A 144,179-nucleotide genomic window follows, 5' to 3' on the forward strand; every position below is an offset into this window, starting at 1 on the left:
AAACAACAGCAACAACAACAAATCGTTGGACAAAATTGCATAAAACCGCACAGAATTTACAGAGATTGGTTGAATTTTCGTTAATTTTTAGCAACATTGCAACTTCCAGGAGGGGCTACTGTATGGTCCATATAACTCATACATTACTCATTCATTACCGTATGTATGGATAGCTTAAGCAAAAGAAACTTTTAATTTGATGCCTGATGAAGGGTCTATTTTTCCATGCACCTGTCTACCAGGTGTGCATTAGACAATGCTTGGTTTGATAGCACACTACAGTGCTTTCATGAGTTGGATAGTCGCAGTAAAATTTGATATCTTCAGAACAGCTGAGATGTTTTCAAGTCGGAAAAAAAGAGGTGCATTCATCCAATCCGTTGTAGGAAGAAGAGAGCATCTGTTAACGTTCTGTCTATAGGTTAACGACTAATACACCTGTCTGCAATTTGGTCCACATTACGCCTGTTTCGAACCTGATTTTTTGCAGGATGATTTTGCGAGGATAGTAAAACATGTATGCAGATGAAAGGCTGTTTCATTTCACTCCTGTCTCTCCTAAATTTAGCATGAGACAGGATACGTTAGAAGTGTTTTAGTAGCCCAAACCTTACAACATATGGGATGCAGGATGCAAACCAACATCTCAGGTGTCAAAGTTCTGTGCTTTGTCCACCCTTTTGACTTTTCTCCTGCAGTATAAGGATATCATATTTCCTAGCATGAATACCTTGGGAGGAAAGATTGTCAAGAGCGTTGGCCATCCGAATGATTACTATGGCTGGCCGATCAGAACATGCTATAAATACTTTAAGCCCTCAGATGTGGTCAAATGAAGTTTGTTTGAAGTATTTTAACACCCTTAATGGTGCACACATTCAGGCAGCCTCTCCTCAAAGGCATCCATTGTGCACACATCAGTACTAATGGAAGTAGTTGTGAAATTTAAAAAAGAGAGAGCTTGAGAGAGATGTTCAAACCTGCAAGATCGGTTTCAGAAAGTTTATTTAATTTACAGCATCCTTGTGTTCCCTGCAAGACAAATGTGGCATTTAAGTGATGTAAAAACATATTGTTGAGGGAGATAACCTGTAATATTAAATCAGCAACACTAATAATGCTGAAACATTTGATTAAAAAAAACGTTGTCTGTTTTTCCTGTGTTCGTTTTTGCCACGGCTCACTCTCTGTCTCCATGGATTCTAAAGATTAATGAAACCAGCTTCTCTTCTCTGCACCAAAGAAAACAGGAGTGCACTTCTCTAGCTCCTCAAACAGCGTCTCCTTCCTCCTCCTCCTCCTCCTCCTCTTCCCCCTCTCCCCTTGCAGGTGGCCCCGTTCGCTACTTTGAGCGAGGCTGCAGGGCTACGGGAGGAATTCACATGTAAATAGGCCACTCGCTCTCAATAGACTGGGGGAAGAAAAATGAATCCCGTCATGATAACCTTGCATAATAAGCAGGCTAGGAGCATGCATATATTGCAATGTCCCCCTTTAAAGCACACAATGGGATAAATCTCAGAACTCAGCAGAATAAGTGAACCCTCTGGAGATGGATTTATGGGAAAGAGAAGTTGTGCAGTTTGACACAAACATTACTGTGTCATGGCCATGCAGAAAAAGGGGCTTTGTTGTACGCATTTTTAAAAGTACCTCCTTCTACTAACGGCACTAAACCAAAACATGCTTATATATTTATTTGCAGTTTCAAAAGAAGACTTCATATAATTTTCTGTTTGTGTCTGGGAGAGTGTTCACAGTGTACACCAGGCATTTATGCTTTGTCTCACACATATAAATCCATGTTCAGTTTCTCTTTTATCTCTCTTATTTTGACCTTATTCCCCATCAAGGATCATTTAAATTTCCCTTTAATGCATCTCAAGAGACACAACATTTCTTCCAGATTAGCTTCTAGTCAGAAAACCAGTGTAAAGACATTATTTTTAGCATTCAACAAGTCAGCTCTAGCTTTCACACCTCTGTGGCAGAGACTCATAGCATATGTTGTTGTTCAGTGCTAACAAATTAATCACCATTTTACTTATTAAAAGTTCAAATTGTACTATCCATCCAAATATATATACTAATTCTTTAAATGGACGGAACATGTTATTGAACATGTTGGGCTGAACTTCCTCTTCTTCACAATTAACGGCGGTTCCCAACATCATAGGCTTTCTCGAGCCCAAACAAATGGCTGCAGGTGTTCTTGCTTTGTTTTTGCCTTTAAAAAACTTAAATGAAAGTGAAACTACTTTTTATGAGTGACTGGTGATAGACCATAATATTATTTTACTCAACATTGATATTAATTTAGATCAGCGTTACTTGTTTTAGTTGTTAGTTTCATATTAGTCATGAAACATATACCCATGGTGTTATTTTAGCTGAAAAAGGTGCCAGCATGCAAGAAGGGCTTTGGTTTGAAAGAGTTTGAAGTATAGTTACAGTAATTGGGGCATCCAGGGTTCATTGGTTCAATGATCCCATTCAGTTTCTGTTTTGTTTGCTTTTGCACCGACAATATCTGAAGTATTTCCAAGGCTTGAAACTCTCCCACTCGAAAACATGTTACAAAATATCAGAAGTTAAAGGTTTTGTATCCTTTGCCCATTAAGAACAGGACAGAAGTGAACTACGACTCCAAAGAAGAATTTCAGGAAGAAAAATCCAATAAAACAACAGATTTGGAGCCAGCGTTTAACTACATTCAGCAACATTGTTGTGTTGTTTTGTCCTCAAATGAACAAAGCGTTCTGAATTTGCTACAGCTTGTAACTGGCTTCCACGGCAACAGTGGCTGAGGCTCATGGGTATTGTAGTTTTTTACATCAAAATAATGTATTTTCTCAAAATTTGAGTTGAAATAATTAAGGCCGATGAACACAACATAAATCCATAGTGTTGTTAGAAACTTGCGTTCCCATGTTGAGGGCCTCACGGGCGTGTCAACACCGAGGGACACTGAGGATATCATTAAAAGGAAACTCATGACATGGGAATTTACAGTGCGGAGAAATCCTTCTGAAACCCAGCTGCTCCTCCCAATTTGCAGCTCTATCATACGTTGTAGAAAAATCTCACACATGTTCTCACCAAACATAGAACATTTTGTACAGTGTTCAGCTGTGTGCCGCCCCGACCTGAAAATAACTGCCAAGCTCAATCATGCCTCAGGCGTCTCTCAGCGAGAGCAGCTGAGATGGTTCAATACAGTGTAAAAAGCAATAATGGGTGGGAATTCTTGTATGGATGAGCTGCTCCAAACAAGACATGCTCTTGGAAGCAGTGGGCTTTTATTTCACGTCGGGTTGGAGCGTTTTTCCGTGCCAAGCACACCATCTGAGGTTAATGGGTTAATGCATGGCCCCTGGACAAGAGATTTACTCACCCTGATCCAACTTTCACTGAAGACTTTTACAAGGACCAGAACGGATGAAGGCTGAGATACAGGATGGGGCAGAGGGAACCCCTTCTACATGCAAGATAATTATGTTATATACTGTATATGATCAAGTAAAGAGATTATGGCTGTTTCTCTTTTAGACATGATAAACAAAGTCAGCAAAAAATAAAGCCCTAAAACAGGTTTTCATTTGACCAGTAACCCTCTGGTGAGTGCTTCAGCAGATCAAAAGAACTGGCCTGAAGTACACACAAGGAGGGAAAACAGGACATATGAATTGACTCACACACACACACACACACGGCTGGCAGAGAGAAGGAAGTACAATCAGGAAAAGTGTGAATTATACTTTTGCCCTTTGAGTTTCCTTCCTGGGCAAACAGAGTAGGGAAGAGGCACCTGGGCTTCCCAACACAAAAACATCAACATTTGACACAAATGGGGCATTCTGGGAAACCTATACTCGGGTGTTCAAATCCAGCCAATTACACTCGTGTGTCCTTCCTCCTCACTCTCCTTCAATTACTCCCCTGTTTTTCATCTGATGAAGCCACAAAAAAAGATCAGAAAGTATTCCACTGGTTTCACATTCAGCTGAAGCCCTTAAGTCGTACAAATGTGTGAAAACTAGTGCTAAGCTTCTTCTTTTTTTCCCCTTCTCTATTTTTAAAATGCAACAGACCTCCTGAGATTCAGCGCCGAAGCCACACATCAAGGTCACAATTATCACGTTTTACTGGAGCAGATATTTATATGGTGAGGATGTTTGGTGATTCAGCCTGTGAGCGCGGTGCAAACTGCCAATCTGCATCACACAGTTATTTTAGAAAAAAAAAGCCAGCTGCTGCACCGGCCTGTTGGGCTTACAGTCATTAATTGTTTCAAAGGAATGAGAGGGCAAATGGCGTTAATACACAGGGCTACATATCCGCCCAGCTCAGTCCAAAAATACTCGGTAAGGCCCCTGGCTTCACATTCTCCTGCCCCAGCCTGTTGTTCTGGGTCTGGCCTCCAGACTGCCCTGACTACATTTTGAGTCCTGAGGACGGGCTTGTCTGTGCTGCAACGCATCAGTGCATCTCTTTACCCTTTACACTGCAGCAGCCTGACAGTGGGGAGTGTTGTTTTTTTTTTTTGGATGTTCAAATGAGGCGTCATTGATGTGCACCAGCTTTGCTTCTTTATGTGTATGACATTGCACCCTTATACTGACAGCAACTTTACCTTGCCCGTATGTAGTCCGCTCTTTACATGGAAATACTGCAAGTCATAGTTGGTGAGAACTCATGATAAAGGCATGTCAGAGTTTCCAGTACGGACAATACAGCGCTCTACACCTGCACACGCCCCAAACTTTAATCTCAGTTTAAATGGTTGTGTTCCTGTGTCAGTACAGTCATTGTCCAAGACTTTATAGCTCCAAATGAAACCGAGGAATTTTTTTTTTTAAAGGGATAATTAGAGGTTAGCTTGATTGAGCAGAATATTTGTGTTTTTGAAAACCCCTTCAATCACATTCACATGTGACAGATCAGTTCTTTAACGTCAGCAATCCAGCAGCTCCACTAAAGGGAACTGGTGGTTTAGTGCCTTGCTAAAATAATACTCAATAATCATCCCTCTCAAAGCAAGCTGCCTAAAACTCAAGCCTGCTATCACCCAAATGAATTGAAGGTTACAATCCTGAACATCTGTGAGTACCTGCTTTTTAAACACAAGCTTAAATAACACAGTGGACATAATAACAGCCTCCATACCACCGTAAACATTGCTCTAAATATGTTTTTATTAAGCAAAACATAATGCATAAGCTGTCTAATGACAATGTGGCCGATGTGGACCAACTACAGTAGCATCTGTTGTATTCTGCCCAAACATTTCTGTTAACTCCAACACAATATGCTCTATTTTAAAACTGTAAACTTCATACAAAGTGATCATCTAAAGTGCTTTTTTTAAAAAAGAAATGAGCGATATAAGCCAGCAAAACACATCATAATAATGCATGATAACACTTTTCTTTGACAAAGGAAGTCCAGTGTAAAAAAAAAGAAAGAAGAAAGAACAAGTTATAATAACATATAAAACAGTAAAATAAAACAGATGTACATTTCATTGCCCCTCCGGTGTGACAATGTTCAATCGTTTACCAAGAAACCCTTCAACTAGTCAAAGCCTTTTCTTAAATTATTTTTGGTAGTTGTTTGGAACAGCCATTAGCCATTCATGAAACATACAGCATCCTTAACTTCTACCACCCTTCCACACCACAAACCCTCAGTGCTTTCTAAAACTCTTTTATAGCATATCCACACATGTCTGAAACCTTTCTCAATCTCCATACTGTACTCCTTTATGTATCACTTCCTGATCAACGGCATTGTCACAAGACCGGGAATCCTAAATCTCAGTTCTGGACTGATAAAACTCAGTACGTTGAATGTGTGACCTGCAGTGGGAGGCCTGTATCCACCCGGGAGAATATTCCTTCACATAAAACAGCAGACAAGTCTTTCTCGCGACGGGTTTATCTCTTCTTCCTCTGCTGCCGGAGCACCTTTCTCCTTTTAAGGATCATGTCGTGGAGTCTCTCCAGGCCCTCCCTGAGCCCATCTCCTATGATGGCGCAGGCTGGCTGCAGGTGCCAGGGAGTAGCGGGGCCTAGTTCTTTCAGCGCCAGCAGTTTCTCAATTTCATCAAGTCCCAGAGAATGCCTCAAGTCCTGCTTGTTGGCCACCACCAGCAGGGGCACGCCTTGGTTTTCAGAGGTCTTTGCGATTTTATGGAGCTCCGTCTTGGCCTCCTCCATGCGCTCTGCATCCACAGAGTCCACCACGAATATGATGCCGTCCGTGCATCGCGTGTACGACTTCCACAGCGGGCGAAGCTTCTCCTGGCCACCGACGTCCCAGAAGTGGAACGTCCCAGTCCTGTGGCCGCCCAGAGACAGCTTGACCTTCTCCGCGTTGAAACCTTTGGTGGGCACCGTGTTCACGAACTCATTGAACTGCAGTCTGTAGAGAACGGTGGTCTTCCCCGCGGAGTCCAGCCCAAGGATGGCGATGTGGAACGACTGGAAGAACGGGATGCTTGAGAGGAAGCTAGGTTGCTCTGACAATCCGTTCCCCATCTTTCCTCATGAGGAAGGATTGGTGATTTGGGAGATTTGATCCAGTTGTCCAACAATAATCCTCAGAGCTGCTGATATTCCAAAACGACTGCAGCAGTTACCTGAAAGCATAATTGCACATGTTACTGCGGCCACAAGTAGCGGTTACATAACGGTGCTTTAACTTTCCCTTTAAAACGAGTTAAAACGTAGTAAAACAGCAGCACAAACACAGAAGAGGTCTAACAAAGTGAGTTACAGTTAAGTGAAGCTTGCTAACATAAGCTACTGTAGTGAGGCTGTGGCTGCAAACACCTGAGCGCACTGATTTTGAGCAAGTGGTGAATTTCCAACGTTTCAGGCGTAAAAGGAAGATTGTGTTGTATATTCGCTTCACAATAACAACGGATCAAATTCACTGCGTGTAAGTGATCTCTGCTCATTTGACGCGGCGGATTCTGTGATAGTGTAACAACAGTGATCATTACACCAGTGTGCAAAAACATGAATATATTGTAGTGTTTTTATATGTTGACACTGAAGAGGGTTGTTTTCTGGTGCTATCAAAAGATCTACACATGCAACAGTTTCTCTGAGCAATGTGCAGTAATGTGGAGTCCACAATTGTGCAACACTTACTAATAAAACACCCTTTACGACCAGGAAAAAGATTTTAAAGCAACATACTACATCTGATATCACAATGTCAATCACTGATATATTAATCCAAAGTAAAGTGACAGAAAATCCCTTTCATTTCACACGTAAAGTCACATAATAAGGAGTTTACAGCCACCTTATTGTGCTAAATGTAGTTAAATCACCTCATATCCTATCACTGTGACATTCCTATAGGGGCCTAATGGCTAGTTCTTCCTGCTATTTTAATATATTACCACCTAAATTGTATTAAACACAAGGGTTTAGCTTCCAGTGACAACGTATTTATCCACACACGAGATTGCAATCACATTTTAAGACTGACAAGTATTTTACACGGCAGGTGAACACATGCATTTGTAGGTATGCCCAGTCCAACACTGGTTACCTACCAGTCTGAGCCATCTGTGGAGAAAACATTCAGTCTAAAATCCTCTCTGAACAAGAAACGCGGTCCTCTCGAGCCTCTACAGCCTTAAAAAATTCAACTCACGGTGTTATTTCCACCGTTAATGTCGACAAACACGACCGGGGGGAAGAAAAAAAGACACACCTTCCTCGGATACAGAGACAAACCCTCCCTGTCTGTCCTCGGTGTCCCAGCAGTGTGGAGCTACCGCTGATGACACTGCTGTCAGCCTGGATCAACGCCCACAACCAACACTGCGGGCGCACGCTATTGGTGCGTGGGCTCCGTTCTCTGCCAGCTGATTGGCCGACACGGCTGTCAATCACGCGTCTGCCCGGGAACCAGGATCACCTGTTGCTCCGTCTGTCTGTTACACTTTTTATAACAGCAATGTTTTTAACGTTAATGTAGCCTAGTGTGTTTTTTTTTTTTTTAGACCGGAGAGGCGACAAAGGTACATTTAATTTAAAGGTTTTATATTTGTTTAATATTTGTTTCAATAGTTCAGAAAATATACACTGTAAAACCATAGTTAATTTAACTTTAAAAAAAAATCTAAGTTTTTAACTAAATGTTGTTGATCAAGTAGCTTTAGTAGTTTTAAGTGACTAAATTCTGTAAAAAAAAAAAAATATTTGTACTGTGAAAACAAAATAACCTATTTTTTTAAGTTACAGAAACATTCCTGATGAATAACTTTTTACTAAATTAGTGCCACTTGAAATTAGTAGTAAAATCTGCTTGATCAATAATCTTTATTAACCTACTGATAAAAATGTGATGCAATCAGTTTCAACTATGTTTTTAGGAGTTAAAATAACTTGTCTGGTTTTACAGTGTATTTTTTTTATTTTTTTTTTTACGTTCATTAGAAATTAATGTACCACCAAATTTAAAATAACGGACATAACATGAGGTTTAACAGATAAAAAAATAAATAAAAAATGTAATGCTTTAAAAAAAAAAAAACATAATTCACTCGTAAATGCGGTTAGTTAATGTTATATTTTTATATTTTACAGCCAATATTAATCCATTAACGGACGTTCAGAAAGCTCGCGGATGAGTTATCAGCCGTTAGAAAACGTTAATAACCGTTAAAAGTTATTTAAAAAATTCAAATTTACCGTTGATTCAGCTCCTCGTGTCAGAGTGTTTTCCCTTTTTCTGTCGGTGTTGTGTGTGTGTGTGTGTGTGTGTGTGTGTGTGTGTGTGCAGCGCCGCCCCGTTCAGTGTGTTTGTGTTTGAAATGATTGGTCCGGAGGCCGGAAAGAGCCCCACGCTGACCGCAGCACACCCCGAGCATTGGAGGACAACAAACACCGCCGCCTTATGTAACGTGTGTCTGTTGTCCAGCTGACATTGTAGGTCGCAGCAGTTTGTTTTTATTGTGTTTATTTTATGAGAGACAGGAAATGTAACGCAGGGCATAAACCAGTGGTGGAAGGAGTGTTCACATCCGTTAAAGACTGAATACTTATATAATAGTTACTAAATATTACCTCAAATCCCCATTTTTACTAAATGTAATTGTAATCTGATTACATCTTTCCTCCCCTGTAACTAATGGATTACAGTTACCCTTTTTTTTTTGTATCCCGATTACATAATTCAGTTACATGTAATCTATTACTACCCAAGTCTGTCCTTTCTTTAAGTAAAAGTGCCAATACAACCATTTTTTTTCTTCTTACATTCATAATTTCAACTCACGTCTAAAATGCTGATCGCAAAGCACAAACAACTAAAGTCAATTATAATCACCAGATTTTTAATTTGAGTTTAAATGTTATATCCGATTCATGATCCATTTTTTCCATCTAATTCCTCAATTTGGTACCTGGAATATTTTCCATTTAAACTGAAATAAAACAAGTTACCTTTTGGTCCATTTTAAGTCATATTGACCACTCTTAAAATCTCTTAAATCTGCTTAAAAACCACAGAAACGTATGAAATTCAATGAAAAACACCATTTAAAACCAATACCGTATAGTAGACTTATGACTCATATGTTTTATTTACATATTTGTTGTTTGTTTGTTTAGATAGTCCTCTGCCAAATATATATGTCTACCTTTTAGATGTCTATTTGTAGTAAATATAATATTAGCCATTATCAATAAGCTGGAAGGAGAGACTACCTCCCTCTTAAACTTATTTTAATTTATTTCAATTACAATGTTCAGTATTAGAAACGATAACAGGGGATTAAGATCAGAAAAACACATGGCAGCCTGTGGGTCATGTGGTTTAATTATATATATATATGTATATAAATATATATAAATATATATATATCCTGCCAGTTATGCACAGAGCCTCAGATGACTCATTGAACACATATGTTAAGTTATGCGTCGAACATGTGCCGTCTTAACGTGTTTATAATTGTTGGCGTACCGAGCGAGCAGCTGTCAGTGGACCAGCGGGCGTCATAATGTGGTGCGATGACCTTCGTGACACCACAGTCGCTCCACGTCTTCTGCCGTAAGCTATAAAAATCTCCAAATATGGCCGATCTATTCAGTCCTTTCCTGTTCGTTCTGTGCTCAGTGGAAGTATTCAGAGCCGTTACTTTAGTTAAAGTACTAATAATACAACGCAGCTTTTGATATACAACCATATTCCCGACCAAGCAACACCGCAGTAACTACAATTTTGGTCAAAATGTAGTTATGACTGAAAATGAACTTTTATATGTCTGTTTTATCTTGTGAGACATTCTCTAAATTCAGTCTTGCTCCATCTTAGAGAAAACGTGATGTAAAAAATTGTAGTAACTACAAAATCCAACCTAAAACCAGAACTTTAAAGCCATTTTTCTCAGTTTCACTGTTAGCGTAGTTACTGCGGTTATGTTTTGTAGTAGTCCAGTGGTTCCCAGCATGTGGGCCCGGGCCCCTCCGAAGGGCCACAGGGTGAATCGGAGGGGTTATGATGTGATTAATGGGGGTTGGAAAGAAATAAAATATCAGTTCTGTTACAAAACTTTGGGACGAGTATCCCCCCCAACTTGTACTTTCCACCGTCGGCTGTGTTACAAGTCAACGGTAACAACAGTAACTGTAACTGTAACTGTAGACAGGATGTTCATGTGTGCTTCATTCAAACTTTATTGAGACTAAAACAAACCCTGTAACCATCTGGAAGATAGTAAAACCACATTAATATTTATAAATAATACATAATATTCTTTGGAAAATGGCTCTAAGTCATATGCTTTAATGTTAAGTAGATCTGAATTACAGTAAATAGACTAAAACATGCATCATCGCTATAGATAGACTGAATAATCGGTTGGATAATCTGCCGTTTTGATTATCTCGTCAAGGTTATTTTGTTTTACGTCTGTTAGTATAGTTTGTTAGATTAAATTTGTGCACATTTAACTCTTTAAAGAAAGCAAAACAAGCACATAATAAGAGAAAAAATGAATTTTAAAAAAGGAGAAAGTCAGGATCTATTTTTCCACGATCTCGAGAGTTTCTCCTCCACTCGTTCCAAGAAGGCGCTGTACGCTCCTCTTCTTCGTCGGTGTCTCTGTGAAACAGATATTCAGTGTCAGTATTAAAATAAGTGTAACTCCAGGCAAATATTTCTCTTTTGTGGTAGTAGAAACTAACTTTACTTTCACTTTAATTCAGTGCCACAAACCACATTATTTCCTGGTTGGAGTCATTATTTAGCTGCATGTAGATCTTTGTTTTGATGAACTTTTTTTCTGTACGGTTTAAAAGCACAATACTTTGGACATTATACTGTGGTACCATGTAATCAGGGGTGGAAGAAGTATTCAGATCATTTATTACGAGTAGAAACAGCACTATAAAAGTATTCTATTACAATCCTCCATTCAAACTGTGACTACAGCTCTAAATTACTTTATTTTTGTAAAGAAAAAAAAAAAAAGAAGCACAAAATGAAAAATCCTCCAGTACAGTAACGCAGACGTGGTTCTTTATATGACACCAAAGAGCCACTGACGGTATATGAGGCAGATTTCGGAGGCCATGGCGGCTGAGGAAGTAAGAGCCTCGCATCCCATCGGGGCTCTGCAGGTTTATGGGTGTCCACTCTTGTGTTCGTGTCCCTTGAACTAAAGTCCGACTCAGATTTAGTGGTCCGAACTGGAAAAGAAAATATTAATTAATTCGGTTATTTGTGCCGTCAATAGTATTTATAAATGTAGAGAAACTGGATTTTGAATGAACAAGAAGACCTTTATTCTTTCTAATGGTGGTGACACAGTTTAGATATAAAATGGAAACATTCAGAACAAGTTTCAGCCAAGATTACCCCTAAAGATAAAGTAAATTCACTTACTAACGTCCATGTGCTTTAATTTTAAATTCAGGTTGCCAGGATCTCTCTCGTATGTAGTAACTATGTCTGGAAGGTCTTCATCAAGCTGAAATCAGTGATAAAAACAATTTTTTTGTGTTTCTCGCCATCTTGTGGTTCGATGAAGATATTACAAACTACCAGTGTTGGAAGAAGTATTCAGTTCCTTTGCTTCAGTAAAAGTACCACAGTGTGAAAATACTCTTTCCTGCATTCAAAACCTTTCTTTACCTTAAAAATATGTACTTATGATCAGCCAAAGTAGCAGTAAAATTGTCCCTCTCAGTGTTTTGCTATTATATATGTTTTTGGATCAGTATTACTGCTGCATTCATGTGTTGCATTTAACTGCTGTAGATGTTTAAGGTTGAGCTCATTTTAAACTTCTTTATATCCTGTTGAATGTACAGAAATGCATCATATTCTATAAGATCATCATATATCTGACAGGAGCTCAGAAATGTATGGTTTTATCTTCCTGCTCATCCAATGACAGTATTTAAGAGACATTTCTCAACCCATAAAGAAACATTTAACATGAAAAAATCAAATATCTGAATAGAAACTAAAGCTATCCGATGTACAGGACACTTACCGGTCTGAAGTCATGTGGTTTGGGGTTCCTATAAGGCCCAGAAGGGTACTTCCCTGTCTTGACAAACATCAGCTCAGATCCCAGAGCATCAGGAGGCCTGTATGACGTGATGAACTGCGGAGGGTCTTCTCTTAGGTAACTCTCGTGTAAAACCTTTGGTAGAAATATTCCAGCTCTCCTCTTTAAGTCACCGGGTTGAGCCACGGCTGGATCTGGATGTGTCTTTCTCGCTTTCTTTTGAGGAACTGACAGAGATTTGTACAGTTTCAGAGAGAAATCTGGCGGCTTGACGCTCCACGCGTCACTTCGGCTGTCCGTCACGGGGAGTGTGAACCATTTGCTTCTTGCCAAAGAGAGACGCTGGCTTGCAGAGAATTGGATTTTTTCTTCAAAGGAGACTGAAGGCAGGGGATGCAAGGAAGTATATGGAGCCATTTTGTTCAAGTAAGGTATCTCCTTACCTTAAACTGATATCTCCTGACCTGAGTTTGAGGTAGAACCTGTTGTAGTGTTTGTTCTTATGTCAGGAGCACAGTGAGAGAGTAGCAGACAGTGGCACGAGGGTTGATTACAGACACAACACATAAAAAGGTGCTGCTTGGTAACGAGCGCCTTTAGTCTTCTTAACAAAAAGAATTAAGTTAAGTGGGCTGAGCTCAGTAGGACATTCAACAAAAACAGGATCTTAGCAACAGTGCAAACAAAGTGCTGAATCTTTACTGTACCAGATTGTGTTCATCCCTTATGAGGCTGCAGTGGTGGAGTTAGATCCTTCGTATTCAGTTGTGGATGAAGTTTACTTGAGTAAAAGTAGCAATCACACAATTAAAAATACTCCCTGCATTCAAAATATTACTAATTAAAATAAAAGTACGTAAGTATAATCAAGAAAAAATAAAGTAGTAGTGCACAAGTAAAATGATTCACTTTGTACTGCTGCGTGGTTTATTTCACTATATAACAATGCATTATATTTAATATGCTCCTTATAGGTTTTTAAAATCTTCACCTGCAAAGTAACTGGTAACTAAAAAAGTACAATATTGCTGTTATGTAGTGGAGTGTAGAGTATTATACTATGCTAGTGCAGTATTGGCATTAAAGTACATATTTGTAGTGATTTTCCAGCAGTGTAAGTCTATATATTGTCCTCACAAGTAACGTGTATACATCTGTAATGTCAGGATGTTTCCACCAGATGGCAGCGTATCCTTCAGGTGATGGAAGTCAGAGAACAGTCACACAGTTCACTCCACAGTTCAGACAGTCGGAGAAAGCAGGGTTCAGTCCACAGCGAGAGGTGAACAGGCTGTGATGTAGACTTGGAGGAGTAAAGGTTGGAGGTTGGACACATGACATTAAATCTAAAAGGTAACTGTCCCCTGTACTTAAACAGCACCGTGGATGCTCAGAGCGTCCAGCGGCGGGCCAGGACTTGGCGTGCAGAGACGATGCTTCTTCCAGATTCATGCTGCAATCGCTCTGGAAGAGAAAGCTGTTTAATGTTTATTTTTACTGAGTCAACCTCCCAGAAAAGTCAGGGAAATTGTCTGGAAAGGAAAAAGGGAAGGCTGTTGCCAAGAGCTTTTTTGATTTACATAGAACTTCTATCTAAGTAAGTAGTATCATAACCACATAAAGTATAAAATAAGTGCATTACAGTGCATTACAATGCACTTGTATATACATATGGATTTTTTTCCTTCTAAAGTCTCTGGATGCTGTATAACTGATGATCCTGTCTGTGTACATCTGTCTTTTCTACTTTTCTGATTTAAATCTCGTTCTTGTTTCGAGGTTGATTCTTACCTGTGCACGTGTCTGCATAGCAAACTGTTTGCTTTACTACCTTTGCAAGGTCGGTGTTTACAGAATATTCTGCTGCCCTCAAGTGGCCAAAAACAATCAATACTGCTTTAAATAAAGTTTATACATAAATAATAAACTTAATAAGCTGACAGTACAGTAGAGTCGATGAACAGACATGTTAAGTACAGTAAATAGATATATAGCAGCATCAGCGTTAGTTAGCAACATGTCTGGATAAGTTTGGGATGAAAAAACATTAAAATAAAGTACCAATCTTTTCTAATCTCGACTAAAAGCCAAAACCTTAGTGTCACATACGTTTTCATGACTTATTACAGTAAAGGAATCATTGATGAAACTGGGTCTCTCTCAGTCACCATGTTGGATCAAATGTCTTTAAAACAAACAGCAACATCAGAGGTCATAGCTGTGATTTACAGGAGCCAGACAGTAAGCAGAGGAGCTCCCCTTATGTAAACACTGATCCATATGCAGTAGAGCTTTTCCAGACAGTTGTTGCAGCAATCACTTTGTTCGTACCGACTCGGACAGCTGACACAAGGGGGCAAAGGCAACAGGAAACCCGAGCTGAGACCAAACAGCGCCTGTGAAGGAGCTGACCTCGCTGGCCCTGTTAAACCAGGAGCTGCCACCTTCAGAGGCTCCTCTCGACCTCTGGCCCCCCTCAGCTCTGTGTCTGAAAAACCCCTGCGATTGTATCCAGTGACATTTACAACCACCGTGCAACCAGTGGCTTGGCCGAAACAATTACATGAGCCTTTTGTCAAACGTGACAGCCCAAGATGCTGAGGTCGACCCTGCCTTTTAGTGGCCTCAGAGATGTCTCTGCACCACTCCGACAACATGATGAAGCCTAATTGCATCGTTGTTTGAACACTAACAGAAAAAGTACCACAGATAAATCACCCTGTAACGCACAGACGCTTGTAAGTTACGGCCCGAGAGCCAGCTGAGTATCAAAGAGTGGGTGGAGAAAACTACTGGTCTCTTTTTCTTTCCGAGGTCTGAATGTGTGTCAGGACCTCCATCTGTTTTTACTGTTTGAGCACCGTCACTGAGGAAAAGAGCGGCCGTCAGTGCCCATCCCGTCAGATCGGAAGCTCTTCCTTCCCTTTCATCTCGTCTCAGACAGATGAGGGAGATAAATCAATGAAATATGATAAATCATGAGATGTTGTGAATGTGGATGAATCAAAAACTCTTTCATCATCCTGCTTTTTACTTACACAGTGGACCTTTTCCCTTAACTCCCAAGTCAATAAAATGAAAATATCATAAAACAATTGAATTTTAAAGTGGAAAAGTAGCTAAAACTGGTTGAAAACACAACTTTTGACACAATTTAAAGGCACTAAAAACCTAATTTCTCAGTCAGTTTCTTATAGTGAGTGATCGCAAAATTTTCTGTCAAAGTTAGAACAGATTTCTGATGCAGATTTCTCTATTTTGTGTTTTTATCTTCACTTTTCTCACTGGTTTGAAGTGGCTGAGGATAGGTTGATGCCACATGCAGTATTTCCATGCATGGATCAAAAGTTTAATAGTGTGGTCGGTTGCTTATATTGCCAGGACTGTCAATCAAAACTGACCAAACCGCAACCACACAGTCCCAATAAAGCAGTTTGTGACTGTTAATAAACTCTTAATAAACAATTCCAAAGATTTTTATTTATGAGCTTGAACTTTGCTTGTTACTTATCTGCATTATAGAGAAATACTTCAGATTTCAGGGTCTTTAAACACAAAAGAGTTGCTTCTGCAAAGTAAACTTGGAGTTGTGTAACTAACTACTGGACTAAAATGGTCAAAACCCGTCTCATGTTTCCTTTGGACGAAGACAGACTGACGAAACATAGTCTGATTTTTTACTCCTATTTTAAGCAACCTGACAGACAAACTAGATTTAGCAAGAAAATCTATATCTGTTGACACTGGATGGATTGGTGGGACACAGTTTGAGAGTTTAATGTGTATCACAGATATTTGTGTAAATGTGCTAAAAAGAGGAGAACCAAACAACAAAAATCAAAAACCTTGTGTTAGCCATCAGTATTTTACCTTTGTAGCTTTTAAGACTTTCATGCTACTCTCACCTTTAGCTTCTTTCACGAGCATTGTTACAGTCCTTAGGTGTGTCTGACTCTGCCAGGATTTGGGGATTTAGTCTGTTACTGTATCAGAGACTGTAAAGGCATTGTTTGCATTGTTGGTACAGAGTGTTGAGTGGTCAGTCTGGGTTGGGGTATGTGATTGGAGGCTGGGTGTCGGGGGGGGTGGAAGCAGGAATAGCTCGTGTCATGACCCAGCTGCTCTGAGGTCACATTTGTCCTCTACAGTAAGTAAACACAAAGCAGTTCCTTCTGCAGCACGGTGCTATTGTAATAAAAAACCCACACTCAGCAGGTCTGGTGTGCTTTTTGCTCTCTAGGTGTGGACAATATCAGATTTTACATTCAAAAATATTCAGATAAGTTCTTAAAAAATGTCTGTAAATCTGTTTTGGGGGCTTTGCCTTCCTTTGATAGGATAGACCTCCAGAAAAGGCAGGGAGAGAGATGGGATGACGCACAGGAACTCCCTGTGGCCGGTCATTCCCTGACTTTTTCTTTACCATCGCCATGAGGTGACATTTGTGGTTTTATGTTTTAAGAATTTAGCTCCAAGCACCACTGCGGCTATAAGTTTTGGCCTCAGAGAGACTCTCTGTCTTTCTTATTTTCCTTCCTTCTTATCTTATCCTTCTTCCACTGATCTGGAAGCAGAGCATCCCGGTGGTCTGAGGGTTTAACAGTCTGACCAGAGACCTTTCTTGCGTGTAATTTCCCGAACAGTTATTCTCTCTGATAAAGAAAGAAACAAATGTAAATCCAAGCAGCAAAACTAATGCTACAATGAGTAGTAGTTCATTTAAATGACATTTTGATTTCAGATTCATCCACCGTACCACCTGAATGATAAAAATGAATCTTCACTGCCATTCTGAGCACTTCTTCCACCACTCCTCTTGCCAAAACATCTTACATGTGTTCGCCAAGACACAAGCTGACGAATCACTGCGCAGTGTTGTCCAAATCCTCTCCCCAGGGGCCCAACAAAGGCAGCAGGGAAGCACCATCATCCCCATGTGCTTCAGTACTAAATAAGTACTTTCACCCTTTACTGAACAGGAGCAGCCACAGGTGCTGCAAATCACAGCACTAATCTGGTCTTCTACAGGTGCTGAATTATTCATTTCAACTGATGTTTGTGATTCTCACGCAGGTGATGGCGTGAGAAACAACAGCGACAAGACAAGGAGGTAAAACAGGGTGAAGTGTATTCATGTTTAGACCTTTGGAACATGGTTTTGGACCAGGATTTTCTGCTCTGCTTGTGTTCTCCTTCTGTATACACTTGAAGTCTTTTAAGTTGTACAATCAGTTTCCCTGTCAGTGGTGGGGGTTAAAGTAATTATATACAGTTTACATTCCCTGCATCATTTAGCTGATATCACATTTCCCAGGGGACACTGCAGCGCTGCCATTTCTCCCACGTCTGCAGAGCTGATTATAATGAGAGAAAATTGCACAAAATGAGCTCATGTGTAGATTTAAGCATTAAACAAGGCAATTACCCCCATTTGTTTACCACTTTTTACTTTGCTCCCTGGATGTAACCTGAAAGATACAAACTATAATACATGTCACATACACCGTGTATATTCACTGGACGTGGATTCATGTTTTCCATCCAGGAGGCCGATTGAGATTTAATTGCTGGTTGTGTAAGAGGAGGAATGAGCAGACGGGAAGAAAGTGGGTTTTTACCTGATGGCTATTCCAGACTCTTAGCAGGTTGATGGTCCAGGAGATTTATGAGGGAGGGGTTATATCCCTCCCTCCTCCGCCTGGGAGTCAAACAGACGAGCGTCTCAACAAGACAGTCAGGCACCTCCGTGTTGCACTGGGAGAAGACAGGAGGAGTCTACGACCTGCACAGCTGTCGGCTTCCCATTGGTTCTCTCTAGAGCTGCAGAAAGAATCGTCCAAAGGTTTATTCCTCATTAATCACAGAATACAGTCTTACTGACTTTATTGAAACTTCACAATTTACTTAAACCGTCCACTTTATGTCAAAAATAGTCCTCCTGCTGATACTTGGCAAAATCATCAGCATGAACCCTACAGCAGAGTTTCTATTTGTCCTATGTAGGAAAATATTTGTAGAGCTGAAACAATTAGTCGATTAGTTAACCAACAGAACATTTATTGGCAAATATCTTGATTAATGATTAATCACATAAGTCTCTTTCAAGCTAAAATGCCAAATATTTGTCAGTATCAGCATTTAAATTGTAAATATTTCCTGCTTTTTTCTGTTTTATATCATTTTAAACTATATTTGAGTTTAAGACTTTTGGTCGGACAAAATGAGACATTAATTAATCGATAAAAGAATCTCAATAAGAAATATAATTGTTATTTGTAGCTATAAATTGTTTTAGCATGCAGCACATATGAAATAAATTCTGTATTCCTGTTTATGATTGAATGTATATGTGTAATAATGTGAAGACTGCAGCTTATAGCTTTTACCATATTAGAATAAAACCGACCAAAATAACACAGATTATATCCCCTGCTTCTTCTTCTCTTCATCCCTGACTGAACCAGCCACTGCAAAATGAGGCTTAGTGTTTTTTTTTTATTTCTCCAGAATCCGTTTTTTTACTATTAGAATTGCGCCATCATTTCCTCCGTTTCTGATTTCCTTAAAGAGATCGGTTTCAGGTCTTTTGACAGAACAATCAGCTCCAGCTCCGCAGCTCCTGCCAGTGAAACTCTAGATCTGAGTAGCACGGCTGCACTGAAAGCGTGAGAATGGAAACGAGCTGTTTGGAAACGACCTGAATGCAATATCTGGCTTATCCAAAATCCCACTCTTTGGCTGAGGCCGTTTCCCTGAAAAATGCAGCATGTGGGCCATCTGTTTTAGTGGTTTGGAGTGGTGACTAATGAAATATCACTGTCTGGCCAGTAGTGAACTTCCATGATTAGACCATCAGCCTGCTTTCCCCCCCCTTTAGAAACAGAGAATAAACAAGATTTTGGTGCCGACAGTTTTACAGGCTTAAGTCAGTTCAGATAATTGATGTTTATTTGCTCTGAATAACACAGTGTAATTAGACTGATGAGGTTTATGGATATCCGTGATGTTTGAAAAGTAATGGTGATGCAGAAAACAGAAGTAATTTAGGTTTATGGTCTTTCACCATCAGTAATCTCTCAGGACCTTTTCCTGTGGAGATCCTGATGACTTCTTCATACTCAAGATTCAGTTTTGTCTTTATATTTCAAAACATGCTTTTTGACAGTGAATCAGAATTAACACAGAATGATTTAAAAAGCCAGAATTTATGTATTTAGTTGTTTGTCTGATTGACTTTTTACATTTCTTTGTAGCATTATGGTATTCAGTTTGAATTTTAAGCTCTGAAATGTGTTTTTTGTTGTTGTTGTTTAGAGCTGAAATAATAGCTGATTATTCCATTAATGAAATAAAGGGAAATTATTTAGCAACTATTTTGATAATGGAGAAATCATTTGAGTAAATTTTCAAGCAAAAATTCAACATTCCTGTGTTCTTTGTGATATTAAACTTTTTTGACTTTTGGCAGGTCAAAACAAACCAATGTTACATTTTCACTGAATTAATACTTAAGTAAAAGTAGAAATACCATACAATAAACACACTCTCAACATTTAAAAGCACTTTAGTTTGTCAAAGTGGAACTACTTTGAGATACTTTGTATACTACCAGGTAGATTATAGTTCTGTATCAAACATATCAAATGTTTTATGTAACTATAAGTGTCAAATAAATGTTTTAAAAAGTGCCACATTTCCTCAAAGTTGTACATAAATGCAGTACTTGAGTAAAATAAAATAATACAGTGCTATTTTCTATGTGTAAGAGATCAGAACACTAATCAACCATCAATCTGCAGATGTATCAATAATATAAACAGCCTAAATGTTCACTGCAGCCCTGTTCAGCTCACACACATTGACCGGATATCTTACAGAAAACCTGAATGTTAAGCCTTTAGTAGTGGCACCAGCTCAGTGGCAGATGTGTGCAGAGGTGTGGAGGTCCGGGTCACAAGAAGGTGTACCGCTGATGCCCCTCCTATGATGCTGCAGCCTGCAGCAGTCTGTGGTCAGCCGCTGCAGAGTCCGGCGTCTCGGATCAGCCGACAGCCTCTGCAGTCCTCCAACCACCAGTGAGTTTACCAAACCTGCAGCGCCTCCTGCAAGCATCCCCCCCCCCCCTCCCTCCCCACCTCGGTGCCTCTTGTTCTGGGTTGGATAACGGAAACCGTGGCTGCGCTCCTGTCGCTCCGGGCGGACCAGAGGACTTTCGGTAAAAAACCCAGTGCCGGTTTAGTTGCAGAGTCGAGCGCTGGCCGCTGCAGGACAATGAGACTTGAAACAGTTTTGAAACTTCTTCCGTGCGTTGTGTTCTTGCTTCCCAACGCAATGCACGCTCAAACAGGTAAGCTCGCCCCTCTGAGTGTTAAAACAGCTCTTTGACTTTGACTGAGGTACAGGAGTTGCATGCGCAGTTTCCACCAATGTAACGCAACAACATCTTGTTAAACTATTATCTGGTGGTGGTGGTGATGGTGATGACTGCCGTTTTCTTCAGTAAGAAAATAACAATTTACAAACCAAAGATGGGATTAGATTTTTTTTTTTTTAGATTATTTAATCACTCTTAAGAGGGTCCAAGTTCTCAGATTCTTCTGGTAGTTTTTTGTCCCTCTGCCAAAAACAAGCTCACACCTTGTCGTCCATCATGTAACTGTCATCCGAGGCCACATACCTCCAAGTCTCATGGTCAGAGTGTAATATATTGTGCTGTCACAGACAGACAGAGGCCAGGTATAGTCTCTTCACCTATATGAGCATTAATTGGCTCTTGAGGCTCCCGCTCTGACAGGCGGCTCTCAGAGTCCCCGTCCAGCTGATGAGGACTGAAGCGACCAGGTGTTGAGAGTGAAGCTTTGACAGCTCTTGTAGTCTCCTTCAGCAGCTCATCAGCCTCGGTCCGGCTATCACCTTTCACTTGACCTCTGCACAGAAGCAAAGGTCACTGCCTCTTGGTTACAGCTTGGATGTTTTTCTTGGTGGCCATATGCCACATTTTATGGTCATATTTGAACTTCCACGGTCACACGCTGTAAACCTCTCTGTCTTTTGAACTCTTTAGTCACCTGTCTTCACCTTCTGATCTTGAGATTTAAACAACATCCTTTCCTAATAGCCATTAGGTGTGCCACTTGAATTAGGGAAGAATCTAAGAGGTGAGCAGTGATTCAGAGGTTTAGTGTGTCGCTACTTTTATAAAAGATAAATGAAAAACATCTTCTTTAAAACATTTCTGAATGGAAGGAAGTCCTAAATCTGCGATAGAGAGAGGAACCGTCAGCAGGTTAAAGGTTAAACGAGGGCTCTTAAAAACACAGTTTGAGTGCTTTGGCATCATCGGAACAGCCACTAAAATAAAACAAGGACATCTTACATCTGATGAAAAGATGTCAAGGCGACCTCTGAACACGACTCTAAACTGCATCACATGAGCCATTTCCACATGATTCAAGTCTTAGGTTGTATCTTTGTGAGGTATTTCCAGAAAAAAATTCAATTCAACTATTTTTTTATTAAATGAATCACTTCTACGGAGGCATGTTGAACCGTAATGTTTCTACAGTAGCCGAGAACGGACAAACCAAACACCAGAATTCTTTGCGAATTTCATTGCCATCGTAGTTTCTCCAACAGGCTTGGAAGGCTGAGCTGTATTCAAATGGTTGCAATCTGTAACTTCACCACTAGAAGCCACTAAATCCTACACACACTGGTCCTTTAATCTGCATTTAGGATTACACATCAGGTAAACTGACATTTATATAAAGATTTTACAATTTATAAGTTTACATAAATGCCAGAATCAAACCTCTTAATGACTTTAATTTAATCTGCCTTCGCACCCTGAAAAACTCTGTGTGGGAATGTACAGCATGATCAGAACCTTAAGGTGGACTCTGGCGTACCAGATCTTGAGTCCTTGTGTCAAAATCTAGTTTCAAGACCTCCTGTGATTCAAGTTTTGTGCTGTCTTGTTGCATATTCCCAACGTTAAATTGTCCTCCTTGGTTAAGGTTTTAGTCACAGATGTACGATGTCCTTGTTTTATGTTATTGGCTGTTCTTATGTTGCCAAAGCACTCAAATTTTGTGTGTTTAAGAGTCCTCCTTTAACCTTTAACCTACTAACCATACCTCCCTCTGGAGCAGGTTTAGGACTTCCTTCCACTCAGCACCGTTTCAAAGAGGATGTCTTTCATTTAACTTTGTGAAATACACTCAGGACTTACTTTGGAAACAGTTGCACTCCTGCTTTAAATTCACATTTGACCTTTAAAGTACGAGTTTCTTTGAAGTTTCTGTAACATGCTTATCTAGCATAAAGAATAATGTACAACAGCCCTTTACCACCAGCTGATGAATACCAAGTAGTTCCTGTCGTTACACCACAACTGATGTGAAACCATATCTTAAGATGGACCATATGGACATCAGCAGTCACATCCTGTTAGGAAAGTCCATTAATAATAATGCTGTTGGGTTTGGCTTCAGCTCAGGTCTTCATCATTATCAGAGAGGTTGATTTCCTCATGCTGGTGTTTAAAGGTCTTAGCAGGAGTCTGGTCATCGTGATAGTTTATTTATTAAGGAGAGGAGGGGGTAAACCGCAGATTGCGTACCTGCTTGTGACTTAACGGGAAAGTAGAACCAGTATCGTAAGTTGTTTCTTATTAACAAGTTAAGTCATCATGAAAGACCAGTTGTCCCTCTAAAAGAAGCCTACCTGTTGTCCTCCCCTGTTCCTGAACCTGCTGGATCCTGGTTGAGTCAAGGTGGCAGTTGTTGTTTTTGTGAAGGAACATCACAACTTTCTTAAACTGAGATTGGTGAGACGTCGAAGTTGATCTTGATACTACAACTGCAGAGGAGTAAAGGTCTCTTCAGACCTTTACCCTTCTCCATGCACCTTGGAAGTAGGGCCAGTTGTGTCAGAAATCACTTCTGTTCACTTCACTGTCACCAGCGTGGATGGAAAATCTTAGCTTGGCTCAGGATATCCATACATCCATTTGTCTAATTCATGTAAATGAGGTCACCTGAACTCGCTGTTGTTTCCTGATTCTTCTACTTGAATCTGATGTTGGTTTTAAAGTTGAACCGAAAGCTTCAAACAGAAACAGCCGTTCTGTTTTTGGTGTAACTCCACTTTTATATCTTCATCAGTGTGTCAGTATCTTATGAATAATATATTGTTTATTATTTCTATATATACTGCATCCATAGTCCATATCCTTCATTGTTGTTATTTATACACTTGTTTTTATTATCACAGTGCCATTTTTGCTCTTCTTGTGTTATGTTTGGCTATACTAGATTCGTCTATGCATAATAATGTCTCATATTTCTGTGTGTATATTTATTCATGACCTAAATCTAATTTGTCTGTATGCAAACGTCAGTACTAAGCAGCCCCATACCTTTTCACAATCTTTGAAATTCAATTTGAAATGTTTGGGTCCCGACCAGCTGGACTGTGGATGTCCACAATTCACTATTTGGCCCGCAGAAAGCCTTCCATATATCTGATCATTGGTATTGACAGTCTTGGTGTACCTCCAGTGCTTATGTTGTCTCTCTGGCTGCACTTGCAGTGCTCCCTCCAGAGTGTGCTCCAGGCGGCCACTCCATCCTCCAGAACCCCTACCGCAGCACCACCTTCAGCTCCAGCTGGCTGCAGCAGTCGGCCCTGCAGGACTTCATCTGCGACCACTCCCTCGCTCCAGGCTGGTACCAGTTTCAGATTTTTGACAAGCCAGCCAGCATGCCCACCCAGTGTGTGGAGGTAAATGATCTCTTTTTGTAAAAATATCTTGCAAAGACACAGAGTGTCTGTCACACAGTTAATGAGCTATCAGGAATATTTAGAAACATCAATGCCGTAGGCGACTGTAGTTTCTCATATTCACTTCACGGCCTGTTCTCAATGCGAGATGCCACTAAATGCTACACACTGTAACTTAAAAGCACTATTCCAGTGTATATGTTTGTTGTTTTAGCCCATTTCCAGCAAATTATGTCTTCTTAATGTCACAGCAAATGCATAAATCTGTGTTTTCAAAATTCTGATGTATTTTTTCTGTCTCTCTAACCTTTGCTTTCCATTTATTTGAGTATAAGTATGACTCCTAACAAGTTTGAGTTGTTTAAATCACCATAGTGAGCGTTTTTATTGCTGTCATGTAATGTTTGTCAAAGTTACATTAGGGTTACATTTACACTTAAATCCTGCTAATTGGTTTTCATATTGAACAGAAATGAATTGACATTGAAATATAAAATATAAATGATTGATTTAGTTTACAAAAATTTAGCAATTAGTTTCCAAAAGTTCCACGTCAATCAAGTCAGATTTCAGGTATCCCAGTGTTCCTCAACCATGTGACCTTAGTTGAAGGTTGTAAAATTCTCATGACCCCTGCATTTAAGGTGTTTTCATTTTATCACATCAATCACGTTTGTGTTGTCTTTTTCCAGAAACATGTGGTGAGGTCCAGTATCATTATATAGAAGAGTTGATATATTTCAAATGTTTGACTTAGTTTTTTAAAATTACTAATATCTAAACATCAGTCTTTGAAATCTCTCGTGACCCTATTTGTGACCTTGTGGGGAAACTCTGAGGTGGCCTCTCTGGGACAAGGTCTGAGTAGTGTAGCAGGAGTTTTTGGAGTCTGGTTAAGTTTAAAAACAAGTTCTAGTTCTAGTAAAACAAGAGCAAGAAGAAAACAAATGAATTTTCTCCTACAAAAGACAAGAGAGTATATCTGGATTTTTGCATTCATAGCATTGGGCTAATAATAACTATAGGCTTCCATATATTTGATCATTGCTTTTGACTTTGATTTTATCACGTCTGTCACTTTTGCATTAGTGTTGTACAAGTGTTGATATATTTCAAAACTTTTTAATTACAAATCTCAATACATCAGTCTTTGAAATGTCTCGTGACCCCATCTGTGACCTCATGTGGAGAAACCCAGAGGTGGCCTCTCTGTCATCAGTGTTTGTCTTTGTCAAAAAACAAGATGCACATGTGTGCAAACATGAAGACATATGCACTTTTGGACACACACAGTTATCAGTGTGTGTTTGTGTACATATTTATGAAGGAGAGTGCAAGGAGAGCTGGAATGTGTCTCATTTCCTGCGGGTGGCCTGCTGTGCGGAGCCTGCAGGATCCATCTGAAGTGTCAGCCTCCCTCCGCCTTCCCAGGGCATCGCTGCTCTCCCTGGGTGATGGATATCCACAGGAGTGGGCGGAGGAAGGAAGAGAGCATCGCTGTGAACATGTGTTACATAATAAGGCAATGTCTTTATGATGATGGTGGATAAATGGCTAGATTTGTCAGGCCAAGGATTTTTTTCAAAGGGGAATTAACTGTGACAAACTGTAGCTTTTGTCAGATTCTTTTCTGGGTTTTCCACATTTTCAAATGTGTGCCATATTAGCAAATAGTGATTGTGTATTTTAGTGACATCTTGCAAAGTGGGAATTGTTCCTATGTGTTTTCTACTATTAGTTTGCTCTTTTTTTTAATTAAATAATGAGTTAATTTTTTGTGGTGTGGCTTTATATAATCAGCTTTATTGGATGAGTATGAGACAAGGAACTTAGACTCTGGTTTGCAGTGGCTTTCAATGTACTTAGATACTATTCTTTGTTCAGTAATCATGACAGTGTGTTACCTGCACTGCCAATTTCTATAACATATCACTTCCTGTACTCCTGTGGATTTATTATGGGGGAAGAATTATCATAAAACATTTTATTAAGGACTGAAATGCAAAAGCTTTCAAGAATCTTTTCAAAATATGTGCCCTGCATAAATGTTCTCTCCTCTTACTCTTTCCATCCAGGTGAACCACTGTGGGACCCAGGCTCCCGTGTGGCTGTCCCTGGGTGAGGGTGAGTCCCTGCCGGGGCCTCTGGAGGTCAGGCAGCTGACGGCCTGCGCTGCCTGGCAGTTCTTCCCGAGCAGCAGCAAAGACTGCTGCATGTTCCGCATCCCGGTCACCGTCCGCAACTGTGGAGACTTCTACGTTTACCTGCTCCAGCCTACGCAGGGATGCATGGGATACTGCGCACAGGGTACGAACAGTCAATATTTATAATAATCCACATGTAATTATATCATTCACATGGAAAAACAAGACAAGCAGCTCAAGTTCAAATGTGTATTTGGAAGTGTTTTTATTCAACATGTTAACCACTTTCTACTTTGTAGCTTTGACCAGCTATCATAGTGTATGTACGAGCTATAACATTTCTACGAGCCTGAATTTAAGTCAGGAGAAGCTGTGTGTCTGGTCCTTCTCAGACAGCCAAACTGCTTGTAACTCAACATGAATACAGTGTTTATCTGTATCTCTGAAAAATGCTCAGTGCTCAAGTTCAACTCTCAACTTTACTAGTGACTTTCTATGAAGTCTATAAAGCGTTATAATGCATAATTAATGCATCACAAAGATTTCTATAAACAATCATAATGTATAACAATGACAGAAGTCATGAGGCAACTTAAGTTAAATTGTAATTAATTAATTAAGTAGTTAACATTTTTGCTCAAATCATTTAGCATTAAAGGTTAGAGGTTCTTACAGTTCTTACAGGGCAGTGTTGTAAACGTTAATTCGGGTTTTTTTTTTTTTTTTAAAGGGGAGTTTTTGGTTTAAAAAAAAAAGTAAATTTATTAACTTAATTAGATTTGATGCACATTGGTCCGCGTCTATGATGTTTGATCAGAAATGTTAAACTTGATTGGAACTAAGTTTGAGGTGTCATGTTATACGACTCTAACAGAATCAGAAATGTTCCTTAGCCATGGTTTATTAACTATAACCAACGTGTGATTGTTTGCCAACTTCATGTGAATATGAGGATGTATTACTATCATGCAAACATACATAACACAACATAATGTCGATCTTAAGAACACTACTGCCACTTCCTTCATAGGATGCACATCAAACACTTTCACACACTTAATATATATAAACATAAACCAAACTGCTTCCCAGATAAGATCTTAGAAACAAAGTGTGTGTTGTCTCTTCTCCGCCATGTAGAATAATCTGTTACGTTAATTCATTTTGATTTAGAAAATTGAGTGCTGTTATTGCTCTCCTGTCCATCTAACAGAGATGTCAGACACTTTACCCACGATGTCGCTGACCTGCGGCCCCGACGAGGTGAACGTCGATGGAACATGTAAAAGTGAGAATCCCGCTGCTGTGTTTATGGCTTACGCTTGTCTCCTCGTGTTAGGTCAAACACCAAAACAATCAGGAGGTCAGGGAGTTGCCATGTGGTCAGGAATGCACCGTCGGCCCCCTCACCGCTCCTCTTAATGAGCTGAGCATGTGTACCCGGCGTCCGCTGGGCTTCGTCTCCATGGCGACAGCCCTCAGCCAGGTTGTGAATTACGCCAAGGCAGGTTTTTTAAGAAGCTGGCAGAGGTGGAAATGTTCATTAACTTGTTTTAAATAATAGAATCCAGGTTGCTGTGTTTCCCAAGCTCACTTCTCCGAGTCTGAATTCAGAGAGGAGGCCTTGCTGAACGGTGTCTGGCTGCCTTCTATACACAAACTCACCTTCCTCTGCGTAACCATTTGGTGCATCTGTCGGTTGTGACTGAGTTTATTTAGAAGAAGCTATATTACTTTCCCAGAGTGCAATGTTTTTTTGTCATTAAATCCACCTGGAATGTAAATTAGCACCAGTCTCTGGACAAATGTTGGTAAATTATGTGTTTATGGTTATTCATTTAATAGTAGCAGGAGAGGTTAGGGATACAACGTACTTAACTTACAACAACAAAGAAATGGTCCTGCCCACATGTTCGTAGATAAAGCCTGGATCTTACGGTATATTGCCAGGGTAGAGGCTCTCATTCCCTCTGAGAATATAGATCGTATGGCCCAAAATACAACTGTGATTTCTTAATAAAAGCTTTCTGCTTCTCTCCTGTCAGCAAAGCAGCCTCCGACTCCATCTGTACCAACGATCGTCTCAGAGGTGACGGGAAACACCGTCTACCTGAAGTGCAGCTTCGGGAGCAGCTCCAACATCTCGCTGGGTTACGTGGTGGCCTGGTCCCGCCTCTCACCTGAGGGGAGGAAGGAGGAACTCAAACAGGAGACCACCATCCAGACCTCCGCCTTTATCGAGCTTGACGGCTTCAACCTCCGTCTGGGGGACAAGGTCTGATGCGGTGGCTGCAGTGGTTTAACACTGATATCTGTTGAGTTAAAGGTCCAGTGTGTGACATTTAGGATGATCTATTGACAGAAAGAGAATATAAAGTTCATAAGTATGTTTTCATTTGTGTATAATCACTTTAACATAGGATTTTTTGTGTTTTTGTTACCTTAAAATGAGCCGTTTTTATCTGCCACCATGTTGAACCAGCATGTTTCTACAGTAGCCCAGAAGGGACCAACCAAATACTGGCTGTAGACAGGGCCTTTCACGTAATCTCTCCTACACTTCACAGCCAGTTCTTATTAGCAGGTTGTCAAATACAGACACGAGCAGTGTTCAGTTGTCACTAAATGCCACCTACATGTATTGACCTTTAAGTTTCAAAAAGAGTTCTAGTCTAAAAGTGCATTTAACAATTCTATTTATTGACTTCCCATTCTTCTAGAAATAAGACCTAATGTATAAATCAATGATTTTTTCTCCTGGACTAAAACTATTATTGAAACCTGTCAACATGTTGTTTTATTTATCTGTGATACTGTTTGCCTTAACTATAAAACCTTTAATACATCCAGGAGTTTTTCCCCCTTTTATTAGCTGTGTGAATCCTTCTGCTTTTCTCTCTCTCTCTCTCTCTCTCTCTCTCTCTCCCCCTCCTGTTGGTATAGTAATTCAGATTTTCTTTTTTTGAAAAAAGACCAAATCACTCTCTCCCTCTCTCAGATTTACTGCTCCAGCTCCAGTTTCTTCTTGGACTCACCCGACGTCCGTGGTGCTTCAGTGGAAAGTCATGAGTTCTTTGCTGGGATTAGGGTAAATCACAGTAATCTGAACTACTATTTATTATATAGTCTTATAGAGAGATCATATATTTGTGTAGTTATACGGTTTTGCATACATGTCTATGTGGTTTTTATTATATATTATTGTATGTGTATACTTACACAGAAGTAAAAGTGACTGTACTGTATATGGGTAAATATTTATAGTAATATTTCAACATTTTGGGAATTACAGTCATTCGCTAGAGCCAGCAGGCCCAAAAAATATGCATATTTCCCTAAATTTAACTTTAATATTATCTTCCTGACCATCAACATGGATGAATGAACAACATTTTTTTCTTTTTTTTGTGGATGCAGTCAGAAAAAGAAAGACATTTAAATATTGGAAACTAGGAAAGGAAAGAAATCTACCACACATTTGATTTTATAAACTGCTCAGCTCCCTATTTTGCCTGTTGTTAATCTGTCGTATTTTAGACTTTGCTGGCAATAATGTAACCTAGTGCTGGTCCATGAGAAGTTTCCTACTTGCCATTCAAGCTGATGTTCTGAAAAAAGCAAGAGATGATTTGTTCCTCTAAGAAATACCTTCCTTTGCGTAAAAACCTCCCCCTCTGAATTTCATCTGTTAGTGATAAAGTTTCTATGTATAAAATAACAGCTGACCAGTTCTATAACTGTTGTGCAGCTGAGACCAGAGGTGAGCAGTGTATCTGAGGATGGGAGGCTGTATGAGTTGGTGGTTGAGAGCACAGTTCCTGTCCCGTGTCTGGAAGAGTCCTCCTCCTCTACAGAACCGTGCACTCTGTCTCTGCGGCTCAGCACAAGCAGTAAAGGTGAGGAGCTCAAGGTCATTACATCTGGTTGTTAGCCCACAAACAGTGGAGCATTTACTTTAGACAACAAATAAGTTACAATAAGTTACTTTGACAAACAACACAATGGTTGGATTTATGTGTTTTCAAACAATGTATTTCACTTTTACAAAAGAATAGGATTTTAGGATGAGGATGAACCGATGTGTCATTCAGTAAACTTCCCAAAATCAATCACACAGCTGTTAACGTTACCCCAAATCCAGGACCAGGACCAGTGTTACATTGGCTCTCAAGGATGGATGTCTCAATCCTGAACAGGCTTTCTAATGTAACCTGTAACCTCACATACCGATGTAGTCAACTAATGATAGAGCCTACTAACTTTTGCAGATGATGAGTGCAGATATGATTGCTGGTTCCACTGGTTTTACTAACCAACACTCAATTGAAAAATATTAATGTTAATCGTACATAAATAAGCCTAAACTCGCTCCTTGTCATGTTCTAGATGAGCGTTTATTGGGTGCAGATCTGTCTCTGTCCTCCTGTGCGGTGGATTTGTCCCGGGGCCCCTGTAGAGACGGGATCTGTAGCCGAGCTCTGATCCACTTCAGCCCCGTCACCGACTTTGTCAAAGACGGCAACAGGACAACTCAGATCTCGGTTAAATCCATCGTGACACAGAACTTTCTCTGGAACGGATATTCGCCAGAACCAGTTGAGGTAAACAGATTCAATCCTCTGGAATGTTTATATATCAAACTGTTTTTTTCTGTAGATTTAGCTCTTTGAATATTGTATATTCCAGTTTAACCCTTTTTTTTAATAGTTTGTTCTTATATTTGTTTGTTTGAAACTGCTTTTATGATGTGACCCTGTTGTTCTGGTAACCGGCTGTACATCCCTGTACTGTAATCATGTATCCTGAGTATTTTAAGAAGAATTTAAATGTATGTTTTCAGATAACAGTGAAGGATGTCCCCTCAGCCTACTGCTACTCTTTCACTGATCCTCACATCATCACATTTGATGGCAGGTACTTCAGTCTCTTGTTCAGTTAATCAGGAAACATTCTTTTACAATTTATTAACAGCAACTTTAACAGATTTCATTATATGTTAATTTCCATAGTGAATGATGACGTTTCTGCACTGTAATACAATAAATAATCATACAAAAATAATAAAATATCAAATAATTATAAAAGGAGCTCGAAGGCAAAAAAATCTCTGAATATTTGTTTCATTTGTTTATTTACAGGCGCTATGAGAACTTCCAGATAGGCACCTTTGTTCTCTATAAGAGCAGTTTCTGGCCGTTCGAAGTCCACGTACGTCAGTGGGAGTGCGGCAGCGTGGTGCATGGCGCCTCGTGTGTGTGCGGCTTCGTGGCGAGGGACGGCGGCGATGTCATCGCTTTTGACATGTGCAGCGGAGAAATGGGTGAAACCAGGCCTCACCTGTCTGTGAAGAACCGAGACTTGAGCAAGAGCGGCATTCGAATCACAGAGTCCTACCAGGGACGCAAAGTCACGGTGAGGAAGTCAGACACACTGTCTACAGAAACTACAGAGTACAACTTAATGTAGTTGTACTATTTTATATACTCTTTATACACACACACTTTTATACCACCAATAACACCCAAAAATATTTTTAAACTGTTAGAAACATTGGTACTAAAGTCAGAGGTGTGAGGAGAAAAACATGGAAATATGACTGAATTCTTTTTTTTTTAAACTAAAACAAAAAACTTGAGACAGCAGAAGAGGTTCCTGATTTATGCTTTGCTTAAGCAGTCGGTTTATTGAAAATGGTGTGGAAATCTGCACACGAAAGCCCGCCAAGACCACCTTGCTGGCTGTTCGTTGCCGAAGACAACCTCTCTGTCGTTCTAAATCTCTGACTGTTCACAGATGACCTTCTCGTCGGGAGCGTTTGTTCGTGCAGACGTGTCCGACTGGGGAATGAGTTTGACCCTGAGAGCTCCCGGTTCAGACCGGAGCCGCACTGAGGGTCTCTGCGGGACCTACGACGGACAGTCACACAACGACTTCCACTCGGCAGGGGGCGCCACACTGGAGGATCTGCACGATTTTATCTCTGAATGGAGGTCAGTGTTTTCTTACAGTGATGTGTCTGAATATCAATGTATTCTATATTAATTACAGACAAATGTCGATTTAATTGCAACAGTCTCATCCACATGGGGGCGGCAGTAGCTCAGTGTGTAGGGACTTGGCTTGGGAACTGGAGGGTAGCCGGTTCAAATCCCACAGACCACAATATGGAGTGTGGACTGGTAGCTGGAGAGGAGCCAGTTTCACCTCCTGTGCACCTAACCCCAAGAAACTGCTCATAGGCCCATCACTCCACCATCTCTCTCCCTGTTGCATGTCCACAAGTGCCTGAATTGTGTATTTCAGCCTGTGTGTGTGTGTGTAAGAATAAAAAAGAGTGAAAATAGATAAAGTATATATCTTCTTCTTCTTCATGAATGTTGCTAGGCTTCTAGCTAGCTATGTAGAAGAACTGTGTAGAAGAATTGGTCAGATTGCCTTTAACAGTCGGCAATGAGCACTAACACCAGGCTGAAGAAATCTGCAATCTGTTTGTTTGTGAGGTCTGGAACCTGGCTAGCTGTATATTTTTTACCTGGTAACTATTTGGGAGATCTAGACACTTTTATTAGTCATTCAGGATCCAAGCGTCTTCTAAGCTTTGTGAGAATATCTGTCCCAGATCCCGAGGTTCACTTTGTGTGTCAATTGGATGTATGTCATTTGAGTATTTGCAAATCTCTTTAGGAGTTTTTGCACTGCTAATTACAATATCCACCACGGGAGCCAACGGGGCCCCTGTCAGTTTAATTCTGCCACTCAAAGACCCTCCTGTCAAACCCTGTTGCCTCTTCACTGACATCTCCTCTTCTCCTCTCTCAGACTCCCTCCAGGCAGCAGTCTGTTTGACACCGTGCCGTCCCATCTGAGTACACTGAGCCCCCGCAAGTACTGTAACTGTCAGGCAGAGCCCCGCCTCACATCTCCCCGAGCCCGATCTCAACCCATTAGCTCCTCTGACTCCACCTGCTCTCATCATGGCAACGTGCATCTCCCCAGTGTCATCCCCACTCTGGACGTCACGGCGGAGTACATCAGCTCAGTGGAACTACTCAAAGGCGAAGGTAATGAAAGACAGCCTCTGCCTCCGGGCCACTCCCGCCGAAACACCCAGGTTGAAGCTGGTGACGCTCAGCCACGTGAAAGGAGCTTCCCCTCGAGAGCCTCCAGGGATGGAGCTTCCACCTCAGCTGACCACCAGCGACGCAGAGACAGCCGGCAGACCCACCGCTACGTTTCTAACTCTCCGCACCAAAGCCTGAGCCAGTCTGATCTGGAGGGCTTCACCTACTTCTTCCCAGAGGACCATGAAGCAGCAGTTAAACCAGACTCTTCCCTAACGTGGCCCACACCTTCTGGCTTGGCCGAGCAGCAGGCCAGGACTCAGTGCCGACTGGCTGTGGCAAACTCGAGCATAGCGTTAGGTTGCGGGCGCCTTCTAGGAGAGTCGATAATAAGCCGTGCCGTCGCTATGTGTGTTACCGACCTACAGCTGAAGGATGAGCTGTCGTGGCTGAATGCAACATTACCACTGCTGGAAAATGAGTGTGAGAGGAGGCTATTGGAGGAGAGGAGGAGAGAAGAGGAGTACCAGGATGTTCTAGCTGTCCTCAAGTGTCCCAATCTGTGCAACTGGAACGGCCAGTGCTCAGAGTGGGGTTGTGTCTGTTTCCCAGGATTTGGGTCGTATGACTGCAGCATGCTGTCTGGTAACATACTCAACACACACTGACACAGACACACAAATAATAATAAAAAACATAGTACAATAAGTGCACACAAATATATGTACTATTTATAACAATTCTGGACATTAAAGCAGTACTTGTTACAGCAAGTGTTTTAGCAAACAACAGCCTATTTAATCTTTCAGTAGACACATTAGTATTCATTTGGAGTCCATTATCCACTCTTCTTTCAGCTCTGTTTTGGTCTCCACCAACTCCTGTGTGAAACATCTTGTTCTTTAGCTGCTGAATGCTCGACCGTGTTCACTAACTGTGTCTGTCTGCTGTTTGGTGCTGTGCAGGTAGTGTACAGTAGGTTTATCACAGCCTGTAACAGGACCTGTATGACGGCAGACTTAAGATACATGTGGTCAGTGACGTGCTATCAATGATCAGGTCTAACAGTCTATGCTTTTCTGCACCTTTTGTTGTTGATGTTGTGAAGACCAGATCCCAGAGATCACTGAGTTGGAGAAGGAGGGTCTGTGTGATGTACGACAGGGAGACTGTTCCACCATCCAGGTCTACGGTCAAGGCTTCAAGGACTCCTACGAGCTCAAGTGTGAGTTTGTTAAAGAAAAGGTACTTGTTATTCTGTTTCTTTCCCCCCTTGTTTACACAATGACCTTGTTGTGCAACTTCTTTTCTGGCACCAGCTCAAAAAATGAAATTATTTTATACCTCAGTTGTTCACTTTTTTGTCCATGTAACTCCAAACTTCAGGCTGATGTTGTAGATGATGTAGAGATTCAGATGTTCTCTGTGTGAGAGCTGTTGTAGCTCACAGTGTTGGGGAGAGAAACTCCCAGAGGGCAGTATTCTTTATCACATTATATTAAGATTATTTTCTACAACTTTATTTAGTCTTATATTCATGCATATATTTTATATTAAAGCGATCAGTATTGACAAAATGTATAGTTATGAGTTAAAGGGTTACAGTTTAATGTGCTGTAGCTCATGTAACCCTCTTCAAACACGTAACTACACCATGGGGCTACGTTGGCTTAGGAGATAACATGTGGAGACTACAAACGATTCTCTACTCTTTCTTTCTCTGTTTTGCTACTTTACCTCACTTTATCTTTTTTCTCTGTCCTTCCTTGTTCTCTAGTATCTCTCTCTCTCTCTCGTGCATCTCCTACCACTAATGGCTCCCTCCCTCTCTCCCTCTGTGTCTCTTGTCAAGTTTGTAGATGGGGAGTGGGTTCTGGACGAGCCCCAGTTTGTCCTGGCCATCTTTCTGGATGTGACGGCTCTGGAGTGCCAGCTCCCCCTGGAGGACAGCCGGGCTCCTGCAGACCTGGACCTGGAACAAGTGACAAACAGACCACTGGCCCGCTGGCAGATCAAAGTTAGTCATGTCTCCAACCTTTTCTGCAATGCACACTGATGGAAAAAAACAGTAATTGTCTCTGCTCTTCCTTGTTGATCTTTAGGCTTTTATTCCTCCTTTCTCTCTGGAGAGAGACGCGATCTTTTTAAGGGATTAACATGAAACTTCTATTCTTATTTTGCAATATATTTCATCATCTTAGAATCTCTCAATATGAGATTACACAGTAAATCTGCACTGAAGTAATGAAAAGCAGACAGATGTGAAGGTTTGCTTGTTTTTATCTGCTGGCTGTAGTTGTGGAAAGGGTTCTCAGAGTGCAGCTGGAGGGTTTCTACAGTCCTAACATGGAAACAAAGTCAAGTGTGGGAGTAGTTTTCACTGCAGTTAGATTTGGTAAACAAGAGAACAACAACTTATTCCCTGCAGTTTGTCTCTATATAGTCTACCTCAATGTAAAATTACACGATTCTCAGATTATACAATCTGTATTGAAACATCTAGTGTATTGTAGTTGAAAATGACCCAATTTGAGCAACTACAGTTCAACTTACTGCAGTTCAGTTTATTTGTTTAATGCCTTTTCCCAGTGATCCACAGTAATCAAGCTTCTGCTGATGGCAGGTATCCAATGATGGTTACAGCTACAGTAACGCCAAGATACTGACTCTGTACGATGGAGCCTGCCAGATCTGCAGCCTCGACACTGAAGTCCTCTGTACCCTGAGGGTAAGACATCTTACTGCCCTGATGAAGGCCTGCATGGCTGAAACGCGTAGGCATGTTTTTTTTAACTGGTTATTATGAGTCAACAGCTATGAGATATAAAAGGCTTTTTAAATCACAGTGTGCCCCCATTCAAATGTTTTCTATAACATCTGAACTAAACAGGTGGAAATACAAGTTAAATTAAAATAAAATAAATTCATTAATGACATGGAGGCCTCTGCAATCTGCACCTATAACTGCACAGTTTAATTGTTTATTTATTTCCCCTGCCCATTGTGTGCTCCCACAGTACCCAGAGGCCCCGAGCATTAGCCTGTAATTGCCTGTTCCAGCAGTTGCTGTTGCTCACAACTCACAGCTTGTGTTAAGTCCTGTTCTCTCGCTTAATGTGAACGTTAGTTTGAAGCATATAGTTGCTGAAGAAGAGCACACGTTCCCTGGAGAAATAACTTTCTGAGTTTCAGAGAAATGTTCCCTGACAGCCACAGTTATCAGCCATTTGGGGAAATAAAACTCCCAAAAGAGAAAAAGTCTTATTTTGTTGCAGGGTATATAACTGAGGAACCTCACAAAGAAATCAGTATGAGTTATTGTTGTATAATTCTCTGTTTTGTTTTGATAAAAGAGCTGATATAGTAGCTGATTTAATAGACTATAAGTTAACTGAATACTTATAATAACATAGTATGTCTCAGTATAAATGATGTGTTTTTATGATTAGATGATTTTGTAAAATAAAGTGTTGTTATTGGATATATACTGTATATTTTTTGTACAGACAACCAACAAACCAACCATGTTTTCTGCAGGAGAGTGAACATTCATCATGCTGTTGTAAACTGTAACGATACAATCACTGATCTGCTTAGTGTTCCTTAAACACAGGAAACAATTAGGTTTGTTTTCCTCAAACCAAACGTACAGGTTAATTTTGTTTAAACAAAAACTTGTTCCACTGCATGCTTTCCATAAACCGAGGTAGGTCACTGAGGTAGGTCAGGGCTGTTTCTTTTGGATGAAAGGCAGCTTGTTTCAAAGAGAAATAAACACTGCACATGTATCTTTTTCTTATTTATTGTTTTTGCCTCCCAGGAGAAAACCTGCAACATTGACGGTGTATGTTACAGTGAGGGGGAGTCCAATCCCAGCAGCCCTTGCATCTCATGTCGGCCAGACTCGTCCAAACACACATGGTCCATAGCGGAGAGTATGTACATTAAAACGCCACCGTTTCTCATCTGGTTTGTCTCACAGCGCATTACTATACTGAACCCGGTGTCAGGTTGGAAAAAGTTTTGAATGTGTGAGTCTCTCAGTAGAGCTGAGGTTGGAGGTTGGATAGCCATCACTGAGGTTTGTGCTAGCTGCTCTGGGCTGTTGTGATAATTTGTCAGCAGCTCAGTGCAGATTGGAGCTATTGAAGTTGCTTCGCTCCCCTGGCACTGATATGAGGACAGCTTACCTCATTGTTAACACTCTCTGACCAACTTTGCTTCTTCAACTTAAAGTAGGTCAAACATCGCTCTGCTCCAATCAGGAGAAATAATGACTAGCATTGACTTTACTGAAGTTAAAGTATTAATCTGAAAGATAATGTGGATTATTGATTCAGCTACTCATGAATCGAGGTGTGTTACCATTAGTGTATAATCACCTTAAAATGACAATCATTGTGTTTTTGTTACCTTAGAATGAGACGTTTTTCTCTACAGAGGGAGCGGGTCCTCTTCTACAGAGGCCGCCACGTTTCTACAGTAGCCCAGAATGGACAAACCAAAGCATGAGTGACATTTCCAAGTGCAGTTTTAGACTTTAAGACTGATTCCACATAATAAGTCACTTGTATGTTAAGTCTCTTACTTATTCCCTCCTTTGTGTCTCCCATCAGAGAACGAGCCTCCGGTGTTCCAGTCGCTGCCGTTTCATCTCTGGTCCTTCGAGGGGGAGAATTTCATCTACCAGCTACAAGCTCGGGACCCCGAGGGCTCAACCGTGCTCTTCACCCTGGAATCGGGTCCCGAAGGTGCATCTCTGTCTCCGGCCGGCCTGCTGTTGTGGAACCCGGCTGAAACTACAGACGCACACACTTTCCAGTTTACTGCGACGGACGACTGTAACGCCGAGACCAGAGCCTCCGTACAGGTATATATATATATATATATATACTGTATATGTCATGTTGTGACCTGAGCCGTCCTTTAATCACAGTTTCATACCTACAAGTACAAATTAAGTATTTGTGTGTTTGTTTGTGGTACAGTAAACACCTAGGGCTGGTTTCTGATTATAGTTGTGATTGAGAGAAGTTGAAGTATCCTAGATGTTGGGATGAATTATTTTATGATTTAAATATAATTCTCTGTTTAAATATTTCTGTTGAATGTTTTTGGAGATGAATGAATAATGAAATATAGGATGCTATTCCTTTTAATACAATTTTTAAATATCTTAAATATTAAGACTTTTTTAGTCTTTTCTAGTTTAAGTACAAACGCCTTTTGTCTTTTTAATTCACCCAGAATAGGTTTATTTTGCACTAATGTGTTTTTTTAATGTGTACTGTCAAGTGTAAGCAGACTCTTCTGAGCAGCTTTCCTGCAGCAGTAGACCTTGTTACAGTGAATCAGCGGTGTATATCGAGGGAGGGGGGAGGGGGAGTTATTTTGGGTTGGTAAGTGAATTACTCGGGGGTCCAAACTTGCGGTGGAGAGACTAACACAGCCTTCAGCTCTCAACTGATAAGTCTCTGTCGCTTCCTCCCACTAGAGGGCGCTAATGATATATAGTTCACTGCTCATGGCCACTTCTCTCTTTGTCACTACTCCTTATTACAGGGTAATTCTAACCAGGTTTGTTGTGTGTTTTTACTAAAAAGTGATAAAAGTAAAGATACCCAAATATGTCAGAATGAATAATAAATCTAATAAATTAAAGTCTCATTGACATGCATCATTGTGCACATCTTGTATCATTTCCTGTTTGTAGAAAGTTGGAAATTAACTTTGTGCTGTATACAACATAAAATACAGATAGTATATAAGAAATCAGTCTGTGTTGTACTTGTATGGGCAGAAAGTATGTTATTCATCTGTTTATTTATTTGTTTCCTTCTTTATAGTATTGTTTGATTTCAGTAAATGGACAACAAGTGTCACTGTCCAACAAAACAAAGGATGAATTAGACTTTTTTTCCTCTTCCCTTCAGGTGTCCGTGCGCTCCTGTGAATGCCTGAACGGAGCTTCCTGTGTGACCAACGTCAACCTCCCAGCCGGCAGCGGGGAATACCTGTGTGCGTGTCTCGAGGGATTCAAAGGGGAAAGGTGTGAGGTGGACGTGGATGACTGTAAGCCGAACCCCTGCAGACTGGGCCGCTGTATCGATGGGCCCAACTCCTTCTCCTGCATCTGCCCACCGGGAATGACGGGTAGGGATCAACCTACAGAGCTGTATACTTCATAAACACACAAGTACACAGAACAAAAGGCTTAGTCCTAAGACCCTTAGTGATGGCCAGAGGAATTACAAATTCTTCTTTTAGTTTGATAAGTGATTAGTCACTAAGTTGGATGTTTGAGCCTCACTGTGCAGAATTATGTATGTTCAGAGTTTAACACTGAAAGGATTTTTCCACATTCATCTGCTGAAAGTGGAAAGTTCCTCTGTGCACATTGAAAATCCGGGTCCAGGATGCCAACTTATACAAGTGTGATGTAGAAACATGAAGCCACCAGTGCACAAACACTGAGAATGGACTTTACAGGGAAGTAGGAGACATCTTGTGTCCAGAGAATTGTACAAAATGTATATATTCATAGATTTTAACGTGGAAATAAGACACGTTATTGCTCCAAGCAGACTGTATATATGTTTTAATACATGTCTGGATGGGATGTCTGTTGCTTTGCAGTGTTTTCACATGATAGGGTCTGGTGTTTTATCTGGTTTCAGGCCGTACATGTAGAGAAGATATAGACGAGTGCATCTCTCGGCCTTGTTTCCCTGGAGTCGGCTGTAACAACACGCTGGGCTCCTTCGTCTGTGGCGTCTGTCCACAGGGATACGGCGGGGACGGGAAGAGCTGCATCCGTATGTCTTCTGCCTCGAATTTTATTGTACAAATTAATGGTTTCATTTTTTAAAAGACAAGGCTGTTATTGTAAATTATTTCCAACAAATCCCACAAAAAGGCAAAACCTTTCATTCACTTTTAAGCCACATAAAAAAGAATTTGTTTTTCCATTTGAAGGCCGTTTTTTTTTAATCCTTTTGTTTGTTTCCAAGGTAACCAAGACTCTCTGGTAAAAGAAGCAGTGACCACGCCAGCGAGAGTACCACAGGTTTCAATGAGGCCCAGACCCTCGGGCCCGTCGCTGTGCTCCAGACAGCCGTGTCACCCGGGGGTTCAGTGCTTTGAGAGTGTCCACGTCTCGTCAGGCTTCGCCTGTGGACCCTGTCCTCCCGGTCTCCATGGAAACGGACGAACATGCACAGCAACAGGTGAGAACGAACCCCGCTGTGTGCTTCGTGGTTTTTGATTGGTAATTAGTAGAGTGTACCCTTACAGGTTAATGTAGTTACTTTAAGTTATTATTTTTGTTAGTAGAACTTTTAGTAATAGTAATTTTTATATTTAGATTTATGCATATTGTCATTACGGCTACACAGTAGAACTCATTAGATAATAATTGTCTTTATAAAGCGCAGTTCATGTAATGAATGCAGCTTAATGATTTTTACAAAAGACATTTAAAATCCCTCATGTCTCTAATGTTTCTTTGTTTCATTGTACTTTTTTATTCCAGTTGAGTATTTTTATGACTTTTTTTATGTGAAAATAGGAGAAATCTGAACTAAATTTAAGCTTTTTATTTATTGCTGTTTCATGTCTTTGGCGAGAGTTTCATGTGTTATTGTGTTTTAATGTAACCAAGGTTATATTGGTGTTGGTTTTTTAAGTCATATCCTCTAACTTCCAGTATTTTACAGGTCAGGGGACAGTCGCCAGCGAAGCAGATGGTCACATTCACGGCATCAAATCAAATTCCAGCAAGGAAATGACTCCCATCTCCTCCTCATCGTCTCCCACCTCCCCCAGACGACCCCCGGACAGGAGGACAAGACCTGAAGCCACCATCTCCAGTATCAGGAGACCCACTTCCGGTGACAGAAAGACCACAGGAACGCCGCAGAATCAAACTGCAACCAGAGTGTTCCCCCCCACTGTCCACAGAGGTCAGCCCACCGAGGTGGAGCCGAACCCCGACCTCACCACCAGGGTCAAATGGGGGTCACCATCTCACCATGTGACCTGTGCTGACTCTCCCTGCTTCCCCGGTGTTCCCTGTGAGCCCTCCGTCACAGGGTCCTTCAGGTGTGGACGCTGCCCGTACGGTTACACCGGAGATGGAGTCACATGTAAAGGTACTTGGTCTAGTTAACTTCTAATACTGTATTACCTTCAGGCCTGAAAGTAAGAGAATACACACAGTTTGGCCCAGATTGTCCAAATTAGACTTTTGAGGAATTTTGTTATTGTGTAAGATGTCTGGTAAGATGCCTGTCTGATACTTAATTATATCCAAATCCCATCATTTTGTCTGAAGTAATATTATTTGTATGTGAGGTTGTTTCAATCAAGACTGTTGCCGCTAACACTTCCCAACACCAACTCTTTGAAATGATGGAAAAACACATAATCAGATATTAATGAAATGGTGTCACTAAATATAAATTTATACAGTGTATCATAAGACAATACAGGAGGTTTTGGCAATTTGAAAGCATAGTTTTAACAAAATAAAAGAGAACCTTGCACTGATTTCAAGAATATAATGCACATTTTAAGATTTCCCCCAACATAGAAAAGGATATTGTGTCTATTGCTAATAAATAAGCCAAACAGGCGAAGCTAATGTAGCTGGTGTATCATTCCTGTGCATCAATTCATCAATTTTATTAGACATTTAAACAACATCAGAATATGTGTTTCAAAGTAGGTTTTCACATACAAGGGATTTGCTTTGGTATGGTACATAACAATAAACATAGGAGAAGGAAAATATGAATAAAGGTGAAAGCAAAACTACATTTTTTAATTAATACAAAATATAATGCATCCTTGTTCAGTCGCTTCATCCTTAATTGGCTCAAAAAAGTCAGTCACTTTATGACCTGTGCCACTCTTACACTATGTTTTACCATTATCTCATCATGTCTGTGTGGCCACAGTAGCTGCTATTGAACCACAGTTACACAGTGTAGCTTTAATATGTAAAATAATAATGACAAATGCACATTCATGAAGTTCCTCGGCCCAAAATGAGTCCCTCAATCTGCTTTTTTTTTTACAGTTAAAAATACTCAAAAGGTATTTTTATTGCAGGATAAATTACTTAAAGAGGTATCTAATAGTTTCACTCTCAACTTCTTTATGCATTGGAGTGTCATGATTTTCTTTTGAGTAAACGTGTGATTTGATTTCAGCTGTGTGCAGGTATCAGTGCGCGAGGAACATGGAGTGCACTCTGCCCAACACCTGCACCTGCAAGGAAGGCTACACCGGATACAACTGTCACATCGGTGCGAGGGAGAGAAACTTGACTCGTTTTTTTTTTTTTTTTGTGTGCTGGAAACAAGTTTATTAAATCGTATCACTCTTGAACGAAACCTCTGCACTTCAAACAGTATCAGGAAACTAAAGCTCGGAGTCCTCTGCACGCTGTCATGGCACATTAATGTTAAATCACCTTTTTAAGGATGTGGCTCATTTATCCCAGCGTCTGACTTTTGTTGACACTTTTCTTCCCCCTTTCAGCCGTGTGCCGACCCGACTGCAGGAACCAGGGGAAGTGTGTGAGACCTAATGTGTGCGAATGTCCTGTGGGCTACAGTGGGCCCACCTGTGAGGAAGGTAACCTGACCTCCTTTTCACAACTGTCACAACATGCTGACACACTCGCACTGTGCTCACAGAATACTGATAGTATAGTGCTGACAGAGTATGCTTGTGTTGTTTACAACCCCGTGTCTCTCTGTGTGTAGCGAGCTGCGAGCCGCCTTGTCAACATGGAGGAACGTGTCTGGCTAGAAACCTGTGTACCTGCCCCTACGGCTACGTGGGACCCAGATGTGAAATCAGTGAGATGTTACTTTACTTTGACCGCGTGAAACAGTTTGTGACCGTGATGCATTTCTTCGTTGTTTTAATTTGAGCACAATAGTGAGATTCAATAATGACTGTGACAATAAAGTGCTGACTTTAAAGGAATAGTTTGATATTTTGGCAAATACGCTGATTCACTTTTTTTGGCTGAGAGTTAGAGGAGGACAGCGATACTAATGTTGTGTCTGTACGATAAAATATGAAGCTACAGCCACTCACTACATGAAAGTAGAATCAATCTTCTCATCTTCTTCTTGCCAATAAAGTCAATAAGCATCAGGACTTTTTGAACTCACATACTCACTTATAGGCTGCGCTGTAAGTGTCAGTGCTCACTGCTGTACGCCTTCAGAGATGTAATTTTCCTTTGGATTTCAATGTTAATGACTTTCTATATATGGCATTCAGTTAGAAGTGTTAGTAATTATGTGTCTTCTTCAGTGGTGTGTAACAGACACTGTGAAAACGGAGGCGAATGTGTTTCTCCTGACGTCTGCAAATGTAAACCCGGCTGGTACGGACCAACGTGTAACTCAGGTACATCAAATTTTATTCTTCCATCACCTGAGACAGCAAAAAATACAACATACTACTATAATCAAACATACTGTAGATTCAAAAGCTTCAAATTCAAATATTAAAATCTGTATTCAACCTAAATGTGGCTGTTTGTGTCTTCCACAGCTCTCTGTAACCCCGTCTGTCTGAATGGAGGAACCTGCATAAAGCCCAACATCTGTGCCTGTCCCAGTGGCTTCTACGGCTCTCAGTGTCAAATCGGTAAGACTGTGATTGATACACACTTCAGCTACTAGGTGATCAGTCACAGTACAGGAACAGTCAGGGTTAAAGAGATATATACTGGCTCATACTGATGTTATCAGTCTGCCCTTTCTGCTGCATAAAAAAACAGGAAATCCTGTATTGCAGTTTTATTTATTTATTTATTGCAGTCCATCTTTCTCTGTTTAATTAGTTATCCATTTAAGGGCTTAATGTTTTAAATGTGGGTCACCAAACTGCAAAACAAAGAATACCTCATGAGTCTGGCTATCAATTAAGACTTTTATGGAGAGTGACCGATACCTTTTTAAAGGATGTGACAATAGGTTGCAGTGCTGAGGGTTTATTTTCACTAATAATAAGGTGATTATTCATTGATCCTTGCAGGCAAAGAGGTCAGAGTTCAGGGTGGGGTACACATAGGGGCATTCTTTCTCTCTAATACACCAGTTTACTGTGTAGGAGAGCACAGCTGAGAGATGTGACTCTTCCTCACCTTTTTTATACATATGTAATTATGGAGGTTATGTCAATATTTCTTTCAATAGTCTGACGTATATGTGTGCGCAGTGCATCCTGATATCTTTACAGTTTAATTGTGTTGTGTTGTTCAGCTGTCTGCAGTCCTCCCTGTAAGAATGGAGGTCAGTGTATGAGGAACAACGTATGCTCCTGCCCTGAAGGCTACACAGGAAAACGGTGTCAAAAGAGTAAGTAAAATCACCGACTGCATATTTAAACTCAGAGTTATGTAGCCGCTGGCAGCTTACAATTTTAAACTATGTTAATATGCTAATAAACTGTTCCAGGTGTGTGTGAGCCAATCTGCATGAACAAAGGCAAGTGTGTGGGACCCAACACATGCTCCTGTGCGTCAGGTTGGAGAGGGAAGAGGTGTAACATACGTGAGTGACTCCGTGTTTTTACTCATACACACCAAATTCATCACAGGTAATAGAAAGATCCTGCAGTGGTATCTGCATATAGCCAGTATGCTATTTAAATCTGCATTTATTCCCTTTATTAGGGTTAGGGTTAGGTTAGGAAGGTCAGAGGTCACTTAACAATCACAAAATAGGGCTGCAACCGAGAGAACAATCCCATTATTCACAAGGTCCTCTTTAATCCACTTAAACCACAGGAAGTAGAGACTCACAACAAACATCAAAGAACAAATATAGTTTTACCTTATTTGCAACTATTGTCATAATATACTCATATTTATCTTAATATCAATACATTTTCTCCCCTTTGTATATCAAAATCACATTACCTTTGGATTTAGGCAAAACCAGGAAAACTGCTTTCCAATGAAACCTCCTGTTTCTTCCTTCCTTCCTTCGCAACTAACGATCATTTTCACTGTCAATTAATCGATTTGTCTATAAAAAGTCCGAAAATAGAGAAAAATGTCTCACAGCTTACGGAGATGTATTCAGTTTATCCCATTCAACCATTTACGATTCATTTTCTAATCGACTATTTGTGACACATCTAATAATAAGACCCTAACCCCAACTAAACTATCTTTTAGTACAGCATTTAAGTGGTAAGCTCAGCTCAGAGTGGGTCACGTTCAATGTGGGAGGAATCGCTGCCTGGGAGGCTCGATTCGGGGCCTAATTATTCTGTTGGCCGACTGCAAAACCTGTCTGAATGTAAATTTATGTACAAAACACCAAACTTTTTCTCCCACACAGCGGCTGGTGAGAGCCGTGCTGTGTATCAGTGTAGATATTTTTACTGCTGTCATCCCAAGTAGCCAGTATGAAGACAAAATGTGGATCCCCTCTGCAGCTCATTGTTTCTGTGAAATGAAGCACTGCTGCCACCTAAAATGTCAAGTCAAATTTTATTATATATATACAGTAGTTTTTTCACACGATTCTGCACTTTTTTCAGTTTTCTTGCTGTAATATTTGTTAAACTTGGTTTTCATACACGTCTTTGTTACTGCATTCGTGACCTGCATGCAGTGTGGCAGTTTTTCTGGCTGCAAGCTGCTGCAGACGTGTGTGTTCATGCCTCCCTCTCTCTGTTTTCTCACTGCAGCTGTCTGTCTGCAAAAGTGTAAAAATGGCGGCGAGTGTTTGGGACCAAACACCTGCCAGTGTCCCACCGGCTGGGAAGGTCTCCAGTGTCAAACACGTGAGTTCATTCATGATAAAACTGCACTAATATAGACCCAAGGACGTACAGTACAGTAGTACAGTTTGTTGTCTGAATAAAAAGATATATTGTATCAGGCTTTATTGTTATGATTCGTTTTCTAATCACGTATCCAAGAGTGTTTTAATGTTGCTGTAATATTGATTCTGTCCACAGCCGTCTGTAAACAGCGGTGCCTGAACGGAGGGAGGTGTGTCCTTCCTGACTACTGCCACTGTCGGAAAGGTTACAAGGGCCTCACCTGCGCAATAAAGGTCAGCACTGATCACACTTCATATACAGTTCACGTCCCTGTGTATCTCTGTGGTAAAAGTACTGAGCGGCACTAAAAAACTCAAAAAAGGTCAGATCCCCTCTTGGCCTCTTTTGTTATGTGTTAGCATTCGAGTCACAGAGCTAAGCATCCTTTTTTCTTAAATATAAAGACCTGGTCACAGCTTGGAGTCAGATTTGTTCTGATCCCGATGGTTAATAAAGTCTTCGAAATACCTTCAGATCAGCAGTAAGTGATGTTAATTAATTAATCTTTCATCTTTCAGAGGAAAAGATTAGCTCTGTGACTCTAACGTAATAAAAGGCTAAGACTCTCCATGCCTCAAAGATGCACTCGTGATACTGTGATATACAGTAATTAGAATTAAAAGGCATCCAGCACCTCGGATATATCGGAAAACATAGTCTAACTTTAACCAATTTATATCTCCTCCTTTTTACAGGCAACACAAGCATGATGGAAGAGAAATGAGAAATGGGATGAAAGAAGCTACGAAATGTAAAAAAAAAAAGCAATAGGAGTGCACCAGAGATTGTGTGTGTGTGTGTGTGTGTGTGTGTGTGTGTGTGTGTGTGTGTGTTGGGTTTTGTGTGTGTGTGTGTGTGTGTGTGTGTGGCTCTGTGCACATTTTGAAGGCTAACAGAGGGACTTGATGTATTGCACTTGTCTTTTTCGTCCCTGTATATCACTACCTCAAGGCTCAAAGCGACACACATCTGTTGAATGCATCGGCACCGCTTACAGAGACTTTATACGGAGATGTGAGTGTTGCTGCAGAGTGTTATGTAAAATAAATGACAAATGAATCAGTTTCTATGATGATTCATTCATTCATTCATTCATTCTTTCATTCATTCATTCATAAGCTGCAGGTTATTACAAGCAAGCTTTTAGTTTTAGGGTTAATTTAGCTGAATTATATCCTTTTACCAAACTGATGTGCACTGTTTTGTGTCTTAGCTATGAGGAAATTAAAAGCGAGTATGCTTTGTTAATGATGCCTAATGTAGATGGTTCACATCAGTAACTTGTTTTAGACTGAAGACATTCATATGAAAATGTTGCCATTTAACAAAAATTGCATTTGTTTATTTTTCATTAATATATTGTTTGATTTGGACCTGTTTTTAAATTATGGGCTGTTATCCATTTACACTGATATTTAACATGTGTATTAGAGTAATGACCACCTGTTGGAGTTTTCTAAAAACATCTGTGGTACAAGTTACATGTGACAGAAATAAATAAAAATGTAATATTTCTACGCTTTTTGTTTTGTTTTAAATGAGCTTTCATGATACATGCAGTTCACTCTTTTATTCATTTAGTGACACCAAATACAGTACAGTACATAGCATGTTCATACAGTCAAACATTAAACAGGTTCAATGTTTCTTAAAAAGAATTACATATATAATAAAAAAGTTTCAGCTAAAACAAAGTATCCTCAATAGCATAAAGTCCCTTATTGGGCCTCATTGACCTTTGACCCAGGCAGGGTCACACTAGTGGGACTTTTTCCTCTCCTCGCACTGAGGGCCGGAGAAAGGGGGGCGACAGCGGCATTTGTCTGGAGAAATACACTTCCCTCCATTCAGGCAGGGCTTACTGCACACAGCTAACAGCCGAGAGACAAAAGACAAGAACAAATGTGTTTAATCATGTGTAAAAACAATAAAATAAATAAACCTGAGAAACAAGTAAATGAATGTGATTGTAAATCCTAACGCCACTAAAAGTGCTTCCATGTCTGGGTTGTGTCACATCTGGAAAAACACTGAGCCGAAAACATTAGCGGACACATCCACGCGATTTATTTCATCCTCGGCTGTTACAGGGATCCAGGGAATTCACAACAACCATAAGAGAACAACGTCTGAATGAACAAGAGAGGAAGGAAAGAGACAAAAGAACTTGTAAAAGGCCTCGATGCGTGTGAAAGAGTTTGGTCTTTGGGACCAGTTTGAACTCACCGGTATGGCAGGCACCACCCAGCCATCCCTCCGGACAGCTGCAGATTCCTGGAGCCACGCAGATTCCCCCGTTCCTGCAGCCTTGAGGACAGATTGCTGCACAAAACAAACCGTAGAAAGACATTCTCAGCAGATCTTTAGCTGCACATTTGCTGTGCTGCTCTAGAGGCAGAAACAACGACATCTGGATGAGTTAAAGGGATAGTTGACATTTTGGGAAATATGTTTGGTGAGAGGATCAATACCCCGTTTATATGTGCACGCTACATATGAGGTTACAGCTAGATTGGCTTAACTCAGAAACATAAATCCACCTACCAGCACCTAAAGATCATAACTAATTAACATGTTTGTTTGTTTAATCTGTACAGAAACAGAAGTATAAAGACGATAAGTTGTGGTTTGACAAGGCGTTAAATGTTTGGACCATTTTTTGTCCAGGTTAGATGTTTCACCTCGTTTTCAGCTTTTATGCTAAGCTAACCTTTATGGCTTTATATCTAATTTAAACAAACAAGATATAACGTGTTAATTGGAGTTTCCTGTAAATTGTTGTGTGTGTGTATCGGTGGATATCGGCTTGGGTTTGAATGTGCGGCTCTGTGCACATTGGAAGGCTAACAGAGGGTTAATGTACTGCATTCGTTTTGTATATCACTACCTAAAGACACATCTGGTAAATGCATCTGTGCTTCCAGAGACTTTAAACAGATGTGAGTGTTGCTGCACAGCATTATGTTTAAATTCTTTATGATAAGCTAAGCGGCTGCCAGCTGTAGGTACACAGTTAGTGTACAGACATGAGTGTTAACGAGCTTTTTAATTTAACTCTGGACAAGTAAAATGTCCAATTATTCTTTAAAATCTTAGTTGGTGAAAAGTAACGACGTGATCTTGGGTGGTAAATAAAGCCAGACTGCTCATCAACAATAGTGTGGATACGTTGAATTTAGAAGATCAGAACATCTAACATCTTTATCTCAACCAATCGCAACCACCAAGTTAGATGAATTCATCATGACAACGACTTGGAAAGCTGGAGAAGCATTTTAAATGTTTCATTAAGTTGCTGTTGATGAATAGCTCCGGCCGACAGACCGGCTCCATTTGGTGGCTTTGACCTGGGGTGTTAAAGGGGTAATTAGATGCGGCTGTAAACAGACCCTCTTGGCATTTTGAGCCGGTCCAGCTTGAGGGGCAGATGCACTTGGCCACTCCGTTGACAGCGATGCAATCTCCTCCGTTCCAACATCCGCCGTCACACGTCACTGCCAAAAGACAAGACGCAGATCACGCCCATCAGCAGGGATACATTTACCTTTCCTCAAGTGTTTTCAGCTGATTTTAGAAATATATATATATATATATATAAAACTTGGTCATGAGTCCTAATTCTCCCCCTGTAAAATGCTTCCCAACCTTTTGGCCTCCCTGACCCTCCCTCACATATGTCTACCAGCAGTTTCTATGTTTGAATTTCATTTTTAGAAGCTTGATGAGATAAAAGTATCCAGTAATTCTCTACAAAAAAGTGGAGGATTCATAAAAATGTGCAATAAAATAAACAATATTTGTATTTTTTTTCTTTTTTTCTGGTCCCTGTGAATTGTCTTGCGACCTCTTGTGGACGCCGGACCGCCAGTTTAAGAAACAGTGGTCTAAATGCTGGTGGACAAACACTTTTATAGATATTTACTCTTTATATAATATCACATAAACCTTACTGAGGACATGACCTCAGTTTCCTCACCCCTCACGGCAGCCCTCATACTGACGATCTAACTTTTAGGGCTCATTTACAACAGCAGCACATTGAGGTTGAGCCACTGGACACATTTTTACTGCGCGCATACTAAACTACAGCTGCAAATGTAGCTGCTCTACTTTCCGACTGGTGGTTAAAAGGAATCTGGTGCCTGTCTGGTAGCAAGAGGGACAGCTGTGTGTTGGAATGTGTGGATACAGTTGTACTGTAGCACATGAAAGAAAGAAAACACCGGATATACACACACAGTTACTACAGGATGGATTCAGAATAGATGCATAAAGACTGGTTTCTTTCTCTGGAATCGAACCTGCTTACCTTTGTGACAATATCGTCCTCCGTATCCTGGACGGCATCTGCATTTTCCAGGGCGAAGACACGCTCCTCCGTTCTTACATTTGGGGTAACAGTTGGCTGCATTCACACACAAGATTTTGACATTACTAGTTAGCAATCTGGTTGTTTTAAGAGTATTAATCTTGGATATTGTAACAATTAGAAGCAAAACAAGTCATTTTTATGTCATTTTATGTCTTAAAATAAACATGTTTGACCCCTTCAGAGTAGGGCTTTGCATTAAACTGATGTATGTTACATTAAAGCTGCATTAAAGGGAAAAGCAAGCATTTATTTTTGTTTATGTGGTTGTTTGTCTTACAGGTAAAGGCATTTAAGTGCAAATCTCTTTAACCCTCATCCTACTTTTTGTCTCACAGCTGCCCCTGACTTTGTTAATCAATGTGTTCCTCCTGTCTACATATCATCGTTTGTTACTGTTTTATTTAGTGCTTTTTATAAGTGTTGATGTCCTGTTGGACCCCAGTCAGAAGCACATAATTCTGCCTATATGCAGTTTTAATATATGGGACTATTTATTGAGTTAATTTGAGCCATTGATCATAATTTAAAGTATTACACAGTACAGTGTGGCACTCATTGTGAAGCAGACACAGATTTCCTCATAAAAACAAAAGAAACATAACTAACTTTCCTAAAATGATAATAATCTGTTGTTTCTTACAGTAGTTCAATCCAGTTAAATATGTTAATAGGATGAGCGTTAAGCATTGGTTCTTCTGCAGGAGGAGAAATGTCAATTAAACTGAGCGAATATTCTTCTGACAGCAAAATAAAACTATACAACTAAACACATCTTTAAACGCATTTAAAATGAAATTTAAATTTAAAAAACTTGTGTAACATCACCATACTGGCAGGTCTCTCCCTCGTAGCCCCTGGAGCAGAAGCATGTGTTGTTGCGGATGCAGACTCCTCCGTGTTCGCACGGCGGGTCGCACTTCGCTTTGGGGTCGAAAACGAACCCGACCGCGACTCCCCGAGGCGCGTCCGAGCGCGCCGAGCAGACCCCGACCAGAGCCAGCAACGAGGCCAGCAGCACCGGGGAACCGAGACCCGCGACCACCATGTTCGGTTGCTGTTCTGTCTCTCAACAGGAGGAGAGGAAGGAAGGGACAGACGGACGGTGGACGGAGATGGAGGAGAAAGTGCCCAACCAGCACCGAGACCTCTCCACGTCGCCCCCGCTGTGGCGCACAGGGAAACTACAACCGGGAGGGGGGAGCAGGAGGGGCGGGGAGAGTGTCTGTGCTGGGGGGGGCTGATTCAGACTGTGGTAAGTTTTTAAAAGTGTCCAAAGATACATAAACATTAGTTTGAGCCATTTGTACATGAAACACTACACAGGTGTTAACAGAGACACTAACTGAGGCTCCGTTCCGTTTAGTGTAGCCTTAATCATTAGTCTCATTAGTAACACCTGAGGTCAACTGTCTGATGGCTGCTGGAAGAGAAGGAAGAACTCTTCTCGGAGCATAAAGGTAACATTGACTTTAGTATTTAACTCATTTCATAATAATAAAAGCTTCTCTTTATACATCCATTCAAACTAATTCTAACAGTTACACACACATTAATCATAAACTGCTAACTGGCACATTCCTGCAAACTGTATTGCTCTTCATAAATGTATTTAAGTAAGGCATTTAATGTACACATTGTCTCTTTTTTATATATTTGTGGATATTTTCTCCTTTATTTTCTCTATTTTTATCTTTATTCATATTTTTCTGTGTTTATTGTTATGCATCAGTTTATAAAGGCAAATTCCTTTCTTGTCAGAATCAGAATCTGGGTATAGAATAAGGAATTTGACTTGGTAAGTTGGTGCAAAACAATTAAACATAGAATAATATAATTGATAATAAAAAAAAAGAGACAATAAAAAGAATAAAACTGTAGAGCTGTACGGGGGAGTGCAGGGGAATCTGGAAGTTAGCAGTGAGACATTTAATGATATGTGCAACATGGAAAGATAAAATCAGAGTAAAGTGCATTAATGTTGCAAAGAATAATAAACCCGATAGACAAACAACAAACCAACATCAGTGTTCTGGTCAAATTGGGTTACGTTTGTATGATGTATGATGTTTATGAAAAACATAGTGGCTGTCCCTCCACTTGGTTTTGTTGTGGTTTCTTACTGTTTACTGACTTTAAACACTTTAAACACACTTCCAGTAGTAGCTGGTGGCTTTTTTAGAAATAAAGTTCCTAAGAGAATCTGAAAAGTAACCAAGTTGGCAACACTGAACGAATGTCATGTTTAACTTAACAAAAGGAAATAAATTGACAATAAAAAGCTCAAAAGAAGGACATGTAACATATTTTCTACTGTTTATTGCTGGGGACAGATGGGAACTTTTAGGTACCCAAAGAATGGGTAGTTACGCCCTATGTTGTTGTGTCTCGTGTACATTGGGATGGGACTCAAACGTTGTTTTATTGGGTCTGTTTACCCAAATTTCTAAAACAAACAAGACACATTTTTACACTGATTTATAATCGATTTCTGTTCTCTTTTAAATACAACAGGTGAAACATTAAACAGTAACAATGCCCAGTTTCCTCCACAGACAAAACCATAAAAACGATCGATGTCCTGTTGATTATCCAGAGAAACAAAGACACATTGCTACATTACCTTTAAATATAATTTATTAACTAAACTGAATTCACTGCTCGTGTACTGGAACGATGGCAGAAATCTCCAAAGATCAACCAAAACTGGTTGATCAGACACTCGATTAGGCTCTGAGCCTGTTCCCTTCAAACCATTGAGCTCATCAAGAGTCGTGATGTTCTTCAGCTCCAGCAGACATACTGTAGTGAGTCCACAGCCGGTGGAGCGTTAACAGGCAGAAGAAAGCCTCAGCGTGGAGCCAACTTATTACTCTCAGAAAGCAGGACCCTGTTTTAGGATAAGTTCATGTTGAACACACGTGGAAAAGCCATTTCCTTTTACCTGGTGAGAGGAAGGGTGCTGGGTCTATATGAGCTATGGGCTGAGTGGAAGGTCTGCTGTGATTGCAATAACACAACCAAATCACACGTGGCTGTGGCCTCCACAGTGAAACCAGCTTTTTCCATCATTTATTTCTGCCCAAAAAATGTAAATTTTGCTATTTTTCCACTGATACAGTAGCCTTCAACTCTATGCGTGTTCTCAAAGATCTTTTTAATAATGTAGCGCCCCTTTGAAATATATTTTTCAACCATGTGCCCCCAGAAAAAGAGATTGAATACAGCACAACCTTGTAACAACACTTAAATTCTACATTTCGATTGTTGAGAATCCATTAAACTGATTCAAACCAGAGCCAGAGCAGTCTCAGTCTAACACTGAGATGCCATTGAAGGTGCATTGCACTGTGTTTTCTCTTATTATAAGTAAACCAGCGACAGACAGAAATGTTTGTGCGTTAGATTAAAAGTTCTGTATGCTGACGGCCAGTTTGCAAAGTAGTCAGACGGACCATCCTGTAACTTTAAAGTCATCAGTTATCACTAAGCAGCTACAAAATCAGACCATTTGTGACTGATTCAGGATCAGTGTTGGGCTTGTTACTAAAAAAAAAAGTAATTTATCACTTATTAGTCTTTTCAAATGTAGTATTACTTTACTCCTTACTCACTGCCAAAAGTAATTAGTTACACTACTTGTTGTATTAATTTTCCCAAAAAATTGCAGATCGAAATCCAGTTTTGTTTGTTAAAATCAAAGTAATATTTCTATCTTCCAAACTAGTTTCCTCTACGATAACAAAAAATATTTTTTGGAGTGTTAACTGTAATATTATTACTGAAAAGTATTACTATTACACCACTAGTTACTGGGTAAAGTAATATTATTACTAGTAATGAGTTACTGACCAACACATATTAGGGACTAGTTTGTTAAACATTTCTGAGTCTGGTATCAGTTTAAATCAAACAGTGAACTTTAGACTGGGGAGTGAAGCTGTAGCTTATTTACACAGTGATAACATATAACAGATAACAGATACATTTACTTGACCGTGTTATTATTAGCAATGGTGAAGCGTAATCTCCAAGTTTGTAGTGGAACACAAAGCATCAGTGTAAGTGATGAAGAAAATGACAGAGGTGATAGTAAAGCCTGCCAGATAGGATTATACACACACACACACACACAACACACACACACACACACACACATATATATATATATATGACAAAAGCTGGAACTTATTAAGACTAATACTGAAATATTAGAGTAAAATGAATGTATTAATGAGTTCAGCTGACAGTTTCTATACAATAAACAAACATGTTGGGGCAATGATCTCTTAAACTGGGTAAGACCTGTACTGAGGCATAATATTTATTTTGTAGTTGAACATTAAATATATTAAATATGTAGGATTACTGTAACAATTATTAAGCAAAAATATCAAAATATCCAGACTTAATATTCCTAACAGTTGCACTACTTTCTGCATTATCTGCTGCAAACACACACACCATTACACCCTTGATAAGACATTGTTCGCCCACTGATTTACTGGCTGGGATCTCAATGAAAAATGTATTTTGCAAAGAAAATGAATATACTGTCAGCTTATAGTCTAAGCTTAGACAAAGGGAAAACTGATAGTGCTTACTGTGTGTGTGTGTGTGTGTGTGTGTGTGTGTTTAGTGAAGCTCTGGTCCAAACCACTGACCTGGATCTCAGAGAGGAAGTGAAGTGGTGTTTAAATGAGTGCAACAGATGTGAACATACCGCGATACACTGGAGACATCCTGTGCTTCCACTGTAGCTCCAGGGAGGAGAGTCTGTAACACACTGACATACAGTCTATTGAAACAAGAGCACAAATATAAAGTTATAATCTGCATATTATTAACATGTAAAATAATAAATAAAGTAAATATCAAACAGATAAAGCTTTATTTAGGAGGTATTTGTTTCTTTGTGGGTGCTTAATGTACCCTACATAGGCCTCAGGTAACGGTGGACCCTCTAGTGGTTGTTGTTGGGCTCTCAGTCTGGTCCAGAGCCGCCCATCTGGACAGTAACTGGCCATGTTGTCATGTTCTACCCACCTACCTTTTGTCTTTTAAACTTCCCCTTCAAGATGAAAATTCCTGCATAATAAAGGTCAGAATTTAATGACCAGATTGCCGTGAATCATCAGATCATATTTATCCGATTTCTTCAACTGGATTTTTGTTTTCTGGCATTTATGACGTTACACGCTCAGACACACAGATTTCTACTGAACAGAACAGAAAGATTGTCAGTAGGGTTGTTTGTTTGTTGGCCTACTACTGTACATACTAGGTGGTGTCACTACTACTACTGGCCTCCCTATCATAATTCTGAATACATTTAGCTGTGGATGACAATAGATTGAAGACAATAATAGAGCAAACAATCAGTCGATTAATAGACAGAAGACTAATCTGCAACTACTTTGATAAAAATTCACTGGTTTGGACACAAATGTGAAAATATGATGTTCGTCGGACAAAATAAGACATTTGAAGATGTTTATTTTGGGTCTGGGAAACTGTAATAGACCTTTTTTGGGGCTGTTTCCTTACATCATAGATTAATGTTTTAATGATTCAACATTTAACTCAGAAAATAATCAGGAGTTTAATTGATAATGAAGTTACAGTGAACACATGCAAATGTTAGAATTGGTTACCCACCCTAATTAATCAACCAGTGGTTATCAAACAGTGGGGCAGACAACGGTGGGGCATAGAGCCACTGCAGGTGGGGCAAGGATGACAAAAATATGTATTTGAACAAAGCTGAATTAATACGATTTATGCAGAGAAAATAAACAAGTTTGTTGATGCTATCGTGACTTTTATTTTACAAAAATTCAACTCTGACCCTTTTTTTATTATAGTTTTGGTTCCCTTACTGTTGATAATGTTTAGTAAAACTTGTGGGGTGTAAACTTTTCAAAGGAGGGCAGGCCAGAAAAAGTTTGAGAACCATTGTTGTAAACAAAAGTTTAATTAATATAGTTTCTTGTGTGTTTCACTTTTGTACAAATTGTGGGAAACACTCCTGACAAACCTGTCGTGGTGTTCAGACAGAATTCTGCAGGTTGATTTGTGTCTAATATCAGCGCAGTGGTGGTGTGTCACTTTAATAATCTCATAAATAATAAATAATGTAATTAATGGCAGTGAAATGACAGTTTGGGGCTCTTCAGCAGAGGCGAGGTGATACTATAGTTTCAGACCAGTTGACACCACCTAGTGTGTACAGAGAATATAACAAGTGAACACAAGAAATTGAAAATGAGTCATGATTTTATTTTCAGCTACATGCATGAAAAACACAAAAACTGTCGGTAACAGATTCACATCTACACTGTTTTATCATCACGTATCAAGAAGGATTGGATCTGGAGGTTTTCTTATGATATCTGCGTATACATTTTATTAACTGTCAGAAAATAATAAATGTATATTAGTATTTAATCTGACCTGTGGAATCACAAAATAAACCATAATTCAAATAATTCACATTTCGGGTATTTCTGCGTTATGTGAAGTCCTTCGGTACATTACATGATCTGTCTGTAGTATGAATATTCACTTAATAATCAATCCAATCCAAAATGATACCATGATGTAACAAAGGAAGTCATAAAAATGTTAAAAATTATAAACTCAAGGAATAGCAGTCAGCTCATGAGACAAGTTACAGAGCAGCAGAGGGGATTAAAATAGCAAACACATTATTGTGAATGACACCGCAGCCCACAAAAATAGGACAACCGCAAAAAAAAGGAAGGAAAGTTGCTCCCACACCAGCAGTTATTCTTGATATAACAAGTACTGAAGCAAGCCAAGAAGGACATATTTTACATTTACACATTCCTGTATTTTTAAAGCCCACTGTAAAGCTCCCAAATTTTTACTATGAAATTAAAAATATCCCTTTTTTTTTTTACAAAGCTGTTTTTGTAACTAACTTGTATCATGTACGAGTCTTCACAGTAGTCACATGTGCTTTTAAATCACTTAGATGAATAAGCTGAAATTAAAGACCTAAAGAACAAACAAAAAAACAAACAAATGACATAAGATAATACGTCGTCTATATTGCACGATACAATATCAAGAATCATGTTTTTATGAAACAGAAAGAGAGAGACTGGCTGTAGGAAGGAATGAAAAAGAGGGCGTAAGGAAGTGGTGAGGAACAGCTCAGTGGTTTTTTTATTGTGTCAGAAAACTCTTCTTGTCCCTTCAGTTGCTGTATTTGTCGTTAACGATGGTATGGAGCAGTCGGGGCGGGCAGCCGTTGCACTTATACAACATTATTATCAATATCTGTAGATAATGATCAGGGTAAAGTGCTTTATAACTGAAACTACTGCTTCCAGTAATTTAATTGTTGAGGAGTGACTGTGTAAACGTGATGGGAATGCCTACTAATAAATGTGAATATGAAATTATATCCATCTATTCTGTTGGCACCAGGGTGAGAAATGACTACAGAGCTCAAACAACCACAATAGCTCTTCTAAACGTCACACTTGGAGAAAAGGAAAACAAAGAAGTGGTTGGGACTTTTTAGAAATGGATGAGCCATGTGACTAATTTAAGAAAAGTTATGTCCTCGTCCGTTATTCCGTTATCGCTGAGATTTCCTACTTGGAAGTCACAGCAGTATGTGACGCCTGGGCTCTTGTGCTTGCCTTATTGGTAGACCTGAACGTGCCCATGCAAGGAGGTGGTGTTCCCCCCACAGTCCACATACTGGTACATCTCCTGGGAGACCTGCTCCGCGTGGCCGAAGTACGACGTCGTCACCGTCACCCTGGAAAAATAACCACAGAGTCATCTACTGTACGTCAGACAACAAGGTGAGTCAGCTCTAAATCCTGCACTGGTGTGGAAAATGTGGGTGATTCAGCAGATTATAAATATTGATCTAACTTCTTGGTTGACTTGAATCTAAATGAGAAGATCCAAAGAACCACAGATGGCGACTGTGAATAAATATCTAAAAGAGTTAATAGTTATTTAATAGGAATTCATGACCAGAACATTCATCATCTTGAAACATCAGCAGGTTTTTGGTTTAAAAGCTGCACAATTAATCAAAATATGATCAAATATGAAAACGGCAGTAGCTGTAATTCTTTGATAAAGGTAAAATGTGAGTCAGACAGCATTATAATGAAGGACTGTAGTGCTGCAGAGATTCCCTCGGCCTTTTCAGATGTAAGGAAACATGTTTGTTTGCTACGGACCCGAAAAGATTCTACAGATTTCAAATCATCATGATTTTAATCTGTGAAGCAAAAATCATCATTCCCACACTAATTATATTGCAGCCAGAATATCTTTACCTTATTGTTAGTACAGCTAGTTTACCCATAGAATAATCAATAGATATACAGTAAGTGCCCTTCCATAGATTCTTGACCCAATCTGGAAGAAACGCAGTCACTTGCAGTCAGTGGTGGTGAAATGATAAGTAACTCTAAAGATAAATAATTATTTAACTACTAATTGTTAATGCCATTTTTTCAATTCTATTTATGTCATTGTCGTCGTTTTCCGTGTTCCTGATACAGCTGTTTGCCACATTTGGGTGTTTTAGTCTTCTGTTGTTTTTTGGGGGGGCTTTTTCCCTTTTATTAGATAGGACAGCTGAAAACAGACAGGAACCAGTAGAGAGATTGCGGGGGGGGGGACGGGGACCTGTGGCCCCTGCAGCAAGGACCCAGCCCCCGCACATGGATCTACCAGGTGAGCCATCTGGGCGCCCCGTCTGTCTTCTATCGTTAAATGCATCAAACTAACACTCACAAATGTCCCTTGGGGTATTATGTTCTTAGATGTAAAATCACTGAAATGCAAGAAGAGCCTTTATAATATTAGCTGCCTCCATTTTCACTGGGATTCAGTCTGATGTTTCTTGGCTGGAAAGCTGCTGTTTTGGCTTTGACCACAAAAGAATAAGAAGTCATCTAATAAAGATCATTTCTGCCTCGGAGAGATGTTCGGCTATATTTACAGTCTGTTTGAAAGTCAGCATTGACATGTAAATGAGCAAGGCACCCAAAAGGCCTGCGTATCCGCTGTTGGTCTGAGCGGCAGAAGGCCGTGTTGTTTCTGGGCAGCTCGTCAGTATGTGTGGGTGTGGAGAGAGAGAGAGAGAGAGAGAGAGAGAGAGAGAGAGAGACTGCAGGATGTAAATAAATACATTAAAAATACTGAATATTGAGCCACACTTACTGCATCATGACCACTATGTTGTGGACTTTAATGGTTGGCAAGGTGCAGTAGTCACTGTAAGAGAAGAAGGATTTAATGATTTTTAAAATGATAAAAGTGTGAACAGTGAACATTTTTATGACTTCTAGCTAAGATACTTACAACATATAACTCATCTCATCGGCAATGGTGGTGGGGACTGTGTAGTCGATCTGAAATAGACATCGTTTATGAAGCATTTAAGGAGCAAAACAACATTATACACTATATTTATGCTAATTATAACACAATGAATGTATGTTTTTACAGTTTTATCCTCAATCCTGTTTAATCAGTGGCAAGTGGTGTTACAGTCGTAAGTCGTAAGAAGGTCGTAAGATTTGTAATGTCACAAGACTTAAAGACAATGAGGCTTTAATGGTGCTTAAAAGATTTGTTTGAAGTCCGGATCTCTGTGATTTAAGCTGGATGAGGTTTCCTTGGTATCGTGACTGTGGGTGTAACAATGAGCTGTTGTAGTAGGCTGTGGATTTTCAGTATCTACAGTCACTGAATTAACTTTCTTACCAGCCATGAATCTGTAACTATGCAGAGTCATTTGGGTGTACGGTGAAATGTATTTCAACCCACCTGCCGTTCATCCAGCGGTATGATCACCGAGCTGTTGTTGAACTTGGCCTTGCCTATCACCGTCTTGGAGAACTGCACTTGGGCTGTGATGTTGGTCACAGATACGGTGTAGTAGTTATTATTGGTGATGTTCAGAGTGCTCTGGATGGAAGAACATAAAAGGTGTGAGATTCTGGAAATACAGTGTGTGACTTTTAAGGAAATGTACACATTTTTAGCATTTTAAACCTGCAGAAACAGAGTTTTTGGCCACTTGGAGGCAGTGGATACAAGCTGTAAACACACAACACTGACCTATTATCACATTTTAAGTTGATATGGCGAACATGGCGTTAGCAAACGACTGCCTATTTACACATCCAGCAGACATATATCAAGCAGCCCCTGGCTGATTTAAGTCCAGTATTCACTCTGTTTTTAAGTCTATTACCATTTGGTGTTTAACCGGTACTGTACTGAGCTTTTTTGCTGACAATAGCTCTCTGCTGCAGCTGCAAACACTACTGACAAGAGCTGTGAATGAACCAAAACAGAAAGGCTGCGGGCCAGAAAGCGAACACAATGAGCTGAGAGACACTAAAGAGCTAAGTGTATTCATCACTACAATGGACCCCTTTCACATACAAGTGGTCATGTGATCCATTGTTAATAATAAATATTGATTATAGCCGCTTTTAAGTCTTTGTCATAAAAAAAAAAAAAAAAAAGCACAAGCCCAAATGATTAAATTCTTCTCCATGGTAGGTATTAAGTGAGTGGCTACACAATCTTACTGTAATGTTGAGATAGACGATTCGTTTGTCCAGGTCGTAGGAGACGTAGGCAGACTTCACTCCCACGTAGGAGACATCAATAGAGCGAGGGAATAGGAAGAAAACGGCGAGGCCAGACAGCAGCAGGCAAAGTACCACTGATATCGTGACATACAGCTTTCTGCAGGAAAAAAAAAGAGAAGTGAGACCCCCTGAAACCAGCTGATGACTTCAAAGTCTAACATGTTTCTGTGTGTTCACTGAGTTTCATCATGCAGACAGCTAACTCAGTTAATCTTTAAAAAAAAGTGCACTCAATGCAGACTTACGTCCTGCTTGGCCTGAGCCTTTGGTCGCTGTATGGAATCAGAGCCACGAGCTGGTTCTCTTGGCCTGTTTGAATAATTCAAAGAAAAAGGAAATGTCATTTTACTGTTGAGAAAGGAATATGTTGTAAGATTTGTAATGACACTATGGTACAACTCCTGAGGAGAATATCTCAAAGTTGACTTTAGAAATTAGAAGTATACTCAGTTTTATGGATGATTGGTTCATTCTTACCCATCAAAAAAGTATAGTTTTATGCATTGATGAATCAGTTTCTTGGCTGTAACTAGATGGCAATCTTAACCAGATTAGGGGTTTGTTTAACTGGTACAGCAGCAGGAAGAACAGAGAGCTTTAAAACATAGCAACTGTTTCCCATTCTGTTAGGCAAACTGCGAGAATTTAAGAGCATCAATATTTAATGAAAACTTGAAATATTCAGGCGAAGTTAGCAAACAAAATGGCCTATTAATTTAGTCTGTTTTTTTCTTGTATGTTATTATATATTTGCTACATCTCTAGATTTAAAATGTATACCGATTAATGGTTATTTGAATAATCTATAAAGTTTTACCTCGTGGGATTCTGCCGGTGCCCTGACACGTAGGGCACGTGACGCTGTCCCGTCCGGTGAACTCCACGTAGGGGAACTGAGATACGTCGCCATTCTTTCCATCTTCCCCCGTTTGACCGTCTCTGTACTCGCCGTTCGCCGTCAGCGCTTCCTGACTCTCGTCTTTGTGCTTGGCCAAGTGTGACTGAGACTTGCCCATATCTGCAGCTGTCTACAACACACAACACAAACAATAGCATGAGGAGAGAGAGGAACTGCAGCTGTATGTGCTGACTAACCACATGCCACACAACCGCTTGAATGTGAAACTAGACCTGGACGCATTCCAGGAAACATTTCCCCCGGGAGAACAAACTGCTCGACTGCTGCACCGTCCATGATGAAAAGCCTCTTGTAAAACTTAATACACTAAATTATTCTGTAAGACTGTGACCTTCTTAATATTATCACCTGTATTTAATTTCCAACGTGCTCTCTAATATAGAGATTTACAGCTTAATACTTGTGTAGTATCCTTCTAAAATGATCACAGCTTTAATATAATTCTTTTGAAATGATACAGTAAGACTTCTCTAGGGCAGCTGACTAGTCAATTAGGCAACTTCTTGGTCATTAAGGCCTTAACTGATTACAAAACTGATTATCTTTTTATGGGGAATGAGCTGTTGGTCATCAGCGAATACTGTAAAGTATAATAAATATGCTTAATTCTTTAGTAACCACAAGGTTTTAAGAGACCCGTACGTATGCCGATATTCATCTGGGGTATATTAAAAGAAATAAATTGTTTCATTACAATCAACTAATTGCATAGTAAAAATTTGCCTTACACGTTAATGCACCAGTAATAATCAGCCAGTTATATAATAATACGACCCTGACCAGAGCCAGTCATCACTATGAGTACTTTAACTTTTGATACTTTAAGTACTGACTAGTAAGGACAGTATAGTAAGTATTTTACTATGTAGAAACACACTGCAAATACTACAGATAAAAGTCCTCTATTGAAAATGTTATTTTAGTACAAATATCAGCAAAAAGTAAAGTAAAAGTACTCGTACTGCTTAAAAAATTCTCCCTGTGAGTGCTTTACTATATTACTATATATATTTGATTATTATTACTGATGCATTCATGTGTACTTAGCATTTTACTGTCGATGTGTAGCTGATTTAAACTATTTTACATACATTTGAGATGTTTAATATATTTTAGGCACAAAACATAGCATGATTAACTTATAAAACATGATGCATTTGTTGTCATGTTTTATAAATTCATCATGTTTTGTACATAAAAGTCTAGTCTGCAAAATAATAACGTCAGATAAATGCAGTGGGAGTAACTTAGAGGTATAAAGTAACGTTAGCAGCAACTGGAAATACTTGAGTAAGTATACTGAGTTACTTTCCACCATTGTTGTGGAGTAGGTCTAAATGCTGGTGAGAATAGTCACAGCTGACGTTACATAGAGTAAGCATAGCCAACTGAGGGGGTGACAAACACCTTTAACACAATGAGATGCCACAAACAACCCGCAGGCTGTTGCTCAGAGACGTCCTGGATGTCTAATGTGTGTCTAACATACATTATCAACACGGCCCAGGCCGCCATACTGCTGAGCCGTTGTCCCTCAGCCGGGAACACAACGTACCGACCGGAGGAAAACGGTTATAACGCCTTTAATGTCACCGACAAACGCCATATTTGACCTGTACATTGTCAGTTAAACACGAAATAATCATAAATAAAAAAAACTGCGTTCCATGTCGTCATGTAATTCTGACGTTTAATCGCACAAATTAACGGTCGCTCTGTAGAACGCTCCGCACCCGTACGTCATCGGAACCGTCGAACGTTCCACACGCGGTCGGCTAGCTTACATGTTCGGCCGACGTCTTACCTGGTTCTGTGTTTTTATTCGGACGCTCGTGCCATTCGTCGTCGCGTCGTCGCCGTTTGTTGTGGTTCGCGCACACCAGTGAGGAGGGCAGCCGACCGCCACGCCCCCTCCGCCTCCTCATTGGACAGACTCCACGCTAGGTCGCGTGTATCGGTTTCCACCGTGCAGACCGTAAATAAACGCGGGTGGCCGTTTTAATTCACTGTATGTAACGCAACAGCTGCAGCGGCCGTTGGAACGTTACATGTATCTATTATAGAATGTTCTGGGTGAATACTCGATTCTGATTGGCTGCTGGGTGTCCATTAGTACCTGATGTAGGACACCTACTAAGTAGTTCCAACCGTCTGTTTACCGTTCTAAATGAATGCGCTGCAAAGAACTTAAAGTTAAATATCCCATTAATGTGTCTCTACACTACAGTGTAGTCCTTCAGAGGCTGTAACACACAAACCCCTCTGAACTTACTCATACTTTCTTTTTTTGTGACCAATTTTCTACTAACTTTTGGCAAAATGGTATGAACAAACATATTATACATATTTTAGTAGAAGAAAGAAAAGTAGATATTCACGTCATCCATTATTCCTGATAATGGACACCTAAGTCGGGCATTATCACTTACCGACGATATATTTGGCTACCCACCTAACTATAATTACCATAGAAATACCAGTGGTGGACATAAATCAATACAAATACCACAATAAAAGTCCTGCTTTCAAGTAAAAGTTAAAAAGCACTTTGAAACATTAAAAATTATGTACAAATGTAGCCTATCAAAAGTAAAATTACTTTATTTAAGGAGAATTACCTCATTTAGAGTATTATTTAAGTATATAGCAGTGTTATATTACTAGGTTATTACTGATGTATTATCATTTATGTAGCATTTTAATATCATAGCTCATCACAGTGAGGCTAATATAAAAATAATAATATAAAATGTTATACCTTAGTGTTTGAGTAAATACAATTTACTTTACACTGTACATAAAAATGGCTCCTTCTGAGGTAACAAAAACACAATTATTATTATTTTAAGGTGATTATACACCACTGAAAACATACTTATGGATATTATATATAATTTCTGCCAGTAGATCCCCTAAATCTTACACACTGGATCTCTAATACTGTAGATGAACATAGATTTAAAAAGCCATTGTCCGGTAATGTCACTGTAAAATGAATCCTATGACATCTTATGATCCTATTGAGCACAGAAAATATGTATCAGGGGCCTATTGACCTGCTGTAAGGAGTGTTGTACAATCATGTGCCTATATGGTTATTACTGAATATTTTTTCATCAGCATCAATGGTAAAATACATCACTAATAACTTAAATAAACAGAAAACACAGCTTTATTACCAAGATAAGAATATTTACTTTTGTAATCAAATCAAATTTAGATGCTGATCTAAATTCAATGAGTTAACAAATTAAATTATACCTGTAACAAGAGTTTTGATCAGATCATAAACAAGATATTTAGTATACTGTTTGATCAGAGTCCAAAATAAGCCTCATCCTCAGACTAAGAGGCATCCTGTTCCAGTGCTTGGAAAACTTTGTCGCACATACGGTGAACCAGACTGGATGAAGGCAGTTCCTGGAAAATCTTGTCAGCTGACAGAAAATGTCAAAGTTCCCGGCGAGAGCAAATTTCGCCACAACCGTCACCATTGTCTCAGTCTTAATGAGATAGAATTTACCACATTATTCAATTAGGCTACTAAGAACAGAAGTATCTCAGTGGAACCTGCATCCCAAAAGATTGAGAACTAGATGGCGAGAGCACGGACACTGGAAGTCAGTCAGAGTTGGCGTTTTTGTGCTTTAATTTAAATGGCCAGGATCATTTATAACCAATTTAATAGTTATTAACAACAATTTACACAAATCTTTTTTAGTGGATAAAACTGCCATAAATACCAGTGTACACTTAATATAAATAACATAAATCCCTGTACAAAAGGAGTGTTGAGGTTTGATAATGGATTGAAACACCCAGATTATAGTTTCACTCGCATAATATTTACTATGTATGTGTAGTGAACGTTTCATATTGACATTTTTTACTGTTTGAGAACAACAGTGAGTATGTTATTTTATGTTTTATTTATATTTATTATGTGACCAGTGTATCTTTCTCACATTAATCCCTATTTACTGTTTTTAAAGGAACATTAAACATCTTATTGAGGATTATTTGATCAGTTGAACTACACACACTACTAAAAGAGTACTGCAAATGAATAACATCACTCACTAAATGTTGAAAGTTTATTGATTTTACCATAAATGATTTAAAAAAAAGAACCTAAATAAAACTACAGAGGCCTAAAATTAAAGCTCACTTTATATCCAGAATACAGTCTTTCTTTAAAAAACTATTTCCTCAAACAACTTGCAAGATTGCAGCTGGTTCCTGGAAAATGTTTAGATGTACTTTCAACCAGATGATGGCAGTGTGCTGTCACATGTGAATGTATGACTCAGCAGCACTGTGACGGTGAATCCTCTGGTCAACAACAACATGGTCGTTAATGCTTGTGAGCAAACATCAAATTATAGTGATAATAGATTTGATTTAATGTGTTTAAGCTCTCCGATTTCAGAGAAACCACTATGAATAATGCATGACCCCGGCAAGCTGAAGGAAAAGGCTCACTTAGAAAATAGCTAGTGGACATAATAACCTGTAATGCTTTGCACCAATTGTGCTAAAAACTGACCCGGGTCAAGTTAATATTTGCAGATATTAATTGGTACTCATTCTGGGTACCAGGTGGTTATATTTAGTGATTTAGGACAATACAGATTTTCAGTTTTCGTCCACTTTCCTGTGATTGTAACTCAGTGACACTCCTGAGTCATTGTGCAGTGCTCTGTGCAGAACCCATCTGGTAGTCACATTAAAAATGTGCTAAAAATAAATAGCAAATGCTATTTGACACAGGTTGGCTTTAACAATGACCTACTTGGCGTTGTCAACGAGTTTGTCCTAATGCCAGTGCTAAATGACAGAAATCAGCATCAACAGTGGCTCTGAATATCCCCTTAAATACGGATTTGCTTCTTTAGAGAAAATATGTTTTTAATGATGTGCATTCACAGTATTTTTTATATATTTTCTGAACCATCTAGATTGCGTATTCCCCGGAGTTTCCCTATCATAAATTTTGATTGTCCAGCAAGAAACAACATTAACTGGTTGTTGAACTTAGAGGACCGGAATATGTATCCTCAGAAAAGCTTTATATGCAGATCTGCTGCTGCTGATATGAGAGTTTGGGATCAGAATACTTCCTCTTCTATCATTAACTGGAAATTACCAACAGCTATGCACCAGTAGGTGGTGGTGAGTTTGTCAACTTACGAGGCACTTTGGCAGGAAACCAGCCACTGTGCAACTAAAGGGGGCCATCTCCACAGTTATGTTTCCTCTAATCTGAACCATTGTGGGAAAAGTTTGCTGGTTTAGGAAATATTTCATCCCACCAGGTTAGAGATTTTTAAAATTTAGATTTCCATTCCATGACGTTTAAGCCAAGCAAGATAAATTGCACTCCCACTTTCTCTAGTGTTCATTCCAGTTAAGAGCTAGATGAAATTGAGAATCATTGCAGGCTGTGCTTTTCTGTCATTTTCTTATACTGTGCTTTCCAAGCATGGGGGGACTCCTGGCTTCTAGGTGCCAATATTCCTTACCTTAAAGAGTCTTGTGTGTTCTGTTGCAATTATTTCCTGCAGTTAGTTTGTATCTCAAACAAACCACACACTCTCTTTCTCTCTCTCTCAAGCAAAGCGAGGCATCATGGCGAGGAGATTTGATACCACCACATGCCGAACAATCTAACCAAAGAAGAAAATGTGCTGTCAACATGCTTGTTATTAGCTTATTGCTTGCCAATGGGCAAATGGGTTGCGGATAGTCTGTCCTCCCTAATCTCAGAAATCCTCTCCTGTCACTGCAACTCGCAGTACCAATACAGTCGTGTAGTACACAGGGAGTACTAATTCATTTTGAATCACCGTGAGGCATATGAAAACACCTCAGCACTAGTCGGAGGAGGCAGGTTAAAAGTGGCAGTACTGGTCCAGTCCGCTGTGTGAGGAAGCCGCCTGTGTGTCCCCGATAAGAGGGAGTGAGTGGTGAGGACACGTCAGCCTACTTCAGGTGTCAGCACTTCAAACCAGAAGCAGGGCTTCAGAGGGAATGTGTAAAACTCCATATTGCAGAGGTGAAGTGGAGGATATTCTGAGTTTGTAGTATTTGATGTGTGGTGTCAACTTGTTCTTAACCTAAAAAAAAAAAAGAGGAATGATTCCTTGGAGTGGTGACTCACTGGATTTGAAAACTGAAAGCTTTCTGCCACTGTTTCCCTCCTATAGAGATTGTGGTATATTATGGCCATTTAGAGCTTTGCCACTAGAGTTATTAGGCACGAGCACACATGTGATAGCGTATAATGCCAAGTCTGTTTGATTTAATGGGAAATTACTGAGCATCACTGAGAAGTGTACACCTATCAGTCCCAGGAATAAGCTGATGGATTGAGTGCTGACAGTGAAAATAAACAGTGACTGAGTCGTTTAACACAATATTAACAACCCCTTAAGTGAAATTCACTTGCACTTATTAACTGCTTATTAATAATTGGGGTGAAACTAGTTAGAATAATTCCCCGATCCCATATAATAATAATCTCAAATAAAAATAATAGATAAGAATCATTGTGCATGGGTCAGAAGGGACGACGTGAATTTGATTCATCCTGTGTGTTTGTCTGGGTTCAAATAAACAGTTGAATCATCCCAGTAATTATCATAAAGTGGGATTACTCAACAGAAAATCTTTCCATTTTGAAATGGATTCTCTGTAGGAATGATACGCACCCCAACAGAGACCACATAAAAAAAACTACAGCGTGGAAAAATAGCATATTGAACAAAATTTACCCGGGATTCATCATGGTCTGACCCAGCAGTAGGAGGATTTATTTTACACAGGACTCAACAGACATTTTATGCAGCAGGAAGAAGAAGCAAGCATTGAGAAAAGGATATAAAAATCAGCCATGCAACTGTACGTGATGTTTGATTCTTCTAAATAATGTAGAACAAATTGAAAATCCCCAATTTGCAAATGGATGATGTTTGTTGTTGAGTGAATGATATTTCAGCAGAAATTGTGATAAGAATGGTTCCAGTTTTTGAGTTTTGAGGAATTTGACAGCTTGTTTTCTATTACATTTCACGATGGCATCGAATACAAGCACACCGTCTGTTTGCACATGTGAAGAAATGATTACAGGGCTAATCTGAAAACTTGAAAATACAAGACTACCTTTTTAAACAGCTGTTTACCACCTTCAATTTGCTGCAGCACAGCACTGTTGACGCTTTTGTTGTTTTGTGATTATGTATCATCAGATGGAAGAACTCCCTTTCTTTAGACACACAAAAAAAATCCGCAATACATATTTGAAAGAGCCTGAACAGCTCTTTTTCTTCCCTGAACAAGAGCATTCATTCTTTCCCTGAATATTTTCTTTATCATGAGACCGGAGAAAAAAGCATAAAAACACAGCGTATGACAGCTGCAGCAGAATCAGAGGGATGGGAACCAGCGGGGCTGTATGCTTCCAGGCACTTAACCAACACTCGTCACTGGCAGGGCTGTGACACTTTTGGGACCGGATAGACCCCAGCAGGGAATCTGTGAAATAATTCCAAGCAGATCTACCATGTTCGGGCAGTTTACAATATCCTTTACTTGTTGTTGTCTCGTGCAGCTGACCTGTGATTCAACTCTGGTCAGCTCAGCAGGGGGTGTTCACATCTGTCCGACTCTGGCAAAGATCACATGCGTTCATCCTCCTTACACCCCTGCTGGGTTTGGTATTAGCGGCCTTTTTTTGTGGCAGGCACTTTTGTGGTAGCCATCATTGTGACTAATAGATTATAAGCAAGAGGCGGATTCAGTTCTTTGACGATGTATTGTAAAATTGACTGCCCACTTTCACTGTTTAAGATTCTCTCAAAAACTGTATCACATAATGGTTGGGTGCCTTCCAAAGCGGCTGGTTGATGCACGCACCAATTTCTGTCAAATTTTGCCAGCATTTTGTCTGTAGGCTGATGGTTATTTTCCACCCTGCTTATAAAGCATGTCATCTTTGAGCGCCATGCAGCATTTCTGATTAACTCCTGCTGGAATCCAATCTGATGCTCTATTTTAGAAAAGAGAACACGATGGTTGGAAAAAAAAATATCAGAGGGATTTACAAGGAGGGTTAGATAATAGATAAGGAAGGGGAAGATGGATGAAGTACCTACGTGTATTTCTTCTTGTCTGCAAGATAATGCTGTAGTCAGGATGTATGGCTGAAATAATTGTGCCATAATGTGTGGTATAAAATATTGTACACAAGGAAGGCTGCACTGGACAACATTTGATGTGATTCTGCTGTCTTTTTCAGTCTTTCTGCTCACTTGGAAGCAGTTAGAGGTGTAGATCACTTTGCTGTCTTCTTACACTCTCAGTGGTGTGCAGACTGGTCGGTGGTCTAATTGGGTTCCCAAACAGGTCAAGGTCAATTACCTCGGCAATCATCTGTAATACGTTGCATTAATCTTGCTTCGAGCTTCGGAAGCTACACGGGAAAGTCTTAACTTACACTCCATACTTAATACCACACTACACATTATGGAGAAAATCATAATGAGCAGCCAAAGTTTGAGCTTGTCATAAAACTATCTGAATATATGGCATAGAAGAAAGTTAGCTGCTCACTGAAATAAAACAATAGGAACAGAGCAAATTAGGATGCCGTGTAGTTAGCGCAAACATTGGCAAAGGTGTGAGGCAGATGCCTTGGCAAACCTAGTCATCAACACATTTTCAAATAATAATTAGAAACGTCTGTTTGCTACTGTCTGTCATTAGTTGATAGCGAAGTAATATTTCAAACGTTTTCTTCTACTTTGTGTTTTGTTTTTGTTTTATTTTTTTATCAAAATGTTGCTTTTGTTTTTGTTTTTTAACAAAAACTTGCAGGTTTACCACTTCATCCAACACTAAACTTGATAAAACGCCACATGCAAGTCAGATTTGGAAAAAGTAACTGTACAGTTTCTACTGTAGAAAGCAAAATAAACGGGACTGAACTTGTGTGCAGTGTTAAGATACACAGAATATACAAAAGAGCTTTGAGATCAGGCGGTACGAGGTTCTGATCTGACCTGACAGATGACTAGTCAATAGTAACGCTCAATAAAAGACTCTGTATTCTGTCTGCGAGGCTATTTTGGTGTTATCACGGCAAACAGGATGTGACAGTCTGTAGTTACTCTAATCTCCTTGATCACCTTTTAATTTGTCAAATTGCAGCTTGATCAGCGAACAGGAGAGCTCAGGGCGGGGACAAAACAGGACACTGCATTGATGCAGAGCCGCCGTGGTGGTTGTTGGTCATGTTGGGGGTCTTGGGGTTATAATGGGCCGTGTGTGACAGTGGTTGCGGAGGTCAAAGGAGGGTCCCAGTGGTATCTCTCTCCAAACAGCGCAGTTACATGCATTTATGTAACCTTGGTATTGTCATCTGTCTAAGGGAATAAGGGATTATAATTTAATATAGAGTTTTGAGTGACCTCATTTCTTGGCAACTTAAACACTTTTAGAGGATTGCATATAAAATTCAGAAAGTATTGCTTAAAGTATAGCAGCAGTTTGGAGGGGAAAAAAAACACAAGTCTCAAACTCAAACTTAAAGTGAAATTTAAATAAGTCTGTTTCTACTTCAATCAAGAGTTTATCTCATATTTCATTCACTCCTCTTGATCTATTGCTATTGCATCTGACTGATCTTTACAAACCCAATTCTTTTTGCAAGAACAAGCTGGTGAATAGATTCAAAATTATGGGTCAAACAAAGCCACTGAAAGGGGAAATTGTGGTATTTTTCAGCCTTGGTCTGGGGCATGATTTCTGGGTCTAATACTTGTTATTAGGGCTGCTGGGACTATGGGTCATACTAACTGTGCACTTGCCACGGGGCGTCCTAATAGCCAAATGGTTAAGGAGCAAACCACATGACCTACTACTCCAACAAAAAGACCTGTGTGTGTGTGTGTGTGTGTGTGTGTGTGTGTGTGTGTGTGTGTTACACCTCTGGTCTTTCCTTGTTTCCTGTCTACCTCTATACTGTCCGATCTAATAAAGGCGAAAATGCCAAATAATACAATTTAAAAACAACTTTTCTTCCTGTTCCTACTGTTTGATGTTTGAGCTTCACGGTGCAGAATGATGTATGTATGTATGTAAGGACGTTTTCTCTGTGCTCATTAAAAATCTGATTTTTAAGGGGTGGGGCCTACAAGCATGATTTGTGACATCACAAACAGTTTAGAAGTCAATCCTGGTCCAGTATGCAACTTATACAAGTGTGATGTAGAAACCTGAAGCCACCAGTGCACATAGACTGAGACACATATACTTTATAGTGAAGTAGGAGACATCTTGTGTGAGTTAGAAGGAGTAGATGCCTTTTTTAAAGGATTTTAATGTGGAAATTATATGTTTTTTGAAGAGAAAAAACTTATCAGAAACACATTATTGTGCCAAGCAGACTATCGGTACTGTATATATGTCTTAATACATATCTGGAGGGGATCTTTAACCCTTTTTCATTGTCAGAATTATGAGAAGAAGATGCATAATTTACCTTTTAACTTGGTTTGAGAGACCGTAAATAAATAGGTTGTAAACTAGTTTTCTCTAAAACTTAAATTATAGGCTTAGTAAAACCAGCTCAAAGATTGTGTTGTGTCCTACATTAATCAAAAGGAAAAAATAGTGCATGAATGGATTGGGGGTAATTATTGATCAACATTCCTATCAACCCCCCACAGATGTATCCGGGTCATGCTGTGCTTTGGTACTGAATAAAATACCTTTTATACAATTTTAAAAATATGAAAATGTCCTAAACTGCATTTATGAGATTTTTTTTTCCGCGAAAGCAGAGATTAATTTAAATGTCACACACGCACACAAACCTTTATAACCTTGTGGGTGAGCGTGGGGACTAAGGCCTGTCTCCACTCTCATTTTTGTTTAAGTCTCAGCTAAGAAGCATAGCAACGGCACACTGAGGAGTTAATGAGCTTTACATACAAACACGGACACGCATGCACATGGAAACGCACACGGCTGTAGCCGAGAACATGCACACACCAGAAAAGTATATACTCTCAATAAAACACCCGCCCACACACACACACACATGCACATTCTTGCTTGTCAAATCATATTAACATCAGGTCAGACTGTTTTTTTTTTTTTTGAGCTAGTTGCTATGGCAGCAGTGAGAGAAAAATGGCCGTCTATGGGCCGCTCCTACAGGCGTCTCCAACAACAGGGCTGCAGCAGTAAGATTGGTGTACCTACTAGAGATTGCTCCCCTCTGCTGTGCTTAATGTAATGTGAGTGTGTGGCTTAAAAAAATGCACGAATAACTGAAGTGCTCTTGATTTATATGAAATGACTGCAATTTGTCATCGTAAAAAGGGGTCAAAACCTTTCCGGCCTCCACATTTAACCATTACAAGCTTTGTAAAAGCCCCAGAATAAAGTTTGTGCTGTTAATATTTATCACTGTGGTTATATTAAGCAACAGAATTGATGTGAAACTGTCTCCAGTGTGAAGTTAAAGTACATAAATCATTGTTTGTTTTTATCCGATTTCCCTTTAGCTGATTGTTGATATGATTATTTTCTCATTAAACAGATTATAAACACGTTTTAAATGACAGTCAGGTAGTAAAAACTCACACTTGCGTAACAATAGCAACACACATGCTAATCTCTTTACTTTTGGCCCCAATCAAATCTAAATCAGTGTTGTGTGTTAACTATCTAATGTCCAGAACAAGCCCTCAAGAATCCTCGAGTGTAATTACATTAGTTTCATTTGACAGATGCCAAAATCGTGACTTTCCTTCTAGGTCAAATTCTGCCAACAATGTTACAGACGAAACCATGAAGCCAAGTTTTCTTTTCTCCTGCTGTGAAGTTAACTGCAGTGTGCCAAGACCTTTTGTCATACCCCGGAAGCACAAGTTGTTTACAGCAAAGTGAGCACAAGCAGAGTCAGAAATGAAAATCCCTATAATCAAGTACAATAAACATATAGGAATTGTGCACTTCCTGTGGGCAGGATCCTGTAAACAGTCATAAAGGTTCCAGTGCCAGCACATACTGGCATGTAACCCCTCCTCCACGGTTGTCACTCTGTTTCATATGTAATTCACAATAGGAGTGATCCCGACTGCTCCGTAGAAGTTTTTCCATCAGTAGCCAGGAAGGTGCTGTGCATGCTGGCGTGATGCGGAGGCACAGATTTGGCATGTGGGTCGAGCTTCTTTCTTTTTTTATTTTTTTTTATTTCAGTGGCTCGGGCAGAGTGGCCACTAAAAAAGCAGCCCTATCTGACCTCGTTCTGCTTCGGCCCCTTTTCGGTTGCTTCTGATAATGACACTGACCCATATTTGCTGTGACGATTCACAGACGGTTTTGTTTGGGACACAAACAACTTTGTATGTTTTCAAAATGAAGTTTTTATCTACGTGTGTCCAGAGGGAACCGAAATGAGACTGAGGGGGGAAAAAACTGCCTCCGAGCACCTGCATACAAAAAAATACCCACATTTCAAGTTTGGGATCAAATAATATCCTGTTAATTCTATTTAATAATTGAAATTTAGGGTTTTAGTTTTTGAACTTATGACCATTTTTTACAGTTTAACCATCACAAAACATTTTGTCCTTAATTAGCAACATTAACAATGAATTGATTTAATGATTAATAATTAAACTGGAAGAGCACTTACAGGTTGCTTACAGCAAGATATGCAGAATTTTTGTAGGTTTATGAACCTTTGACCTCATTTACTGCAGCATATTTCTAATTATGTTGATTATATAAGCACTTTTTCCACACAGTTGCTTATGAAAACAGCCTGAACGAGCAGAAAAGTTTGTTTGATATGCTAAATCATGTTCTTTTAGAATTGCTTGTTAGGCTAACAAAGTTGAAAATGTGTGTCAGGCTTTTGTAAATCATTAGACTAGTGAAATGGGAAAAATGTAGCAGTTTGTTGGCTGTAATTTTGGAAGTCAGGTAACTGTTCAAATTGATCTGATGTGCTTTGTGATTGCCTGAGACAGTTGATGTCGGTTTATTTTACACCCACAGCCCTTATGGACTGTCAGAAAATGTGGTTTGTCACGTATTGTTTGTCGTATTGACACACCAGAATAAACAAATCTTTGAAAATAATTAAATTGATAGCAGGAAATATTGCTCATGTACAAATGTTTAAATTAGAAGTCTATATTTCTAATGCTGAGAATAAGCAGAGGTTTTATTGGATTTGCAGGTTAAACAACATCAAAGCATCCAAGAATAAAAGAGGCTACATTTTCTTTTAGGTATGTTGAACAGTTCATCTCTCACATTATCACTGTCATACACTTCCCTCCTCACACCTACATATAAACACACTTTACATTGTGCACTTTACATCTCAATCAATAACCTTGTACTTTACTTTGCACATCAAGTTGTTTTCTCTTGCTGGCTACATCTCCTTTCTTTTCTTTCTTCTCTCTCATGTTTTCCTTATCATATCGTTTTACCTCCACATTGTAAAATAGTTCTTTTTTTTGTAATCATTGTGTCAACAAGATTATCTGTAGCAGGGCCTAACCAGCTGTGACATTACAGCCAAATTTATGTTTTAATCTAGGAGAACAAATATTTTTTCACTTCCAAATGACCCAGTCAATGTTTACTCTGAACTTTCAACATGCATATTTATAAGTCATGTGACCTGATAGCAAAGAGCTGCATGCAGCACACTAAAGTTTGCCATAAGAACAGTACAGTAACAAATAACAGTAGAAGCAACTCCCTATAAACACTGAAACAGATTATTAGTGCCATAATATATGTGTCTTTTGCTCCGGTGCAGATTATTTGATGAGATCTTCTTTGTTGCATTGGCCAAGGAAACAAAACCCAAGTGTCCTGCAACTGAAGGATCTTCGTTGTGGTCAGATCACCCTCGAGCTGCAAATACAATGCAATTACAGTCAATGCCACTTGACTGGCAGAGACAGAGACCGTCTGGAGGGAGGTATATTTGAGAAATTCATAGCCTAATTAGTGCTGGGCCCAAAAATGACCAAAGATCTGTATATCACGGTATTTTTTAAGATTCTGGAAGTTTCGTGGTGTATCACAGTATTTGTTTTGCATGAGCCTTTATATACGTTGATAGTGTCTTATTTCAGGAGTACATAGACTATAAACACACCTTAATGTCATCCTGTATATACTGGAGGCTTTGATTACTATTGGCTTTTGTTGGCCCACAAAATGATACAATATATGAAGGAATCACACTGTGAACAATTGTTTTTCATGTAAACTGCAAAGTAGCAAAAAGAGAAAAGAGAATATATATATATATATATATATATATATATATATATATATATATATATATATATGCCAACAACATTAAAACTGCCTCTGTTTCAAAACTAAACATTTTGAAATAGTTATAAACCCTATAAACTGACATAAGTATTTAAGTATTCAGAGAGATAGGCTACTTTTCTGTTGCACAAGAAACAAATCAGTTACAGCGGTTGCTTCAGTTATGTATGACAGTAAATGAAAAATTCATATCATACAGGAAATGAAAACCGATGTACCAATTCATCTGGTAAATTTGCAGCACTAGGCCTAATCTTTCAGAAAATATATGGATACATAATAGACAAAACAGGTTTAGCCGGGCCTGTCTCATGTTTATATTTCACAAAAAAAAAAAAAAAAAAGAGTTTTAAGTACATGTCTTCAGATTAATGATTGCATTGCTATCCAGAGAGGCTTTAATACACATTTTAACATATTAATCAAGGAGTTCATCAATTGATTAAATTGCTGTGTCCCACAGTGAAGGGTGAAAGTCAAGACTGAGTCAAACACAACAATTAATCAATGGTAAACTAAATAAAGCAGCAGGCTTTTTCCAGGGAAAACCTTGTGATGCTAATGGATGGTGTTCTTGTGTGTCATCAGACTAATTGGCTTTGGCTGGTGACCACTCGATGAGGCCGACTGGGAGTGGTCAGCTGGATAGACTAAACCCTTTATCTTATGGATTTCTTGCCTCTTAAAGGTTTCCACGTCACAATTTCCGACTAGCCTACTCTAAATTCTAAGACTTTAAAACATACACTACGTGCTAATGTCGACACTGTCTATTTCAGTATACAAGGAATTTATTTATTTTACAACTTTTTTTACTTACTTTTACTTCATATAAAGTGTGCCAAAATTGGAACTGCCAATTTGGAAATATCACTATGCTTGTAAAATGTTTTTGCAAGGATGTATTATTTTAATTCTTCATTTTCTCAGTTGCCTCCAGAGCTTTTTGCAAATTTTTACAACCATTAGTAGCTCCTTTTTTTCCTCTGTGGGTTGTATTTTTGGTCCATAGTGTCCATCAACACCTCACTCAGAATTCAAGAGATTTTATGCAAGCCTTTTTTTTAAGTACACTTCATTCTGTCATTTTTCCAGCGTGAATATACTACACAGTTAAAAAATGGGTTAGAAATACTATATACAGCTTGGGTCTACTGTGTGTGCACAAAACGGTTCCCACGCTTAAGATGGTCTCAGAAGACATTCAGATGTTAAATACATGCTGATATGGTTGCCAACCCTGCGTTAATATTTAAAACAACATCTGAGAGAAAAATGGGAGTTGAAACGATGTCTGCCCAAAGCCGCTCTCTGCACACTTTGTGAAACTTGACCTAAACACCTTCCCAGTATTAAAGGGGGAACTCCATTGATTTTACACATAATGGTCAGTTCACTAGACAGTGCAAGTGCTACAGCCTGTAAAAACAGTTATTTCATGTTTTCTGAGGCACTAGAGGGAGTTTAGTTATGTTTGAGAAAAATAGTCCCTGAAGATATCTATCTCCACCATACAGTGCACCATACTTAGACCTTCTGCTGGTATATATGTAGGGTCAGGGGTATAAATTGAAAAACGTGCTAGTTGCTAGCTGCTGTTTGCAGACTGCACTAAATTGTGGTGGTTAGTTTGGTTGGCGATGGTTGGTGTTATCCAGAAATCACCTGAATGTTTGTTTATGGAAGTTAAGAGAGCACAAGTAGAAAGGGAAGCTCTCAGGAACGTGCACGGCTACTTATTGACAGCGCCTGAACTGGACCAAAAAGTACCCTAATTCAGCACAACCTTAACCCCAAACACAACGTTACCCTAAACCTAATTCTTCTGGCGTTTCCATTTAAGTGCATTTTCAGTGCTGTTGTCTTAGCGTTAAGCCAGCTGGGTTTACACAGAGACACAGTTAGGCAGCCATTTGAGGAGTACGTCACCAGTACTGCTGTAGGCAGGGTTTTAGAAAGGAGTTACTTTTAGGCAATTATTGCACTTTTATTGTATACCCCTATGCTTACCAGAAGTGGTGGTATACTCAATAAGAAGTAAGGGTACTCATGTGGACAAAAATCTGAAATGCCAGTATTCAGTATCGGTGAGTATAGGCCCATTTCAGGCACTGCTTATTTATATTTTTACTGGTACATGTCTTCACCAGCAGTGAACAAATACATTAATAAAGAGAGGCAGTCTGGGAGCAAGTTTGATTATCAGGTCTGGGCTGATAAACAACGTGTATTATATTAGTTAGCAAAACAGGCTTAATTTAGTTGACATTACTCGTGTCATAATGCAAACAATGTCCTCTACTTTAAGCTACAACATGCTCCATTTAGCTGCATGATGAAATTAGAGTAGGTGGACAGCAGCAGCCTGTGTGTATGGCACAGGTTGTTAGTGGGATCAAAGGAAGTCAGGAGCCGCTGTGGCGGTGTCAGCGCAACGCCCTGCTGACGCTGATTTAAAATACAGAACGTCAGGGTTGCTGTAGCTGAAGTAGTGGCAACTGCTCGCTGTCTGAAAGGTCTGAAAGCACCTTTAGTCTCGTCTTAATCTCTTGTGAATCTACCTCTGTGGAAGTGCAAAACTAAATCCAGAAACCCTTCTTATTTATTGTCATAACATGCACTCACCTTGGCTTCTCTCAGAATATAAAAAGGTTGTCTGAGTGTGTGTGTGTTCCACTGAGCTGCATTTGAGATGAAAGGTCACACACATACACACACGCAGGTCTGCTTTCCTCTCTAAGTAGGATCAAGAAAGTTGTGTGTGTGTGTGTGTGTGTGTGTGTGTGTGTGTGTGTGTGTGTGTGTGTGTGTGTGTGTGTGTGTGTGTGTGTGTGTGTGTGTGTGTGTGTGTGTGTGTGTAAACTGAACTTGAGGTGTTCGGTATTAGGTATACTGGCCAGAGCTCCTGGACCCTGACTAGTGTAAATGTGTGTGTGAGTTGCAGAGAGGGATGGAAGGACGGACTGACATCAGCTTATACTGTACATATTGCAGTCAGATTGCGAGAGAGAATCAGTGTTCATATCTAGCTCGCTGTGCATGCATATTACAGTAGATGCTGATGGTTTCTGTATATCCGTTTGAACTCTGAGTAAATATTTATCTCACTATATGGCTTTAAGTCAAATGTTTAGAAATGTCTGCAGTTCTTTCCCCTGCAGACATGCCATGATCTCTGATCTGTGTAGCAGAGGAGTGCTGTAAAGACTTAGAAGTACTCTGACCTCACGGTTGATCTCATAAAGCCATTACCTACCTTGTGCTTCCCTAAAGATTCTTTAGGATGGATTACAGGTCACTTACTCAGAGATTGGATTACTTTGATGAAGCTTGCAGAGAGAGTTTGGCGTCCAAATGTTTGCTAATCAGATCTCAGTTTAAGCGAACCAAACGTGGATAAAGCTGAGTATTTATTTCAAGTCCTTTCTTTTGTGGTGGTTTGAAATCATTGCTTGACATGGGCCGGATAGAACTGGCAATGATTTGCAAACAGGGACAGATGGATGCGGCTTAACTACATTAAATACCATTCTGAGAAAACAAGGTACGGAGAAATTCTTTGGAGTCATATCCTTACTTGGGGCTGTAAGGCACAACTCTGTGGCTCAGAGCAATGTTACACCCATTTCATATTTGCCTCAGAAGTTTCTAGTCCTAATTGTTTTATCTTGAGTGGTAAAATCCTTCATCTATGGTCCTCCCAGCTCACAAAATTATGCTTGATTTGCAAATATTACTCCCCAGCTCTGCTGAATCATCTCAGGCTCATTGGATGACACTGCAGTTTGTGCTAATCTTAATGTGGGATACTTCACTGTGAAACTCGTCCCTGGTGACTTTGGTGCTTACTTTTACTCCAGGCAATCACTAGAGCAGCTTTATCTGAGGAAAGATGTATGTGGATGATTTCACAGTATGCGGCATTTAACCAGTTCCATAAAACTATCATCAACGAATCAAACATCGCTTTCCTCCGTCCTGAAGGAGGGTGCATTGCAGAATTACATCCAGGACTTTGGTGTGTGTAGCTTGAATCTGTCTGGATCAGAATCTGTTTTCTGTTACTGGAAGAGACTTGTAGAATACTGTAACTGAAAATGAACAGTGAATGTAAATTAAAGTTGAAATGTCCTGATTATTTTTCATTGGTAGCACTGTTGTTGGGGTGTTGTGTACACTTGCTTTCTGTGTTTAGATTTACATTGCTGAGTGTGCAGAGCTGGAATTTAGAGTTCATCTTAATCTTATGCTTTGTGGGCTTATGTAAATTCTAAAAAAATAGGCTGTATAAATAAAATGTAGTATTATCCAGCCAGCTATCCACATCCATGCTGCTTATCGGGGTCAGGATCATGCTGGCAACAAAGCTTCAGGCAGCCTGAATGACGTACAAGTGATGTGGCTGTGAAGCACTCACTTCCGACAATCCTTGAATTGAGTCACCACTGTATGGGTCCAGAAATGAATCGCTGTACTGTGCTCAGTTACTGTTTGTACTGCTGCTACAGATCTCTGATTCAAACAATGCAGGCTGACATAGTTTTGTATACGAACAAGAGGATTACATTTACCTCTTAGTGACTCACAATTCTCATTCAAGACTAGATGTTTTTCTTAAATAAGTTTTTTAGTGCTCAGTATTATAATATTGTTAGCAGTCACATTTCTAATCAGTCAGCGAAGCTTCATGTCATATCTTAACAGGAACATAGACAATGCTTCATATAGGGTCAGAATTAGGTGGCTTTGCTGCACACCTATCTGTGCAATTATGTGTTACTTTCTAGAACGTAATATGGCAGCAGTCTTCTCACCAAATGGTCAGATGGTTGGATATATACAAACAAAGGGGTTAGACCAACTTGAAGATTTGTTGAAATTAGATGAGAGTGAAAATGCATAAAGAATCCACACACTGAGTTAGATTTCAGCTCAGTTCCTGATTTACAATGCAGAACATGTGCTGTTTAGGGCTTGAGCAAAACTCTGCTGTAACTGCTGCAATCACTTCCTGCTATTGCTCCAATTTCCTTTCTACCTTGTTAATCTCCTTTTCAGCAACCTCTGACTTCTTGACTCCACGTCTCCTCTGGAGCACACAAGAGGCTCCAAATCAACCCTATTCTTTAGGCACCAAAATGAGTCTTGTAACCTAGTTTACACCCTGACAACATGTTAAGGGTTACCACATTGATCAGGCAGTCTATCCTGCCATCTGATCTATTTTACCACCACATTCTGTGTGTTTAGATATCAGTATCTCTCAGAAAGAACCAGTCCATTGAAAATGACTTCAGATCTGATGAGAAGAAACTCGATTATCAAGAGCCCGTCAAAGGATATCTTGGCCAGTTGCTGAATGCACTGACCATCTTATCTGCACACAGACGTCGTCACTCTCACCCGGGAAGACCTCGTAGAGAGATCATCACCCATATAAGTACTCAATGAAACTTGCATAATAAAGAGAACAAAATGAAATCTTATGAATACAAAATATATGCGCTAGCCGTCTACCAAACCAGCAGATTCGCAAACCTATTAAATCTTGAATAAACAAAGCAAAGACAGTTTTTATTGCATCTGTCATAAAATTCATTATTAGTTTAAACTTGCCAAGAGAGACAAGCCCATTCAGTTGTTAATCATATTGCAGCAAGTTTCATGAAGGATCAAATACAGGGGTGGCACACTGCCAGAGGTACGTATGTGATATCAACTCTTTTTTTTTGTTATTTTATTTTATTATTGTGTTTGTGTCGCTTCACTTCAGTTTCTTATCACTGTAAATCACCTCAAACAAACTAAGTTAAGAAAAGTGAAGCACTGTATGTGCGTATCCCAGAGCTCTCTGTTCTACCGGGGGGAGCACACTGATCTCATTGTGTCACAAGAGGTGCATTCAAGCCCTGCGGAGTACACTGGAGCATGGTCACCAATTCCATAAGGCGCCAGTGTAAGGGCATGTTTTGACTTGCGCTGTTGAAGCGTCGTGTCCCCTCTTCACTACATGAGTCATTCTCTCGAGACCCAGTTTCAAGGGAATCCTGGGCTTGTCGTCTGTTTGACTTGAGCACCGATGTCACTGTCCTTTGCTTTGTGAGTCATACTGTCAACCACAGCAAATCAACCCTTGAATACAACTGCAATACATGATTATAAGAATGTTAATAATTACTGTATATTTGTACACTTACATAAAACAACAAGCTGTAACGGTTTGCTACCGGTAACAATTCTCTTCTCTTAAGAAATACTGATATTACATGTAGATAATGATAAAATCTAGAAAAAGACAGAAAACATGCACATTTATTACAGATGTTAGATTAGATTAGATTAGATTCAACTTTATTGTCATTGCACAAAGTACTAAGACAACTAAATGCAGTTAAGCATCTAACCACAAATGCAAAGCAGTAAAGTGCAGAGTAATGTGCATATGTACGTATGTAAAAAATAACATTATATATATATATGAATACACTAAGATATATAGAGCTATTAAGTTAAGATATTTACAGTATGAACAGATTAGCAGTAATGTATATAGTGCGGATGTAAGTACAAGTAATTAAATTGGTTGACATTATATACAGACAAGTGAACACACTATAGATATATACAGTAGGACAGTATAAATATGTGTTAGGGTGTGGGGGCTTAAATAGTCCAGGTAAGTGTGCAGGAGTGTGGCGGTAAAGTGACAACTTACTGGCAACAGCAGTTAGTGTGAAAGTTGTACTTGTAGCCTAAAACGGAGCCTCATTGGCAAATCCACTGAGTTATTGTAGCTGACCACTTCACTTTTGCTACTGTACAACTCATACAATAAACCAGTTGCAACAAACTGATGAACACAGTGGAGCATTTAGCAGCTAAAGACCCAGACATGTCCCTCAGGAGTTGGTAGAGACCAAAACACAGAGCTAAAAGAGCCAAATTAATGATGATGTTGTTCGCTGCCACGTGTTGCTGTATCAGCTTAGATAATGATGATATGCCAATGTTGTATGCTTCCCTCAAGTTAATTTGTTGTCCAAAAACTCCAGTTTTCTCTCCACATTATAATTACACTGCAGTAATCCAAGAATGCGTTACTAATTCCACAAACATAGGTTTATCCTGAGAGGTCTGCTATTTGTCATCTTGTCACAGGACGTTTCAGCCTGCACAGTACCTCTATTTGTTGCATGAAAAAAACAAGTTGTATAGGTTTTTTTCCAACAAAGTGATTATGGTCAGTTTACCTTGAAATGGTGTTTGGCCTACTGTGAGATTACTTTGAGGACTTCACTCTTCAATTCCCCTCTACAGCTCTAATCAATAGAGCAAAATAAGGCAGTTGCACCTGGTAGAGGGCTGGCAGCCAGTCTCTCTCATTTTGTCTGTAAGATACTGTGATACACAACAATAGACTTCAAACAAAACAGTGCAAAACATTCATGATGCAATGCAGGTAATATTTTGGCTGAGAATTTGTCTGAACCTGCGTTTCAAATCCAAGTAGACACATACAAGCAAATCTTTTTCCCCCACACAGTATGCATTTTATTTTTTATTTGTTTTAACCGCATATGCCAACATGTGATTATGTGTACAGCGACAATAAACAATGTAAAGACCAGGAGTGCTAGAAGTCAGTCGGAGTTGGGGGAGCTGAGAGAAAGTTAGTTAGTATAATGACAGCTTACTAAATACCGTGCGACATTAATGTTTTGTGCATCAATTTGAATGACATAACACCAACATATGTTCACTGTATGTGAACTGTACTGTATAAGAAATTGAAATAGGTCACCTTTTTAAAGAAATGTTTGTTGACTGTTGAAAGACCTGTCAAATATCCGCAGTCAACCAATGTCTGAAAGAGGGGCAGAAAAGAACAAGTTGCATCACTTTAATTCTTCTTGTTGTGATCAGCTGCACCAAAGTCATCTTTCTCCTTCACTCCCTCTTGTGATACACCGTTCTGACTCAAATATAATAACAATAAAGAAGATTAAATGGCTCACCACAAGCCTGAGTACTTGCTTAGCGCAGCATAATGGGCACATTTCGGTGTCAGCGAAAACATGCAGATGAGAAGTAATTGCTACACTTTTGGAAACACCATTTTCTGTGCCCTTCGGTTTCTGCTCAGTCGGGGGCTGTTTCAACAACTGTTGAGACCGTGGATGAAACAGCCACTGACAGACAGGACATTTCTGTAAACTGCTCTCAGCAGCAGGGAAGACTATTTGCATAACTTGAATACATTTTCTGTTAGCAAATAAGTATATCCTGTCTGTGCATGTAAACACACCCAAATTTACAATAATAACGTTCGGTTGTCAGTCATCTGCACAATTGCAGAGTATGTGTATTAAAACCAGTAACCTTCAAGCACTCCATCCCAAGAATAAGCTTTAATAATCAGTTCCAAACAGCTTACTTATAATAGAAAACTTGTCATAAGGTGATATTAATATCTCCAATATCAACTCATGACATTTTTTTGCTATTCAGTATCTCTCTGACAACAAAGACTCAGCCTTTAAAAGTCTTACAATTTTGACAACCAAGGGTGTTGCCTTTTATCTGCTGTCATTTTAAAAGAACTATAATTTGTTATTTCTTGCCATCAATCATTTTCTTTCTTTTTTTTTTAAATGTTCTTCTTTTTTTTAGGGCTTTCATTACCTTTGATCAATAATGACAGCTGTAGAGTGACAGGAAAGAGGGAAGAGAGAGAGAGCGAGAGGGGAGGACACGAAGCAAATGGCCACAGATCCGAGTTGAAGACACGGATGCTGCAGTAAGAACTCGGCCTCCCTGCTCAGGAGGTCCAGCTCTACAGGTGAGTTATCTGAGCACCTCGCCGTCAATCATTTTCAATTGGGACTGTGTCAGATTTATCAAATGGTGGATTTTTAATTTTAGAATTACAGTCATCACAAAATAATATTTTAATTAATTACAAATGTGGGCTTTTTATTTGTTAATTGCCAAATAGTTTGATAATCAGAGTTGTTCCTTCCCATTGTCATGCTAAGATATCAAAACTCCCTCTGGTTTCAGACACTCAATTTAGAGGATTTTCTGCTTTTCTTTTCCATATATGATAATAAAATGGATATCTTTGGGTTTTGGAAGGTGTTCAGATAAAGTAAGCTGGCGCTCCGTGTACTGGGGCTCGATCCTTGCTACAGCGGGCGGGTTTGACTTCGAGCTGTGGCTCTTTGCTGTGTGTCCTTCACTCTCTCTCTCCCCTTATCCTGTCACTCTACAGCTGTCACTATTTAAAATCCCCAAAATATACTTAAAAACAAAATCAATCTAAACTATGTAGATGACATATTTTAGTCACAAAATATATAAGTCAGATTTGAAGCAGGAGTCTTCATGCTGCTATTAGAAACCTGATCTTGGTCTGATTACCAAATAACATGCTGCGGGGACGCTTGAGTGTTGATTTATAATTCACTACAAGGAGCACAGTGATGTTTTTTGTTGATTCACTGTGTTTGATTAATCAATTTTAATAGTTCTAATCTCTTGTGGAGTGATTGTGTTTTCTCTATAATTATCTCAATCATCTTCTCTTTTCTTCACATCCACCCAGTCGGGCGTTTATCAAACTGCTGGCTATGCAACATAGGAGAGCAGGTTATACACGCTATACAGTTTTGGGCAAGTTTATTTAGAAAAGGACTTGATAGAATAAGTCATTATATGTGTAATTAAAGCATCAAGGAATTACATTTTTGCCATCATATCCCATCCCAACATCTATGAGGAAATGTGTGTTCACAGCCCATATTTATATAAAGTATATACCATCACTCACATACACACTGAGGCAAAATGTGGCCTCAGTGCTTCAGAGCTGCCAGCAAATTTTTCTTTAATTATTGGTCAACAAACCTTAAATCCCTGATAAGCAATTACTCAGAGAAACGTAGCAACATTGGACAATTCTTTAGAATAATTACACATAGCCCTGAACAAACCATGGGTTAATGATGAAGAGTTAACATACAACACTTAAGATAAGGCATGATAAAGCCTGAACGATACCCAGGGGATTAGCAGTGTGTTGCGGCAAAACAAACCAACTCAGCATCAGCATTAACATTTGGATGTGCTGTATATGGCTGTATAAAGTATGGATTTAAGATAATTCGGTTCCATGAACTGTCACTCCGAGGACGTCTCAAAGGATCTTACAGGTCGTGTGTAAAATCTAATCATTCAGGAGACATAATGAAATTATAGAAACTGCAGCAAAATAAAAACAATCAAAGCACAAGGCACAGAATAGCATGCAGGACTAGATTGATAGATTACTTATAAAATGATACATTAAGAATTATTGAAAGTTGCAGTGTGTATGAGAGCAGCTGATATGTGAGTTGGAAGCACAGTGTATGATGTGACAATATGCATCACATTAACAACTCTACAGATGGTCATAAATATGCACAGAAGTCATTGTGGTGCATCGGAGTGCATCATAAATATACACCTTGTCAACATATTCAGTTATAGATGCAATATATATACATATATTAGCTGAATTGGTTATGTACATAAAAACTCTGTATCTTTATCTGAAGTTTGGATGTATTTTATTCATATCTGGTCATATGGAGAATTATTTTATGCTGAATAATTAGCAACGTTTGTGAAAATAGGTTTGGATCAGAAAATCATTCAAGAAAAGAAACAGTAAATTCAGCACATGTAGCCTACAGTTTAGTCGAGAGCATACAGAGAGCAGTGTGGTACAAGTGAGTCGTGTATTATTAGTGATGCAATTAATAAAATATAATATCTGATTGATTAGTGAATTATTTTTAGTACATCTTACATTATAGATTCCATCTCTTTATCATGTAACACAAAATCAATAAAAAACCCTGCAGGCTCACAGTATAAGGAGACTTTAGAGTGTTTGTCCTTCACTGTCCATCAGTTCAGTAAAAAATAAATTGTTTCACCAAAATATAGTTAAATACAATTTGATAATGAAATGTAATAAAAAATAAATAGGACTAGGAGCTCAAACTATTCATTTTAAATATCATAGAAATTATCTTCATAATAATTTTAGTTGTATCAAGAGTCTGTAGTAAATTAAAGAGTCCTACGTGTTTTAAAACATGTAAAAATGCTCTGCTTAGAATGATAATTTGTGTCTGATATGGTTTTCAATTAACTAGGTAAACATTAAACTAAATTCAACATTAAATAGAGCACATCTTAAATGTGTAAATGCTAGGACTGTCACTTTTTATTCAGAATTTGAATTTTTCAAACGTGGTTAGTTTTCGAAGTGTAATGACCTGTTTGAATTAAAAATACTCTATAAGTGCAGCTATCAACTTGACCTATGGTCCTTGACCTGTCAGTAAATTAAGCTAGCATTGTTATGTTGCTTACTACAAAAATGGAGGACACTGGCGAGCAAAGCATGAAGTCGAGCAGTCCTGAGCGGACAATTGTCACACCAAAGCGTGCTTCTATCACTTTGTACAAAGCTTTAACTCCACAATGAGAACAAATCGCCAAACGCTAGACCTATGTTATATATTGTGTTGAGTTGTGTTCCTTCTACCATATGTTTCCAACAATGTTCAAACGCAGAGAAATACATAATGTTATTCAAGGTAACGGTGTGTTGCTCACCTATAATTTGTTATAACTACGTAGTAAACGCGGTTGGCGAACGCTAAACGTAATGAGAATAAAACTTGAATACTACCACATTATTTGTGAGTCACATCAGGTAGATTTTTATCAGCAATAATGGTGGTTGTTTAACAATGAAGAAAACAACTCCCATTATTCCACGTCAACGTCATGAGACCAGTCTTTTGTTATTGCCTTTTGCAGTGAGAGAGACCCCCTAGCGACAGAACTTGCTCAAATATGCACCAAGATAATCATCTGACATTACATTCAAGTCAACATCCGTTCTGTTGATTGTGATATGTTGATTGTGTTTTCTTCAGATACTAAGTGTTGTCACACTGCTAGGCTCCTGTTGTCATACTGTATGTGACTAGTTTCTAAGGGCATCTTTTTGTCCAGTGGAGATGGTGGCTGCTCCTTTCACTGTGATGTAAATTAGGACTTTTGATTGAAAGATGTTCAATCTGTAATTATATATATATATATAGCAAAGCTGGTTTGTAGAGTAGACTCATTTTTGTCATCCACTGATAAAGATTTAGTCTTCAGGTGGCAGCTGGTGTTAACTTTTCATCCTGCCAGTTCCACCCACATCTGCCCCGTCTTATCTATTTTTCTGTCTGACTGAACCCAGTGCGCTGCTCACAGTTGACATTTAATGGCAAAGACAGTGACTTCCAGACATTACGTCATTAGCTGACACCTTTACGCTATTGTTACGCTGTCAAGTCATATAGACTAACGGAAAGATGGACTTTGGTGTTTAAAATAAGTTGAGCACAAAGAAAGTGACTGCAGTTTATACGGCATACAGGATCAAAATTTGTATTCTTCAACAGAAAGCAGTGAAAGTTTTCTGCTGCAAATCAGACTATATTTTTTACATTGTATAATAATGTGAACATGTGTCCTCAATAAGATACAGCTGTTGTGTGCATACATCCTCAAGCAAGAAAGGTTATAGCTTCTGTAACACTTCCACAAAGAATACCTGATTTTGATTTTGCCACACAATGTGTATTATAGAAGATTACTGTCAGTGTGTACAAGGTAATTGAAATTTGTCTGTTCACATATCCTCCTTGTTACACATATACAGTCCCCCACACATAAACATTACATCAGAGCGGTGGTTCCCAACCAGTGGGTAGGGACCCCCACTAATGGTCACCAAAGCTTCACAGGGGGTCGCAAGGGCCTTTTTGATTTCAAGGGGTGCAAGAAAACTTAAAGTACACAATTTCAACAATCACAGAGCTAATAGAACAACAAGAAAAAACACAGAATTTCTAAAAAAAAAAAAAAGAAGCCTATTGAGGATGTATGAACATAAAAAAACCACATAACACGGGCAGAGAATTGTATAAAAAGGTCCTAAAAATATCAGGAAAACTAATATCGGATGCTCACAGGAAATAGTATGCTCAAAATTCATCCAAATCGCTCATTTTACATGAGCTTCCTGCAGTTATTGTGTTCACTATTTGGGTTCATTACAGTTCACCATTTGTCGTTGAAAATAATATGAAATATCCATAAAATATGTCACTAAGTCCGTTCACTCAATGATAGAAAAAGGGCCCCTTAAAGAAAAAGGATGGGAACCACTGCATCAGAGAGGTCAGAGCACAGTGCAGCGCTACTGGAGCAATTTTAGGGCTAAGTCCCTTGCTCAAGGGCACTTAGGCACCAATAGATTGGTTACTCTGGCCTCTTTTTACTTCTAGGTAACTGCACAGCTTCAAGGTAGAATTGTAGCAGCAGACTTAGCAAGTTAACCGAAATATTCGTCTCCCCAGCCACTTCCTCAAGCGCTACCTGGGAAAGCCTTAGGAGTTTGTACTTGTCCAGTGTATTGCAAGACAGCCCAGGCCCCCTTCAAGTTTCATGTGTCTGGAATACCTCCTCTGGGAGAAAGACATTTTTCCATTTTAAAGAGCTACCATCTTATTCCAAGCTTCTTCTGGATGTCTGAGTACCTTACCCCGTCTACTTCAGTCCAGATTCCCTGTAAAGGAAATATATGTCAGCTCTTTGGACCCATTAATGCATTCTTTTGATCATTCCAGAGCTCACAGCCACAGTTCAGGGTAATAACATAGAACAAATGGCAATTTGAGAGCTTCACCTTCTCGCTGGCTCTCTTGTCACCATGACAGTCCTGTACGATTGCTGCATCATTTCACTTCATGGCAGATTCTGCACCACTCAGCCCTGTCAATATCATGCTCCATCTTGTAAACAAGACCCTGAGATACTTGAACTGTTGGAGCAGCAACTCACTTGCAATCAAATCAAACAGCAATTTACAATTTTCTCAGCTTTTGAGGCACTGTGGGTCATAGTTTAAGTAAAGGCAACAGAATCACACCACTGGCAAAAAGCAGAGTTGGGAAAATGTGGTCACTCTATACTCTTGTCATTCTGTCCATGATCCCGAGCTGAATCTGTCACTAGGCACAACCTTGGCCCAAAACAAAAAGAAAACACACTTTAAAGGCAAGAATGTGGACACAGCTGTGTGTGAGGATGTGAGAGCTTGGAGCAAAGCCCCTAGAACCTCATATTCCTGAAATAGCCCATAAGACACCATTCGGGGACACGGCCATAACTCCACTTATGCAGATAACACTTGAGTATTCTTGTAAGAGCTGGTTCATTTCCGCTTGTACTGTGTGAGATGCCAGACTTGGTCAGTGCCTCCTTACATAAGCTTTCCCAGAGAGGCTTATGCCAGTAGAAATATGAATAACCAATACTTTTATTTTCATCACTGCAAAGTGGAAGATGCAACCTATTACAAGAAGCATTACAGACAGTTCGGGCTGGTAGATTCTGCTGCATGGAGTTTCCTAATGATGATTTCTCTGTAGTGACGGTGTCACCAACATGCACAGTTGCCTTATAGTGAACAATATGGCCTCAGTGTTAGTGATGTCACTACTACTCCTAGGTTTCTAAAGAGGAATTTTAACGAGAAGAGCTGCAATAGTATCCTGGTTTTGAGTTTTATCCTGTTTTTAATTATGTTCGGGATATGGCGTTCACAGTGAACATGAAAAACCTAGTTATTCTTGTATATGTAATCATCCAGGTTTCTGATTGTCTGCTAGCAGGTGTGTCCAGACTTTTCATTCTCCCTCCTTGCCATTGTGTTCTGTACCAACAAAGAATGTTCAGAAACCAGTATATGGTGTTTACATGCCCCAGTATCCTGGTTTCTATCGAAATACGTGTCCAGGTTTTTTCAAAACCAGAATAATGGGTCTTATTCAAGTTTCTGAAACCAGGATGAGCTTTTTGCATGCACAAAAAAAAACCCAGGATGCTCAAAAAAATCGATATCACGATACCAGAAATTTAGTAGAAATACCATTGAAATTCCTCAGTTCGATACCAGTTCAGTACCACAGTAAATATGTCCCAATCAAGCTTCTTTGGCCCCAATCTCCATTTAATATTTAGCCTCTGCTGATACCAAGTCCCGATCCAATACTTGTATTTTCCGTAATAATATAGGTGAATAGGTCTGCATTACATTAGGAAAAGAATACATTTATCCAAGCTGTTCCTTATTGTTTTTTAATACGTATACTACTAAATAACAATGCTCTGTTTGTTTTTTTCCTGTTATCTTTTTTGATCGTGTGGCTGTCTAGAGGGAGTTTCTCTCCCTTTTAAAAGTATTCTGCAGTGTTTGTTGCTTCGGTACAGCCTTGGCCAACCTGAGTTACCTGAATGAACTATATTCTGCTGATTGTTTTTCCTTGTCTGTACATCTTTTCCATGTATTGCATTAATAAATTACTCTTCTTGCTACACTCCTGCAAACACATAGCTCAATGGAGCTAAGAGGCAGATTTTGGTATCGACGTGGTACCAAAGTATCGGTTCTTGTGACCTTAGTTAACCATAACCAGGATACTAGTGTGTATGTTAATACACACATTATTTTCATTAGTATTAAGTCTTGCTGGTAGACACTTATATTCATTTATTTTTTAACTTCTTTTTCAATTCAATACTTCTCCTCAGACATATTGCAAAACTTAAATTTGAATGAATAACACAAGAGTTGGCCTCCTTCAGTCTTTTGTAAATCTGGCATTAACAAGGTTTCTGCATCCCTTCAACTGCCTTGTCCAAGTAAAGTCAAGCTAAAACCAGGTATGACAGGCTGACTCTGCCAAACTCAAAGCCTGACAGTCAAATATCCCGACACGACATAGCCTGGCTACTCTGTCTGGATTGCAGGCGAAACAGTTTATAGCACAGGAACATTAAACTCAGCCAAATGAATTCCACCTGCGTTGCCCCCACCCCCTCTAATCTAGCTGTCTGTTTGATTGAAGGTTGTGTGCTGGTCATCCTCGAGATTTAAAGACAATCTTATCTACATACTATGCCATTTAGCAGCAGTTCACTGCTGATATGTTGTGTTTTTTTCACTGTCATACTCTGAGTTGTTGTAATCTCTTCTGGTTTGATGCATTATATCCAATATTACTACAAACATTACCATCACCTTAAAGCAGGGGCCTCAAACTCCGGGGGCACTGCTGGTATTGTCATCTCGTAGGAGGTCCATTTTAACACTCATCCTACAAGAAAGCATATTTCTGAAAGTATTTCCATTACTAACATCAAACCTGAAAAAATGCAAACAGCAGTTTCTTTACATTTTTATATCGTCTTGTTATATCATCTTTGTTGTTTGCAGAAGCCTGCTGTCTTCTTATGAACCCTTTGCACCATTTGCAGGCAAAATATAATTGTTTTATTTTAATTGTATATGTAGAGGTAATTTAAATTGATATCAAACAACTGATACCTTTGACTTCTCTGTTTTAAAAAATCCCATGAAAAGACCATATCAACAAAGACTTCATTGTACCAACAGATATTGCCTGTGTAGTCACTCCTGATATATCTTATTCCTCTGTGCCCGATAGACCTCCAGTGCTGCCCAAAAACTATTAAACCCATCAATGAGCCACACTGTTGCTGACTGACATGTTCATTTATTACGGTTTACATGGACACCGTAATTCATGTTGAGCCCATCCCACTCACTAGTGCACCAAATGTGGATCAATCCACGGCTGAAAATAGTCCCAAACAAATGCACTATTTACTCCTGTTTGAGTTACATTATTTGCTAAACACTACAGTGCCCAGCTTTTTCAGGAAATGACGTGCCCTTTTTAAAAACCTGTATATCTGTCATCCATTTTTAAAGAAGTGCATTTTCTAATGGACTGATGTTTAGTGCTCAGATGGGGAGGTTGGAGAGTGATAATGGCAGCTTTATCCTTTTAATCAGCAATCCAGCTTTTACACACAAGTGGTAACATTTACATATTTGACACTGTAGCCACTTATGTAGCGTTTTGCTTTATTGTTGATATAGTTCCTTGTAGTGACACTCTAAATACGTAGGGTTTTTTTTTTCTATTTGGTCAAAACAGATCATTATGATATGAAATGCCCACCACAGAATTCAGTTCATTCTAACCAAGCCCAGACACCAATATAATATGCTGGTATGTCTAATTCTGTCTATTAATTTGTATTAATCAGACTCAGTAATAAAGAAAGGCTTAGTATTTTATATTTTTTTATAGGAAATATTAAAATATTCCTCATTGTCACTTATTCCATTCCATCATTTCACTTTCACACCCCTTTCTCACCCCTTTCTAACAGGCATAAACACCCCCACTCCTTGATCTCTTTCTCGCTCTCTCCCTTTCTGGCTTAGTGTTTTGCTCCTCCTTGCTTCCCCCATAAACCCCCCTCCACTTTCTCTCGCTCTGCATTAAGCCCTGCTTGTCTCTCTGCCTCTCTGATCCTGGGAGCAGTGCTTATGGGAGCTTCTGAGACCAGTGTGAGCACTGCTGGTCTCCAGTTGCCTTCCCAGCACTGCAAGTGGAGGACGAGTGGAGGAGGAGGAGGAGGTGGGGGAGTATCCGTCCTCATGCCCTAGGCGGGAGACAGGAAAACGGGAGAGGAAAGGGGAGATAGAGGGGGAGAAAGTGAGAAGGAGCATGTTAGAGATGCAGAGAGTGTAATAATAAAAGGAAAATGAGAGAGACAAGAGAAGATGAGGGCAGGAGAGAAGAATAGAAAAAAGCCAGGAGTAGAAAAAGAGAGAGCGAGAGCAGGGTGGCACAGGGAGAAGAGCAAATGAGTGAGCGAGTAGGAGACGAAGAGAGAGAGAGAGAGAGTGAGCGAGAGAAAGCGAGAGGGAGGGAAGCGAACAACACTGCAGACACTCGCCCACTGTCACTGCTCCACAGCCAGAGGACAGAGGCAGCAACGGCAACAGTGGGAGCGGATACGATGGAGGAGGGAGACCGTAGCGTCCATCTGCAGCTCAGTCCCCGTCACTGACAGCCTCCCTCTGGGACCATCCTGCCAAGTTGGGAGCAAAACGGGAAAAAAAAGAAAAAAGGAGAAAACTACTCTCTCTGTCCTTCACAAGACCAAGTAGCGGACCTCAACTCCTGCAGGACTGATAACACACACACACACACACACACACACACACACACACACACACACACACACACACACACACACCTCATTATTTGTCCCTGTCTCACACTCACATATACTTTACTCACACCCTCACTCTCTCAAACTGAAGCACACTTCACTTCTTGTTGCCTTTTGGACGAGTGTGTTTTTCTTTTCTTTTTTTCTACACTGCCTTCCCTGACCTTCTGAGCTGAGTGGATTTACTTTTATCCTGTGGCGGACCATGGGGCTAGGGTGGAGGGGTGCAGCAAGGACCCTCCGAATAAGGACAGAGGGGTACCTTTTGGTGACATTGCTGCTGTTCTGTGGTTTCTGGAAGGCTCATGCACAAACAGATGATGGGAAGTCTGTCTACTTCTGGGAAACAGGTACCGCTAAACCACTAATTAGAGATTATATTTGATCCCTTGTTTTACATATGGAGTGTTTATGATGGTAGGTGGTGGATTGGTGTGTGCGGTCGGTGCTGCTATGGTATGTGACCTCCCACACTCACACAGTCAGATCTAATCATGTGTTGTTTTCAGTTCATTGTTTGTGGGAAATGTGGACTGAAGGGTGTGACAACTTTTAGATTTTAGGGAGCAATTTAAAACCAGTGCATCCGACTGTTGCCTTTCTATCATGAAAATAAAAGGTTTATGGATCCACTATCGAAAGAGACACACTCTCATGCTTAATTAACTCGCACAGGGCTACAATACCTCCAGATGACACGCTTTGGTTGTCTCATAAATTTGTTATTTGAGGTGGTCGACTCTACACAGCTGAACTTCAAAGATACATACACTTGAAAGATGACCCAGAAATCTACAGTACAGCTGTCTCCTCACACTGAATAGCATGTGGCACACAGGACAACCATGATCCATTTTTGAATGGATTACTTTCATCTCCCTGAGTCTCAGGTGATGCACCATTATTGAAATGTTGCTGCTGTGTGTTACAGCATGGAGATGATTGATAGGTATTGCCGCACAACAGTGCTTGGTGAGGGAAGTGGAGGAAGGGTATTGATGTGACATCAGCGTTGAATGAGCAGCTTGTGTGTGTGTGTGTGTGTGTGTGTGTGTGTGTGTGTGTGTGTGTGTGTGAGAGAGAGAAATTCATACATGTAGTAGATGTTGTAGATTGAAGGGCGGTTACAGTGTTTCTTATCTTTGTACATGTTTATGTCCTGCACTGAATGTAGCTGTGTTTAACTGTCTATCAGGGGAAGGCTCGTATGGAGTCAATTGAGAGTCAGAGTGGGATCCATTGAATCATATTATCACTGTTGACATGCATGGGAATCTCACTACCAAACATGGATGCTGAGCACTAATTTAAGGTTCTAGAGAACAGATGTTGCAATGAGCTGTGATTATTACCATGATGATTTATAATGGACACTGAGAAAATGACTCTCCGCAGCATTCTTCAAAACATTTGGGAAGTCCTTTAAGGCATAAATTAAATGACCATCTCTCCCTGAGATTAATTTAATCCTCCCATAACCAGGAAGGCTCAGGAGGTTAAGGCGTGCTCTTCTCAAACATATTTGACCAAAAACTACATTTTCTCAATGCCAGTGCAACCCTAACTCAAACACCCTCACTCCACTTGTCCTGCCCCGCCTTGCCCAGCACCGCTCCCTAGTTGACGTATCCCACGGCTCTCCTGTGGCTCTGCATCTTTAAAGAGGATGTAGCTGAGTAAGGAGATTAAAGGAGCAGGGATTTAACAACCCAGGAAAGACAGCCCAGGGAAGAGACTTGAGAAAGAGAAAGGCAGAGTGAGCTATGCAGGCGGAGAGGGACTAACTTAACCTACATCTACCCTACTGTAGGTCATCGTGATTACGCCTCTCTCCCACGCTACAGCACCTTTCTCCCACACTATACATGCTCCTCAACGGCAAAGCTCTAGGCTCTGTGCTTTGAAATGTAATCCAGTGCTTGGAGTTTGTTCACTTCTTCCCAAATAAAAGGTAGCGCATTGATTTCAGCCCTGGAGTCTCCTTTTTTCTGTGCCTCTTTGGTTTGACAATTGCCTGCAGAGTATTAAAATCACATAGGGCAATTTAGGGCTTTGAATCCCAGTGCTTTTCATCAAAATGTGATTATGTTTGCACAAGATTTGCATACTTTTTCTTGCCAATCGAAGCTTGTTTAAAAAAAAAAAAAAGAAACACAAAATGTGATGATGTTTGTGCACATTTGCAGAGTGTGCAGTGGAGGGAATATTCTTGTGGCAAGCAATGCTCTGATGTTTTGCATATTGATGAGTCTAGCTGAAATACAGCCCCTGTCTTCGAAACTGTGGGGAATTGGGCCTGCATTGCTTTTATTGCCTTCTGTGAAAATATGATGTATCTGTTTTGGAAGGTGAGACAGTTCAGCGCTGTTTTTATGCTCTGAGAATTCTATTCAAATGAGGGAGATAGAGACAACAGGCTCCGCCAGACACTGCCAGTGATATTTCTGAAGGTGGCGGTGAGGATAACTGGAAGAAAAAAAACTAAAGCGATTTATAGCCACCATGAGGACGGTGGTGGTGATGATGATGGTGATAACGACTTGCCACCGTTTTTCCGGGGCCTTTGAGAGAGTGCAGGGAGTTTGTCTCCCTCTCAGATGCTATTTTCACACCATTTTTCTTCTTGTCGCCTCCTCTCAACTGTGCACTCCCTATGCACTTCTTCCCCTGCATCTTTACCGCTCTGTTTCCCTGTCTGGCACTCTATTCTATATTTTGCCTTTTCTGTTTTTAAGATCCATGGCTTTTCCCAACCGTTGCAACAGTAAGTTATGCTGAAATTCCACAGCAACCTTATCTGTTGCCAATAGTGAGGACGCATAAGTCTCCACACCAGCATGACAATAGATCTAACACATTTTGCTGTATCCTGCATATTCATGTGTAATAGAGAACTGTGCCACACATGCAGAGGCACACACACTCGTAAATACACACACACAGCAGGTGCATCTTTCCCATTCTGGTACTGTGTGCGTGCTTCATTAGACTCTGTTGTTGGAGCGACAAGGTTGGAGCTGTCAAGACCTCACATGTCTGCCTGAGGACAAAGCAATTACAGGTGGTAGAGCAGGTGATGCTGTATTCAAGCAAACACATACTGTAACATCTCGATGTCTTGGCATTCTCTGTATGCCTGACTGTAAGTGTTTCCATGTGCAGTTTGGTACATTTTTCAGTGGATGTTAAAATACATTAAAACCACAGACAAAGAAGGATAACTTTACAAAGGAATTCAACATTTTAATATGTTGAGGCTTACATCGACAGGTGCCAAATCGTTTCTCAGTTTGGTTTGACAAACCCCGTTCTGATCACTGTTTATCAACTCCCACCCTCCCTGAATACGAGTCCGTAATCTTTTCTGTGATCCAGATTATCTATCATTCAGATTACGCAGGAGTCGCCTCTGGCCTCTTACCAAGCCAATCCCAGTTCACCTACCGTCTCGCCTCATCAGGTCAAGTCACACTTCTTAGCACGTGTCTCTCTGGGCCTTAAGTCACCTGAGTCATGAGCCTGTGCATAACTCCAAATAATTGCTGCAAGTTGCTTACTTAAATACCATCCATGTGTTTGTTCTAGTGCACACTGTGTCTGTCGGTAACATCAAAATGCTGCTAGAATTTATGTTTAATGGATAAATCAATACGTTTGAGCAAACACATTGGCATGCAACATTTTTAAACCATTTGAGACATAAAATCAAACCAGTGGCTCTGTATCAAACAAGCTTGTGATTGGCCACCTGTTACATGCTCTACACAAAGCAGTGGCATTTTAACTTTTGTTTATTGGCTTCCTGGATGATTAACTAACCAAATCATGCATCACAGGCTTGACAATTGTATTCATTGTTAGATTTAAAAGGTAGTAAGGAGGACTCAGTAAGGATGATAAATACATTTTCTCTGCAGATATCTTTTAGTTTATTTTTATCAGATGAGCTAATGAGATCGTTTCAGATCATTTAATCACGCTGTTGTGAATCCAGAGTATGTGTATGTAGGTGAGTGTGTTTGTGTGTCTACTTCTGTACATTTGTCAGCCCTGCATCTCTAATGACCTGTCACTTTGCAGAAACAATGGAGTTTTAGTGCTACACTGTATCATACAATGAGGACCACTGCAGCTTTCAGCACTCTGAACGCGATGCTGTGTGTCACCACGTCCTGCTGATGTCACCTTTCAACGCACTGGGACAGGGCGACTAGCGCTGACAGGCCATTGTTAGCCGAATACATTCCTCCCTTCAGAGAGGCACTGGCAGTGAAGGATGTCACCCTCGCTGAGGGTTGTTAGTGGCTTTCCCACAATCACCTGCTATTATGGCGGACCGGCTGAAGAGCCCATCCAGGAAATTGAAGGAGAGCGGGTGTGACGGGTTCACAAGTTCAATACAGCAAGCCAGGGTCATTAATATGGCAAAACGCCTTCAGCCAAACTGATTGTAGTAACTGAACACAAGACAAGCTGAGTTCAAAAGTAGAGCCTTGAGATAGATTGAAACAAAAGTGCAGTATTGATCTCTTGCAGGTGCCTCGGACTGATAGAGCATAAAGTTGCTTCTGTTGCCTTATTTTCTACCACATCAGAAATCTGAGGATTGATTAGTTTTGCTTGATCATCTTATTTTATGTGGAATGACTTTGACTGAATATTCTCATTTACAATTTCTCATTCTATTAAAGCTTTTTCTTTTTTTTTTTTGTCTGCATACTTGATTGATTCACGTCCTCAACTGACCTGAACGTCGGCCTCACTCATTTCCCCGGGTTTAAATTAGAATCTGCTGTCTCTGTGCACCCTGAAAATCCTTTGCCTTAAATAGCTGTGTGCTAATACCTGCGTACCTGTGTTATGTGCGACAGTTGTCTTGAATTGAGCCAGAAACAAACACGCGTCAGACTGAGTAGCTGTAGCTTTGATATAAGCAGGAATGTGACTGGCATCCTCCCAAATGAGAATATCCCTTGGAGATTCCTGCCTCATTTTAGTGAGTGCATTACAACGTGACCCTCTATGACCCTAATTAGCATAGCACCTGAGGGCAAACAAGAGTCTGGTAGGTAATTGGCCAGCCACTATTTAAATTCCTTAGCAACAGGCAACAAATTTAGGCCATGCATATAAATTAAGACAATTTCCTTGGGATTTTCATTTTTCATTACACAGTATGCCAATGGGTTTTATTTTAATTCAGCATGCTTGTGTTTTTGTTTTCATTTTTAGTTCAGTTGGAGTGGAAATGGAGGCTAATTGTGTCTGTTGTGTGTGTGTGTGTGTGTGTCTGGCCCTGCAACCGTCATAAAATGAGCACTCAGCAGCCTGTGGAGTCTCTGGAAAAGCCAACAACAGCAGTAGCCATGTGGCCTCAGCATCCTTCTGTCTAAAAGCGGAAGGAAGCTATTTTTCAAAGTTACTTTTTCTCTCAGCTGTAAAAAAAAAAAAAAACAAAAAATGAGTGCGGCTCAAGCTTCAGTGGTCTGTGGTTCAGTGTCACCCTAGCAGAAATGATACAGAGCTGGCCAACAGCGCACCATGACATTGCATTTGATTTTAAAAGCATTTGCAGCAAAATACGTCACATTTGACCCAGATTGATCTGTTTTGTGGCTTTAGAGATATTACCCCACCGCTCTCCACTGCAGACTGCTACATTTTTGAAATAGCCAATCCATCCAGTGGAGAAAGATGCCAAAGAGATGCCAGAGTTTGTTTAATCTAAATGGCAGAGCTTACACTAAAACCTGGCTATTACTGATATAGGAGGGATGGCAGGATTAGAGATTACACTTCATCCAAAAAACTTTATTTAGAGTGACATAAGAGGATTCTCACTGCCTTATTCCACCATATTCAAATGGATGATAACATATTTTCGATGGGGCACTATGTCATTCAGCTACACTATCAGTGTACTTTGTGGATCGTCATGGCATGAGTAAGCAGATCAGTGATAGATTTATGTTATGTAGGGATGTTTTTTCTCTGATTATCAGCCTTGACCTGGTATATCAAAGTGACACGTGCTGCCGTAAAAAGATTAGCATATCATAGAAAAGTCTACTCTGTGTGTGCGTACGTCTAATTGTAACAGCATTATGATTCATATTTAGTCATACTTTCACCTGGACGCGTCTGTGTAAAACCTACAACATCTGCTGATCTGCCTCAGTTGTCTCAAAGGTGAAGGTTAGGTGCCTTGAGCTCTTTAAGGGTAGTTCATCGATTTGTGTAGTGATGCCTCACAACTCAATCTGGAAGAAATTCACTCCTTAAAGGACCAGTGTGTAGGATTTAGCTACTTTACAAACATAGCGGTTCAACATAGCAGCATTCGCGGAAGTGGACCCGCTGCCTCTGTAGATAAAAACAGCTCATTCCAAGATAACAAACACAATTATACATACACATATTCCATTTATACCAATAGATCCTCCTAAATGTTACACACTGGACCTTTAATTTCCCTGTTTTATTTTTCTCCAGAGTCTTCTCTAAAATAGAGAGAGGACTTGTGTTTTTCTGTTTCACAGTGGGCATGTCCCTATGGTGTCTCTTCATAAACGTGAATTTAAATCTGCGGCCAGCCACAAGTTGAAACACAAACAAATCCGGTGGCCGTATCGGGGAAACCAAGCACTTTCGTGGTCAGGGAGTGGCATTCAAAACAGGCCCTTTCCTCCCATGAGATGCAACGAGGCAGCTTCAGTGGGCTGAGAGGAATAGCAGCGTCGTGTCATTGAGGAAAGCAGTGACATTTAGTGACTGCGCTGCCTCCTCCGATGCTTCTCTAATAAAGCCGTAGAGATGGAGGAGGCTCAGGAGTGAATATCCTCCCGTCCGTCCAGCAGCTGTGTTGTTAATCCTTCATCTCTCCCACTGGCCATCAGTTGTTTTTGCTCAGCTGTCGAGGTAGTCATGGGCAGTCTTTTCTGAACATAAAGGCTTTTTGTCTCACAGTAGTTTGGGTGTTGTTGCTTCGCTGTCTAGTGGGTAAGCTGATGTAGAACTGGATGCTGTGGAAAGATTAATTCATCATTAGATCGTGAGATGAACTGTAAACACAGACTGCTATAATCCACTGTGTAGTTAAGAAATCAAACCTATTAAATCTTGTTGAATGTTATGAGAACATCACATTAGAATATTGAGCCGCTGCTGCTGCTTTGAGTCTTATATAACCACATTGCTTTTGTTATTGAAAGTCACATTGTACTACTCCACTTTTGACCCCATTTTTTGAATGATTTTCTGCTTGTTTTTGGGCCATGTGTTCTTGAGTAAAAGAAGTAGAAATGGTGCAGTAATTCCTCAGAGTACCCTAAGCAACAGTGACAGGATGGTGACTTTAGGTAATTGTTTGTGACAGTGTTTGCCAATCCCTTATTTGATGGTGAATAATATTGACCCCCTGTGTCTACTGACTTGTGCGTGTTGTCCTATGGTTTTAGGTTAGTTTGACTGCACAATATAAAAGTGCAGAAGTGATTAAAGGTTATATATACAGTTGTTTGCATCTCAGACCAAAACAAATGGGCCCTACACACTAAAACTTTGTTTAGTAACTTTGTTGTTGTTGTAACAATTACCAACGCTGGTTGGGGTTGGTATCTTAACATAGCAAATAGTTTACTACAGTATTAATGTTTTAAATCTCATATGTATAACCATTAGAAAAAAATTAAAATTAGAAAAAACAATAGTTCAAGATACTCTTGAGTCTAGAGCAATGCTAGCGGCTCTGTAAGATTGCATAGCGGTGCTTTGAGCTACATGCTACCATGCTCACGGTGACAAATCTAACAGATAATAGACAGATATTTAGCAGGTATTATGTTTACGATATCAGCCACCAGTTAGAATGCTACAAATGGTAACCAGCAATAAAGTACAGCTGAGGCTGATGTGAAAAGTTGAGGTATCGTACTAAGGGGAGTGTGAAGGTGTTTGTATCAGATTTGTACCAGATTTCCCGGTAATCCAATCCAGCAGTTGTCAAAACCACAAATATCAACATCATAATGGAGCTAGAGGAAAAGTCAGGGGATCACAACAGTTATATTAGATTAACTCTCTGGAATCATGAATGTCTGTACAACATCCATCCAATGGTTAAGATATATAAGTCTGGACCAAATGGTGGACCAACTAAGGAGAATAAAGTAAATAAAAAAATAATTGATCTAACCATGCAATAGCCTTGAAAATGTTAAATAATAAAACATAAAGCTATAGTTTAAAATCAAAGAGTACATTCATTAATCAGATAAGAACGTAGCAGAGCGGCGGTCCCTTCACTTCCCTGTCACCTTCACACAACAAACGACGCTGTCCATGGTTCTGAAACAACCTAAGCGTCAGTCACATGTATCCTGGTCAGTGATTTTGTTGTCTATTGATACATAAATCTTAAACAGTGAGGGGCCTCAAGACCCCTCGTGGTGCCAGGGCCCATGACCAAATGACTGACCCCACTGCTAGCATGGCTCAACACATGGCTGTGTATATAAAGACAAGCTACACTGACAGTGCAAGATATCATAGTGTTTCCTACTGTTGTAATTTTCACTTATTAATCCTATTACCATATCTGTTACTCAGTGCTCTCCAAAGAGCTAACCTTCACACTAACAGGCAGTGCTCATTACTCACACAGTGACAGAAAAAAAAAGATTTCAAATGGATATTAAAAGTCAAGTTGGTTGTAAATCTGTCAATTATACATTTGAGTGATAATATTGACCTCATTTGCATTCAGGCTGTTGAAGAGGATGTTCTTTATTCTGGAAACTGCAACTGCTTTCGCTGCATTTCTCGTCTTTTTGTGCCAAGAAATACTTAGACATATTAAAGGTGCACAAGCCAACAGAAATTGTAAAAAGGTGGTTAATTTGTGGACTTGAAAATGCATAGAAAAGGGGAAAAAAAGTGTGAGGGGGCACTCTTTATTTAAGCCCTGGCAGCATAATAGGCCTTGATATGTATAATGAAGGAGGAAGGGAGAGAGACAGAGATGGGGAGAGGAAGCACAGAGGATTTGTAAGCATCAAATATCCATACAAAGGAGTTTAAGCTGAGAGAGCAATGAATGCCAGGCTTTAACACTAGTATCAACATAATAAACTAGAAATATATAATGGTAGCGGGAGAGAGAGAGAGAGAGAGAGAGAGAGAGAGAGAGAGAGAGTGAAAGAGTGGCTGGCTAATCACCAGTGACAAGCCCCTGGATTAGAGGGAGGGCAGCAGATGGCCCCAGGCAGGGCAGGGCTGACCGTATATGAATATCCCAGTAGGTTGATCAGGCTCACTAACTCCTCATGCCTACAGCAGACAGGCATGGTGTGTGTAGAATATCTGTTAAGTGCTTTGGTGGTCACTTCCCACCCAAACATTAATTAACCTACAAAGAAGATCAGTATTATAATTAAAGAGGGAAAAAAACTAAAGAACTTATCCCACAAACATTTTCTATTTTACTTTGCATGATGCACTGCAACCTGGGTAGCCAAGGGTCGCTGACATTTAGAGCTGCAGCTAATGATTGTTTTCATTATTAGTTAATCTAGAAATTGTTTTAATCGTTTAGTCTATAAAATGTATTTAAAAAAAGTTAACAGAGCCTAAGTTATTGGATTTTATTAGTTAAAATTCCTTGTTTTGTTTGACAAACAGTCTAAAACCCAAATATATTTAATTTATGAGGATTTAACAAAGAGAAAAGCAGAAAATCTTCACATTTGAGAAGCTAGAATTAGACGACGTTTGGCAACTTTGCTTGATAATTCACTTAAAGGTCCAGTGTCCAATATATTATTAATATAATATTCATATGTATGTTTTTCATTAGTGTATAATCACCTGAAAATACAGATAAGTTATCTCTTCTACAGAGTCCCGAATGTTGAACCACCACGTTTCTACAGTAGCCCAGAACGGACAAACTAAACACTAACTCTAGATAGATTTTTCATTAGTTTTTCGGGGCGTTGAAGTCCAATATTTCTATAATCTTTTGGCTCCATTTATGGTCTCTACCCATGCTCAAATGATCCTAACTGTGCTGAACAGGTAGTGTACAATAGGTCTGTGGTGGAAAATGACACTATGAGAGCGGTGAGAGTAAAAAAAAAAAAAAAAACAGTAAAACAGCTTAACAATGGGCTTAAACTCAGTGTACAGCTCTGTAAAGCCGAGTGGAGCTGCAAATTCAGGTGATAATTCACTTCATCATCACATTGTATTCCCATTGTCATACATACATGCACTGGCACTTCGCAAAGACACACACACACACACACACACACACACACACACTACTTCTAGTCCACAAGTACACACAGTGAAACTCTCTCAGAGCTAAATAAATGAACATAAATGTGCTTCTATTGACTGACAAGGCTCTGCTCGCCTCCTTGCCTTTCCAACGAAGACAGGTGACATTTCGCATTGTCGGTACACTATTGGGGTCAGGATGATAGTGAACATGTCATAAGGTGTATTATGAACAGAAATAGCATCCCATTTAAAACTGAAAGTTGCAGTGACTTGAGCAGTTTCCTGTCGAGGGGACAAAATGAAAATTGCCCTCCCAGTACACAGTAAGTTTTATTTGGATTGCTTTCCAGAAGATTGTGGTGTTCTGATTGGGCCCTTTGATGCCTAACCAGTGTGGTTATTTCTGCTGCTTTTTAAACGGTTGCATAACTAAAACTACAATCTTGAACGTCATCCAACTCTTCATCCATCCATTGATTCAAAAGTCTATTCATCTGTTCGTCCATTAGCTTTTCACATTTTCCTCTCACTACCCATTGTGCTGTGGGTGTATGGCGTGGGCCTGCACTCATGGGTGTCACTTCACACACTAGGTCTCTGGCAAAAACTCCCCCCCCACCACACACACACACACACACACACACACACACACACACACAGAGAGAGAGAGAGAGAGAGTAAATCCCAGTAAGATCACACTTGTAACCCAGAGAGAGAGAGAGAGAGAGAGAGAGAGTTGGCATTTCCCTTTAACACAATGTCAATAACCAGGCAGCGTTTTATGTGTTTTAGCAGTTACAGTCAGAGAAGAGGATTCTTTAGTGGTCACACCTCCCGATATAGCTCAGTGCTAGCATGTGACAGATTGTGTGAGAGGCTGTTTCTCATCCATTCTTATCTCATCATCATGTCATCTCCGTGTGGGAGTTAGTCAGTGTCACTAGGTTTGGTTGTGGTTTATTTGTGAGTGATCGTTTCTGAGTTTAAGCATTGTGAAAACATTGAGTATCTGCCTGTTTTAATCAGTTTGAACCAAAAGGTTAGACTACGACAGCGATTAGTGCCCCATCGTAACTATTTCTTAACTTCGACAACCAGGTAGTGAAATTGGAATGAAAAATCTTCGTCTTCTAATAGAACAATTACCATTATAATTATATGTTGCTTTCCTCTGTTGTGTTTCTGTGCTACAAGATGTTTTGGAAGCTGGTAAATGTGAAGGTGCTATATGTTCACTCTGCTCTCATAATAAACTCTGAGTTTGGAATTTCCCAAACTTCAAAACAGGTGTCTGCTACATTTCGTGAATTAAACATATTGACCCATGGTAGTAAAACAAGCTGACCCGATTACAATGAGTTGATTTTGAGTCCCAGGTTGGGTCCAGGACCCATGAAGACCTCCACTCTTTAGTTTCATTTATTCACACACATTCAGTAAAGCAGTTGTTTGCGGGACCACAAGTCAACCTGTAGTTTCCACAGTCTTTATCATGGTCAAGTTGGTGGGCGGATGATGTGCATGCAGTACTGAATTATTTTGCATTAATGTATTAACCATTTATTAAAATAAATGCATTGAGTTTGTGTTCTACAACTGTATATAGCTATGTGAATTCAAGCATTTATAGAGAGATAATAAGATCTGATACTGATACTGTATGTTTCGGAGTGACTGACAATACGACCAACATAGCAACTGATTAAGTATTTCATATGTTGTGTGCGAGGTACTTGAATTTTAATAATCAAGTCTCATTTTCAAACCAGTAAGTTCCCCTTAAAATATGCAAATTAGCTTTTGTCATTTGAAGATTAGGCGGGCTGTACTCGATTATGAGAGCACGGAATTAGATCCAAAGCACCACAGACACACTGTAAAGAGTAGATGAGAACTGATGCAGCGTTGATGTGTCCTTTTGTGTTGTCGCAGCATACTCCCCTAAGAGGACTCATTAACGAACAAGCAGCCAAGACAACACCGGCTACTGTAATTCATCATGGCACGTGTGACCTCTCTCCTCAGAGCCACTGGCTGTTCTCACTGTGCCCTTCCTCCTCCTCTATAGACACATAGGGATGTGCTAGTTACTTAAACCCCTGTAGCAACCCTATTCTGGATTCAAATATCTAAAGATTAAAATGTTCAATTGCATCCTATGTTCACCTCTTTTTTTATCTTAATATAGGAGCTGTTTTACCTCCCTGCCTACGTCCTGTTGACAAAAAACCCTACATTATCCCATCTTGTAAACAGTACAGTATGACATTAAGCATTATTTCTGCTTCTGCTCTTTCCATACATCACACATGACTCATGGCTAGAAGCAAACCATTCATTGCAGTAATGAGAGACTTAATAAAATGTGGCTCATGTTTACGTTGACCTCTGCCCTGTACTGCAGGTACATACTGTACATCTCTCTGGAGTTCCCCGCAGTGTTTGCATGCCGCTGTCATGTATGGTCATCCTAACATTTGTTCAGTGGAAACATCGCAACCTTTTTGATATGAAGGGCCATTTTTAAAAGTAATTCTTGTTAATCAGTGAGCCATTTTCACATTCAGATTAATTATGACACCACATCAAAATTGAAATCTCCAGTGGATCTATAATTGTATTCAATCTATACAGGCGATGTGCATAACAGCATTTAAAAAAGAGCTGTTTTTCTCCCATAATCAGGACATTGTAATTATTTACAAGAAGGCTGCCATCCTTATGAAAATATCCACATATTGAAATCAAATATGTACAGCCAGCTTTAATAAGACAGGGAGAGCAGTGCCTGTGCAGGAGCTAATGAAGCATGCAGATGAAAGGGCACTCCCCAAAAAACTCACATTCATTGCTAGTGTGCCGTTGGTTAAGCTACCACGTTGCTGACCCCTGCTATGGCTCAATGTATAACTTATTGAAACGTTTCCCTTTTCCCAGCAGAATCTATAATTAAAACATGTTTTTGACACTTCTGACACTGATCTTAGTGAGAATGGAAGTCACACAAATAATTTGGGGAGACTCTCCGAGACTTTTTTTTTTACCTGTGTCTAGCTGGACAAAACCAATTCAGAAGCTCCACAGCAGGAAGTATTTGTCATCAAAGAAAAAATGTCTGAAAGTTGTTGAAGGGCCCTGCAGCACTTGAACCACAACTAATTGCAAGACAAAGCTTCGGAAAATGTCATCCATCAACTCCATGTTTACATTCTCTCAGTTCATTTTTCTGAAAGGGCCCTTATTGAAAAACGCAGTGGTCACCAGAGGAAGAGGAGGAATAGGGTCGCTTCCTCCAAAAATTGCCAGTTTGCTACAGGCGTTCACCCGTTCTCTGACTCAGAATGAGAACTAAGTTTTGTGGAATTACAGCCGAGCCCGAAGTTCTTGGAGGGCAGGCCGCTGTGTGCTCCAGACTTCCCTTCTTTTAAATGAAAAACTCAACCTTTGATGGTCTCACACTCTTTGGTATCATCAATCTGTGGAGGTTTTATTATTTTTTTATTTTTTTGTGATTGAGCGTTGTAATTTACTTTTCTGGGTTACCTGCTTTCCTTCAACCTGCCTTGTTTTCCCTCTGTTGGAGATTTCCTGTTTCCCCAGAATGACTTTCAACGGCCTCCAGAGAGCGAGACTCTTTCTGCTCTGTGTGTGTTGTTGGAGAAAGCAAAAAATTATAACAGAGCAAGAGTTTTTTTTATTATATAGTTGAGAAAAGGCAAGATGTGGTGCGGCTGCATTTGTTAGTGTTGTAAAAAGACTACTGTCGGTTGATAAATTGATATTATTGTCACTATGATGGTTTTCTGTCTGTGTGATCGCTGTACGTCAGTAGCTGCGGTTACATGCACAACTGTTTACATGGGAGGTGATCTGATACGGTCTGGTGTTTACATGCACGGACGCATTTAATCAGAACAGATGTGTGACATGCTCAAAGTGATGAATTTGACCATATTTTTGTAAAACGGAAAGTTAGTGGGGTCGGATCCACTTTTGTTGTCAGGGACCTAATAGGCAGTATTCAAAGTTCTCCAGCAGTTTTTAATTTGTTTAACCCTTCGGTTTATCCCGGCTTTGTTCATTCATATAATTTTTTTTGTTAGAATACATTGTTATTTCGTCTGGGTGTCCAATAACCTTCACTTACTTTAAGAGTTTATATTAAAAGCCAGCTTTCCGCAGAGCTCCAGTTCAGCTTGGAAGCTGATATTTTTTGGAAGTGAAGAACGTCCTCACAGCCATGAAGTAATCAGGTTAAATCATTTACATGGTACAGATTTTCTTTTGATCGGTTTATGAAAGGTTTAAACTTACCCCTTTGCAAACGATTTGAAATTTCAATGTTTATATCGAGCATTTTTATTTCAGTTTTGGCTTTTAAACCAGTTATAATTGGAATATTTAGCTCCATATAAACACAGCCAGTAGAAAATGGCAGCTGTAATACGTATTTGTCTGACATTACTAAGTTATTAGCCGACCTGCCAGTATTTATTTTATTTGAGTCAACTCTCTAATAATCCTTTATTATTGTACTTTGGAGCTGTTATTAAAAGTGACGAGATAAACACATTGCCATTATTTTATTGGATGAATGTTTTTTTTCTGTCTTTAACCTGCAGAGAAGAGGAAGATAAAGCTGGCAGTGATTGAGCAATAAAGAGTAGTAAGGCTAAACATACCCTGTGGGACTGTTAGAGCTTATATCTTATACCCCTGGTGTATTATCCACATTCTCCTTCACTTAGCCAGTTTGAATTCAGCGAGCAGCGACTTGCTCACTATTTATTGGACCATACATCGTGCATTTATCAGGTTCCTGTCTTGCTCCTTGGCAGCGAGTGAAATAGGAATAAAGAAATAACACAACACACATCCCTCCATACGAGGACCCTCAGCTCTCCAGTACAGTGTGTCATTAGAAGTGCTCGTCAGCTGTCAGTGGCTGCAGAGCGAACAGGCCGACCCAGCCCTCCTTCAGATGGGCACACCTGCCTCAGAGAATCCTGTGTGTGTGTGTGTGTGTGTGTGTGTGTGTGTGTGTACGTGTGTTTGTGTGTTCCTCTGAAAGCACGACCAACAGGATTATATACCTGTCACAGCTGTCACTCAAGGCTCGAGCTGGCCCCTCCACCCCACCACCACAACCCCCCCGACCACAACCCCCCCAACCCCTCCCTCCTTCATCTGTGAGCTGCTGACAGCTGTAGTCATGGCAACAGAGATAATATGGTGACTGTGTACGTGTCAAAGCCTCTGCCCCTGCTACCTGTGACCATACCTGTCTGGAACGCTTGACATCTATTTAATGGGAATATGTTAAACTGTCGTGCAGTTAAATGTGTTGTTGTTTAGCAGTCTGTTTTTTATCAAAGTCATTTTTCTAGAAGATGTATGAAAACAATGACTGATTAAAAATCTTATTTTTGCATTGTTTTGTTTGTAGTTTTCTGTAATTTTGCTGCAACTGTTGCAACAGAAGTGATATGGGGGGTTGTTCAGTATACACCAGTGATGGTAGAACAACTCTTTACTTAAAGCCCCACTGAAAGGAACTTGTAATGGTTTCTACCTCCTCGTTTCATTGTTTTCAAGGGGACTCTGACCCAGTCCGACCTGGTGGCAAGCATTAACAACAATATAGAAATAGCCAATCTTCTCACTAATGGTTTGTTTATGTAGGTCATATAGAGGCATCAAGATTTAATTGAGACTGTTTAAATAAAAGCAACAATACCACAGTGGAAAAGTAACGCCATGAAAACACCAAAACCAACAATGGATTCCGACTAACAAGTATTGCCTGCACAGCCAAGAAGGATATGACGTATTCCCCTTTGTCATAGAGTTCGATTGTTGTCCAGAAATGAGTAATAACACATCAGTGAGCCACATTGTTACACTGGATGACATTTTCCTTCATTGCCATAAACACAGCCACGGTAGTTTATTTATAGTAAATACTGACAGCTGCAGCCCAGGTAGAGAAGTATTCAGAGGCTTTTCATGACTTCACATGAGCCTGTAAGCTGTGTTTTAATGTTGTAATTGTCCAGGTGGCACTGAATCCACCTACCATATGTCACTTTATTGTAATGCTTAGGTTGCCAGGTTGTCGTGGTGATTGATTGAAACTGACCTTTGTTTCAGTCTGCAAGTAATTACACAAACAATTTAAGATTCAAAAAGAGAAAGACAAGAATCAACAACATAAAATGCAACTCCAGAAAAACAGTACAATAGAAATCAATGCAGTATAGCATAAAGAAAAAGGTGCAGCCCTACATTTTTTAACATAAACAGCATTTGACATTGAAAATGTACATGAGACAAAATGTCAAGCTTCTCTCATGTTCAATGTAGACTCCTAATATTACAAATGAACTAATCATTGCAACTGTAAAATAAATGTTATGGAGTGAAAGGTACAATATTTTAAGTCAATAGTCATACAAAATGAAAATCAAGTAAAATGCCAGTATCTTAAATTGGTATGTAATCACAGTACTTGAGTAAACTTCCTGTCTCTGGTCTTTACTGCAGTGTGCTCTGTTTGCTCTGAGCTGTGTGAACCTGTCTTCACTTTGTGCCATTAGGTGTGTACGTGTGTGTGAAAGTGTGTATCCCAGAGTTCCCCATTAAACAGGTGAAGATGGTCACTCTGTCTGGAAGAGTTAAGTTCCCTGAGCAAATTTCCGTACTTTCGGCTTCAGTTGGGAATTTTAGTGTCCCGTGTTCATCCAGATGTTGATTCAGAGGCTTTTCCTCTCCGACAACAATAAAACTGTGGCGGAAAACAATGGTGTGTGTGCGTGTGTGTGTGTACCTCTGTGCGTCTGTCTGTGTGTGAGTATGAAATGTAGGTCAGTCCTGCTGTTGTAGCCTGCTGGTGAACCCTCCAGTCAGACTGTGGACAATCTGAACTGGCATGTGTGCACTCATACATGGGTACGCGGGTTTTGTGTAGACCCACCCTCCCATTGATCCTCCACATCTGCCTTTTTTTGTACTTTTTGCTACTCTTACCGTCATGAAAAAATAACTACAAATAAATACTGCAGCCTACCAATAAAACATCTAAATCACAGTAGGAAGAGCCTGCGTGGGAGCTGTATAAGCAGCACCGGCAGCAATGGGTCAGCTCTCCATGCCTCTTGAACACTATTTAAGAGAGGCTCATTTCTGATGAAATCTTCCCTTAGTCCACTGTTAATTTACAGAGGATTAAAATCATTAAAGCTCGCTCGTCCAGGCTTCACAGCCTGTCTCGTTGACTGTCGGATCTCTAGCGATTGTAAAACTGTAGCCTGAAGACCCTGCAGCGCTTTGCTGTTTACATGATTGGAGACTGCAGCTGAGGAAGGAATGAAGGAGGAGTGGTTGAACAGGGAGAGACAGTGAGGGAGAGAGGAGTAGTGCTGGTGTGATCCACGGATGAATTCAATTGAGCAAAGCAGAGGGAGAAATAAGGCAGATTACTTCTTTCCCTCCACGTTTCACAGATTGTCCACATCTATCAAATATGTACCGTAGATGTCGATCTCCTATTACTGCGGGCTTCTTAAACTTCTGCTGCACTTTGACTCCATCAAGAACTCTCCAACTTCTGCTCTCGTCCTGGTCTACCAGTTTCTGACGAGGGCAGCCTTATCTTCCACAAACTTCTACTTGCGGCAGTTCAAGTATTGTTACATTTAAGCAACTATGACTACTTGTTGAAAGAATAATTTTTGATTTAAGTATATCTCAAAAGGTAAGGCTGGCATTTTCTGTATTTTTGTTATTGTCAACAAATCCCATGAAAAGACCAAAACTTATGAGGTGATCCGTCTCTCTGTACTTTCGTACTAAAGATTTAAAAAAGGTCACAAATATGTACTTTAATTTCTTTTTTTAAAGGTTAACTATTTCCTAAAACAGCTGCTCACTGTAGTTCTTAGCAAACCCTACTCAAACAGCAGTAAATAATATTTTGTTGGGGACTATTTTCAGCTGTGTATTAATACAAATGTGGTGCACTAATGAGTATTTACGGCCACAAGATGGTGTATGTGGGGATTGATTCAAATGAACTACAGTGCCTGTGTGTGGTAATGAAGGAACATGTCACCCAGTGTAACAGTGTGGCTAATTTATTTGTTTTTAATTGGTTTTTGGACAATGGAGCCTTGAATGGCTCAGAGGAATAAGATATCAGGCTTTGGACACAGACGATACTTGTTAGTAGGATCAGTTAATTGTTGATTTTGGTCTTTTTTTGAGAAAGATATAGAATATCAGCAGACTTATTCTTTAAGACAACACTCACATGCCCATACTACACTATGAAAGCTAGAGATATACTGTATACAAACCCCAGTCTTCTTTCTGTGTCGAAGCCAAAGCTTAAATGAGGCTTCAGTAGTCTAAATAAGCCAAATCGAATTATCGAGTTACAGTCTTAGTTCTTTAGTGTAAAATTAGTACAAAAATCTATGGTGTTACTATCCCTCCGTGCAGCTCCGCAAGGACACAATCTGAGGAAACACAACTAGCTTTGGCTGAATGTTTGAATGCATTTTCACACAGAACGAAGGATTTGTGGATTTGTCCAACGTCTCTTACGACAGCGTCACTGCTGGTATGATGCAGGACCCAAACCGGTGCCCTCAGTGTTGAAGACAAACTCATCTACTCCCATTTACCACCCTGACCTCCACATTTTTATGTTTCACTGCACTCTATCATGTCACACTGCTTCTTGCATTGACACTGAAGGCTGTGCGAGGACTGTTTGTAGGGTGTCTCCTCCTGACAGACGAGAGTTTTATGTTACAGCATCTTGATGGTGTTTTTATGACTCAGAATAGTGTTGAGGAGAGAATTGTAAAGCAGCACTAACACAGGAAGGATGTGGGCAGACTCATTCAATGACTGTACTGTACGCAGGACGCTGTAGATGCACTCATTGTTCAGTTTACTAAAACAAACACATGTTTATGATTGAGGGTGTATATAAGTCTCAACTCACAGTTGCAGGTTACGAGCTTCAGCATGTATCATCGGAGTTTATCTCGTGAAAGCTTGAATCCAAGCTTGAATCCAAGCTTTCACTAAACTTATGTATTCAACTTCAATTCAATAATCTTAACTTATTGTCACTCTTAAAGGTCCAGTTTGTAACATTCAGGAGGCTTTAGTGGCAGAAATTGAATATAATATTCATAGTTATGTTTTTATTAGTGTATAATCATCTTAAGAATTGTTGTGTTTTCACCTTAGAATGAGACGTTTTTATCTACAAAGGGAGCCACAGAGTCTGCCATGTTTCTACATTAACCCAGAACAGATCAAACACTGGCTGTAAACAGGACCTTTGGCAATCCTGCTTGGCGTTGCTGTCTTTTGACGGTGCAGAAAAAAAACGGCGTACGCAATCATAGCCAATAGCTGTGTAACCTCCTCTGTCGGAGTATAAACTTCTCCACTAAAGACAAATGGTTTATGAGGCAGAAGTCAATGCTGCAGATATTTCTTTTGAATAAACGTATTGTCCCGTTAGCCACCAAGCCAACATGAAAGCCTTTACTTACTAAAGAAATCATGTACAATCTCAAGATAAAAATGATGGCGTTACCTAGCTAATTAATTGGGACATTCAACTTAGACAGAATTATCAGTGTGACATGACATTTGCAGGTTGACACTGTTCATTCTTAATCTAATTCTGTGAGCTTTACTTCTGCCAGTGCACCTTTACTTCATTATCTTTTATTGTTTCTGTCAACATCCAGAGAAACAGGTTTTCTTTATGCACCAAATTATCGCTGTATAATGTGTTTTTATTCTTTTTCTGTCTGTGCTGCCACTGGCCTGGCATGACTGGCCTGAATACAGCAAAATATATATATAAATATTTCTTTAATTTATGTATTTATATATGTATGTGTTTAGCCCAATTTCACAAATATGCCTCAAGGGGGTTCACAATCTGTACAGCATATGACACCTTCTGCCTCGATTCCAATAAGGGAAAGAAAAAGTAGAAGAAACCTCAGAAAGAAACAGAGGACGGATCTTGTTTCCAGTACGAACAGACATAGACTCAGATTTCATGTGTACAGAATAGAGCAACATAGCAAAAATGCAGTATGGACAATCAGGATCACAGAATTATAGATAGATTGTAAACATATATGAACAATATGGATCCTGAAGGACGTCAAGCAACGTTCAGGTGTTGCCAAACAGACCTGAGGCACGCTCTCCTCCATGGAGACCAGGAAAGAGGACAGACTGCACAAACACACGAGAGGCAAAGCTCATGCACACCTTTCACACAGATAGGAAAATACAAAATGTAAAAAGGAATAGAAAATACAAAAGAACAGAAAAAACGAAGGGAAGAGATTGAAGTGAAGTGTAATCAAAGAGGAAGCAAAAAGGAAAAAGCAGCCCCTAAAAGGTTTTTTAAAGCAGTTCAAACATTATCACAACTTTCCCAACTTGATTCAGACTCCCTCCACTTTTGTTTCATTTGAACACCCTAATTAGTTATTTTAACAGGTTTCTCACATTGGTCTCCAGCATAGCAATTTGCCCCCCTCATAACTGCAGCTAATCACTCTTCAGAGAAACAGAGAAACTGAAAATGCAGGAGGACAACGAGGACGATAATGGAGGGGAAGATTCAGACGAGACAAGCCACTCCTGGTGACATCCGTTCCTCTCAACAGCAACGACCATCTCTATAAAAAGGAAAGAGGCTATCATCAGAGGCTTTACTCTGTAGCATGGAAATTGACAGTATTAACCTTTAGTGGTGCTTGACTCTATCATGCTCTCTTGTCAGAGTAGATTTCCCAATGCCTCTCACGTATGGACTGACCCCAATGGGACACAGATATTTATAAAGGGAAAGTGGAAGGGATATGAGAGGAAAAGAAAGAGAGAGAAAAAGCCTAAGAGAATAGAGATGATTGAATGGGTGTGAAAGAGGAAGAGAGCAGCAGAGACAACAGAGACCCACTGTGAAAATGAATGCATCCTCTCAGGATGGAGCAGCATACTCAAGGGGGAGAAATAATAAGACTTCCCTTGGTGTACTCTGGTGCCAAACGCTATGATTGATCAAGTCAGAGCTCCTCTCTTTATTAACGCTGATCATATATTGCCAGCGGCGGGGTTTTCCTACACAACTTTAAGGATGAGAGGGAAGAGCACTCTTCAATTTCATCAGAAATTTATTTCCATCTGTCAGGTTCAATTTATCCGCGATATTGCCGGTATACCCTGATACGTCTGTCAAAGCCTGCTTGTCAGAAGGAACCGGCTGACTTTTAAACTGCCATCATCAAACATCCTTCAAAGACACCACGTTGGCCTTTGAGCAATACTGTTTCATACCAGTCAAGTTTGATCGTTTCTCTGTCAATTCAGTCTTGGTATATAAAATCTCGAATTTTATTTTCATTGTAGATATCACGCTGAGTAAATACAGCAACAGCAGCTATAGAATATGAGCAATAATACTTCAAAGCGCCGTTTTTCCCTTATCTTTACAAGAAAATAGCTTTATTTTATGTTCTCTACAAATCCAATATCAAAGCAGAAGCTCACATCACCCAGTCATTCCTTCACATTTCTTTTCTCAATCTCATTGCTGAGTATGGGGGAAGGATTGCAGAGCAGTGTTTGATTCTGCAGAAAGAAACGTGGTGTTTAAGATGATGGTCCAGGGCAGCTATTGAGTTGCTTTGATCCTCCACCTACTGGGGAGCCTTTGAAAGTGACTCTTTGGAGTGACGAACACTCAGTCAAGGGTCTCGCCTAGAAAATACAACTCTGCTTGAAGCGTTACACACTGGTGGCCAAACCAGGACACTCTTAGCCGAATCCAAAAGAAAACACTTTCATATGAAATTTAGTTTTTTACGTTCTCAGATATGGAGGAGTTCGACTGAGTTGGCTTTCGTCAGAAAAGCTTTTATACCCGAAAGCCTTGATTCTACAAACGTACTATGAATCAAGTTTCTGTATATATTTCTTTATTGTTATTGGTTTTCAGCCAAGACTGACGGATGGTCGCTGTTTAAGTTCCTGTTTTTATCAATTCAGTTTCTTTGTCATGCAATGAAGTTGAATCTGACACATTTGCTGCAACAACAGCATCCAGCTAAGCTTTGGCTGATGCAACATGCGCAAGAAACACATTCCTGGTGTGTGTTCCTGGTTTATAAAACAGTTTAATTCTTCCGTTAACCTCACAAACGTCATGACAGCGGATAAAAGCATTCAGCTCCTGATATGATAACTTTTCAGATTGTCTTTGACCTTTACAGTTATGGATGTATTATTTGAAGTAGGGCTTCAGCTTAAGAGGGATTACTTTCATTGTAGGTTAATCTGCCAATTATTTTCTCGATTGATCATTTAATCATCAGAATCTAAGATGGCATCTTCAAATTCCTTCTTTGTTCCACATAAAAATGTTCAGTTTACTTATTGAAAAAGAAAACCAACAAATTCTCACATTTGAGTAGCTCGAGGCTGCAAATGATGAATGACTGAACTATTAATCGAACTGAAAAAAGTTGATCAGCTAAGTGTTTCAACTCTAATTCAATCCAGCCTTTTTGGATCGCGTTTATTTTCTCACTCGCCGACATTAATGCAGCCCTCTTGAAGGTTTATTGGGGGGCTCAAAAACCTGAAATCTGAATAGATTTTTTTGGTAACTAAATGCAAATCTACTTAGAGATTTACATATTTTCCGCAGACAGACATGCAAACAGCAAATCTGTGAGAGTCTTATTGAATTCTGCATCCAACACTTGCTTTGTGCTGCAGTTTTAATGCAAATCTTTCGATGTGTTTTCAGTAAAATACACATTTGATGCACAGCTGTCAAGGAAGCACCATCAGACTGATCTGAAATAGCTGGATCACTTACTAGTCTGGTGTAATTACAGACATCAATTACACATTGAGTGTAAATATATTCAGTGTGAAAATATGCGGCCATGGTGTAGCCATTCACTTTTCAGTAGCATCTGCATCATTCCATCAGTCCAACATGTGAGTGAAACACATCTGGTCTGCAGCATCATTAACCCACATTTATTCCCAGATTGCACAGTGTTGTCACAGCGATTGCCCTCTGTGGTCTACATGTACAGGCGCACAGACACAAACAAACAAATCCCAAACACCCACTCGTTCCTGCTGCTATCAGCGCTCAGACGCTGCATTCATTCACATTTGCCTGCTCCTTTGCTCCCTCGTTTGCTCTCGAACAGATGGAAGTTAGCTTGTAGCCTTCTTTATGCTAATACTGATTCTGCATGTAAAGGGCACTGCTGCCACACCCATGCTTTACTCTACCTCTCTCTCTCTCTCTCTCTCTTTACCCCTGTTGTGGTTCATGTCATAGCTCGCCCACCTGGCTGTACTCCCACACCCCTCTGCCCTCATGTCCCACTCTCCGGCGATTATCACTCTAATCCATATTTAATGGATTCAGCACACGCTCTCCTCCTGTCCTGATGCTTGCCCCTGATTAAACCTCCCCTGTGTTATGATCCAGATGTTGCGACTGGATCGAGGAATAGGGAAAGGTGTCTGCGTTAGATGAAGCACAGACTTTTCCGGTTCGAGTTGAGAGAATTGATTGGCTCCCTGGGCGGCTTGTTCAATCACAGTTACAGAGAAGCTATTATCTCGTATGTGTTTAATCCGATTGTGTTGTCTCCACTTACATGGACTCTGAAGGAAAACTGTTTGATCGCTCCGCTGACGCCAACTGAGGATTGACGACAAACAGGGTGGAGGAGGAAAGAGATTTATGTCTTTATTGATGATGATGGTGTATCAAGCTGCAAATACAGAACGGGTTCAAGTGTCCTCCTTGATTGTTTTCTCAAGATTTGGATCCATGCAAGGAAACAAAATATCAGAGGCTCACACAAACCAACCTGTCTTTGGATAGATGTTGGAGAAGAGTGTCTGTGCCTGAGAGAAAGTGTGTGCATGCATGTGTAAATTACGCAAGAAAGTGCATATGCTCAAAGTTCCCATCTCCCCTCTGTCCTTGTCTCTTGTGTGTGTGTGTGTGTGTGTGTGTGTGTGTGAGAGAGAGAGAGATCACATGCTCAGTGGCCCCATCTCTGCTCTCTCTCCTCTCATGTTTACCTGGAGCGGCACAGCAGTGAAATCAAAGGGCAGAAACAGAGAGTTGTGTGCTCATTTATCTCAGCGTCTTCACATAGAGGGTGGCAGTTTTTACAGCTCACACCCCCCGCCCCCCCGGTGCGATCATAGCACTCAGCATGTGTGAGTGTGCGTGTGCTCTCCCTCACCTTGGACCTCCTGCTCTACCTGATCCATCCGGCAGTGATACTCGTCTTGCAGCTCGCTATGAGCAGTCCATTAGCTCCTCTCACGTTGCAGTAAGCAGGAAGGATTTTAATATCGTGTTGCCGTTCCTTGAAAGCTTTGTTCTTTTTCTGCTAATTTATGGAAGGAACTGAGGCAGTGGGTGGCTCATTTATACATAATGATATTCCTTGTGATGTCACTTCTTGTTATCTCTTCTCTGACTGAGAAGATAGGGTGTAGGTAAGGAAGATCAGATGAGAGCCACATGATGAAATGCATGCACTGTACATGTGTAGCAAGTCCCAGAGCGAGCTCGTAATCTAGATGCTGGTTAGTGCGCCATCCGGTTCAATGTCACGTCTTCTCACCTGGATTGCTCCGTATTTATTTTTATTGTTCAGACAAGTTGTCCCTTGTTCTAACTTTAACAAGAAAGCCTCCATATGCACACATCTGCTATTTGTATTATTGTTATTCTGAGTCATAGGAAGGCGATTAAGACAGCATCAGCTTTCACAATGTATCCTCTTGTGAGCTGCGTAAGTTTAGTTTCATATTTGATTCATTCTTCCAAGGCGATTGTGTTCTTGGTGATACGAATGTATGTTTTTCAGCCCATTATCTCAAGGAATTACTTCCATGTTAGAGGATTTAGGTCAGTTCAGGAAGTTGTGTGTCCTTATTGTATCGTGAGTCAGTTTTTCATGCCGGTGACTTGTAATTGAATTTTGACTTTTTTAATGGTTCCTACAGGTCCTTGAAATCCTACTTTTTGTGAATTTGAGGCAAGAAATCAAAGCATTGAACCTTTTTTTAAGTTATCTGTCATTGAAAGTGCTTGAATTTAATCATTTTGTGCAAGAACAGAAATAGAAGGTTCTATTGATTTAGATTTTTTATGAGATTTCTGAGTGAAAAGTGTTCACACATTCAGGCCTCTCTTTTTAATTCTGTGCGCTTCTGTACAGCCTGCTAGTTTTCATTATAAAAATTCTCAGTGCTGTAACAGCAATTAACCTTGATCCATGTCTTAAACTATGCTGTGCTGGATCCTCAAATTAAAGGGAATTGGGCCTGGAAAGTCCTTGAATACTCCTTAAATTTGATGTTTAAGAAGGTGTGGGAACCCAGCTTGTTATTAACCATAACTACAATATTTCTTAATAATATTTTTCTTTTAAAATTCACAATACTGAAGTATTATTAGTATATTAGTATAGTAGTATATAATATATATATTAGTATATTTTTCTATACATTTGTTGTTTTAATGGTTTCTGATGATTTCCTACATAGACAATGTTGGTTTGTAATGTGTTGATATATGTTGAATTAGGCTTGGAGGTACGCACATAACCAGTTAGGTAGTATCTACCACCTTCAGTAGTATAAGACTGTTTTTTACCTGAGTCGGTTTGATTCCTCTGTTACTGACAAAAAGCCAATTTGGGCTGGAAACCTTTTTCTAATGTGACAAAGACCACATTTTAAAGGGCGCGGATGACAGTTTGGACCGTCCTTTGAGAGATAGAAATCACAGTCACAGTTTTTTGGACTCACCACCTGGATGAGATAAAGGTGTGTGTATTCTCACACATTGTATATTCAAATATATAAATGAAACAATAATTTGGGAAATATATTGTATTTAATGCCATTTTTTATTTCATACTGTCACCCTGCCTCCTTTATCTTAAGCTAGCAAGCTCAATAACTGCTACCAGAAGTAATACCTGTTAAAATGTCTATGATTAAATAATATCTATAACTTTAAAGCAATACATCTCTGTCTGTCTGTATGTATGTCTGTCCTTTGCATATCTCAACAACCTGTCATCAGATTAACTTCAAATTTGGCAGGTGTATTGTTGAGGGTGAATTTGGTGTAATTTGACCAGATAGAGTCGCTATAACGATGAACTTTGTGCCTGTGTGTGAGAAAGAGAGATTAAGTTTGAAGTAAGAATTGATTTAATGCCATGACCTTTTAATGTCCGCATGTAATTGCCACAAACGAGGTACAATTTGGCAACAGTGAGGTGAAACAGAGAGTCATAAAATATTACCTTGCAAAATACAGGAGTAAAAATAACCCACTTCTTCCTTCCTCCGTTGATCTGCTTCCTTCAGAATGAAATGTCTTGTAATGCCAGAAGCTTGTTCATGGCGCCGTCCTCCAGCGCTCAACTGTTGACAGTGTGAGCAGGAAGAGGACTTGAAAGTGACTTGAAGTGACTCCAATCTTTTTTTGGGGGGGGAAAGTTCTTCCTGTAAAACAGAGCATATGCTGGGAAGTGAGTTTTTAAAGCTGGAAATCTCAGCGACTGGTGAAACGGATGCCACGCAGCAGCCCGAATATATATTACAGTATGTCAGTTTGTTAATACCGCACCTGTAAAAGCTTGTATCAGCAGTAGAGGTTTCTCTTTCAAGTTATCAGAAAGATTATTAAAACACTGATTAAGCTGCTCGAATGCAAAAACTTAAAGTTCATAACCCCACAAATTAAACATATAAATTAACGATGCACCAAAATAATGCCCGAGGAGCAGCTTTAATCCTAAAATATCATGCATATTTGCATGCACTGGGTAAAATACTTGTTTCCTCACTAATTTAAGTGCTTCAAATCACTTCATTGTTTGGTTGACCTTTTACGCTTTGGCAGTGTTTCTTTTTTCATGCCGACAACAAACATTAGTAATAGAAGAAAAATATTCACAGCCAACCCTTTCTGCCCTGGCTTACAGTAAGCATATGTGTCCAAGCACATGGCTGTAGCTGCCATATGGAAGTGATGGCAGCTTCCCCACCACTCATGCAGTTGAGTAGCTCCGAAGAAGGCACACTAAACCTGCCGCTGTGTAACTGCGCGTTGGCACTTTGTGTTGTTGGACAGAGATTTATGCTTGTGCGGAAGTGTACAAACAGTCACTCGCTGTTATTGATTTGCCCTCTGGTCAATACGTTACCTCCAGTAAATTATGTCTTTGGGGAGCTTTCTAGAAGATTTCCTCTTTAAAGGAATATGATCATTCACGGTGCATTACAAGCCGCAGGAGGATTTCTTTTAAAAGGCTGTGTACAGTTTAGTATTAAATATGGATCTTGATTTTTCTCCCTTCAGTTGTGGTGTTCAGCAAATTCAGGTTTTATGCTGATAAAAGTGTATTTTTATGTGAGTACATTCAGCAGTTGTTCTTTGACATAGACGTGATATTTAATGATGTCTCGACACCTTGACAAATTCAAAGGTGGTGACAGAGAAGAAGGTGGGAAAAAAGGCAACCATTAATGTACCTTAGAAAATCGAATGGGAAGACCTTTACACGAAAGAGGCAAGAAATGTCCAGAGCCGTGTCTGTCCTGTGACTGCCATCAATATCCTAGCAACCGTCTCCCAGGGGCTCTATAATCTCCCCTATCTAGCCAATTAACAAGTGGGGATGGTGTGAGAGGGGGGTCAGAGGAGCAGAGACTGGGATCTAGGCTTCATACTCCGGATGGAAAGGCTTGAGACTGAGATCACAGCATCATCACTTCCACTCATCACCCCAGTTATTTCTGTCACACCCAGGTGGCATCTCTCTCTCCGTGTTCATTTCTGCCTCTTGATTTGATTAGTTGCGACGCCACTTGTCAGTCCGGTGTCGTGTGGAAAGGATAGCCACTGATCTTTAGCCACCTGCCTGCCGTTAAGCTGTTTCAGTCTTAGCTGCTGCACATTGATACAAAAGCAAAAATAGCCTCACTAGCAAGGTTAAGCACTACATATACGCCTGCAACGTCGTGAGCAAGGGCACCGCTCGAGTTTCCTTAAATGAACTAAATTGAATTGACTTGAGAGAGAGCTTCCTGTGCTGAACGCTAATGTTCACAGTAGGATTGTTGGGTCCGCCTTCAGCTGGCAGAATCGTTCAGGTATGCTGGATCAAATTCACCCCATCTCTGAGAAGGGCCTTCATCTGCCTCCACAGTTTGACAGATATTCACCACTTCTGTGAAACGCAGACAATAACACCAATGCTCTATATCCTGTGCTTCTTTTATCTCACAGGGATGCCACGGTGGGAGTATCTCCGATTCCTTGGCACATACGATGCATGCAGTAGCTCCCATGAATTATTCAAAGGTTTTCCTCTTACTTGCAGTGGTTAACATTGAGCCGGTTGTATGTCATTTCTTTATCTATGGGGTCCCCCACGGAGAATGCCCTACTGTATTCTAAAAGTTAGAAGGGCAGTATCTTACAATAAACTTATGAATGCAAAACTGAGCGTCAGAACAAAGGCTTCTGTACTGTATGCTGTGTTAGCCATGATATACATGCGAAGATGCACACACGCTGTATAGTAAACATGGAGCCGTGGGAACAGCAGCTGCACCAGAAACCTATTCTTTTCACTCAATCAAGGCAGACTGACGGATTCTGACAAGTGTGCCCAAACCTCTCTGGTATTATATGCTCACACCTCCACATGCGTAGGCATTGGCACAAATTAGCACAAGCAAGAGGCTGGTGTCCTATGGGAGAGGCAGCTGTCAGTCTTTAGATCTATTCTTGGCTCTGGGAGTCTTCACACAACTGTGGGTAGTGAGGAAGCCTGACAGGTTTTATAGTAATCAATCATTTGTCCCATGACTGGTTCACAATTTGATAGGAGCGATGACAAAGAAAAATAAAAGGATGCTATTATTCAAAGGTATCAAAGGCGAGAGTTGTGTTTGCATCTTCAAAGGATTGAAAGAAATAACCGTCCATAACATGACAAAATAAAGATAGTCACATGCTTTACCATCCATTCAAGTATTGGCAACTCTGCCACAAGATGATAAAATCCCTTCTTGCCCTTTCTCTTTATGTCCCCCCTGCCAACATGTTGTGCAATTATAGCTCAACATCCTAACAAGACCTCCCAGCGGACCGCCAGTCAGTGACGCTGTCAATTTGGTAGCTGAGATGGCTGGAAATGTCTCATTACTCTGCTGAGCGCAAGCAGCAGAAACTCCTCAACGAAGCACAGTTAACTCTGCCCAAAAAAAAGTCATTATAAAGGAGTAACCCACGGGATCAGCAGCTACCTCTGCCTGCCCTTCGTCTCCACGATGAATAAATTACACTTTGAATTTTTGCTGAAGGAACAGGTGAGGAGGGTCGTGGAAGGTTCACTCTTGTTGCTGCACACCCTTTCTGCACGCAATGGCATCTGTCCTCTGATTGTCAGTTGTAAAAAAAAAAAAAAGAAAATTTACAGGTGTGCATGGTGCGTAAGATTACAGAGATATCTTTTCAGCTTTGGGAATGCAGAAGTTCAAATGCAGCATCTGTTCGCTGTATATGACCTATTTTTCTCATGCGAGGAATTTAGCCAAGTGAAGTTAAATTTATTCATACTCCATTTGGCAGGAAGATTTCTGCAAAGTAAATGCAAAACAAAGACAATCAAAAGCAGCGGAGATGAAACAAAACAGAATGTTTCTGATTGCAATTTGGAGGCTTGATAATAAAATTCAAAGATTTCACCCTGATTTCACCTTCTTATTCTCTGTTTTCATCATACACTTGAGCGTGACATGAAATGAAGGCAAGCATAAAAAGAGCTAACAGAAGGCGGTGGGTCGATGTGGTGGTACGATCACAGTCTGTCTGCTTTGGCCTGCTGTGCGCATGTGTATGTGTGCGTGCGTGCTTGTGTGTGTGTGAATATGTTTGAGTGTGTGCATACGTGTGCGTGCTTTGAATCAAGCTTGGCTCTGATATCCATGTTCTGTGTCCAACACCTCCCACCTCCCTACTGCTGCCGAATCAGAGTCCAAGAAGGATCCCCCGTAGGCCCTGAAAAGTGGGACTGCACCTCAATAAGTTTAGAAGCAACTGGCCTAGAAGCGTTACTTTCTTAAAGCCAGTGTGCTTAGCTGATTGGTAAAACACGAAACCCTGCTGCTTCATGAATTAACAACCTGACAGGCGGTAATTTTCCATCAATGTTGCATCACCAGGGCTTTAATTAACTGAAACAAAAGAATGTAGCACAGTTCCTTTCTTGAATTTTAATAAATTACACACAAACTACGAAAGTCTTTGTGTTGCGGACAAGTCTGTAAATGTGTAAGCTCATAACAAAGAAAAAGTCTCAAACATGTTATTGCCACCTTCCCACTCCTACGCCTCCATGATTTTGAATAACAATAGACTACAAAAGAATCTTGTGTAGAATATTCAAATATCAGCATTCACATTTACCAATGTAGCTGCACTATCATGCTTTAGAATAAAAAATAAAACTATAAGGATGACAGGTAGTTAGGTAAAAACCCCTGATATTAGGTCTTTCTACGAACAGTTTTCCATACTGCTGTTAATGAAACACGTTCTATTTTGTTCTTGGGGTATATTCATCCTTTCCTTTGGGTGAAGAAGTCAACCAGAATTTCATGGAGATAAATTAGGTGATTCTACAATGTCTCAATTAGAAAGAGAGGGCTGACCTTTCAGATAACAGCTAAACTTTGGGATTTAGACTGAAAAGATGAATGTGCTTTTAGCCATCGTGGCGGCGTGGCTCTAGGGACAGCAGTGTCGGTCAGTCCATCCAACACTTTGCTCCAGACTAAAATATTACAACAACTATTGGATCTATTGCCATGAAATCTTGTACAGACATTCATGGTCCCCAGAGGTTAAATCCTACTGACATCCCCTGACTGTTCCTGTAGTGTCACCATGAGGTTGACATTTTGTTTTTCAGTAAAATGTCTCATTAATCACTGTGTTGATTGTTATGAAATTTGGTACAGACATTCTTCTTCCCCTCAGGATCAATTAGGAAAAATGTTCCATTCAGCACATTTGGTTTATGACCATTACCTGCAGAACAAATGATATTCCCATCAGCCTCAACTGTACTGTGTGGTTAGTGCTATCTAGCAAAACAACAACATTGTATCTGCTAAACTTCAGCATGTTAACGTCGTCATTGGGTGCATGTTAGCATGCCGATGTTTGCACTTAGGTCAAAGCACCGCTGTGTTTGAGTGCAGCCTCACAGAATGGCCAGCGGGGCTGTGGACTCTTGGGAAGTTGTCATCGGAAACAGTTTGGAAAAGGGCTGGCGCTTTCAAACCAAACCATATGATGTAGTCGAGCAAGCCAATCAGAAGAAGAGTGAAAACATCTTAGTTCCTTGCTGATTGGTCCGGTGACACTGTGATTTGGCCACAAATTAACCCTGCTAACTGTCTGGTTAACAATACCAACCAAACTCTTAAGCTGTTCCCTGCAAAATAACATAAACCTAGATCAGTGTGGAAGTAGTTTTCATAATATCAACATAATCCAGAGATAGACTCTATTGTGCTATCAATTACACTACCGGGTTCCTCGAGGACATTTCCATTCAGCTGACTAAAAATCTATTTTTGCACTCAAACAAAATTATGGATTTCAGCTTTAACTTGGTTTCAGTATTTGCAGACAAAAGGCAGAACTAGTTTCTTTTATCTAGGTCTGCGTGTGTGTTATTATGAGCTGTCTTTTATATTTCCTCTGTTAAATCTGGGGGGGGTGATATGTTCTCTCAGCTTGTATGTCAGTATGTTTACTTCAGGAAATACCTCTCTGGCATCTTTCGTGGTGCTAAAGGTGACTGTTACAGGATTATGAGATGATTTTAATTGTATTGTTCTGTAATTCCAAGCTTTGTTGAAGCAGAAAAATGAAAACGTTCCAGTCCTAACACATGGTTTGATATGAACTGCCTGTCAGGGAATACTTGAATCTCACTGTAGTTGAGCGTAACACTGAAATAATGAAACTGCTGATAGACTTTCTTAAAAGCAGCTTGTATAAGCTTTTCTCTAGCAATATCAGTCTTGAGTGCACAGTAATAATTACCATTGGTGTCATGTTCCACTGCATATCCCATGCGAGCTTATTCTTATTTCCAGATGTCATTATTTTCTCATCTTTTTTTTTTTTTCTTTGCTTTATACACCACCTTACCAGTCTGCCAGAACAGTTTTTATCTGTTATTAACTCGGAGCTGAGACAAAGATAAATCAGTTCAAATCAAAGCATGAAGCAAATAACAATTGTCTGTAACGCCTTTATTTGCACAGTTGTTTGTTTACTAGCGTTTAAGTTCATGAACACCACTAATTTCACAGTGATATATTGCTGAAGAAGATCCTACAGTCAGTATTTTTAAATTAGCTGATACCGAAGAGTGTTATCACGATGATTCTCATTGTTTTTGTGATTCACTGCATGTCCCCAGAGCTAATTTTAAACCTCTTGTTTTAACAGGGGAGGCTGCAGACTATCCCCACTCTAGTATTACTTTCCTATTGGATTGTGATGTAAAGCGTGATGCATTGTGGGAGGTGGTAATCTAATCCCCGATGCTGGCACTCCTGAGGGTGGGATATCTCGCTATGTGATTGGAAAATTTATCTTAATAAAGTGACAGCTACATCATCAAGCTCCTGGCACCTGCACAGAACAACACATGCAGATACACTGCGGCATACGTGCACGGATACACAGGAAAACACACCTGTAACGTATGATTTCTAACAAGTGCCAGTAATATTAAAGCCTGCAGCCTTGTTTCATGCCGCTCGCTCTCTCCCCCTCGTGTAAATTCATTCACAGATTGTCACTTCTTTTGCATCCCCCATCAAGAAAATCCACACAGCGTGAGCTTAATCCACAAAATACAAAAGATTATCCAACTACTACATGCACATTGCTGGATATTACTGTCAGAAGGGGATTTGTAACAGCAGATGAGAAAATGTAGATACACATTATAGAGAGTCTTAAATATAGGGGGGGTTGACACAATAACAGCAACGCCTGCTGACTATAATTCAGGAACTCTGCAGGATGCTGTTGTACCTCCGTGAAATTTACGTTGAATGTTAAAGAGTCAGTTTACCCAAATTACAAAATTGTGGTATCCATTCATGCAGACACTTCTGGTTTTATTTAACTAGATTTTCAAGATATCTGTCTCTGATATTTCTGCCTTCACCCCTATAGACAATAAAGGGGTGTGGGATTCTGACAGTATTGAATAGTTTCATTTAAAAAATTCAACAACAACGTCTCTTTCCAGAAACAGTGTAGCTGTTACTCTGTCAGCAGTTTTCATAGAGACTCTGAAAGTTGTTCCAATGAAATCTGTTGACAGTGAGGTATATGCATTATCCACAGTAACAGGAGCATTGTGTCTGGAAGGACACATTTCTCTTAAATTTTTCAAATGTAATTTTTCAAAGCTGTGAGACACTCCTTCCAACTCCGTGGTACTGGGATGAAAGCAAATATGTCAGAGATATATATTAAAAACCAGATACAGCTAGAGGTATGTGGGAAAAAGGGTTTGTTCAATTTATGCTTAGATTGTCAGAAACGTGTTCAATTATTTTTCCAACCATGACTCTTCAAGCTCTGCTGGTGGAACAGCAGTGGTTTTCCAGAGTGAAGTAAAAGGCATCGTTTACCTCGATGACGTGTTGGAGAGTAACAGTCTGTCCGCTCTTCGTCCGCTCACTGTCTTGTTTTGTACGTTTTAAAACTGATCCACTGACCCAATAGTGTGACTATATTCTGTAGACCAGTGGTTCCCTTCACTGAGTAAACTGATGACACCTGACATACTTTATGGATATTTCATATGATATTCAATGCATAACAATAACAGTAGAGAACGACTGATAAACTGTACTATGAACTCAAAAAGTGAACACAATAACTGCAGAAAGTTTGTGTAAAATGAGCAATTTGGATTCATTTTGAGCAGATTCCTGTGAATATTGATCAGAGATGAGTTTTCCTGATATTTTTAGGAATGTCTTCTACAATTCTGTCTGCAATATGTTGCTGTTTGAATTTTTAACATTCATACATACTTAAATAGGCGTCAAATTTTGTGTGTTTCCGTCTCATTGTTCTATTTGCTCTTTGATTGTTTGATAAACAGCTTCGTCCTGCATTACAAAAGTTCAGAGAGTGAAGGCTTTGTGAATATTTAACTTCTGATCAGATCTTCAAAGTTTAGATCTTGAATAAAAGTCTGAACTTTAAAAATAATAATATTTTCATTTAGCTTTCTTCACAGAACTGCCGGGAATACAGACATATAGGCCAACTGTTTAAAAACAAAAGGAGGCCTCGCGACCTCCTGTAAAGCTTTCCCCAGGTTGGGAACCACTGCTGTAGATCATTCTTACAGTATGTAACAATAGCACAAAGTTCTTCCAACTCAGTGATACATACATTTTATTTCCTGTAGATGGCTCCCAATAAAAGGCTCCTCCTTTTACCTTTTGCCAGTGTAATCTTAGCTTACTGGCTAACTTAATGTGGAGCAGGCACCAGCAAGAACTGCATTAGGAGTAACTTAACTCAAACCTAGTTCCAATAATTAGCAATAGGGAAACAGTAAAATAAGACTTATATCTGAAGTACAGGAACATAGGAGTGAATTAAACTCTTACCACACAGATTCAGTTTGAAGCTACTAAAAAACTGAGAGTTAAAAAATAGAGACTTAGAAGGTGATTTCTCTTTGGTCGTCATCACAGCCACAGGTGTTGAGACGCCAGTTACGGCTTCAAATTGATGGAGGAGACTGTCTCCTTGGCTGCCAAGCAGGGTCATGACAGCACGTAGCAGATAAGAAACCCGTGTAATCGAGGCTTGTGGCTCTGCACACTTAAAGCAGGCTATACTGGAACCATATACAGTTGGGGTCAAGGGTTATAAAAATATCGTGAACACCTTGCAGTGGAAATTCAGTCCCACATCACAAACAAATGCCTCAGAAATGACCATAGATTTGAATCAATTCCTCTCACCTTCAGCCTTCACAGTAATAATTTGTCCAGGGATATCATTTTGCATTCCATTACCTTGCACAGGTGTTCATGATACTGTGTCCAACCCCAAAGCCCGCCAGGGGTGGACAAGAGTAAAATATCATAAACTGCAGAAAAATAGATGTCACACTGGAAGTCTGGTTTAGGCTGGGACTGCCTGGCTGACACCTAGTTTGAGCTCAGTGCTACAACATGGCATCACGCCTTTGTTGTGTTGAATAGCTGCAGCCAGTCGCATACATATTGTATGTTTGTGAGGCTGAGATGGAGATGACATACCACACCCCGAGTAGAAGAAGACCATCCACTGGGAAAACAAGCATCCCTGCTGTTTGTGATATTCATTCTTTCTCTGCTTTTCTTGCATACGGTAAAACGCCTCGAACAGTCTGTGTCACTGCTGCTCTTGTAAAACCTGCCAGTGCAGCGTCTCACAGACCAGAGGCTTTTTTCATCCACGGGGCAGATTCACTGTAGCCTCCGACACTCCCTGTGTGGCTCTGAAATCCCCCCCCCCCATCCCCTCGCTTCTATACCCTTTGCCAAACTATCACACCCCTTTAGGGAACATCCATGGGCCTGTCAGCTCAGATTTGAGTCAACAAATCAACAAAAGCAGACATGTGAGGCTGCTCAGTGGCCACTGTTGGAGGACCCGGGTTGTGCCGGACAGCTCTTGGGTGTAAATGTGTTTGTGATGTTTGTATCACCTCACTGCAGAACAAGAGCATTCATTTCTTGGTAAATAAAGATAAAACAGTTCGCCGCAGTGCACACACATATTTATTTTTACCTTGACAGTGATGGGTACGGCCGCTGTTATTTGTTCTGTTTTCTCTTCAGTGTCTCTACTTAAAATGCAGAGGGAGTTTTTCCCAGCTTCAGCCTTTTGGAGTATTTTGGGAACTTTATTATTACACATGTGTCTTCATATTTCTTTTTCTTTTTTTTTTACCATAAGGTTTAGATCCCTGTTTTTCACACATTAAGATGATTTGAGGAAAAACATCATGCCACTAATGTGTCTAATCAAGATCAGCTCTCTGAAAATGAAGCATGTTTAACCATCAGAAGTATTAATTGTGACGGAAGCAATTTGTTTTCAATCTAGCCGACAGACGTTTATTCCAAAGAGAACATGAAAACTCTTGCCAGTCTTGCTCCCTGTCATAATATCATCAATAATTTCTTGTGAACTCCCTCATTAGTGAGACTGGCTACTGTACATTGTGACAAACACCAGCGTCGGTGCCGTTGAGGGTGTCTAGACATCATTTACTTTAAAAGCACGGCATGTTGAGTACAGCAGCACAGCATGAGAAGCTGCTTATTTACTATCTAAAGACCAGTGTTAAGCTTATTTGCATCCCTGTTAGCCTCCACATTAGCGGTTTGCTCATCTTCCTGGGGTCCACACAGTAAATAATTTAATCACTGTCAGCTTATAAGACAAGTGTAAAATACATGAAACAAAATAATCTAAACTAACAATTAGGTGAAAACAAACGACAGCTAAAGATGATTACAGGAAACAACCAACATAACTGAATAAACAACACACAATCATCAACAAATTCCAAATAAATGGGAACAAATTGAGCAACGGGTGCATTTACTTACTTATGCAATCTTGTTTATTGACATTACAGCAAAGTATCCAAGGAATTCCAACCATATTGGATGATTGCACACCTCATAATTTAATGCCAAGGTTCAGTACCAATGCAGATGGTGAGTCTGTTATGTAGTGAGACAGAAAGCGAGGGAGTGGAGATCAATGTGGTGGATGGGTGTGTAACACTAACACACTCTTAGACCCAACTTTGCATCCTGTCACAGACCTTTAAATTTCACGTAGCCTTTTTATCAACCATTAGCACCATTACCAATCGTACTGTAGTTTCCATGCACAGATATTGTAGAAGGTGACACATTTTTAAAAGCACTGGCATCACAATGATCCTTTGTGTTAGTGTTTTACAAATTTATGTTGTCCAAATAATAAACAATTCCAATAGAGCTGCAACTTATTTCCCTTATTTAGTAATCTGCAGAATATTTTCTTCATCATTAAATGTCTTGTCCAGCAGCACAAACCCACCAAAAGATAATATAGTAATTATATTTTTTGCTTGAAACATGACAAGTGATGATGATGAATAATCTTCTTTCAGTCGACTAATTGCTTAATAAACACATTTTTGTAGCTCTAAATATCAAGAAAACTGTAATTAAAGGGCCAGTGTGTAAGATTTAGTTGCATATAGTGCTGATATAAGGAAAAACTGAGTATACAATGTGAGTACTGTTAAATTCTCTGATACAGTTTGGTAGTGGAGGCTCTGTAAATGACTTTGTGTTTTGTGTTTAAGTTGACTTTGGGGCTGGGAGAGCTCAGCAGTGTTTACCTGAGCCGGATGTGTACAGTATTGGTTGCCAAACTTGTTCTGCTGTGCCCCCTTTTGCGGGTAAAGTTATTTTTACACACAGTAAAGGCCATGTGTCATTGTTAACGCTGTCATTTGGAAACTAAATTGATCACAAGATATGTCACAATCTGATTGAGCTCAGCGGGTGATGCTGATTGATGGATTGATTGATCCATCATCTTGTACGTCTGCTTTACGGTAATTAACCGAAACAGCTCAGCTCAATGTTGGGAGAAAAAGAAAAAACTTAGAGACAAAAAAAGAGTAGAGACGGAGTCGCTCAATCAGTCACAATCAGGTGGGGATGTGTGAGGAAAAACACAAACACAGAAGGCTCTGTGTGTGTTGAAGGTTTGATAATCAGTGGCTGTTTCAGCCCGACAGAGTCTGCATCGAGCCGCATCGGGTTTTCTTTTTTCGTCTGAAGCAATCGGATTTGGTTCATCGTCTCTTAATTTACTTTCACAAACTTCTTCATACTTTGGTAGTAGCAGTAGCATGTGTAGTACCAAAGCAGCCTTATAATTCAGCCTTCATCAAGCCACCCAGGTTAGGAAACACTGATGTGTTTAGGCCTCTGTATTGAAAAAGGGGGTGATGAAAACCAAAGTATACCTTAAAATATAGCCTTCTTCATGCAAAGGTTAGCATTTGTCATATTATTAATGATAGTTCAGTGTGGACAGTGAAATACTAAGGGCTGTGAGCTTCTGAATCTTTCAGTAAAATAAATAGGATACTTCCATATGTTGGAATGTTTCCAAAATAATTATTGTTGTTGTTGTTGTTGTTGTTTGTTTGTTCTCAGGAATATCAAGGTCACCATGTTTGTTTTGGAAGGAAACCAGGCGTCTTTACTTCAGCATATGTGTGTGCTGTGGTGGATTGTATTGTCACCATGCCCCTTTAACTGATGATTGTGTGTTTGTCATCCATTACAGCCCGATAAGGAATGTGAGCTGTGATGATGTGATGGGAAATTATGGAGTTTATTGATTTGCAGATGAATGTTATAGTATCTGACAGTCTTGACATTCTTCCATGATGAAACTCTACACAGGCCACTCGTGGGAATCTGTGTGCGTAAGACGCTGACAGTCTAAATTGTAAAACCCAGAATGGCTCATTTGAAGTCAGACACATTCTTGTCAAATGCGGTGGTGCCAAATGGAGAAGCAGTGTTATAAGCTGCAGGTATTTCACTCTGGCTCGCTGCCTGGTCCTGACCCCTTGACTCAGAGAATTTGCAGAATTTCTTTGATGTTGCCATTCACGATATCATCACTACTGAGCATGTGGGTGTTGTTAGGATTGGAGCAAGTTCTCTGTAATTTATCTTGTCAATCCTCCATCCTCTGGAGGTGTTTATGAGCAAACAGAAGAATCTGTAAACAACAGAACAACAAGTTCCAGTTTCTGTTGCTCACTTCTGGCTTCTTCTACTGCTTGTTGTGTCTTTCTGGTTCAGCTTCAATTTCAGGTGCTTAGAAATGTGATGATGCTGCTTTACCCTCATGTGAATGTGAAATGTGTACTAAAAAGACTGCAGCTGCTACAAATACTCACTTAATATGTCTGCTGAGGCCTCATATTAGCTTTGGTCAAACTCTGGATATTACTTGGAATAGCATTAGAAAGGGATCTCTTCACAGGCTTTATGGGAAGAAGGAATAATCACATCAACCAGTAACTTTGTTAATGTCTATACGAGCATGTGCGTAGTATCTTCGAGCTGTGGCTGGACTGAAAATGCAGCTCTTAACTAGTTTCCTGTAAGTGAACCATGTGAATATTAATGTGATGATTAAATACTCTGACTCAGTATCAATTGTATGACCTTCATTTACATAATATTCAATATTTTGTTCAAAAGATCCATCCACGTTAACAATAAACTTGCTACATTCAGTTATTAAAGGTGCAATGAGCTATTCTTGGATGGCATTTCACCTCCTTCCACCCTCAGTGTGGTGACACTGTTCAAAATTTACTTTTAGACAGACGTAATAAACCTTGGAATGGCCTCAAAAATGTATCGTGAACCAAATGTCCAGTACCATGAACCGCTGAACCCACTTACTACAGCAGTATGAACCCACAATAAACAGATTGTGCTGTGATTTAATTGCAATAAACTGATAAAAAGGATGCAGACTTGTAAAAAGTCAGAATTGATGCATTGTCGGGTCTGTCCGGAAGACGACCAGCAAACAGCTTTTAAAATGCTTGTTTTCTGAACTGATTTCTGATAGATCAGGTCTGTGCAAACTTAGTTCATAGTTGAGTAAAACCGAGAGCTGGAATCAAGCAACAGAGACATCTTTTCAGAACTTACCAGGTAGTCCAACTTCTTTGCTTACTGTCTGTATAAATATGAAGTAGTGTCACCGCAGCTTGCTGGTGCAGAAGATAAACAAACTTTTTAATCCCGAAAGTTCATCCCCTCCCGCCGGTTAACGACTCTGGATCAGAGAAGAATCCAGCACGACTACGGGTGTTTATTCCAGAAGCTCCGGCTCTGCCCCTGGCTCCCTCGTCTACAGCTCCCCCGCGCTCAGCAGCTGTCTGTCAGCTAGCAGCGGCTCTGTCCCACTGCTCTGCCCGGTTCTCTATTTCTCTATGGACTGAGGGCAAACTTGACGCTACAGTGACTCACTGTCGTGTCTCGAGGCACAAGTTGTATAATAAGACAGGACGGGCCTGAGCTTGCTGGTTAGATATCTCTGCAACACAAAACATCGTCTTTGACATAACCTAGAACTGTTACCTTCACGTTCTGTAGATAATATAAGTTAACTTTTTGAATATTCAAACATTCACAAACTAAAATTACAGGCATATCTTACACGTTCCAGCTTTAAGTGATGCTTCACACTCAGTTGCTGATATTCATTTATAATATGGAGTACACTCTATGCAGAGAGGAGCAAAGATAAAAAATGGAGAAGACTATTTAACATTGTGCGACTTGTTAAAATGTCTGCCTCGCAGTTAGGTGCCGGACGTGATGAATAAAGAGTCATCAAAGAAGCTCCTTCAAGCATTGCCATGCAAGCACAATCACGGTATTACAGCTAATGTAATTTAGATCAAGTGTGAGTGGAGAGCCTTAGTCAATGTGGCTTAGTGCCGCACAGCCCAGGGCACCGATCACACTGAATGCAGGCCAGGGTTAACAATCATCCATGAATGCTAAGCTGCTCAAAGTATTCCTTCAGATGTTAAGTATTAGCCTCTGGTCTTTTTCCTTTCTCCTTTAACTTTTGCTCTTTTCCACGCTAAGCCCTGATGCATACTGTGGCCCATTAAAGACCAAGAGGCTAATGTCCATCTGGTGCTAAATAGTGATCTTTTGACCGCGCCCCATTAGGAATAGCATGATGTGAACGGCAATCTTTTCTGTCTGAGAACTGTATTTATAGCTGGCTGTGCTCTTTAAACACAATAACAATGCACAGTTGGCCCCTTCGAACACCAGATTTGTTTTGTAGCTCTTGGCAAACAAATGCTCTGCTGAGCTTAATGTGACTCAACATGGCAAGTTCAATGTGGTAATACTTAGCTCTCCCAAAGGCTATGCAAACATGCAATTATCGCATTGTAGCTCATATGATTAATTCTGTCTAAACTGTGAAGCTATACAGAGTGTTGAACACTCAGAAACTCGATGTGAGGTTGCTTTTTTAACAACTCAAACAGCAGGAAGTAACAGAGCAGTTTGAAAACACTGCGGCTGGGTTTTAAATCCAAGAAAGGTTACATAATCAAACTGACATCTCGCATTGCTGCTCTGGAACTGATGGATCAATTTTCAGGCACTTTTTCATGAGATTTAAGACACCATTCACGTTCTCTTAATCATGAAACAAGCTTCTCTGGAGCGTTTGGACGATTCGTTCAGGCTTTTACGAACCCTAAAATACTACCAAAAACATTAAAAGAAGGTTTGTTTGTGAGCCATATCCATAAAATAAATATAGTCATCTGTAAAATCAAACCTCTGTAAAATCATCTTTCTAAGCTTTGATTTAATCTGACAACTTGACTGAACTCATTCTCATTTACTGGAACTGTGTGGGAGAACAAATCTTTAGAGACCCAAGGCTTACACAATTTATACATTAACTCACTTTTCCCCCTCAGACTGCTGCTTCTTATTACTGTATAGCATATAGATACACTCTAACAATATCCTGTAGGGCTTTTGACAGCGTTCAGTTTCCACTAAGGGCGAGTTTTCTACACTTTTCTTAAGAGTGCACTGACCCTGCAGTGCTTTGCGGAAACTTAATTTTACTGATTTTTCTGAAAACGGCTTGTATTTCATTCGACCTTTTTCATATAGTTATAAATGGCAGAACAGACTGCCTGATTTGAAGTCAAGACACTGGCAGATCGCGGCGAAGCTCCAGCGAGACAGCCGAGATGATCCAAAGATGAACCCTGACCTGAGCCGAGAGAAAGGTCCTGTCTTTGAGTGCAAGAGTGAAGATGCTGTGGATTTGAGAAATAATAAACAAACACAAGCAGGGAGAGAAAGAGAGAGCGACACAGTGACCCATTCATTAGTGAAGCTGACCCTGCTGCGACAAAGAAGCTGTTCATTAAATAGACACTCGAGGCCCAGTCAGAGATCAGGCTCTCACCCCGACAGTGAGGATATCACACTCCACATATATTGTTCAAAGCAAAGGTCCCCAGTATGGAGCCTGGGGACTCCCGGGAGACCTTCTGAGGGCTCCGTGGGGCCCCCAAGTCAAACAAAGAATAGCTAATTTTATCATTATTTAGCTAAAACTGCCTGCAGAACTTTCCTTCTCTTTATAGTGACTTTCTCAGTTTTTTTTTTTAATCTTCATTAACACCTTATGGCTCCCTCGTGTTAGTGCATGTGAAAGTGAGCACTTTCTTCTATTAGTATATAAGTTATTTCTATTGTGATTGCAGTTAAAGTTAGCTCATTATAAAAGAGAAGAAGAAGTAAAAGTAGAAGTATGAGTAACAATATCAAGTGGAAAATAATATATGATGTAATGATTAGATTTTGATATGGAAATTAGTTATTCTATTTGAAGGATTCCTTCATAAATTATTTGTTTAAAGTGTATAGTACTTCTCAGCAGATTAGTTTACCATCGCTATAAATTCCTAAATTAATACTTATCCTATTTTTCACTGTTTAATGTTGTCATCTCATCTTTCTCCTACATTAACTGTCAGAACAGGTCATCTGGCTCATCCTCTTTTGTTTTCACTGCGCTGCTCGTCTTTTACTACGGTGTCAACAAATACAGCACAAACACGAGCTCAGTGACAGAGGTCGCTGCTCCAGAAAAGCATGAATTTTTTATCTGCCTTTTGAAGCAAATATTCCAACTCCAACAAGTTTCCAGCTTGCAGAGCTTTACTGTATTTTGTGTTCTTGGTGAAGTGGACTATCTAGTTCAGACAAGATAAATGTCACAAACTGAAAGCATTTTGATTACAGCACCACTAGTCTTCACCAATCACAGTATCTCATGGATGATGTGGACATATATTATGTTTCAAAGTACTGAATAAATATTTTTCTAGTGGAGGGAAACTGGACCTACATGGTGGAGATCAAAAATAAATACATATATGTTCACCCTCTACAAGTAAAAGAGGAAAATAATGATCCATTATGTTAAGTGATTGTCACATTTACCAAATATATCAATAAAATCAATTCATTTTCTCTACCCACTCATGTCCATCCATGGTCATGGGGTTGTAGCCAATCCCAGCACACTTTTATTAAACAGCAGGGTCACCAGGAATGGTATAATTTCTAAAATGTTTACACTTTAGTGATTATTTTTTCTGTATAAAGTATTTATTTGGCTCAGTAAGGTTTTCTTATCCTCGCCCACTTCTGACTGGCTTATGCGCAGCACCTGATGCGAACATGCTGCCTGTTTTACATCAAATCTGACAAGAATTTAAAGTCAGTAATAATATATCAGTTTTAATAATGAACAGACACGAAAAGGATATTTTTTTTATTGCTGAATGCTAAAACTAAATTTACATTTAGATTGCACAGGTCTGAGCTATGTGCCTACAGTCTATGCAAGCTTCCTCAAGAGCATGCACATGCTTGGAAATGTGTAGTCTCACCAAGATGTAACTTTACACTGGATTTATGTTTGCTCATTTGTCTTCTAGGTTTGATTTTACTACAAAATATCATATAAATGCAAACAATTAAAGCAAAAATGAAGTACATTTCCTATGTCAGTTTGATATTAGTTGGTACACTTCTGATTTCTATGTCAAAAGAAATAACAACAAATATTTTTTTTTCAAGAGACCTGATGTACAGTAGAGTAATGGATAATACTTTCTGGTAAACGTGATAAATGGAGGTGAAACACAGTTTGTTTTCACAATGTCAAATGGTTCTGTCAGACTGCCTGTAATATTGAAAAGTTAGCTGTAGGCTACCATGGCTACGCATTGACTCTTTGGAGAAGAAAGTTTCCTTTTTTGTGTGTTAACAGCGAGAGAAAACAGGCAGACAGTTGCAAAGATCTGACATACAGTAACAAAACATGTTATGTAGGACATTAGAGACAGAAATACATCCTTAATGAGGACAAGATACAAAACACACCAGACTCTCACTGTGCACTCTTAGAAGAGGCAAGTTGAATACGGCCAAGCTTTGTGATCTTTATTTGTGGAGAATTTGTTTTATTCCACATCCTGAGCTAGAGGAGTCTGATTGTGAGAGCGGTGCCAGAGAATTGTCTTGGAGAAGATAACTTCTATCTGGGATGGTTTAGATTTGGGTGGGAGGTGTTTTTATTTTGGTACCGCAGAATCAGTCTGATTCTACTGCGTTTTAGATTTTGGACGAGCATTTTCTCTACTGCATTCTCTTTCTCCGCCTGAAAACTCAATATCAGCTCTTGAGATAACATTCTGTGTCTTTATCAGTTTGTATTGCAAAGACAAAACTTCAAAGTTGCCTTTTTCTATTACTGGATTAAAAATAAACATCACATAGATTTTATGAACTCAGACAAAAACCTGAGAAGATTCGTCTGGGGAATACTAAATGTATTTTACCATATGAATAAAGTTTTTAATCCCAAAGTGTCTAAAAACTACTAAATATACATCAGGATGATATGATCTGGAGCTATAGATTCCCAGAACACCTACAAATCACTTGATGATTGGACATTGATCGAGTGTGTCGATACAATGAGGAGTAAACCGACCATTAAGGACTTGCTTTGAGCTTCTTGTGAATGCAGCATCATGTCGACTGGAGATAGATCCTGTCAGCTGTATCAGCAGCTGAGATCAGAGACAAGGCAACAAGCAGCCTCATCAGAGGCAATCATTGCCGGAAATGTGCTCCTGATTTTCTGCCAGGCATGATTTTTAACTCTGCATGGACGTGGGTCAACATGAGCTGCCCTCCCACCGACTGCCCCATTGCCCAGAGGGTCCAATCAGCCTCAGGCCACATGCTAATATAATCAATTACCTAGGAAGTTAGTGTGAGGTGAAATGTGAAGCTGCCCAATTAGTTGGATTCCTTCCTCCTTGTAGTATCAATAGCCTTTGGATAACACGGTGAGAGCCTGTGTTAATTAGAGTTTTTCAACTTGCTGGGAGTAGCAGCTGAGTTGAGCTGAATGGGTTAAGACAGTTTTCATGGTTTCAGCAAAGTTTTCTTTGTGGAGAAACACACAATTAAGCCCTGCGTTCCATACAAACTTTCAGTCATAAACTGAGAAGTTATACAGGGCAAAGAGGCTGTGACCAAAAGGTTAAATATAATAAAATAATATGTGCAGATTCTAGTGTGTGGAAGCTGCTCTTTGTTTCTATGTACAAGGCAGGGCAGATTTTGAGTTTTCTAGAGATGTATACCTAAAGGAGCAATAAATAAACTCAAACATAATACTGTGTATCTGTGTGACGTTGATAGAGTTGTTCATACCAATGCATCAGGATTATTTAATTACAAATTCAGTTGGGCCACATTTTAAAACCAGGAAATGTAGATGATCCAGACATTTTCATGAGCCTATTTAAAAGCTTTTTTTTTTATCACTTCATCTACGATGGCCAGCATGCATTCTTTCTTTTTTCTACTGCAACACGCTCAATGCAAGTTAAACACAGTGGTTTGACGTTTAGAGACGGCAGAAGAATAAAAAAGTTGCCAGTCCAGGCAGGGTTAAACTGACAGTTTCATTGTTCGTTTCAGTGTTGACAGAGACACATTTTCAGTAGAGCTCTTCCCTACTTGTGAATTCCGATAACCAGATGTTTTAAAAAGCTAATAAGCGTTGACACATGAGAAAACACAGGTTTGTGAAAGATATAATTGGTGGTGTTGCTACATCTGTAAACATCCTTCCCAATCGTTACTGCACATGTGCAATTCCCAACAGAGCTGAGAATAAGGCAAGATGTCTCACTCATTAGCTACTTCCATACACTGTACACTGTATGTAGTTTACTTTGTTATATATCAGATCTGCTGGGCCACTCTGAGGTTGCTTCTGGGCTGGATGGGACCCACGGGGCCGCCAATTTAATAGGCCAGCAATAAATGATCTGAGGACGATGCTATGAACAAGCGGCCACTGTGACAAAGCTGGCGTTATTGTTATATTTCTCTTTTTCATAACGAATCCAATGAAAAGACCAAAAGTAACAGCATTTTAGTTCATTTGTCAGCACTTCCCTTCCCTGTCTGTGTCCCTCAGCCTAAAGCCCATTGGTTCCCATGAAGATGTAACGGGTCACAAATAGTTTCAATTAAAGCAGCAGGATGTTGTATATGGGATTTATTGGCATTAAACCACAGTGCTCATGTTCACTGCAGTGAAGGAACACGTCACCCAGTGCAACAGTGCGGCTCACTGATGTGTTTTTAATAGTTTTTGGACATTAATTGGGTTCTATGGCACAGAGGAATACGCTACATCTGGCTTTGGCTACACAGACAATACAGTACTTAGTAGGATCAATTCAATGTTGATTTTGTTATTTTCAGAGGTTCTGTTGAGAGTAAGAAAAATACAGAATATCTCAAGCCTTATCCTTTAGGGCTATTATAAAAAGCCCTATTCTGGAGCCAAGTGTTGCTGTTTTTTTTTCTTCTAATTAAAACAAATGTATGTATCTCTAAGATGATGAATGATTATTTGACTATTACTTCACTACCCCAGTCCTGTTCTAGGACTATTTGCTGGATCCCTACTGCAATTAGTATGAGAGGATAAGAGGAGGCTTGCCAGAGACTTGTGTACAGACAAATCAAAGTTGTATCGATGTTTGTTGCAACTCCTGCTGGTTGCCAATAGAGCTTGATAAATGCAACAGATTACTCACGGCTGCTGTAAATTGTCTTCAGACACTTTCTTTTGATCACCTATAATCTGCACTGTTGCACATTGTATTTGCATTGCCTAATTATCCCTCCCCACCCCTATAGTTTCTAACATGCACTAGGAATTGTTGTGTCTGACCCAGGCATTGCACAAAACAAGGTGACAGATTATTTTTTATTAAATATGACATATTGCTTGCACTCACACATCATCTGCTGTGGCTTGCCAACAGCTTTTCAGTACACTTTACATCAAGGATCACATTAGAGGAGTCTGTGAATTCACTGTGTCATCCTTCAAGATGCATTATAGGCTTTTTCCTTCAGTTGACAACAAGCTAAACTAAACTCTCTTTCTTTAGCGTTAGAGGGGTTTCAAGTGCTCCACTCCTCTGTTTTAAAGAGCACAAGAGTTTTCAAATGGTATCACTGATCTCTATTGATGTTACTAATGTATCTACAAAATGTTTGTTCATTCAACATGTCCAATCAATACACAGCCTCCACAATTATGTCTTGTTTTACTTTTTAATTATCCATAACTTGCACCAGTGCACCGTAATGCAATGGCTCAACTTTTAAATTCATTATTCTGCATCATTATTCTGGTTTCCATCCATAAAGAGCTGAGATAAGAACTAATATGCTTCCCCTTTTTCTGTTTTTGTTATGTAATGAAGCAATTTGGTTTTAGGTTTAGGTTTCTTACAGCACACCAGACTGTCTCTCTTGGAGTTATATCTGAAGCTCAGAGGTTTATTGTTTCATATTGTAATTTCAGCCTGTTAATTTATTTCCCAGGTCCATGGGGAAGATGCATGGGCAGCGACTGTGGCCCAGGTGGCAGCCAAAGCCGGGCAGTCTGGTGTGCCCATGTGGACGGCTGGACGACGCTTCACACCAACTGTGACCAGGGCCAGCGTCCGTCCAACCAAAGAAACTGTTTCCGTGTGTGTGACTGGCACAAGGACCTTTATGACTGGAAACTGGGTGCCTGGAATGAGTGCGTGCCAGTTTCAGCAAGGACCTTTGGGGCCTCACGGCCGTTCACATGCAGTGGAGGCGAAGAGGGCATTCAGACCCGGGAGGTGGGCTGCATGCTCAAGTCTGACGGGTCTCCAGCAGAGGATGCCATCTGTGAGTACTTTGAGCCCAAGCCTCGCCTGGAGCAGGCATGTTTGATCCCTTGCCCCCAGGATTGTGTGGTTTCCGAGTATTCGCCATGGACATCCTGCTCCAAAACTTGTGGAACAGGCCTCAGGAACAGGGTGCGTAGTGTCCTGGTTCCTCCACTTTTTGGAGGCGCTGTTTGTCCCAACCTAACTGAGTTCCAGTCTTGTAAACCGGGGCCTTGCACGGGTCCAGAGGGCATGTACAGTCTCAGGGTTGGACCGTGGAACCCTTGCACCCTCCCGCAGACTCGGACAACACGCCAAGTTAAGCGCAGGAAAGGTAAAGGCCAGGGGCTCAGGGAGAGAGCAGGACTCAAAGATCCAGAGACGAGGGAGCTTATTCAGAAGAAACGAACCAGGAATCGCCTTAACCGGCAAGAGAGTCCGTTCTGGGACATCCAGGTGGGCTACCAGACTCGGGATGTGACCTGCATACATAGGAATGGGAGCGCTGTGGGACGCAAGTGAGTGGCAACATTTTTATGCTAATATGTTTTTCTTTCCTCAGCACTATTATATACTCCATCAAGTTTCCAGCATAGGCACTGATGTCAGAATTATAGCTTAATGATAAATACTTTTGCTTGTGTTTTTTTTTTATCTCATTTTAAAATATGGCTTCATTATCTACCAGGTCTTTTGCAGATACAGTAATGTATTGTGTTGACTTTCATGTTTGGAAGTAAAGTGCTTCTCACATTTTCAGGTACC

The 144,179-nt window shown here is 39.9% G+C and overlaps 6 protein-coding genes across 11 annotated transcripts in view; 2 read left to right on the forward strand and 4 right to left on the reverse strand.

The window, feature by feature from the left end:
• Nucleotides 1–5,173: 5,173 nt before the first annotated feature.
• On the reverse strand, nucleotides 5,174–8,823 carry arl4aa (ADP-ribosylation factor-like 4aa). 5 transcript variants are annotated; one of them, XM_051407657.1, is made up of 3 exons: nucleotides 8,715–8,760; nucleotides 7,732–7,962; nucleotides 5,174–6,640 (listed from the first exon to the last, which is right to left on the reverse strand). In XM_051407657.1, exon 3 carries the CDS (start codon nucleotides 6,537–6,539, stop codon nucleotides 5,937–5,939), a length of 603 nt encoding a protein of 200 aa, XP_051263617.1. In that variant the 5' UTR covers nucleotides 6,540–6,640; nucleotides 7,732–7,962; nucleotides 8,715–8,760; the 3' UTR covers nucleotides 5,174–5,936. The 5 variants fall into 5 exon arrangements, with proteins under 5 accessions (XP_051263617.1, XP_051263615.1, XP_051263616.1 ...); XM_051407655.1 differs by having other exon boundaries at nucleotides 7,571–7,962; XM_051407656.1 differs by lacking the exon at nucleotides 7,732–7,962 and having other exon boundaries at nucleotides 8,715–8,823.
• A 1,856-nt stretch (nucleotides 8,824–10,679) lies between these two features.
• si:dkey-30e9.6 (uncharacterized protein LOC564083 homolog) lies at nucleotides 10,680–12,961 on the reverse strand. Its single transcript, XM_051407652.1, has 4 exons — nucleotides 12,527–12,961; nucleotides 11,914–11,998; nucleotides 11,575–11,717; nucleotides 10,680–11,130 (listed from the first exon to the last, which is right to left on the reverse strand). Exons 1-4 carry the CDS (start codon nucleotides 12,959–12,961, stop codon nucleotides 11,044–11,046), a joined length of 750 nt encoding a protein of 249 aa, XP_051263612.1. The 3' UTR covers nucleotides 10,680–11,043.
• A 7,588-nt stretch (nucleotides 12,962–20,549) lies between these two features.
• On the forward strand, nucleotides 20,550–47,914 carry vwde (von Willebrand factor D and EGF domains). 2 transcript variants are annotated; one of them, XM_051407639.1, is made up of 31 exons: nucleotides 20,550–20,891; nucleotides 24,138–24,328; nucleotides 26,404–26,635; nucleotides 27,686–27,760; nucleotides 28,518–28,747; nucleotides 29,471–29,560; nucleotides 30,221–30,368; nucleotides 30,859–31,073; nucleotides 31,313–31,386; nucleotides 31,611–31,884; nucleotides 32,266–32,462; nucleotides 33,292–34,178; nucleotides 34,642–34,778; nucleotides 35,386–35,550; nucleotides 36,157–36,261; nucleotides 37,354–37,468; nucleotides 38,150–38,403; nucleotides 39,467–39,686; nucleotides 40,211–40,348; nucleotides 40,553–40,759; nucleotides 41,249–41,683; nucleotides 42,746–42,841; nucleotides 43,077–43,172; nucleotides 43,304–43,399; nucleotides 43,866–43,961; nucleotides 44,109–44,204; nucleotides 44,822–44,917; nucleotides 45,017–45,112; nucleotides 46,260–46,355; nucleotides 46,533–46,630; nucleotides 47,093–47,914. In XM_051407639.1, exons 1-31 carry the CDS (start codon nucleotides 20,816–20,818, stop codon nucleotides 47,105–47,107), a joined length of 5,346 nt encoding a protein of 1,781 aa, XP_051263599.1. In that variant the 5' UTR covers nucleotides 20,550–20,815; the 3' UTR covers nucleotides 47,108–47,914. The 2 variants fall into 2 exon arrangements, with proteins under 2 accessions (XP_051263599.1, XP_051263598.1); XM_051407638.1 differs by having other exon boundaries at nucleotides 20,551–20,891; nucleotides 40,544–40,759.
• Nucleotides 47,915–47,952: 38 nt separating this feature from the next.
• seraf (Schwann cell-specific EGF-like repeat autocrine factor) lies at nucleotides 47,953–51,945 on the reverse strand. Its single transcript, XM_051407653.1, has 5 exons — nucleotides 51,595–51,945; nucleotides 50,707–50,802; nucleotides 49,787–49,891; nucleotides 48,624–48,719; nucleotides 47,953–48,268 (listed from the first exon to the last, which is right to left on the reverse strand). Exons 1-5 carry the CDS (start codon nucleotides 51,812–51,814, stop codon nucleotides 48,156–48,158), a joined length of 630 nt encoding a protein of 209 aa, XP_051263613.1. The 5' UTR covers nucleotides 51,815–51,945; the 3' UTR covers nucleotides 47,953–48,155.
• A 5,079-nt stretch (nucleotides 51,946–57,024) lies between these two features.
• Nucleotides 57,025–64,285, reverse strand: tmem106ba (transmembrane protein 106Ba). The gene is made up of 8 exons (XM_051407651.1): nucleotides 64,157–64,285; nucleotides 62,251–62,461; nucleotides 61,679–61,742; nucleotides 61,371–61,530; nucleotides 60,598–60,738; nucleotides 60,130–60,179; nucleotides 59,989–60,042; nucleotides 57,025–58,561 (listed from the first exon to the last, which is right to left on the reverse strand). The coding sequence occupies exons 2-8, from the start codon at nucleotides 62,447–62,449 to the stop codon at nucleotides 58,441–58,443; spliced, it is 789 nt and encodes a 262-aa protein (XP_051263611.1). The 5' UTR covers nucleotides 62,450–62,461; nucleotides 64,157–64,285; the 3' UTR covers nucleotides 57,025–58,440.
• Nucleotides 64,286–94,271: 29,986 nt separating this feature from the next.
• LOC127367633 (thrombospondin type-1 domain-containing protein 7A) overlaps nucleotides 94,272–144,179 on the forward strand; it is a 152,812-nt gene continuing 102,904 nt past the window's right edge. The window contains exons 1-2 of the mRNA XM_051407660.1: nucleotides 94,272–95,315; nucleotides 143,098–143,932. Of these exons, the coding sequence (XP_051263620.1) occupies nucleotides 95,171–95,315; nucleotides 143,098–143,932 (980 nt within the window). The 5' untranslated portion in view covers nucleotides 94,272–95,170. The remainder of the gene's footprint in view (nucleotides 95,316–143,097; nucleotides 143,933–144,179) is intronic.

The sequence above is a fragment of the Dicentrarchus labrax genome, unplaced genomic scaffold (genome assembly GCF_905237075.1).
Source record: "Dicentrarchus labrax unplaced genomic scaffold, dlabrax2021, whole genome shotgun sequence".
In the NCBI taxonomy this organism is placed as follows: domain Eukaryota; kingdom Metazoa; phylum Chordata; class Actinopteri; family Moronidae; genus Dicentrarchus; species Dicentrarchus labrax.

Bases quoted from the DNA above. Each gene is read 5' to 3' on its own strand.
- si:dkey-30e9.6 (XM_051407652.1), bottom strand. From the start codon at position 12,961: ATGGCTCCATATACTTCCTTGCATCCCCTGCCTTCAGTCTCCTTTGAA. The intron at 11,999-12,526 runs GTAAGTGTCCTG...CACTGATTTCAG, and splicing joins AACCACATGACTTCAGACCG to CTTGATGAAGACCTTCCAGA. The intron at 11,131-11,574 runs GTCAGTGGCTCT...TCTGTTTCACAG, and splicing joins CGAAATCTGCCTCATATACC to AGACACCGACGAAGAAGAGG.
- arl4aa (XM_051407656.1), bottom strand. From the start codon at position 6,539: ATGGGGAACGGATTGTCAGAGCAACCTAGCTTCCTCTCAAGCATCCCG.
- seraf (XM_051407653.1), bottom strand. From the start codon at position 51,814: ATGGTGGTCGCGGGTCTCGGTTCCCCGGTGCTGCTGGCCTCGTTGCTG. The intron at 49,892-50,706 runs GTAAGCAGGTTC...GTCTTTTGGCAG, and splicing joins AGGACGATATTGTCACAAAG to TGACGTGTGACGGCGGATGT. The intron at 48,269-48,623 runs GTGAGTTCAAAC...CTCGGCTGTTAG, and splicing joins GGGTGGTGCCTGCCATACCG to CTGTGTGCAGTAAGCCCTGC.
- vwde (XM_051407638.1), top strand. From the start codon at position 20,816: ATGAGACTTGAAACAGTTTTGAAACTTCTTCCGTGCGTTGTGTTCTTG. The intron at 29,561-30,220 runs GTAAATCACAGT...ACTGTTGTGCAG, and splicing joins AGTTCTTTGCTGGGATTAGG to CTGAGACCAGAGGTGAGCAG. The intron at 43,173-43,303 runs GTAACCTGACCT...CTCTGTGTGTAG, and splicing joins TGGGCCCACCTGTGAGGAAG to CGAGCTGCGAGCCGCCTTGT.
- tmem106ba (XM_051407651.1), bottom strand. From the start codon at position 62,449: ATGGGCAAGTCTCAGTCACACTTGGCCAAGCACAAAGACGAGAGTCAG. The intron at 61,531-61,678 runs GTAAGTCTGCAT...TTTTTCCTGCAG, and splicing joins AGGCTCAGGCCAAGCAGGAC to AAAGCTGTATGTCACGATAT. The intron at 60,180-60,597 runs GTGGGTTGAAAT...TGTCTATTTCAG, and splicing joins TACCGCTGGATGAACGGCAG to ATCGACTACACAGTCCCCAC.